Source organism: Atractosteus spatula, chromosome 14 (genome assembly GCF_055471065.1).
Source record: "Atractosteus spatula isolate fAtrSpa1 chromosome 14, fAtrSpa1.hap1, whole genome shotgun sequence".
NCBI lineage: Eukaryota > Metazoa > Chordata > Actinopteri > Semionotiformes > Lepisosteidae > Atractosteus > Atractosteus spatula.
In genome coordinates, this window is record NC_142719.1 from 1,612,314 (window position 1) to 1,756,492 (window position 144,179).

Genomic DNA, 144,179 nt, shown 5'->3' on the forward strand with positions numbered 1-144,179 from the left:
AATGTAATGTTTCTGCTGTGGAGCCTTCTTCTTCTCAGCACCTTGGCAATCAGATAGAGCTCAAGGCCGTTCACTAAGCCGATCTGATAGTCGCCATGTGCTCTCCTTCTTAGCTAGCATCCATCTGCAGATGTTTACTCTATCTAAAAGATGGAAACACAGGAATATTTCAAGACTTTGGTCAGGACTGTCTGTTTTTATATCTGATTTGGCATGTGCACCAAATCCAGTATTCACAATGTGAAAATAGCTTATTTTACATCTGGAGAAACACAGCATGGTGCTCTCTGAGACAAAAGAGAGTGAAATTTTGCTTCGAGATCACTGTGAGTGGGAGGCAGCAGAGAAATGAGACATACTCTCCCAAACATTGTTCACAGAAGGGCTCACAAAACCAGCTCAAATCTGCTTCCTGGGACTAGTTCTGTACTTTGCTTGAGACTTTCAGACATGATATTTGTTTTAAATTTCTGATCTGATGGCAAAAGGTTAATCTGGTCCAATTTATCGAATTATTGTTACACTGCGATAAAATCCTGCACGTTGTGTTCTTAGGGGACTTGATTTTTAATCCTGGGGTCAGAAATCAAGCTTTAAAACTTAACTTAAACTTAGGTATTAGAATTACTCACCTTAAAACATCTAAGGCTGTTTTTTCTTCATAAAAAAAGTATTCATAAAAAGCTTCATAAAAAGTATCTGCTTTGACAGGTCCAGGAAAACTGCCTGCTGTAAGAGAGTTGCTGCAAATATGTATAATCCATCATAAAGAGACATATTACAATCTTCAGTGGACTACTCTCTCTTGGACATTTCTCTCTTGTTGATCTTGCAATAAGCCTGCTGTTTACCCTGCCTAAATTCTGGAAGTTGAGCTGTTAAATCTCTACTTTCTCTCTTTATTTGTGTGCATTTATGTACATATTAGACCACAACACTACCACTACACAGGCCTTGGGATCAATGGTGAGGTCACTGACGCAATGGATGAGTTAGCTGTGCCCATATGACACACCCACCCACACTTTAATCTCAGCCATGTAAGGGCGAGTCAGGAGAGAGAGACTCTGGAGGCTGGAGAGCAGATACAAAGACACAAAGATTGAAATCAAAGCATTCAACAACAAAACAAACCAAAGGACCCAAGAGGAAACTATTTGGAAGTGCATTCAAAACTGAGAACAAAAGGCATTTTGTTACTCAAAAGGTTATGGAAGTCAGGAACACCCTGCCCAGCCATGTGGTTGAGACTGATACACTGACTTCTTTTCTGAAACTGCTAGAGGAGACCCTCAGTTAATCAGGCTACCAAACAGGCTAGATAGTGAGAAAGGCTTCCTCTCATTCGCAAACCTTCTCCTTCTTGTGTTCTTATGTAAAGCTTTTATTTTGAAGTGTCTGAATTGCTCTGCTTGAAAGACTTCAAGGAGCTGTGCTGTATACTGTATATTTGATGTTTTTTGCTTTTTCCAGGTTGATCAACTCCCCTGTTTTAATGCATTCCGAGGGATTCTGACTCTGTTGAGGTTCTTGTTGGTGACCTGATCACAGCCTTACATGTGTGGAACAGTCTGCTGATGCATTGCTGGGTGGAGGGGGAGGACAGGAAGAGGCAAGATTTTTGGACTATTAAGCTTCTGACAAACAGTTGTGTGGCCTTTCTAAACCCTTTAGCTATAACATAGAAGAAACAGATACCTGAGACAAACCTGTGACCTTTTCAGACAAACAGAATGTGCAACAGAACCCATATTTCCATGCAAATGTCTTAAATGTGCAACATTGTTCTGCTCTTTCCACTAAGGGTGTTTTTTTTCCTTAATACAGAAACACAATTCTGTTGTGATCTTCTACTGAGATTGTGGGCATTTTGATTTAAGCTGCCAGGTGATCCTGCTAGATGTGTGTGTTGTAGCACAAGAAGAGCTCTTTCAGCCTGCTGGCTGTGCAGAGGGGAACGGGTGATGTTCCTGATGAGGAGCCCCTGACAACGAGTCAATTAGACCTGACTGGGAGCTGTGATGGATCAGCAGCTACAGCACTTCACACCAGCTGCTCCAGCGCAGTTTACCTCCAGTCGCTGATTGTGAAAATGCTGAATTAAAGACCTAAACTGACAAGCTTGGCATCCATTTATTCAAACTAGTCCGTTTTAATAGCTGTTGTAACATCAGTGACTCACCGTGGAAAACACTAGTGGGGGCTTTGAGTAAATTGCTGATACTCCTAACATGCATACAGTATACCTAAACACCAAATTGTGCCCAAGATGTCTGGAACTTGCCCAGGATGTCTGCACAACAGTGTGTTTCATATTAACGGGGACAACAGAGATTTGTGCTGCTCTGTTAAATAATGAGTTTCCAGCTACAGTAAAGGACACAAAATCTTGTTTTTCAGTTTAAAAAGTTATGAGAAGTTATGAGTTTCCCAGAGCCTCGGTTTTCTGAGTTTATATATATTTAAAGTATTTAATTTTTCTTGCTTGTTCAAAATAAAAGTCTAGCTAAATAACAGAAATTACATCCATTCATTTCACATCAAATGAGAAAAATGGCCCATTTATACTGAAAGCTAATCAGAATCTACACTGCAGCTTTTTTTAAACTACTTCAACAACAAAGTGTTTTTTTTTCTCCTTTAAAACATGACAGCATTTTTAAAACAAAACTAAAACTGTACATTACTGAAGAACTCTTCCTATAAGACAGGAGAAAAGGGAACTCTTGCCCAGCCAGGCTGCACTTTAATAAAGCCTACTGGACACTGGGATCTATACAGAGACTTGGCTGCCGTTCCTTGTCTACAACAGCGTCTTCTTCAAGCTTTTATTACTCTAAAACAGGAGGTTAACACAGGACATCCCACAATTAACTACTATATTTAGAGTTCACAGTTAATACGCACTGTTACCTCTAAGATCCATCATTCTTGTCATTGTACCACATTAAAAAAAATAATTGAAGAAAAAATAAAGCCAAAATAGAAAGCTCCCCTAGACAAAGATCAATATATCAAAGCAGGCATTTGTAGAAAGCAGTGTAAAGCAAAGGTCAGATGTTTTGTGAGCAATATGTAATCCTTTCATCGTGGATTTCAGTCACAGTGTAATTGACTCATTAATTGCAACATGCCCCTTTGTGCTTATTGGGGAATACTTCTCTGGCTTCACAACAAGCTCCCTAGAGTCCGTCACCAAATATTTCTCCACTTCTCACGCCTGAATGAAAGATTGCAGTGCTTCTCCTGCAGCAGTCCCTTTCTCCCGCAGTGGCCAGACCCAGTTCTGGAAACAGCTCAGCAGCCAAGAGCCAGCGATCACGCGATCCTAAAAGCATTGCAGGTAGAGTCTGAGTAGACCCAACATAAGGAGCCAAGTAGCCAAGAAGTCAAGCTTTCGTGTTTCTACGGTCCTCCAGCTAACTTGGGAACAGAATTTTAAATACAAATGTCTAATCAAGCAGTTTGTTGAATCTGTTAAGAGTTTGACAAGGGTAATAGAGAGCACAGCTGCAATAAATAGCAGAAGACGCTGGCTTTGCCTGTAGAAGCGTCCCTTGGCTTTACCACACAGTACACACAGAGCACACTGAAGCAAAACACAGCCACATCAGTAACATTGTAGACTGGGGGCCGCAAGTGCTATTTCTAAATGGTTTGTAAAATGGTATACATCATGAGCAGGCCAAGAAGATGATCACTTTCATGTGCAATACATTTACAAAACTATTATCAAGAAAGATATCTCATTAGCCGGAGCAGGAGCACAAACATTTTATCGGACAGACATGACCCAAGAAAATTCATTCTGCAGATTAACATTCGTCATCAACGGGGCTGATCTGATAGGAGGTGCACCGTGAAGATCACAAGCTAGTACAGGGTGTGGCCGGTGCTGGACGTCTGGGCACCTGGGCACAGATGTGTCTATTTAACGGTATCTGAACCCTAGAACACACAGCTCATCCCAGCTCCCTCGTGTGTGTTCGACGGGGCTCAAGCATGATAAGTAGAGCATCCGTGAGCTAGCTGTCACATTCTCATGTCACAAGAGGTGCTGTTACATGAACGTGCGGAAGTGTACCTCAGGATGAGCTCTCATGAAAAGGCAGCGATGTTGGTTCCATCCTGTGATTCACTTTCTCGATTTTGCACCAGGCTGGACATTCAACAGGATAAATCACCTCATCAGAAGAGACCTATCAACTCTTTCCCTGTTAAGATGATTTAGTGTGATAGGCAAAACCGCTGGGGCGCATCACAGTCACCGTTTAATCAATATCCAAAATCAAATCAGTATACTGTAATTTTCTAAAATCACTAACACCCATAGAGTAGCTTCCTTTGATGCTCAGCGTATGAAAAACCATTAATAGAATGACATTAATAAACGATCAGCCGTTACTGCAGATGAATTGCTTATTTAGTAACAAAACCCTTATCATGACCAGGGCCTGAATCACTCCTAGCGCTGAGCTTGGGGTTATGTGCTTCATCTAGTTGATTAACACCTCGTTTATTATCCATTTAATCTGTGTAATTCTGTAGCTCCTCAGATGAAGTATGTGACAGTAAAAGCGTGGTCAAGCGTGCAGAGGTGAGAATTGTAAAACCTGATACAGTTCAAGGGGAAACCGCTGTGCTACAGAACTAGGGAGAATAAGATCAGATCACTTTATTAGCCCTATACAATTTCTATTATTAGGAATTTGTCTTTTCTCACACCCCAACTCGCTCTCCATGAGAAACACAGACAGGGAGAGAAGCTGGGGGTCAGAGCGCAGGGTCAGCCATTTATACGGCGTCCCTGGAGTAGTTGGGTTTAAGTAAGATTCCTCTGCCGACTGCGGGATTCAAACCGGCCACAGGCACAGATCCTGAGCCACAGAGCCACCGCACCGCCCCAAGAATTGTCTCTGCAGAGGATTTTCAAGAGTGGTGGTGTGAGGGCCACAGTCCAGATGCTCTGCAGCAGGCTGGTCCAGTCCATGGCAAAACAACTGCCCCGCATGGGAGACAGAGACAATCGCAGGTGATGGGTGGGAGCAGTCTCTTTTGGCAGGGGAGTTGTGCAATATGAGCAACGGCAGCCACAGCATGGCTCACGAAGATAAGCACTCCCAGATAATGACCGCCAAAGCACGTTGCTGATTGACTGTCATCGTCTGAGAGATTTATAACAGGCTCGAAGCGCATATACAGTAACAAGTGGGACAGGCTGGCGATTAGTCCTTGCACTCAGCACACACGCACGACAGTTAGTGAGTGCCCGGCGCCGGCGTCTCCTATAAATCTAATGCAGGCCGTGGTGTAGATCGCTACCATTACTGCAGCACAAGAATTTAACAAGGGCTTTTTAACACTTTCAGTGTTACTACTTACAGTAGCTTACATTGCAAGTTTTCAATAAACTAAAGTACAAATGAGCAACGTAAGCATATTAAGTAAGTAAGTATGTGAAGTAGGCAAATAAAGTAAGAAAAGTTTGTAAAGTTATTTAAGTAAGAATAGTAAGCAAGTAAAGTAAACAAGTAAAGAAAGTAGTTCAGGTGGGGAGCTGCGTCAGCATGCGCAGGCTGCAAAGAAACAAGTAAAGGTTTATTCCAGGCTGAAAAGAGAAGAAAGAAAACACAACGTTTTGGCTGTGGAGCCTTCTTCAGGTGTGATGAAGACGGTGAAGGCTCCACAGCTGAAATGTTGAGTTTTCTTGGCATAAATGTTATTCACCTGATTAAATTAGTCAATAAACATTAAAAACACCTGTTGTGTCCAGCTAAGAATTACCCAGCTTAGTGGATAACAAGGAAATGCAAAGTTTTTAGGTAATTCTTTCTGCACACTTTCATGTTGTTAGAGGAACTTTTTTAACTTGGAATTGCCAGTTATTTTTATACACATAAACAGACAATTTCACATTGTTCATTTATTGAAGTTTCAGCTTATAGCTTCCACTCCAGGACCACGCGGGAAGAATCGGGTTCTGCAGCTGTGCTCCTCTGAAACATCCGCTGGTCAGATGATTCATTTTCCGACACACTGCGAGCGTCACGGAGCTGACAGGAGAGCAAGTCTCTCATTGACATCACTGCCAGCCTGCAAGTGCCCGATGAGTCATCGATGTCAGTGTTTGGCTAAAACCGCCAAGGCCCTGGTTAAGTAACCCTGTGAATTGTATCAATCACAATCACAATTAAATGTAATTTGATTTTAAGCAAATCAAAGTATAAGGATGCCATTTTTGGCATCATTTTGCTGAATGAACCATGACATCTGGACTAAGTGTGGTACACTTGAGTGCCTTGCCTCAAGTGATTGTTGCATAAATGTACTTATCACCTCTTTACTTGACCGAGTTTACGCACAGTCGATTAAGTGATTTAAGATGTCAAGCCTGCTGAACTTCAAGACAAAAAGGACAAATAACAGGATGACAATGGACCATGCCTCCGTGCCACGGGTCACCTCAGGAAGACTCACCAGCAGGGGAGCCAAGTACTCCTTAGTGATGAATCAGCATTGCACGAAGAACATCAGAGAGTTAGGCACACTAGTGCAGAGTGATATACCAAGAGAGGTGCACATGGGGAACTCGTGTGCTGGTCTGGACAGGAGCGTCTAGTACCTGTAGAACTCCACTTGAAGTGGCTGACGGCAATCTGACTGCACAGCCCAGCACTGAACAAGTCCTGGGATCTCCCTCACTGCCTTTCCCATCGGCTTATTCTGACATGATAAATTTCCAGCAGGATACAGGCGCATCCTCAGACTGCTTGTACACAGGACAGAATCCTACAATCTACGGTCTGGCTCACGGATGTACAGTACACCTTGTACTGCTTCCACCAGCAGCCACACACACCACTAGCCTGTGAGTTTCACAGCAGATCACCATTGGTTAATCCCTTCTAATGACATATGTTAAGCAGCTTGATTAAAATCTGTTGCGTTGACTTGATCTGTTCAATAAATGTCAATGCGCCCGTTACAAAAATATTTAACGTTGTGGTAACTGTGAATCTGTTGCAGTTAGAAGCGATAGGTCTGTTCTGATGCTCAGTATCTAAATTCATTTTACAATGTTTAAGAGTTTCAAAACAGCTGTTCATTTCAGTGTTATGCAATGTAAAATTGAGTCTTCTTGCACATGCCGTCTCCCAGACCTTCTGGGTGAAATCCAGCTGCATAATGATGAGCTACAGTGGCAAACCAGCATCTACAGCAGTGCTGCTTCACACAGCCCTTTCAGCTGCAGAACTACAGCACCACCCCCACACTGCGTTATCACGTTAATCCTATTAATCGCCAACTAATTAATGAAGGATCTGGTTGGTGCAAAATTTTCTTCATTCACTAGAAGGGAAGAGATTCGGGTTGAGTCTCCCCATGTATATAAAGTAATTTATCTGCAGAAGAGACCATCCGAAGTGACTTGTGTCATCAGTCACTTTGGTGTGAACTGTGGCTAAGTAACAGCAAAATCAATGAGCTCCATACCTTCCCAGAATGCCATACATGTGAACAGGGGGCTGCAGAGCAGTCTGCTGCTGGAGTATAACACTCACACTCATTTAAAAAACTCATCTAAGCGGTTTGAATGCATGAATTGCATCTAAAATAGACTTTAGGCACAGGTGGCACAGTGTTGTCCTGGGTCCGGTTACAAGGGTTATCTTCAGATGCTCTGGTTTTCTCCTGTTTTCCTTCCTTCCCTGAGATGCTTTCAGTGTTGGTGTTATTTCAGCTTGTACCCTGTTCCTCTGGTCCAGTTTGCTGCAACACTTATCAGGAATAAGCAGCTTTCTGGAAATGAATAAATGGGTGGACTTTATTTCAGGCGCTTGTTAAATGGACACGCTGACAACAAAGAACTCTGGCACCATCTGGTGGACATTACAGAACGTACTGTTATAGCTTGTCCATTCACAGCCTTGGGGGCTCAGAATTGCCTCAATTTTTTCATCCCAACCATTCTGAATCGGGAGCTCCAGTCTGTTGCAAAGATCTCCCCAAGCTGTAGCTTGAAGGAACAGCTTCTCCAACACTCATTTTGAACTTATCCTCCTGTAAGCATCACAATCTTGAAACCCGACTACCCTGTGCTGGGTACAGATGAGTCCGATGTCTTAAAGGACAAAGCAGCAATGAGCCTGGCTGTACTGAGGTGTCTAAACACTTGCAGTTCGTGAAGAGGACTCAGTATAATGATAATATATTGATAAATTGATCAATTCAGTTTGTATCACGAAAGGTATTTTATAAAATATAGATTAATATTAGAAATCTTTTTGTTTCTGCTGTACACTACACATTTTATTTTGTCCATGGAATACAATAATGGTAAAGATAGATTGTGATCAGTTAATTAATATTTCATCAACTGTGAAGCTACTACCTACAAGGCCATTAGCTCTGAATGTGTCCAACACCTCAGCATTAATAGATCTCACTACTAAAACTGCACTGATTTAGCTAGCCTAATTTCCAGGTTATGGTCAAGTCATAACAGATTCTCATAGACTGACAAGGACACAGAGGTCTACAAAGCACTGGGGTTGAATCCTCAGGTTCTCAAAGCCTTTCCTTCCACTTCCTCACTCCTGCTCTTGGGGCAAATACATCACACAAGCACTGCGTCTCTGCACCTATATAGGACTGGAACATTACTAAGGGTTGTCATTATAACGGTAACAACGGTACTGACAGAGATTTGTAAATCATGAGCAACCAAAAAAGAAAATGTCATTGCAGCACAAACACAGACTTGTATTTACCTTGTGGGGAAGAGCTGGTGAAGTACAACTTATAAGGGGACCTGTGCTGATATACACCCAAAAAGGAGAGAGAATTTCACTCTCCAGGTGGGCAGCCTGCTGTTGTACAGCAAAGGCCGACCGGGGAGAAAAGAAAAATGGCCTCCACCTGTCGCAACACCTGCGAGCGCTCTCCGACACTCTCACCTTCCAGCCGCGCTGGCCCTCGGCAGCAGCCGCCAGCGGAGAGGAGCGCTTTGAACGGGTAATTGACTGCGGTTAAATCGCCACCTGTTTCGAGCGAGAGCCAGCTGACTGTAACAGCGGCTGCCGCAGCAATGGGCCTCCCCCGCCCAGCGGGGATGCTGAACCGGAGCCATTCCTGGAGAAGGATCAGCTGTGACAGCAGGACGCGTGGCATCAATCATCAGTCCCCATCACGACCACCGGGGCACGCGCGTGACCATACGGCCATCCCATGTGCAGCACTTCTGGGACAGTCACCGCCACACGTCCCTCTGCAACTGTGGGCATTTATAAAACTCAAAGACGTGTCTTTTTACTGCAACCCTTCATGTGAAATCAGTGTTACGCCTGGTTTCCCACAAGGCTCTGAGTGTTGCCCCCACACCGGGAGAAGAGGAGGGGTCACCTGTTCCCACAAGCTGCAGCGCTGGAGCACCGGGACAGCAGTGCAGAGAGATGCCGAGTGGCATGGCGGCAGCGAAAGGTCCCCTTGGTCTCCTCCAGCCATCTGTTGCAGACAGTGCCAGTCATGTCCAGGGACCCAGGCCCTTGCTTCCTAGCCACAGGCCAAGAGACACGTCTTCCATTTGTTACTGCAAAGCCCTGCCTTTACAGATAGGACACCTGATCGTTTTAGACCTGAAAGCTTCCAGAGAGCTAATGGGAGCTCAAAGGCGGCGAGATATTTGTGCGTCAGAGCAGAAAGTTAGAAATTGGAGCTCCTTCTGAACTTCGCGCTTACTTGAGCAGGTTGGTCAACTTCGAATGGAGACGTCGAGACAAGGGAACAGCAAGGCGGCATAAGGAAACGGTAGCAACTCACCTGCCGGTGCCCGCCTGTGAGCAGCCGACAGGGGGGAGAGAGGAAAGAAGGGAGTGAAACGATTGAAGAGATCCTTTGGGCTCACAGTGGAGTGGAGTTTGAAGTACAGGATATAAGCGTCCTGTTCCCCTGGGACGGATTTAAGGCTCAAACCTGATAGCGGCTAAAGAGACGATCCTTGAGGGCAGTCAGGAGTCCGGCAGACTTGAGAGGGCTCCAGCTGGGGGCTATGTATAGATAAATCAAGATAGCTGGATAACAACAAATAAGAAACCCCTGCACTCCAATTATTTATTCTTATTTCTACATGCAAGTTTTCCACAGAGTTGGAAACAAAATGGCGAGGTCAGTTTCATGCTGGACGGGGTCAGTCTAAGTGAGGTTGTCCGCTCATTATTCATCACCCCTGACCTCAGCCTAACAGAGAGGAGCACCCAGTACCAGCAGGCGGCCCACAGCCCCGAACCTCTTTTCCAGACCTGCGCCTCTACCACCTACCCTGAAAACGCACATGGGTGCCAAGCGACATGCACAGGGCAGGAAGCCCAGGCCTCCATCTCCTGCACCAGAGAGTAGCGTCCATCTGCCTGCATACAGGCAGGAGCTCCGCCTGCAAGCGGTCCTACTGGGCTCCTGCTGGGCCAGACGAGCAAACTGGGAGAAACGGACAAGCACGGAATTAAGAGGAGGAAGCAATGTTTTTTTCAAAGAGATCCCAGTTCTTAAGAATTAAAAAAAACCCGACATATTTGTAGTTGCAAAACGAAAACTAAAAGACATGTCAACAAAGAAGAGAGTTTTTGGAGCAGGTAGTCAAAACTCTGCTTGATTCTAAGGAAGAAAAAATGGCTGATGGAAAAGTTGTGACTTGTGAGCTGCGTGCAGTACAATGTCACTCGCAGTTTTTGAACATTTCACGTGGCAAGGTAAACCAAGATGCGAGTCCAGCTCGTCTGGTGCGCTCCGCACACACCACGGCTCACAACCCAGGCCGCAGGTAAAGACTCCACCACAACGGCGCTGATGACAAACACCAGATCTAATTAACTTCAAAGACACTAAATCCCACTTTGAGGATTCAATGTTTCTGCTCTGAACCGCTTGCGAAAAAGAGAAGAACAATGCTTCCCTTTGCTCAGAAGCGCAGTGCGTGAAAACAGCAGTCGTGCGTCAGACCAAAAACTATTTATCGGAAAACAAGTGCTTTGTCTGTCTAGTTCAACATAAAATATTAATATTGTTCTTCCTGTGCTTCACCTGCAAATGCCAATATACTTTTCACCCAGTTAGGTTTTCCATGCCTTCAGGCTGGCGCTACGCGTTAAGGCTGCCACCACCCACAGATATCCAGGTGCCTCAATTTTACAGAAAGATGCTGGAAGATTGTTTATGAAGTGCGTTGTGGAAACTCTCATCCACCAACTAGACGCAATTAAGTGACAGAAATAAACGCACCACTAAAAATAATAATATATAATGTTTTCAGAACCATTACTAAGCTAGAATCCTGTAGTGCACAAAAAATACAAATACTGATCAGAAAAATGGTAACTGAACTTTCTAAACTCAATGGACATGACCTGTAGCACCTGCGGCCTTGAGACTCCAGAGTAGACTGAAGGAGGTAATTCATCAGCTCATCGTGCTCCAGTCTCAACACTCTCAGGCCCTGCAATCACCTGGGACATATTCAGCAACCAGATGATGTCTTTGCACTTGGGAAAGTAGCAGGCTGCCTTACAGGGGACGGTGTGTGGAAATGACCGGCTGTGATTGTCATTTCAGGTGAAAGTTCCCAGCTAAAAAGCACACAGGTTACCTGAGGAGGAGGAGAATGAAGAAGAAAGACGCCACGTTTAGACGGCAGAGATATGTGCCAGGTGAACGTATCAGGTGAACAGAGTGGGATAGGATGTTTGAGAGAACATGGGTCAAAGGATATTGCTCTATTCCACAGTACATAGGCAATCACAGTGGAAGCTTAAGACGTTTCTCTCCTTTTCCTGCATTGCTCAGTAAGAAATAAGCTGGGAGCCGCTAGTAACCTCTAACAATAAAGCATCACTTATGGTGCTTGCTTCTGCATTATTCATGACTACTCCAAACAGAACTGATAAAATACATTTCCAAGTGTTGCTACAGTATAATATGAGATAACGTGCCCATTAGGCTAGAATATTGCAGGACTGTCACTTTTAAGAAAAGAATACAGTTAAGTATGCTTGAGTTACATAGGCTTCCCTGCAAGTTACACAGACACAAATGGAAAGATGGATTGATAAGTTTTTAACTCACAGCCAAGAGATTAGATATGTAAACTGTTTATATGACAAGGTATGAAACTGATCTTATCTATAAAACCGAGACACTATCACAGCATGGGAGCTAGTGGCATAAATGCAGTTAGACAATGAGCTATATCGCCCTCCATCAGCCACGGCTGATAAATGAAAATTTTGATCCTTGCTCTCTCACCAATAGATGGCAGTGCCGTTATAAGCAAGAGAGACGATTTAACAAGTTGTAAAAATGCAAGCCCTACAGAGCTGTTGCTTAAACACACGCGCTTAAAACTGCCCATTCATTTCAGTCCATCCTTTTTTCATCCTGTCGAAGCATCATTCCTTCAATGGCATTTTTCGCTCCACAAATATCTTCATCATTCTGTATGCACGTTTTAATTCGTTTCTATTTTATTGCTAAATCCAAACTGCAAACCCACTTGTGGCTGGCAGATATATTCTGCGTGAGTGTAGGCCGAGGAATCTTGAGAAGGAAATACCACGCCCAGATGCTCGGTTAGTGTCTTGATGTGGTTCAGAACCTACCGCCATCTCCAACCTCTGCAGCGGATGAGGTTTTAGTCAGACGTGCAGAACCTGGCCCTCTTGGAGTGGGTCCCCCAGAACCCTGCCTCGAGGAAAGCCCTGCAGAAACCTCACTGCGGGTTACCCTACAGGGCCTCCATCTCACCCCGGGCGGTGACCTGGACATCCATCCCTACGTTACGGCAGCATCCTGCTCCATTCCGCTGACGGCCAGCAAGGCTGCACCCAGGCAGGGCGGGGGAGTCTGGGCGCGTGCCAGCCGCGAGAGGGGCCATACTCCGTGGGTGTGAAAGCCCTATTCCCACCCCTGTTGTTTTTGTTTGGATGCACCGTGGAAAACTGCCTATACGATTCCTCCCCAAGGCGGGAAATTACAGCGCCGAAGACATTGATTCGGCTCCAGTAATTTCAGCTTGGGAACCAGCCCCGCGGCTGGCAGGGCCCTTTTACAGTTTTCATTCATGCATTACAAACAAAAGGAAAAAGAGGGGATGAGGCCGATTTCGGAAGGCAGGGCTGCTGAACTAAGGCTGTCTAGTCTGCGAGCCTCTGTCCCACCCCCAGCCTGCGGAGAAACATGACGAGCGTGCGCCTCATCAAGAGCAACCTGCTCCACATAGTTGTAAATTACTGCTTTGCGCTTCACGAAGGATCGGCTTCACTAACCAAACCAACCAGTCTTCAAAATGTTCCTGACGAAAGGAGGGACCGAAGAACAGCACGTCAAGTGCTCTGCTGGGTACTACCTTTCCTCCAGTTGACTTAAAGCCAGATCACACGGGGAAAACATGACACTGGATCGCGCTGTTCACCGGGAGGCAGTCCGAATGCCAAGCCCCGTCTCCCAGAGCACGTGCTCTCCCCCTGCCTCCACGCAGCCGTGACAGGCGGAGCCCTGACGCGTTCCAGGCAAGAGAGCTTCCAAAGCACCTTGGCAACGACGTACGGCAACAAACAAACCAGCAGGGCTGCCAGGGGCCAAAAATAACCGGAGCTGAGCTGCAAAACAAAGCCAGCAAGTCTCTTCTCATCAGCTTTGTTTGCCAATTTGTTTTGTTCTGCTCGGCTACTTCAGCGGTCACAAGCAGCCCTCGTGGGTGTCGGGGCGTTCATATTTCCCTTCTAGATGAGGTTTGGATTTTTTTTTTCCAGCTCTTGGAAATGATGGGTATATGACACAAAGCTGTAAAGCCTGCTGACCTAGAACTACAGATGGTCCAGTAATTCTGATGGGGGGGAAGGGGGATCTTCACTTTGCTGAGAACAGGTGGCAGCTCATTATTTCTGCGAGCATCCCTGACTAAGCCAGTCACACAAATCGCTTGCTCACATCATGAGTAATCATGACTCAGTCTGCCAGGAGAAACCAGGCCAAGCTCTGCCCCAAGTATCACGCCTCTCACACACCAGTCTGAAAATATCGAAGGGAACCCTTGCCCACCTGCATGTCAGTCAACTGAGGGCAACATTCTCTCATCCTAGCGTTAATCCCGCATCAGCAGGGTCCGCTTGTCGGCACGCCCGTCTCCATTTGGAGGTTTGAACCAAATCTTTGAGCTGAAGTTGCCATTAAATGCAACCGAGAATACTCCAACCGGCGCGTCGCTCTGCCTGCCGTCGGAGAGCAACTGAGGGCAACATTAACACAACTTAAAAAAAACATGCTTTTTTTATAACTGATCTGAAATAATCACCTTGTGATTTTCACCTCCGCAATCAAAACATCAATTTAAAAGGCCTTGTGTTAAACCAGAATCTTATATAGGCAGTGGCCAACATGCCTTAGAAGCTGTAGTTTTTCTTGTAAAAGGCACAAATACAAGGGCGGGACCGCAGCAATCTCCTTTTAATGATCTGTACAGGGATGCAAAAATTGTCCTCTCTACCCCTAAGCATCCTCCCCACCACCTCAACCACTGGAGTCAAGAAAAGGGAAACGAATACCAAGAAGACTGAAAAATCTTTCAGAGACCTCGGATAGCTTCAGGCTCTTCAGGGAAGGACTGGAATGAGACGTGAGAGCAAGGAAGGAAGCAAGTAACATCACAGAGAGTGGGAGCATCTTGTCGGCAACCGTGCCTGGATTGCGGAGCGGTGAAAGGAAAACGAGACTGTGCGCGTCTGAGGGGGCGCGACTGGCGCAGCTGAGCAAACGATGTGCTTTCTTCTCGCGTTCAAGCTTTCAAGTACAACCCCCTCTTCACACGCCCTGACCGCCGAGAAGCACCCCGTCTGGGAACCACCCTTTTCTTAATGCACTGACCGCTCTCTAAAAAGTATATTGGGCTCTGAGCGAAAAAGAGAAACTTTAAACTAAAAAAAAGTTAATAACATTAAGACTTCTGTTCACTGGTGCTACAAGAAAAGTTATTTTTCCTAAGATTAACCTAGGTTTCAGTCTGCATCAGCTCAAACTACTTGGGAAAGTTTGTCCATATTTTGTCTCAACTGTAAAGAAAAAATTGGTTTAACATTCATAGACAGCAGTAAGATCAATACCTCAGTCAATGAGTGATTTTCCACTCACTTGTAGGCACTTTTTAAAAAAACATATCTGCCTACTCAGCTCGTCCTTGCACTTAAGCTCTTGTCCTTGGCCATCTGGGACAATGGAAAGATAAAAATCATATCTTTCCAATTCATTCGCTCTCATCTACGATTAGCACAGCGCGTCACAGCCGAGGCAACTGGAAAACACTCCACCTTATCTGTTCTCTGTGACGCCTTCAGCGACGTCAGAATATGTTGCATTAAATGTAGAAGAACAAATGCTTTTTCTCTGCTTGCTCCTTGTCCCTGACCATTCACCACTCAGAGGCAGTTACTGCGCACAGCTATTGAGTTTGCAGTGCATCACAAAAATCCATTGACTGCAGAGGCAGTCTGATGCAAGTCCAATGGCATTTTTTCTAGCAAATTCAGTTTTAACCACAAATAAAGCAATAATTAAAATTATGAGGTGGTTGTAACATTTCGTGAAATAGTGAACGTGCACCAGAGAGAGCGAAGTCATCTTGCTCAATCTGTGAAGAGAATGCAAGATGAAGGGGCCCCTCAGCAGTCAGTGTAGAAAGACTACTGAGCTCCCACCAGAATGATGAACAGTGCAGCGTCACACAGCGATGGGAAAATAACCCACATCACGGGCATCTCGGTCCTCCAAACCAGCTACTGCAGAAGACTCAGTCCTACATTCACAACCGATGTCCTGGGGATTGTGTAGCTTTAGGGCCACGAGCGCGCACACAAAAAAAATACCAGTTCCAATGTGATTGTTTGCTTTGATTTAAAACTTTATTTCAAGGGTTTACTAAATGTACAAGCCGTCAAAAAAAAAAAGTGATGTTCTCTCCCTTTGTCCCCGGCCCCTCAGCTCTTTCAGTCGGTGATGGAACTTGGCACAAACTACATGATAGACTAAATTCTGTCAACAGGAAGAGATTATAACAGACACTTAGGATGTGTTCAACCCCATAGTTTTTTTTTAAACCATTCTCTGCCTTCTTAAGAGCCCCCTTCAAACTCGTTAGGAAATCCACATGACCTCCTGAAAACAATGTAGATACGCAGCGCATCTTTCTCAACAAAGCTTAAAAATTAAAAGACTGCAATTTAAATAAAAAACACCCCCCTTAGTATAAACACACCCAAAACAGAAAAATCAGTTTGAGAAATATAAAGCATGAGGAAAGAGGGAAAAGAAACACAGGAGCAGAAACTGACTTTGTCTTCTTTCCTATGGTGCAGTTTTGCCAATAGAGATTTCCAAAAAGCAGTCAACTGCTACCACACAGCAATGTTGGATTTAATTTGAAACATTATGTTAAAGGAGAGACTGGGTTTGAAAACGAATACTAGGTAATCGCCGTCACTTTACAAAATAAAAATGGTGCAATTTGTCTGCAACAACTATACAGTAAATCTCAAATTCCTTGACGGGGAATAAAAAAAGACTGATGGATATTGCGCATTGGTGTGCTAGGTCAAGCGCGCTAGCGGCCGCAGCTACTAGCATTAAGGCATACTGGCACGGGACAGGGATGAGGATAACCTGCGTTTCACCCCTCCATATGAGGAGCGGCTTCAATTGCTTGTCACCCCTGTAAATGCGGTGCAGAGGCCCACAGCGTCACTGCCTGCTCGCTGGGCAGCTTTCATGCAGACCAGCCAATAAGATCAAATCAACAGTCCTGTTGAAGCTGGATAGGCCTGACCTACAACAAAATCTGGAACACTGCATTGCCCGTGCTCCCCACTGAAGCGGTGGGTGGGCAAATGATTTTTCGTTTGCTGAAATAAGAATGACAGGCCAAGGGCCTAAGAGAATGTAATTTCTAGCTCAGTGTCTTAACTCGTGTATCATACTTCACTATTACAAAAAATGCCGCAAGAGAGCACCCCTTTGTAATTGCTCTACAGGCCAAGTGTCAAACAGATGAATGAGCACATTCTTTAGAGATAGAAGCCGTCGCCTCACAGTCAGAAATGACAGAAACATTAACAGCACTAGGACAACACAGAACAAGAAGATAACCAGACAGCTTCACTTATACTGCCCGAGCTTTCTTCCCAGGTTCCTCCAGGACTAATTATTCCTAAAGTGCTGAATCATTTAGCCACAATGATTTAATCTAACCAGGCTCGGAAAAAACAATTTTAAATAAGCTTGGCGAAAGAATTGGTTGTCCGTTAATTAGCTGGTATGTGCCTACATGATCATTGTATACTAGCATGTGAAGACATGCAATTTGATTTTAAAACAATACAGCAAGTTGAAAGGATAAGTTCAGTATATCTACCTTCCAGAAAGAAGAAAAACGCTTCCAAGACCAAAATACTTTAAAAGAGGAGAAATTTCATTTTATTTAAAAACAACGTTAAAGGAAGCTGTTAAGAGATCTGACTGGCTGGGAATCCTCCCACCCTTTCAACAATAAAATTATGGAAACGCTAAGATACACAATGAGATGAGTGTTGCCATTAAATGTTTCTTGACACCTTACAGTGGTGTTGAAAGAAACGTTCTGTAATCCAGCAGTGTGACTGGGGTGAGGCCTGTGTTTTTCCATGCAGGTGGCAGTACCTTAACTGGCAGATTGTCATCTAGTTGACAATAAAAAAAAATTACAGGAAGCTCTTGGGACAGTAAAAGGGCAGGAAGAAGCTTTTTGAAAGCAATGCCTTCACCCTCATAACAGAGCACCTTCAGACTAGGGCACAGAGAAACCGCACTGCCCATTCTCTGCCAGCAGGGGCACATACAGAGGGGTGGCCGAGAGGGAGGGAAGGCAGCTTTAACAATAGTGATTCTAGTATTTAAATAAAAACTCTAAAGGATGATTAAGAAACGACAATTTCTGCTTTATTATAAAATCTCATTTGACCTCCTCCCTCACCCCCCCGAGAAAAAAAAATCATAATTACTGCATTCAACCGGAACCTTTTGGACTCTGTGCAAAAGTTTACTGAACTAAAAACATTGCTGAGGTTTCCAAAGAGTGATCTCTGCACCCCTCCGCTCCCCGGCCCCAAGAAGCTCCAATCCACCCCTCCAAAATACAGAAACTGATTTTTGTTTTCAGGGTAGACAGAACAATCCAAAAGGGACACAATCCATCACCTATCAAGTTCCAACCAACCACGATACAAAAAACAACATGGAATCCTTCACCACAATTATGAAGCTAAAATATAGAGACATTTATCCTTTGTTAAAAACACGCTCCACCAAGCAGACTGACCACGTAGTTCCATGCTGCAGGAGGCTCATGACTGCGAGGGCATTTTTTTCTTAATTTTCTCAATTCATTTTTCTAATCATCATCATCATTATTATTAACTCCCCCCACCCACTTTCTATCTACTGAATGCAGCAGTTGTGACCGTTTGCGTCCTTGAATTTCAGGCGCATCTTGGGTCGGTATTTTTCGAGGTAAAGCAGCTGTTTGGAGTTGAAGGCTCCACGTCTCTTCCTGAAATGCAAGCAGGGAAAAAATGTTTAGATTACAGATGCATTAAGACCGTGTCCAGACGCAACACCTTGTCCCGTCTTTAGGACAACAGGAATTTGAAAACGTACGGTTTCACGCTTTGAACCTGGCCCCCAATGAAGCCTCTGTAACACTCTTTTGACCACCCGCCTACACACGTGCTCATACAAACGTCTTGCTGCCCCATGAAGCATTTTCAGGGCAAAGATGACTGATAAGACCCAGTCATTTTTTGCATGAATGAAATGCATGTGCTAACCCAGCTGATGCTTGATTGCTTGAAAAAGGTTTTGAAATTGAAATTGCTTGCTCTCTCTTAGTCAAGGTCACTGTTTTACAGCAAGGGGTCAGTAGTAAAGAGCACAATTTATAAACTAGTTTGAGCTGCCTGAAGTGCAACAAATACAAGATTCAAGGCAGCAGCATGGGGGAGCGGTCAGGCCTCTGGATTCCAGGCTTAAGGGTAGTGGGTTCCAATCCAGGCAGGACACTGCACTCGGATTTATTTGGTAAAGCCTCGGCTCTATAAATGGGTCTCCAGAATCAATAAATGAGAATTTGTTCTCAATGGACTTGCTTGGTAAAAAAAAGTAGCTAAGCCACTCCAAATTAACCATGATTTTTCTGCCTGGTGTGCACACACACACTAAACAGAACCACAATTGTAAACAGGCTAAGAGATCCTTAGTCAGCTCCATGGCAGCAGATTTGTGATGCGGTGCTGTTTAAGATGATTCTGCTCATATGACTAACAAAAAAAAACAAGAGGGGTCTCGTAATAACTGGGATTATTACGCAAATATTAAAAAAGCTACAGTGAAAAACATGGTAACAAGCTTACAGGGTAGCAAAGAAAACCACAGCTTGAAACAAAGAAAAGTTTTAAATGTTTTGGATGAGTGAAGTCCTTCAAATTCAAAGATTCCAGTCCATGAAAGAGGAGGAGTTTCAGAGTAAATTCACTTGGAGCCAATTCTAACCAAGAAAGAATTCTAATCCTTAAAGCATACATAAAAACAAAATTCCCTTTTTAGTCATACACTAACTTCTGTATGAGTCTGGAAAAATATATACTGGAACTAGTTTTAACATGTCTTTCAGCGGTACTGCTTAAGGGATCTTTGACAATTCCATAGGTAGTGTTTGTTGACTAGCCTCAGCCTAGAAATCTTCAGTCTGGACAAAATCTACAGCATTGTATAACCCAGTTATTCATATTACAATCATTCTCCTTCACCTGCAGCTGGCTCTAGTGCCTGAAAATACACCCATTGCATTCTCTCCCACAATACTGCAAGGACCAACATATAACTTACTGTCGTATAAACTGGACCGCATCCTCGTACTTCATTCCACATTCAATTAAGGCTAAGGCCACCAGGACAGGTGCTCTGAAAGACAGGGAGCTGCATTTGAGCGCTGGGGAATCAGAAGTCGGCAACAACAGCAAATGAGAACAGAACCTCTCTGCAAAAGGTCACCGAGGGTCCGGACAAACTCAAGATGCTTCCACGAAGAGTTACATGACATATCCCCCAAGGAAATGAAGCACTGGACCCCTCCAAATCATCTTAAATGCTGACTGGAGAAAGAAAACAGCAGTGCAGTAGGCAATCTGGAAATAGTGGAGTATAATCTGCAATGAAAAGTTCAGCTAAAGACCAGCCTTCAGGAGAACAAAAAAAAAATCAACCTGTCGAAGGTAGTGGTTACGAAAAACAGACTGGTATATGTTTTTGATAAACACTTGATCGGAAGTTCCGAGCATTACAAACTGATTTGAGTAAACATTTGACATGAAAAGCCAATGTCGGACTAGGGATGATCCATGAACAATCTAGTTTAGCTTTAACTTCAAAAAAATTTTACTACCCAAAACCTACAACAACAATGCAATGCTCATAAAAGCTCACAAATTCGCACAATCTGCCAATAACCATTTACAGTAGTCGGCCAGACCCATCCTGTTTGATAAAAAAAAAACTCTTGATACCCAAGTTGCAGAAACAGGGTCATAAAATATTCACCAGCGCATAAATGCCAACAGCAAAATGCTACCCTAAGGCAGTTTGGTAAGGCAATAAACTTCATTCCTGGAAAAAGAACAATTGCCCAAGTCACATATTTCGGGAAGAAGAGTCCATTCATTCCATTCATTAAAAATCTTTTAATACCACAGTCCCTACATAAACACAAAGTCAATAAACCCATCACTTGTCACTCTGCTCTACCGTTATCATAATATCACCACACTTCTGCTAAATTCATGCAGTGCTGTGAAGAAAATTAAAGATTTATGCAACCAGACTAGAACTACCCTTCCTCTTCAGACTCGGCTCCTGTATGGTCTAGCAACATCTAGTTTCTTCCACCCACATTTTCAATTACACTGCTGGTCTTGATAGCTGCATAAGTGTAACACTTTAGGTAACTGTACCATTAATGAAGTCAATGCCTCATGCGATTAATTGAAAAAAAGCCTTACGGAAAACTCTATACCCGCCTAATTAAAGAAAAATAATTAGCTGAACTGAACGCCGGTTGGAACAAAACCCAGAAGATAAGGCCGTCCAGGAATGGCGTTTGAGACGCCAGCGTTGGTGTACAGCAGGGAAAGGAAATGTGTGGTTAAGAACAGTAAGAATCCTCCTGAAAGGTTGGGCTTCTGCCACCTGCTGTCAGGTCCGGCAATGTATCCCTGCAAAACACACCCCTCCCCCACAACAGGGCCCGGGCATGCTTGACTCACTAAACAGGAAAACAAGAGTCATGGGATTTTGTTTAAGCAAAAGAGGAAAAAAATAAAAACAAAAACCCATTAAAGTCAGGCTCTCCTGCACAGTAATTTGGTTTTTCTCGTTGTCTCTACACTGGTATTTAAGTGGCTTTTTCAGGCCTAACCAATGTTATACTTGGAATGTGGTTATTTTGCAATTTTTCTCTCAAGTTGCAGAAGACTAAAATTACCCTATCATTTTCATTTGACTATGTCTTTCCTAATGGCTCTGGGTCCCAGATCACAGCGGCTCAGCCTCCCTCGGTCAGGGCAGGACCCAAGGAAGGAGATTTTTGAGGTTGTGTGTGGGCTGGATCTTCCGAGTGACAAACTGAGTGAAAACATATACTTCACCCACATGGCTTTCACGCATGTAATTTTCCTTTGTTCACAAAATTGGTGGACGAATTAAAACATTTGAAGGACAATAAATGCTTCTACTTAAAAAAAACTGTGGCAAATCCAGATTCCAAATGCCTCACTCACAAGTAACTAGAAACTGTACAATGTTTATTTCAAGGAAAAAAAACTTACTGGCACTGAAACAAATGGATACTTGTAGCAGTTCACTACAAATGTTTAAGTGCCGCTGACAGCATACATACAATATGGTATACTACAGGAAAATGACACTTGTGATTTCTATTTAATTTTAAAGTCTTCAGAACTGTTTAAATGCACCTATAAATAAAGCTGAAAAAATAATGGCAAGAAACTTTGTCCTGATTTACAGATTCAAAAGAAAATGTATACATGGATATTAAGAGACCTTAAAATCTATTCCAATCAACCTATATACTTGACCACAGGGGTGTTTATTCATCCCTGCTACAGATTGCCCAGTGAAATAGAATTAAAAAAAAGATTAATTAAGTACCTGTGTACCTTGTTTCAGTGCCAATAAGTATTTTAACAGAATTCTGGATCATGCTCAAGACAATAGGAAAGGTCTTCCAGCTAAGTATTGATACAGAACAGTTCTGGAGCAGGAGTATTGCTGATCTCTTAGCCATTAAGACTGTTCTTTAGCCTGCAACAGCATTACAAAAGAGCTGTACAATTGTGCAATTTTAAGTGTAGATAAGCTTACAAAGAAAACTAATTTGTTCAAAAGCAGTCATATTATATATGTGAACAGAATATGACTTTTATTCACAAGTCTACAAAAATGCTTATATAAACTAAAAATCTGCAAGAAACATCTACTTCTTTTACCCATCTTTGAAATGTTCTGCATGGCAATGTCTTCTCAGCGGCCGACTGCTATAAGCCTCTTAAAGGAAGAACGCAGACTAGCTCCCTGTAGGCCAGGCTGCCTGGCAGGAGAGTGACGTCAGAAGGGCGATTCCCCCAGTCACACCAATGGAAGCCACCTAGTCTTCACACATCCATCCTTGGCAAGTCCAGGTCTGTGCTCCCCACTCACCGGCCCAACCCCGCCACGCAGTGCACCGCGATGCAGCACCCCGGCTCCTCCCGGAACTTTGTTTTCAACAGATTCAGCCAATCATCGACGATCTGGCTGGGGGGTGGGGCTCCGTCGTCGAAGGGCCAGTCCTGAAAGAGGGAAGAGGAGGACGGCTCTTACTTGCCAGCTCAAACCCGAGCCACGGGTTTAAGGCATTGCCAACGTTCAGCACAGCAGCCTGAAATCAGAAGACTCGAGACTACGGCATGGGGTCGCCACCGAATGTTGCCAGCATTTGTAAACAGAGCACACAGACAACCGGTTTGCCACAGGACAACCGGAAACCTTTGATCACTGCACTATTTCAAAACAGTTTTCCTGGCTTCACATCCCTCTGAGATAAGCCTAAAGTTGTTAGAGACGGCAATCAATCGGAGTCAGACTTTGGAACAGCAGTGCTCAATTATGCATGCAAATACTAAGCTAAATACCATTTGAAGAGTTTTTATTGAAGCACAGAAAGTTAATTTATCCCATTAAATGAATTCAAACAACATTCAAGCTTATACATTCCTCATGGGGCAGAACTTAACTTCCACTGAAATTCAAACTATTTTTCTTCAGAATGTGATAAGGACAAAGAGCCACAGATACTTGGGAATACCCCCAGAAACCAATGCCATCTCCAGGAAAATTGCAACACAGCAACTAAGCAATAAAAGTTACAGACGCAGACTGACAGTCCTGAAGGTGAAGGCCGTGCCTGCAGCCAGGGGAGTGGCATACAGATGACATATCCTGTCTGGGGCGTGGAGTGAGGAGGTAACTTTCTCCACTTGGGGGGGTTTCAAAGCTATGACCTGGGGTGGGGATTGTCCCTGAAGACTGGCCTGTGTCTGCTTGTGTTTTAGGACTGCTCAAACACACAGATCTCCATGTGGAAGTGGCCCAAGTCCAGCCAATCGGGATTCCTGCGCAATGCTGGACTTGGATGCTGTATTCCTGTGGATCCCAGTGTCCACAGGAATACAGCTAGCACTCCCGCGGACATACACAAACGCGAAGTGTGCAGCTGTATACTGACTCGTGTTATATTTGGGAAAGGGAAAAAAAACAAATGAACGTAACTTTTATGTCCAAACATTGTGAGCTTTTCCTAATTTTCATAAAAAACAAATCTAACTATTACCACATGTCACATCAAGCATTAAAATATTTTAACAGATGATTGCAGAAGAAAGGGTATAAATCACGTCAGTGATCATCTGACAAAGGGCAAATCTCTGCTGGTTCCCGAAGAGCGGGGAGAAAAGCCTGCTGTAAGTGACATCTAGTTCCTTCTGCTGCTGAAAGGCCTAGACTCCAGCTGAGCTGACTCCCACACAGTGCCTGCCTGCCCTCTGGACAGAGCTTCTCCACTCACCCCGTAGACCGCAGAGAAAGCAGAGCGGACACCTGATGTTCTGCTAGAATCTCCCAGACTGCTCCAGCCCACGCGCACAGTCCCCAAACCCCTCACCACACACCACCAACACCTGCATTCACACTGTGCTTCTTAGATGTCAGATTGAATAAGGAGGATAAAATCTGAAGTGCGATTTTGCAGTTAAAAACCACTACAACTATGTAGTCCATAGGCTTTAAATTTGTACATAACTCCACAACAGCAGCACATTAAAAAACCCATCTGGCCCCCTGCTGTTTATGACAGGACCACACGCCCGTCTTCCTCACACCCAGGAAACACGGGTTTTTCTTGGCAGAAACCCAAACTGTGATGATGATACAAGGAAAGCATTCAGACACTGAACTAGGTTTATCTATACCTGATGAAGTGGTAAAATTCCAGAATGGTGCATCGACTCCTACAAAAAGCAAACCGTTGAGTTGTGGGAAGACAGCCATGCTTTGTTCTCAGCTTTCATAACCATTGTCTTTTAGCCACAGGACCAAGGCATTCTGTATGAATGTTTCAAAGGACAGAATGAAAAGGGGTCTGTGAAAGTCTGATGCATTGACTGGGAGAACACCTACAGATATCTAGAGCACCTTATTGGGGGGGGGGGGCTAATGGGTGTTCAGGTCTTGCCTGACCCAGTTACTGAAATGGCTGAATCACTTCAACTTGGTAAGAATCGACTTCCCTGCTCCACAAACAAGGGGAGACGATCTGGAAAAGATTCAGACAAGGAGAGACAGCAAAAGCTGCTGATGTTCAGCTGACAATACTCATCTCCAGGCAAAAAAAAAACCCTTTAAGACTGCCTACAGCTGTGTTTTTGGAAAAATACCTAAAGCCAGTACAAAGAACCTTTCTAAATTTAAGCACTACAAGATGTAACAGAAAAAGGCTTCTCAATTTACCTCTGCTGGCATCAAGTCCTTTACTTTCAGAAATTCACTTGCATTGCACTGCTGCGGCCATCTTTTAGTGTACTGCCCTCAGCTCAACACCAGGGGGAGCACACAGAAACCCACGATGTTCCACAACCCCTGTAAAACCTTTGTGGCCTGAATTTTATGTTTTCATTAAAAAAAAGTGCTTGTATCAGACACAAAAATAATATTTATAAATAACTCATTCATTCCTAATACTACAACAATATGTAAAGGCAGAGGGACTTGGAATCTGGGCTTCTAGCCTGGTCGGACTTGTGAGTCCATTGAGTTTCTCTACTGATGGGACTTGTTACGACAGGTCAAAAGGGCCTTTCTGTCAGGGAAGGCTGGCTGTCTTCCAACCTGCACTGCTGTGGACTGCTTAACGTCCAGACTTCATCCACCTGTTTAAAGATCAATTTGTTCAAGACCTTAATGGAAATGTTATACTTTTAACTAATGAGTACATGAAACTGAGCGTCCATATACATACCAATGAACATGCTTAGGATGTGTTGTATATAGCAATGTGCAAATTTTAACCACTTACTTTACCCGATGAGGATCAATTAAATTCTTATGATTATGATTGCCAAAAACAGATCATGTTTTGTTCTATAATATTTAATCAGTTACAGTCACATGAAAAAGAAAGTACACCCTCCTTCAATTCAATGGTTTTACATATCAGGGCATAAATAATCGTCTGGTCCTCACTAAGCTAAACTCGAGCTCCAAGCAGATTGGTAAAAAAGCATCCTCCTCACAAACAATGATCACAAAACTGTTATACTTAAATTTTTTTAAAGGCAAATCACACGATCTGGTCATGGAGAAACAACAGGCATGCAAAGTGGAAAAAGTGGGGCTCATGTCAAGTGGGAGAGATCAGAGGTGGATTTGGAAGCACAGATTTCATTTTTATTTTCAAAGCTTCAAAGCATTAACACTGCCTTGTCACCTAGTAATAAAGCACAGGCACTATTGCTTTTTATATATATTTTTAGATTAATCCTTGCTGGGCTCACGGTAAGCACTCTTGGAAAATGGTCAGGAGTCTTTGCTAATCCTCTAGACCTCAGCCGTGCACATAAACAATTTAATACCAAAGATGAAAGACTTTATCATTACATTAGCAGCTGCTCAAATATCTTTTTCCATAATCACTGGGCGCAAGAGAGGGGCAGGTGAAAACACGGGTTACTGTAAAATCTGATGGAAAATTGATTTGAGTGGAGCTGCTCTTTGGACAGAGGACAGGGTTGGAAGTGGAGAAAGATGATCAATGGGAGAGACGGAGATGAACACAAAGGAACAGCGACCTGGAAGACCGGACGAGAAGAAAGGCACCAAGTGTTTAATTTAGCGTACAGACTCTGCCACATCTCTGTGACAGAAATAAAACAGCTGCAGCTTCCAACTAGATGGTAATGTCGTCAAGCTATGAGAACACAGAGAGAGACTATTTCTAAAGCCATGAACAGTCTTGAAACAACATGAGTCACACTATACAACACGGGCCGAGGTTAAATCTGAAGTCTCATTTACCTTCCAATCACATACGACATGGCTGATACTGGTGGGTATATCAGCAGTTTGATTTAATCCCGGCTTCAGTCTAATGCAACAATAAAAGTAAGGTGTATTGTGCACAAGCAGACTGGCAAGGAGGGATTCTCGCGTGTGTACGCAGCGGGGAGTAGGCCATTACTTTGGTTTTTTTGTCATTGCTGTCCAGTTTGAGGTGGATTCAGCTTGAGCTATTCCCCTTCCCCTTTGAGCTTCAGTGAAGAGTGGAAGACAGAAGGCAGATCCTAGCTTCTGTAATGTTGAGCACGTGTAATGTTGGCTGCACGCATATCCTGGCTCTCCTGAAAGGCGAGTCTAGATCACTCACCATCGGACGACAAAAGCTAAATGCAACATCTAAAAATACACACCTAACATGCTTTGGAAACAGCATAACATCTGAGACACCATCAGCCTCCTACTCCTCTAGGCCCTTTCAAGAAGGAGCCTAAGGAAGCCTTTCATGTTCCTCAGTGTGACGTGTCCTAATCCAAACTGTACTAACCCAGGTATTCTTCCCCACACAGTCACAGAACACTGGGGCACAGCCAGGCGAGCAAAGTCCCAGCTTATATTTAGCACGGACAGCTGCTAAAATAGTGCATCAGGGCCTGGGAATCGGCTTTGAGGAGACAGGCAGGCCATGGATTACTCCCCGTTAGAGACGAGGAGTCCCGAAAACTGCAGGCGTCAGGCAGGGCTGTCAGCTGCAGCTTTGCTGGAGGTTAGCTGAAGCAAAGGCATCCGTGAACAAGAGGAACAGACGATCCTTTGTCTGCCCTCAGCATCGTATTCTGCATGCTAGTTCCTGGACGGATGACGGGAATTCCCTTGTTAACACCACCTAAGACAGCTAAAATGCCCTGCATCCCACATTTATAAATTTGTCCCCTAACCAATGTGGGAGAAACCCAAAATAGCCAAGAGTTAGACTTGCTAGGGGTCTGTTCATCTTTTGAATGGTTAGTATGGGACAAGGTACTGTATCTTGCCAGCATTTCAGTATGCTTTCCACAATTACCAAAAGCCCTTCCTGAAAACAGCTCTAGAGTCTTTATACAAACAGCACCCATGCCCTCTCATATGCACTGCTGTACATGCTTAATGAACACCCAATATTCCAGCAGATGAAAAGAATTGCCACAAACCGAAAACGCAGAGGAATGTTAAAAATCTGATGCTGCAACAGAAGCAGAACACTTCCGTCAAGGTGCTGACTTCACAAAATTGCTGCAGTCCAGAGTGAGTGATCACTGCAACAGTTCCTCAAATTCACCCTAAATCAGTTCTGTGAAAAAAAGTCTTTCTGGCTTCATTTCTTTTACCGTAAAAGAAGATAAAATTAGCTAAAGCAGCTTACAGTATTTCACGTGGCTTAAAAACTACTATTCTGCACAAAAAGATCAGCATAGTATCAGGTAGCAGAGCTCTGCACAGTGCAACAGGTCTCCAGAGCAATCTTGACTTGTGGAAGAGCAATGTTACGGCAGTAAACTAGTTTCCTGTATGAAAGTATTATGAACAAAACCCCAGACTGAGGCAGTTACATGTTAAGCAGAGTGTGATCGAGGTATACCACGAACTTATCTCGTCACCTTCTCACATGGATGCCAGGGCGCAAAATAAATATGCGTATGCAAAAAAAGAGTCCTGACCACTCTGAAGGTCCATCTGTATTACAATAGAAAGTTCATCTGAGCAGTCCATGAACAGAAACTTCAGAATCACATGCCAATGAGCAACAGAAAGGTCTCTTACCAAGACTTGAATCCCTTCCTTCTCCACTGGCGCTTTGTCGTAAGTGGCATCGCAGACGCGGACCAGCGTGTGGACTCCGTACTTCTTTAGCTCCTGAGAAGCCAAAAAGGCAGAGAACCAGTCATCACAGCCTTGTCAGAAACACCATCATGAGACCATACGAAAGGGGTGACAGGCTGCCAGACCAGTGAAGACAACAGGTCCTGACCTACCAAATAAGGAGATTTTCATCTCTTGTAGTCATGCACAAAATAAGGATCTGCAAGGGATATGGGACTCAACCTAAATCCAAGACATTGCAGAGTTGGGCAAAAGCCATTTTGTAACTGGGCACAAAGTACTTGGCATAGCATGGAAGAGCAATGAATATCACAATTCTTGATCTTAAACCTTAGACACGTTTCAAGAAAACCACTCACTATATTGAAAGTTGGGGTCTTAAATAACCACTAAGGCAGTGAGCATCACTCCACAAAAGCTGCTTTATAAACACTATATACTGTATATTTGCCAGCAGCCGTGCCACCCTGCAACTCACAACTGACAACTCACTGAAGCTCAGGTCTGAGCCTGCCCAGTACCTGGATGGGAGATCTGGGAAAAACTAAGGTTGCAGCTGGAAGAGGTGTTAGTGGGGCCATTAGGGGGTGTCTAATGGTGTAGACAGAGCAGGGGTGTAACCCCTGGCCAAACGTCCCCCTGGCCTTTACCAGTCATGACTTTCTAATCCCCATCTCTGAACTGGTTTCATCTGTTCTCCCCACTGAGAGCTGGTGTGTGGGGAGCGTACTGGTGTACTATGGCTGCCGTTGCATCATCCAGGTGGGGCTGCACATTAGTGGTGCTGGAGGGGATCCCCATTACCTGTAAAGCGCTTTGAGTGGAGCGTCAAGAACAGTGCTATACAAGTGCGAGGAATTATTATAATGGACCTCAAGACCTCAAAAGAAAAATGTGGGGGTATCTTACAACAGTGAGGATGAACAAAGAGTCACATCCAAGGTGTACTTAAAACACTGACTCCTGGCTCTCAGATTTAGGATACCTCAATTATTAAGTCTGAATATGACTTGATAACGGTGCACTGGGACTTACCTCTGTGAACTTGTTCAGAGTGGTGTTGGTGGGATTGTGGGTTATCAGAAACCTCATGCTTTCATAGGTGATCTCGACGGGGGCAGGACGGTTCATGTTGGCAAGTAAAGAAAAGACTACGCCAAAAAAAGATCTAAAAAATTGCAATTAAATTTAAAAAAAAGTGGACTTTGGCTCAGATGTCAGCGAGGACTTTTTTTCTTTACTGGCAAATGTGCCAAGTAGAAATATATATATAAAAATTAAATTACAAAACTTAAATAAAAGGGGGGGGGGGAAGGCAACAGGATGTGGAGAGAGGAAACAGGGGGAGGGCAATTAGGGGTGTCAAGTCCACAATGCCCCCGAAAAAGAAAAGGGGGAAGGGACTATCCTTCAGTCATCCAATCAGACAATTGCAACAGATTACCCCATTCAGGAGAGGTGGTCTGATTGGAGGTTTAGAGAGAGGGGGTGGAGTCAGAAGACAGTTCAGCCTGTGACGGTACAGGGCGTCAGCCAACGACTACGAAGGTCCCCCCAGGACTGGTAACAGCAGCAGTTCAGTCCCAGCTTGCTGGTGTCCAAGGGCGTCTACGGGGGCTTCTGGGCGGCGTAGTCTCGGCAAGGACAACCGGCGGTTCACTTGTCCGCGAAGGCGAGGTGCTGTGCCTGGCAGAAGTCTCCGCTGACGCTCAGAAACGCCATAAATGTGCGGACCAAATCAACACAGAAACACTGCAGAAAAACAGAGATGGGGGAGAGGGCAGGTCAGGTAGTGCAACGCATTCACACGCTTCAAGAACTGGGATTATTCGGAGAGTCAGCCATGTTTCTTTTAAAAAGATCCTAAAATCTTCCGTACTACCTCAGGGTTTCACAAGCAGGAGCTCGCTTCAAGACGGGAGCAGATTTACTGATTAACCTGTGGTCCCCTTGCATCACTCGAGTCAGCTTCGAAGTGCTCGACTGTCCCATGACACACCAGCCTGTTCCCTTGCAGCAGGTAAATATACAGCACCAAACATTCCTGGAAGTACACTGCAACTCAACACTCCCGAGGTGCGACTAAAACAGAACACCGCAAATCCTCCACTAGGAGCCTTCTCATCAAAGCATGCCTGTGTCCTTTTCACTTGTCACCACAATGCTCTTGAACAGGAATCCAATGGAATCCATTTTGACTGTTTGAAAAGTATACTAGTCAGCACAGCAAGCAAGCAAAGGCTTACAAAACTCCATTCAAACAATAATAATAAGGGCCTCCCTGGTCACGTGAACGAACAAATAAAGTTTGTTTTCACTGGCGTAAAAGCTGAAAAATTTCTCCTCTCACTTTTTGAATTCCTCACAAACACAACACGCACGGAACAGGCCAAGTTGTTTTGCTCAAAGAGGAGGTTCTGTTAGAATGCATCCTGGCACCGGAAGCCTGCTGGGACCAAAACTCTCCAAAACTGCATCAGTGTGGAAACTGGTCACAAAGGTGCAGATTACACAGAGGCAAGACTTCAAAGAGCCCCGGCTCTTATGTTCAAAAGCACGTCTGCAGTGGCAGAAGCCCAACAAGAACCTGCACTTCAGTACCAGTTGTGCTTTGGATGACATCCAATGCACGGCTTTAAAAGTAGCAGCTATTTTAAGACCTGACTAATTACTAACCAATCAATAAAAAACAGAATTCACGGGATCGACAATAATAGGGCCAACATGGCAGCACTACTTTAGAACTGCTTAAAGAGCTGTCTGGAAAGCAAAGCATATAATAACTTAAGAAACAGTATTTTAATCTTGCACATTATTAAAATATATAACCAACAGACATGCATGCACTGTGATAGCAAAATTCATGGAATCTTAAATTTTAAAAATCCAGACTCCACAAATTAAAGTGAAAAGAAATGAAGTAAAATAAAAGCTAAATTAATTTGCAATATGTGGAGCATTTCAGTTTTTCCTCCCTACCACCACACTTTTGACACTTTCTGTAGGGTTCATTTTATATTGATTCTATGTAACTACAGTTTTATTTAGATCAACAGGCGTAGCAAATAGCGCCGTACAGACCTGCATGGGTCTCTGCCTCTGCGTGTTGCTTACAGCTCGCTATCTCACTGCACCATCGCTGGAGTTTCTGTAAAAGCCAGACCTCTTCCCCTTTGCCAGGAACTCATGCAAATTTCACTGACAGATGACATCTGAAATTACAGCGCTCGGGTACAAAACTCTGCAAACGCTACGTCACAAACCAGAAAGACCACATGCCAAAGAAGAAAAAAAAGAGCAACCCAGAAACCCCATCTAGCTGCGAACGTTCTCGTGGGGACACGACAGCCCACAGGAGCAGAGACAGGTGCTCCTGTCTCCAGCCCCTGCACCAGCGTGCTTGTGAAGCTCCCAGACCACACAACATCAACACTCACTGCCCAGCTGCTCGCAGGCAGAGCTGTGCATCGGCTAACTGGAGCACACACACCCTATACGAGCGCTGGCGCCCAAGAGCAACGCGTGAGGCTTCGCAGGAAACGCTCTCAAGCAGCATGAACTTGTCTCTGCCAGGGTTGTTCACTGACAGCGAGAGGAGAGCAGGGGCTTACACTCTTGCAACTCCTGGTTTTAAAAGCTCGGAATGAACACTAAACTGACCTGCAGCCTTCCAGGTCTACCGAAGAAAATACAACCTAAACTGATCAAAAACCATCATCTTTTTGTTACAAGTCTTTGTAAAGTGATAACCGAGGCAGGCCAATAACCATTCTCTACCCAAGACCTGTATGGCTAAAGGCTAACTGAAATCATTACAAACATAGGTACAACACTTTCCTAATGTTTAAAATTACTACATATTGGGTTTCTTATAAAGCCTGCAGGATCCAGAGCAATGAGGATCACTGTTCTACATACCCACTCATCTTGATGACCTTTCCCCATCTTCTCCATAGCCTGCTACAGCCAGCTTGTTAAATATTTAATGGATAAATCAGCAGGATCAGTGTAACAATTAAGTGCTGGTTGTATAGAAGTACTGTAGCACAGTGGCCTAGAAAGGTTGCATGTTGAGCAGGCCTGCCCTGCACATAGCATATGAAACCGAAGAACACTTCAGGTGTGAGTTTTTAATGTGGCAAGAGTGGATGTGAGCTCAGAAGAGTCTGAGCTGTATCAAGAAACCTCAGCAGGTTTCCATCACAGCTCATACACTTGAATTCACATCTGTCAAAAACGGCTTCCTGGTAAGTTCAACACTTTCTAGCAAGGTTCCTCTGTTCTCCATTTCAAACTGAACACAGGCCTAAGAAACTTGCTTTTTGTTCCTGCTTAAAACATGCACATTCAAAAAACAATTAACAGACATAAATAGGAGTACTACAGACTGTTTCAGATCAGAGGGTGAACAGTGCTTCCAAGTTTTGAATCGATGCAAACACTGACCATGAAATTAGCAATGGATGTCCCACTGCTTTTAAACCAAATTCGACTAAAATCCTTTTAAAACCATGTGCATAGAAACTGCTGCTAGAGTAATACTACACCATTGCAGCAACCCCACAAGTGAAGGCTACAATCACTTATGTTCTAGCACTCAGGGAAATAAAAACACAAATGACACAAATGACCTAACAGACCAAGACTACAAGTGTTTCACATGGTTCACCTCGTACCCCTTAAAGCCAGAGAGTCCTGTGCAATGCAGACTTCCCGTTACCCAGTGTCAGATGCGCACTCCTTCTCAAGTTTACTGGCAATTTCCACAATCCAGATGCTGGGCTTCCATACGACAAAGACACTGCAACTGAGTCATGGAAAACCACCCATGAATGACCCCCCACAACATGAACCCAGGGGTGAAGAGAAAAGGGGGGTAGCAGAAGGTTTCCACAAACCTTTAATTCCACACATCTTTGTAAGGAACAGCTTTCCTTTACAAATGATCCAGAGGAGGAGTGACTGTACACTGCACCGCTAGAGAAGACATTAACCCAAACAAATGATAAAAACACACTTATCTTTCTTCAGGCACCTACTTACAGAAATGTAATCTGCCATTATTGTTCACCTATCTGGATATGTGAATAAAATTCAGGGGAACTTAATGTTTCTTGACGAATGATCTTCTGAAATCTTGTTGAAAAGTACCAGACAGCAGTGATGAACATCAATTATGAAAAGTACATAAATGAGGCTTATTTAGATTTAGAATTACTATGTCCTCAGCACTTTTTATGAATAAAAAATAAGTCAGCCCTTGGGTTTCCTCGCTGTTCGGATTTGAACTTATGAAAGTGAAAATGTCCCAAAGTTATCAACATGTTCATGTAGTGTAGCAAGACTTTAAATAAAAATAAATGATTTAATATCTTAAAATACTATCCTCCCCTCATCACTGATACGCTATATCAACAGTGCTAAAAATACTAAGAAGGGGACTCCAAGCTGGTTTCACAACCCTCAGCAAACAACCTCTTTCCCAATGTCTAGACGGGAACATCTTGGAAAAACTTGCCTTTTTTTGCCATTTGTTTGATTACTTTGTCTGGAAAATGCACTTTTCTGAAAGGCAAGAACAGGACTAAGGCAGAGATCTACAATGAAGCATTCGAGGACGTAAATGACAAAATTAAGTTTGTATAAAGAGGAGTTATTGCTTACTGCTTTGCTCTAATTTATACAATCATAAAAACTGGCATGTCTTTAGGCAATCTGACCTAACGAAACAACTTCCATGTAATCTTTTTAAAAACCTTAAAAGATAAGACTGCTCTCAGAATAACTCTTCGACTGCTTCTGCTTCTACTAGGAAATCAAGCGATTGTGCAAAATGACTGATCAGTTTGAGAATTTCTCTGACTGGGTTATATAGAGTAATCCCTCTAAGGAAAGAGAAAAGGCACAAGAAAGGTGCAGCCCTGCTAGTAGGTCAACTAACTTATCCAAAGCAGGGCTGCGGAAGCCTATCTTGGCAAGTCGCGGGCGCAAGGCAGGATATACCCTGGACAGCATGCCTGTTCTGTGACAGGACACACACAGACAAATAAACACACGTCCACCAGGTCCAAATTCCCTAGAACCCAATTGTCCCACAAGTACATCTTTGGACCGTGGCAGGAAACTGGAGCACCCGGAAGAAACCCACGAGGAGAACACAAGATCAGAATCAATCGCAAATCCGAGAGGCAGGCTCAGCGATGTGCCAGTGCTCGTGGCCTCGCGCTGACAGCAACAGTTGGCCCTTCTCCCCCCCCCCCCCATAAAGGAATATAATGTGACCTAGGAAAGGTCAAAAGTATGAGATTTCAAAACAGCGCCAGGGCAGGAGACAGAGCAGAGGCAGCTCATTTGTTCCTAGGTGCCAGAATCGGGAGACTGCTGCTCTGAACGTAGATGACATTTTCTGGAAATAGCACCGGAGCTCCGCCTCTCCTCCCAGGCAGACGCGCCGGCCAGGAGTCCAGCGGTACAATTACTCGTGGGTACCAGCCGGGGGAACCGGATACGTCTCCTGACAGGAGCCGCCTCACTGCCTCACAAAAAGAGGAACAAATACTCTGACAGCTCCAAGAACACAGTGCAACGTGAGACGGGCTTCAGAGCTTTTGCAACATTAACATAATACTTTGAAAAATGTCTTCACTTACATCCATTGCATCAGGGCTGGTTTATGGTGAGACGGGAAAAATCTGTAAGGAATCATCTAAAAAAAACTGCATTTATCTTGGGTAGCTTCAGTCCCAGATATGTTTCAACCGGTGTCCTGACCAAATTTCCCCCTGGTCACAGTCGCCTTATAATCCCCATCTCTGAACTGGCTTCATCACTTTGTTCTCCTCCCCACATAGAGCTGGTGTGAGGCGAGCGCACTGGTGCAAACGTGGCTGCTGTCGCATCATCCAGGTGGGGCTGCACACTGGTGGTGGTGTAAGGAGTTATTATAACTTAAGGATCTGAAATAATACAGAATATTTGGCTTCTTAACTAATTAAGAGTTATAATCAGAGGTGGAGGTTTGGGAACCTCTGGCCCCTGCGCTCTTTATATGCAAAACCTCACAAGCACCAGCTCTCCGCATTGGTGTCTTTCCTGGTCTGGCCCTGCCCACGCGCCAGCAATCTGGCGTCTCATTCTGCTCCCCAACCCATCTCTGGCAATTACCTGGGAGGAGGCAGCCACCGATATCGGACAACACGAAGACTCGATAACCGCAGATGACCAGAGAAAGGGCCGTAGACACCCAGAATGGATTATAACTAATTTCATTAGAAAAAAAATCAGACATCTTAGAAAAAAAAGATTTAAGACGATCATAATTTGCTACACAATCCAATCTCACAGAATCCTACAGGATCTTATTTTCAGACAAGCATTGGTCCCTACTGATTAACAGCACGCCACCATCCTGCTTTGTAAAAAAAACATTAACCAAATGCATCTGAAAAAGTAATCCCTCAGTAACCGAATACTTAAGCCCTCCCGCATATTTCTCACACATTTCTATCACCTTGATTCAACTCCCTTCACAGAAATAGTCATTTAAAAGGCTTATCTTGAAAGATAAGCCATAGCTGTCCAATTATAAACCCGAAAGCATACAGCAAAGTTCACTTTCAGCTCCCCCACACACATAACATGTTAGAATTTACATTATCAGACCTCCAGCAGTTTATTTAACAAGTGCATCATTTAATTAAAAGACTCGTGATGATCCCATAACCAAATGCTATCAAAGTTTAAAGAAACAAAGCCCGTATGGGAACTGAGACTACTGAATGAGCCATGTGAGAGTGTATCCCCAAACTGCAGAGCTATCTGGGTTTGAGGGGAATTCCCAGCACCAGAACAGCTAGGGGTCTGTACTGTACACTTGAAATTGATTCATAAGGCCATGTCACATGCAAGAGGATAAATCCTACTGTCCAGAAGAAAGTAATGCTGTATCAGCCTGGACCCATGACCTACCATTTCAAAGCAAAGTCGCTGACCAGAGGAACAGAGTACAATAAGCACCAATAAAAACACTTCCAGCACACTGCGCTCCATCACCACCTGTGACTCTTTCCAACAAGCAGTATGAGAGCTGCACGTGAAGAGATCGGCAAGATACCAGGTGTATCACCTTCTCCGCACTCGTTTTATATTGTTAACCTTTAAAACACAGAAAATCAAGTGGATGTGGAGCTACTCACTAGTAGAAACCAGGAAGGGGTTTGCGTTTAAGGCAGTATAAAACCTGGTGCATATGGAATAAGTCATCTAGAGTCCCAGGAACAAGAAACAAATGCAATTCGAACTATAGTCCAGCACTGGTCCGGCCATCTCCTCTCTATGGTCAATCCAGATGTTTGTCACCAACGCAGCAGTGGAGCGCCAGCAACACGATCGCAGGCACCTGCTGGAAACTGAACTGCCAGCTCTTTGCATCTGAGGGTTTCAAGTAAGCAAGCTAAAATAGCACATCTGCCAAAGGTGTTGGAGGAACCTAAATCCCCTGGCTTTGTACCACTGGAAGAGAATGCAAAAAAATTCCACCCCTGTGACAGGCCTGCTTGCAGAGACCGCTGCTCTTCAAAGCATTCCAGTAGACCCAGGCAGGCCTGCGCACCTCTAGCTGCTGCGAAACAGTTAAGACAGATCACAGGAAATACTTTCTAACTGTGCAGTGGAGGAACCTGTTTGCATGGCAGAGCTGAAGTCCAGAGGCCAGGCTGCAGGGGCTGGTTATGTAAATGCAGAGGAAGAAAAAAAACAGCAAGTGCAAAGGTATGACCTCAGTATCACGGAAATCTTAACCTTCCAAGTCAATGGAAAACTATAATAGATTTGTTGTAGCCATTATGATTTTTAAGAATTCAATTTTTTCCACGGTTAGATTTTTGTCAGCGTCTTAAAATGTCCTCTCCCAACTCCCAGGTCTGTGAGGAGAAGCACAGCCTGGGTCTCACTGGAGGCTGGAGCGCCTGAACCTCACATAGAGCCGCTCCTTCTAGAGGACCCCAGAGGCACAGCGGTCTGGCTTGGACATCACACAATATGCCTACGCGAGGAGGGAAGGCAAGGAGCTTACAAGGCGTAACCGCTCCTACTCTTCAGATAAGACACCTGGCCAGCTACATGCTTAAAGTTTACTCTACATCATTTAACTGATGAAGCACTGCTTGTTTGTAAACAAAGAGCAGCCTTTTGGTATATGTTTTAATGCCTAAAAATCATAAAGAAAAACTCAAAGCGACTCAGACCACACGAGCTGGTACCAGGCCAGTCCGATACGCTGCAAGGATCTTGTACTGCAGCCTGGATGTGCAACCCCAGGTATACCTGCCACACTCCACTCCAGAAGATTATCAGCAGGTCATCCTGCTTTTTATTAAAAGCTCAAAGGAGCTTTTTCGTGGGCTTCACTCTCCTGGGTAGTTAAAATACCCAAAAGAAAATGAAGCGGGTTCGGAAAATACAAACCAGCATCTGCTTATTCCTTTTAAAGCCCTCCACTCTCAACTTTTACTCAGATAGAGCCTTATACTGGTTACGGGTAGTTACATTACTTCACTAAAAAGCGCCAAACCTAGCTTTTGTCAGTAGTGGACAATAGAGAAACTGCATCAAACAGAGCAGAGACATCTGCAGTAGTGTGTGATACAAGCAGGACAGAAGTGCTCAGCACTGCTGAGAACTTGCCTTCCTAATGTTTTCAAACTATCGTCAAAAACGAAGAAAACCAAGGAAGATGTTTCACGAATATTTAGTGCAAAAACACAACTAAGCTGTCACCGAACGTTTTGTTTGATGGAAAAAAAAACAGAAACCCTAGCAGAATAAGCATCAGTACAGACAGCCATCTCTCAGACAAGTGGATTTTATTCCAGTCTTTTGACATTCCAATGCAATTTGTGCTGACAGCGTTCCGATTGTTCAGCTACCTGTAATTAAAACTGCTTATTAACAGCAAGAATGAACGCACCATTTTCTCCCTACAAGTATGTACAGCTTCGTGTACTGCGAGCTTCACACCCTAACCTGGACACTTCACCCTGCAAACAAGATGGCAATCTCTCCTATTCCGTCATCTCCGGCACTTCTTCAGAACTGCTGAGTGCAGGAGGACAACAGCACAACACTGCTACCAGTGTCATTAAGCAAAACAAATTAAACACAAGATGCCTCACGCACCATACTGCGATAACTGCACTAGTGGACTATAAGATCAAACAAAAGGTCAAGAATTAGAGCACGCAGGGCTTTCAAGACCGGTGTGATCCAAAAACTGCAGTGTACAAAACCCATGCTCATCCCTCAATGGTGGTCCCAAGACAGAGGTTTGAGAGTCCCTCCCTCTATCTTAATGTATACACAGAACAAAAACTACACATAACCAGCTGGAGATCAGTGATGTGGTCTCATACCTTTTGAGTCCTGGGCTCCCTGGTGTGAAGTTTTTATGGTCTCCCAGTGGTTGTGAGGCTTAACTTGCATCTCAAAACTGATGTGTGTGTGTGTGTGTGTGTGTGTACACGGCATTGCACATAATGTACCTTTCTCATTTAGTTCAGCTTTAAACCCTAATCTCACTGGATAGGACACTGGTTCTCAACCCTGGTACACTGGTCCCTGGAAGAACACCATCTTGTCATTTTTGTACCAGCCAATTGCTTAATCACAGGCTAATTGATGTTAATGTTCTTCCTGAGAAATATTCTAAAATCTGCTTTCACACTGAAAGGCCTTAAAATGATCAAGTGGGATTTGTAATTGGTATCAACCCTGTACTATTTCTGAGTTTCAAAGCTGCCTGAGATGTAACCAGACAAAAGGAAGACTACAAAAACTCTACAAAAGGAAGAGCTTTTGTCGCTGCCACCTGTGCCCGTTTACGAGAAAGTGATCAAATCGCAAGAGCTGTTTAGTAAGAAATAACTGCCAGCAAAGCCGTGTAAACAGTACCTTTGAAGTAGGGTGTCGTTGACGCGCTGGACTGACAAAAAAATCGCGTTCAGTAAAAATTTAAACAAGCTAGCTGATTGTCATGCAGAGTCGGTCACCACAGATTCAGAGCTCAAATGGGATGAAAACGAGCAGACCGAGTGACTGCCCAAGACCCACTGGGAGAACATGCACATCACTGCAACCCTTGCCAAGAAGGACCAGCTTTCCAATAACAGGTGGATATAAATTTCCCAACGCTCGAACGTGGTCGATCATTTTGCTCTTTTAAAGTCTAACTGCTTTGGGTTGGGAAGGAGGCAGAGAAAGTCAGCGACCTCCATTTACCTCAGCAGAAGAAGGCAGAGAATGTGAAAGATGTGATTCTCATGTGATTGAAAAAAAAATTACTCAACATTCAACTTTACTTACTGCTGGATGGGACTGGGGAACTACAACACAATGAACAAGACCCGTAGCCTCGTGTTTGTTCCTCTTCAGGTAAGGGTCTCCAGCATAAAGACACCCGTGGGCCACTGGGACAGCCCGTGAAAGGACCTCCATCGGGAACCACTGCAGCGCAGGACACCGCCAAACCCCCTGATCTAACACATGGAGATCCATCACGCACACTTGACACCAAGGAAGCATCAGAATGAGTAACAAAAAAAACAAAAAGACTAACTTTGTCAACACAATCACTAGTGCAACAGCAAAGAAACAATCAAGCAATAATCCCCACGTCTTCCGAAAGGAGTTTTTTTGTAATGCAGTTTCCTTGTGTAATTGACCACGTAGGAAAAGAGCAAAACTTTTCACAGAGCAGCCTCTTTCCGTGAAGAGGAAGAATTTAAAATAAAACGCGTGTAGCGCTTAGGCCACCGATGACGCAAAGGGCAGCCCCGCTTGTGACCCCCTGTCAGACGAGTGCAAAGTTATAAGTAACCAACTCCGCCCGAGCAAAGGGAACCAAACCAACGAAAACTGACAAAGCGGCTGCCCTTGCCCTCCCCTCCTGCAAGGTCAAGTCACAGGGAAGTCCCAGAGGGCAGGGATGACAACTGTGCCAATTGTTGGGCAACTCAGAGCTTTAGATGGATGCTGGGGGGCAGCCGGCAGAGCTAGAGAGGAAAACAAAAACAAGCCTTTTGGGACAAAGATTTGTTTCATAAATCCTTGCCCCGTTCTTTTGCCTCATGGCCACCAGAAATCTGAAACAAAGTCCTTGCATGAGGCAGCATGGCTCCTAATATCAGGCCAACATACAATAATTGCACAGTTAATAGGCACCACAGAGTTGCTTCCTTTTTGTATTAACCTACAGCCTCACATCAGAGGCTGCTCCTCGTTCTGACTACAGCACGAAAGAGAACCAAGACAAAAATGAGTAATTTGGTAACCACTGCCATTTAAAATATCAAGAAGCAAAAGATTCCAGCAGTTTGTTTTCTGTTAAGACAACAGGAATGCTATTCCAAAGAAAAGAAACACTACATTAACTTAAAATGAATACCTTAAGTGTTTTGCAGAAAAAAAACATTAACAAAAGTGGAAAACAGTGCTCCCGCGCAGCTCACACAACAATCTTGACTGTGATTGCCACTTACTGGTCAGTCACTTCTCGTTAACCGAGCCCACAGACACTTGTAAACTGAAGAGCCAACGAAAAGGCATTTTGGGTAAAACCCCAAGAGCTCACAAAGGGACACATCAGCCTGAAGGCTGCTGACTCATGAGGTGAAGGCATGCAGAGTACAGCATCACTACACCCGCTCACTCACTGCCTTTGTCCCTGCAGTCCAGCTAGCAAGCAAGTAACTTCACCATCTCAGAAGACACCTTGGGGCCACCTCTGAGCTGAAGCAGCAAACTGTATTAGGTTGGAAAACAATACAGTAGCACAGACTAGAGTCAGTTTCAGAAGGCTACGTTTCTTCATTGAATAATTTATAACTAAATTAATGGTGCGGTTTACATAACCATAGTCTTAACACGAAAGAGCGCATTGTCAATATCCTTTAGTTCCAACTGGCTCCTCCTGTTGTGTTTCTTTCCTTCTTTCAGGAGATTCCTACTGCGGCACCCTGCGGAGTTCTGTGACTGTAAGAACAAGACGACCTGAAAGCCAGCTGAGAATCAGTCTCTTCAGGGGAATGAGGAGGACCCACTGCTGTTTTCTGAGAATTTCAGATAAGGGACGGAGAAGGAAGGAATCGCCCTCCTCTGACCTAGAAGCTTCACACAATTTAAGACACTTGCACCAGCCCCTTCTCTGCATTCAACAGCCTGCACAGTTCGTTGTAGAAAAACAAGAGACTTGAATCTTTTACCATGGGGCTTTGGGAGATCCTCAAAGCTGCTGAACTTGTTAAATGTCCCAGCCAGCGAGACAGAGAGGACCGCTCACGTCCCCTCCCCTGGGGATGGTGGCCTTCATCACCCCACCCCCACAACCCTTGAACACCTCAGTCTGCACTGCCAACTTGCTTTTATCTTACCACTTCATTTAAAATGATTTCCTAGAAAGTTCCAACAAATAGCTGGAAGGCAATTCCAGGGTCAGTGAGATATCTGCAACCATATGTGGAAAGAAAGCTACACAAAATGTCCTCCTGTCCTTTTGTAGCACCTCTCTTTGGTTAGCGCGTTTTGTGAGCGGATTTAAATCCTCAAGATGCAAAGGATGTTTAAAACTGTTCTTAGCCCTCATAATCTGTGACAGGAAGCCAAAAGCAGCCGATCTACCTTCGGACTACCCTGTGCTAAAATACTGGCACCACCTTTAATCAGGCTGATTTAGAGTCCCTGAGCAGTGGAAATGCTCTTCAGAAAGTAGGTTAGATCAAGGAGTCTGGCTCCTCCGGTGCTTTCAGAACCGCCCAGAGCGATGCAGGAAATATCACCTGTTTCCAGCACGACGGGGTGGGGAGGGGTGAGGTGGCTACGACCGTCCTGCCCCGAACACACAGACTGGCGCAAACCGGTGTCGGCAAGAATCCGGTTCGAGTCGGTTATGCTTGAACCTTTTTCACAGCCCTGGTTAATTTAAAGTGACTCACAGCATAAATAAATGGACAACTAAAGCCTCTCAGAGACAACGGAAGCATGCCAAAAGCAAACTGACCTTTGAAATGTGTATCTAAGAAGCATTCTTACACTGGACGCAACGCAAACCACAACAGGATGGATTGTTCTAAAACACGTTTTTGGCAAGTCTCTGGCAGTTTTTTACCATAAGAAATCTTACTTAATTTGTGGACAAGGCTTCAGGGAGAGAACCAGATGCAAGGTCACATTTGACTGTCAGGAGAAACAGAACAGGTGGCCTAACGCCACATTCACAAGCGAGAGAGCAGGTGAGCAGGGCTGACTGCCGTGCAGGTGCGAGGCAGGCGCCGTCGGCACCGCAGACTGCAAGTCGGCCGGCGGCTGCGAGATCTCCGACGCCGGAGCAGCAGAGGCTCCGCAGTGGACCGGAGCAGTTTTCCACAAAAAGTGCGGACAGGGCAAGAGCAGCTGTGCCCCCAGATTCCGTGGGGGTGCCGCTATGCCCTAACGAGGGGGCCCCCCGTGGCAGCCCGCAGCAGGATGAGGTGGGCGTTACCGAGTCAGCGACTGAGACGGCCAGCTGGAAAACGCGCTGAACAGCAGAGAGGACCTCCGGAAGCAGGCTCCTGCAGCCCACACTGTGTGGAAAGTTCAGGACAAGAGGTGGGGACAGCATGACTCACACGTGAGTCCCTCCAGTGAGTAACCAGAGTACTGCATGTACTCAAAACAATGTGCAATACCACTCAGTCCTGATAACACGCAGCTTTTATGAGTGGAAAAACTCTCTCCAGATACCACGTCTTGAGCAGAGAGGCCGTTATCGTTTGACGGGGGTGACTGTTTTCAAATTTTCCAAGCAAGTTAAAGATTAAATAAGGAAAAAAACAGAGCCGACGTTATCGTCTCCGAGCTTTAACACGAGCCTCTGATCCCGATCTGCTGGTTTGCAGCTGTGTGAGAAAAGGCTCCCAGGGATGGGAAAGCCACCGGACCTGCTGAATCCAGCAGCTCGCAGAAGAGGCAGAGCGCGTCGTGGACTTCACAGCGTGAAGGAACGGTGCCCTTGTGGCAGACGGGGGGGTTTGGGGGTGACCAACAATGCCAGCGTCCACTGTGACCTGCGCCCCAGCATGACGTGTCCCCCCCACCCCTCCTCCACAGAGCACGACACAAATTGCAGAAGGATCAGCTGCGTTGAAATGCTCATCCCAAGCACCACCATCGACATGAAGAGACGTTGCCCACATCACCACCACCTTACAATCAGAAGCATGATAAATATTTTGAATTCCAGCACACAGGCTCTCTCGTAACAGAGTAACGCTGGGGGAGAGACGCAAAACCCCTGCATATGCACCAGTTGTTGACTTTTTAATTGAGCACCTCATGATTTCCAAATCACCCGTCCCATTAGCTGCCTACTTTCAAACTGAGCTTCACTGTCGACTTCTATCCTCCCCCCGTAACAGAACACAAGTGCAAGACTTCACTGCACGCAGAACAGCTTTTGATGTAAAACACTGCACCGCCAAAAGCGAAGAGACAACAGTTCAATCCTTTTGCAGATGTCAGTTGTAATGTACGAGCCGATTACACACAAGACTTCCTGGATACAATACTGTCGAGCGTAAACAATAGCATCATTTCCTCTCCAATAAATCTGTTGCATTTCTGATCTAGCTTCGATTATTGAAAGAAAATCTTCAACAATATCCCCATCCACAAGTCCAGGCAGGAACCTGGAAATCAATTTTGCATAGAGAGGCATGACTCCCACTGAACAGCAGTCTGATAATCTCAAGTTCTGTGAAGTACTCCAAACTGAAATTCACATTATATGCAAATGAATTCACAGTAACAAGAAAAAAAAACTAGTCTGTGTCGCTGGCACATGAGCATGAAGCTCTTAAAATCCAGAACTGTCCAAATCTTGATGCAAAGGGCATCTGGCCAGTTTCTTCATTCATGCTTTTAAGCACTTAATTTGTACAAGTAAACCCCACACTTCTTACAATTCAGTCTGCCTTTGACAGTTCTAACCTGATGAAGACCAATAGCTCAGAAGAGCATGATCATTTAAATCAGACTAAGTAATGGTTATTTATAAATATTGCCCATCTTTCCACCGTATACCACAGCATAACACCAATCACCTGCAGGTATACTTGTTCTGCTCTAACCACACAACCCACGTGTAACTACAGGACTGAAAATAAGCAGTAAGGAATACATTTCTTGAAAAGGCACTCAGATGAAAGTCTCCACCTAAAGAGTTATCTGTTGCTTTCAAAACAAGTCATAACCTTACAAATAAACAAAACAAAATAATAAATCAGAGCAGCTTAAGAAGGCCTCATTTTGAGAGGCAACCTTCCTCATCTGGGAGAATTAAGGAAGTTACCTTATTTGACACTAATTATGGCACACAATGTGCTTTGTTCAAAAAGAAGCAAATGCAAAGGCTGCAGAATTAAAAAAAAAGTGGCAAAAGACCATCAACCAATTTGATAGCTAGTTCTTAAAGACTCAAGTGCCGAGAACTCATGCTCAACAACCTGGCTGTTAACCCTTGAAATGAGCACTGACTGACCCCAGCCTGCATTGGCCTGACAATCGTGTCTTAGTTTAGTGCAAGGAACGTGATAAAATCAGGCAATAAAAACACTTAGTTCTTAATATCAATGGAGGCTCAATCTGACCTTTCGGCAAATACATGCTTGGTGTAGCAGTCTGCACAAAGGACTCCTCTCAAATAGCTAGTCAACACACTGCACTAGGAATGGATTTACTGCTTATGTAAACTGGCCTGTGGGCAAGCCGCACAGTGCACACAGGGAGAGGCCCAACCCTGCACTGCCGTTCCCTGAGGCCAAGTTCAAACCATCAGGTCTCCTGTCCTCACCAGGCAACGGGGGAAACCCCTGGAGACTCCCACAGAAATCCAAACTCTGTATCCCCTCAAGATAAGAAGTCATAAATATGGAACAAAGAGCTGCTTAATAACACAGTACAGCTGACATTTTCAATACTGGTTGAGATACAGAAGGTTTCAGACTTATCCAAGAGCAAAAAGCATTGTGAGAGCACAGCTCAACACCATTTACCAGTGAGGCCTGAATATTTAGAAAACGCCTGTTACAAAACCATCCTGAGACACATGCACCGATTACACGACCCCAACAGTCATTTTAGATGTTTACCATTGTGTGTTGTTTAGAAACCACTTTACAAAAGCCAACCCAGAACAGAAGGTGATGGCTTTCTGAGACCTGTTTGCTTACTTGTGTTGTAAGACAAGTGACTCATGCTTGACTTCCTGTAAGTCCTCACTGGCAGAGGAGAGAGCGGTATCTCTGCGCTGGGCAGGTCTGCATGCGAAAGTCCAGGAGGCCCACAGCCAGGCAGAGCTACAATTTGGAGCTACCCTTGTGCAGGACGTCAGACAATGGAGAGGCATGAAGACGACACCAGAGCAGCCCAGGGAACTTGAATCCGTGACAACCAGAATAACACAGAAGGGAACATGCTGTTCAGAGTTTGAAAGATTGAAAAAAACTGACAAGTGCTACCAGATGTTATTTGCTTTTAATGAATTAATTGCTGTTCTTGTAAAGCATCACAGCTCTCAGAAGTACTGGCCAGGCATTAGGATGCCAATACCACAAATGTAATTAAATTGTTTAAAATGAACATTTATTTGGGCTGATGCTCTTATCAGCAACAGCATTCATGTTATACAGCTTGGTATTGTACTGGAGCAATTTAAGTGAAGTACCTTGCTCAAAGGTACTGCAGTCTTTCACCTGGGATTTCAACCTGCGATCTTGTCACAACCTGCCTCACAGAAAGACCATTATGCTGTGGTTCTCTGTGAACGGGCAAGCAGGTGCAGATTTTATTAGAACTGCTCACCTGTAGCTGGACAAGGAATGTAAAAACTGCAGGTAATTAGAGTCACAAAGAAACAGGGAGGAAGGTGTGGGGGGGGGGGGGGGTCTTGACTAATGTCTTATGGTAGCACCATGGAGTCAAACAGAGCCCCAGCTGACACAAGGCCTTTCTTAAGAGGGGCTGAGAGCAGCAGTCTTCTTTAAATATTTAATAAACATCTTTGAGAAGCAGCATTTCATTACAGGGAAGCAGCAGCGAGGCTGGAGGCTTTCAGCAGCCCCCTGGGGATGACAACACCGGCCACAGACAGCAGCACACTGACCCCACTTTAAACTACGTACACAAAAGATGGGGGGGTGGGGTGGGGGGGGGGAAGGAAGCTGGCTTATAACATCACTTCGACACTCTGTAAAACACTACGAAATAAAACGCAGGATAGCTTACAGGCCGCTCCCACGACCTGAACGTGTACGAGCAACACGGGTTTTGATCAATTTATCCAGAATAAATTGCAGCCCTCAAGAAGGATATGACGTTTGGGGGAGTTTCATGTCAAATATCTCAAATACTTTAATTGTCAGATGTCCAGCTTGAGTCCAGTCCTTCTATACGAGAGAGAAGCCAGGAGCCAGGTGGAGAGTGTGAGTGAGAAGCAGGGGCTTGGAGACTCCAGAAGGCAGACACACCACATGAAACAAGTGGGCACAACCAGGCGCTTCTGTAGCTCAAACATGCAGACTGACGCCGCTGATGCAGTTGCACATTTGGTGCACAGAGAACACAAGTGCGACAGCAGAACCGCAGCAACCAGAAAGAGTCAGAACCGGCCCCAGCAGGCGGGGAGCCCCTTGGAGCGGTTTCAGTCAGGCCCAGACGTAGCCAACCACCGGGGCTGCTGCTCACTCACACGGAGACTGCTGACTATACTGTACATTTCCTGCACCACTTAATTCAACCACACCGATTCCCTATTCACAGTCAAGGCCAGACCCGAAACAGAGGTCCGATTAGAACCCGCAGCAGGGAAGGCAGGGCACCAGCAATAAGAGCCTTTGTCTGAAACTGGAGTCCAGCCCACCTGGGCTCCTGCTCTCAGGAGACCCGACTGTCCCGCAGGTGAAGGCTCTGCTCGGCCTTGAGGAAGGAGTGGGGGTGTGAAGACGACGCAGCCCGTGACTGACTGACCCACCAGGGATGTGACGCCCGACCACAACACGGTGGGGGGGGGGGGGCTGCAGGGTGAAGTCATGGCTCTGAAAAGGCTTTTTTAGGAGCATTCAAAGGCACCATGTGTCCACTGGCTACATAAAGAACTAGGCCACTCAGAGAGACCAACAGGACCGGCTGGGAAAGCCCAATGGGTGTTTGCTTCTGTACCTCAGAACAACCTTTAGAGGACAGTCAGGATCATGACATAACACCAATACCAAGCCAGCTAATGGCAAGCATGGGCATCAAGGGCCGCCACACTGGAGTAACAACAGAAGTAGCCCCTGCCACCGGACATCACACAACAGCCCTGCCTCTTTACAACACCAGACAGAAACAGGGCTCACTGGACTTCCGAAGTGGAGTATAAATTAAAGATTTGATTAAAAAAAAAAGATGTCTATTTAGCAATGTTTAAAAAAAATCATACAATTTCACCTGCGAACAACACATTTAAAAGGAGAGAGTGGGGGAGCACAGCCAGTCTCAATGAGGAGCCCTGCCGGAGAGCTGCGGACAGGTGACAGGTCAGAGACACTCCGCATGCACACCGGAAAACGCCTCTTGGCCGGGCTTGTCCACGGAGACGACCCCCCCCCCCCGGCCTGCCAGGCAGCGAGGGGTGTGGGGTGGGGCTGCATGCTGATTCACGGCAAGTGACCTTCTGGGGGGGCGCCGGTAACAACCACCCTCCACGTCCCGCACCGCAGCGCCGACAGCTGCATGCAAATACCCGGAGAGCCCCCCACGCCACTCGCGGAGTGGGCTGGCCGCCCCAGCTGAGAGCCGTGCGAACAATGAAAGCGAAACCTTCAGAAACCTGCCCCTCTCACCCCTTACCCGCCCACCCCGTCAGCGACGAAGGGAAAACGCAAAAAAAACCGCAAGGGCGCACAGATAACTCCCATTTAAAAAAAAACACACAATAAAATAAAACTAAGCCTTCCACTCAGCAGGGCCCTGGCAGCCCGTGAATCCGCACGAGTGGGCCCCAGGCCGGGACACCGCTAACCGTGGCGTGGATTCCTGCACAAGGGCAACTGACCTAGAGCCGGGGCAGGAGACGACGCCCGGCGGTCATCATCCTCATCATCATTAATTCCTGTTATTGCGATTATTGTGCTGACGATGAGTGCGCGGAGATCCAGACCCAGCCAGCCCCGGCTCTGCGCCTCAGTTTCAAGTTACACACCGCTCCTGGTTCTACAAATGACTTACGAAACCCAAAGAAAAAAGGCCAAACTCGCGTCAGTAGGCGAGATGCTGGTCTTGCCTGCTCGCAGCGGAGTTTCAACGTGGTAATGACGCATTTCAGTGACAGCTGTTTCACGACCTACCCTCCCCCCCCAGACAGCGGAGAGCCAATTTCGCGCACACAACTACAGCCATATATACACACGGCGTGTAAATATACATGCATGTGTGCAAGCCCGTTGTAAGGCTCTTGCAATGTAATGCTCTTCCGAAACAACCGATTTCCTTGCAAGCCAAGACTATATATATACACACGCAGCTCAGAAGATGTCGGACGTCTCTCTCCCTCCCCAGACTCAAGTGCATGCATATGCACAGCTCAGGCTTCAAGCCCCGCGCGTTTTTTTTAAAATCCCTTTAAACCAGCAAGCACATCGCGTCGCGTTTTTCGAATTAAAAAAAATAAAGCTCTCGGACTAAACGCCAAGCCTTTTAAAACGCCTTCCCCCCCCTCCCTCCCTCCCAGTGAAACCCGACAAACTCGCACTCGTCTCTCCCCCTCCACCGCCGCTATTTTTTGTTCTTCGCCACGCTGGGATAATTATTTTTCAAATTACTTCAAGGAGTTTCGTTGGGGTTTTTTTTTCCTTTGCAAACTCCACATGGAAACAGACTCTTCTTTAAACAGACATCAGGAAGTTGCGAACAAGCAAACTAGTAGTAGCCCTTAACGCCCACGAAACAACTTCATCTAAAAAAGATATGTATATATATCGCTGGAACTCTGAACTCCCAACAAAGGGAGCTACACGTCATGAGGCCGTTTTCGGATCAGACACGCTCACACACCTATATACACACACATCATCTTTTTTGCCCCCTTCGGAATTAAGAAGCCTCGCCCGGACCCACCACGACACACGAGCAGAGGACCGAAGGAAACACAAAACACCTTCGCCGGCAGTGCAAGCCAGAGACCGGAATGATTTAAAAAAAAAACAACAACAACAACATCAAGCAATAAGAGCCGAAAGCTAAGACCGGCGAGCGGGCAGCGGGGACGAGGGAGCAGACTATACCGACTCTCACCCCTAATGGCTGCCGCCTCGCCTCCGTGCCCTCGCCGCACACACACACACACGGGCCACCCCGGAGCCAGGGAAGAGGGGGGAGGAAAAGCGGGGACTCGGACTTACAAAGGGCAGGCTGCTCATTGAAATCCCGTGACAACCCCCGGAGAAAAGTGGACGTTTTACTGCCGTGACCGTTGGCTTCTGCTGCTGCTGCTGCTGCTGCTGTTGTCGTCGTCGTCGTCTGCTCCGAGCGCCGCGAGCCAGCCAGCCTGCCCCGCTTCCCTCCCTCTCGCGCTCGCTCGTTCCCTCCCCCCTCCGCTCGGCGGGGAGGGGCTGCGCTCTACGTCACACGCCGCGCCGGTGACGTACTACACACGTTAAAGCGACGGGGCGGTGCCGGGGTGCCGGCGGCCTGGGTGGGCCCCAGCGCGAGGCGGGACCTCGAGTCAAAGAAGGAAAGAAAGAAAAAGAAAAAAGAAAAACAAACAAACAAACAAACAAAAGCGACGTAGAACATCAACCAAAAAATCACAACCAAGCGGGAAAAAAAGGGGCGTGTTTCGCCGCGTGTCACCTTACTGCAGCACGCTCGGTGCTGGAAAAGAAAAATTAATTGCTGCGCTTTTAAAACTCCCGCCGTAAAACTCGCTTGGATACAGAGGCTTTAAATCAGGTTTATTGCAGTTTGCACTGCTCTCAGCTGTCTCTGTTGCCTTGTTCTATCGTGAAGCGCCTTCAGCTGACGAGCCATGGGTGTGTCAGAATGAACGACGGAGATCGCTTACATTTCTTCATCGGGTGACTGGGGACGACAGCACCGATGTGCCACAGCGCGCACCCTGTTTTCACTTACCTGTGCAACCTATACTGCGCTAATAATGCAGTGTATATATGGTAAAACGTCTGCATCAAGATCAATAAACTAGTTATTATAATTAAGTTGTCCCTCATGTGAAATAAAGCCGATGGTTTGAAATAATGGAGTTTTACTCGGCATCGAGTGAAAGTAAAAGAGTTTGGATCCATTTCAATGGTAACATTTTGTATTCCCACAATAACATAAAAATAACCCCCTTATTGTTTTAAGTTCCCGACAAGAATGCATACAGTATTTATTTGGAACCCTTTCCAATTTTTTTAAGATCAGAATAAGAAAGGAAAACAATTATTTTAATCTAATTTGTTGAAAGCCTCTTGGTAATGGTTTGGCCAGGGTCTGTTTGATTTCATATGTTAGGTTTTGGTGATGTCTGGTGATATACTATTTGCAATGCTGAACTGCAAGCATGGATCTTTACAAGTAGATATTAAGACATTGTAGACATGTCAGCTACTCCAGACAACATGTCTCTGGTTTGTGGGAGGAAATGGGAGAAGCCAGAGAAAACTCACATGGGCCTGGCGGCGGGGGAGCTGGATGTTCTCCTAGGAAGAACATGCAAACTCCACCCATCTTGACTTCAGCCCAGGACTGAGGGGCTGTGAGGCGTCAGGGCTATTTGCCCACTACACAACATCTTTTCTAGGACACTCTTGTGTCCCAGGAGCTTATGATACTGCCACCCACTGGGGGAAAATAAGTTATTACAATTGAAAAAAATGAAACCCACTGTTCTGGATCCAATAGAATAAACCTTTCCCAGGACATCACTTGCAAGGCGTATCTGTGTTCGGATCTTGTTCGTCCCAAAATTATTGTTCAATTTCTCATGACAAATACACCCCGTGTACGGGAGCAAATCGTTGGGAAATGAGAGTGCATGACTCTTAAGTGATACACTTGTACAGTACAGTATGTATACACTTGTACCCAGAGCTCAAACAGTCCTGTGCAGCACGATTTAACCACAGTCAGTTTTCATGAGTATTGTAGTTTTCTACAATGTGCACTGAAATTCAAATAAGATGGATATACAGTAAAATCCCATTCTTTTTTTGGATGTCTCAGTCAGTCATTTTTTTAAAGATACGATTTAGTCCCTGCACGCAAATTCTGCATGATTCAAACATGTCTTGCAGAATGCCTCTAGAAATCCTTTATATTCTGGGGGTAAAATCTCTACCATAGCCCAAAAGGCTTCTTCGGGATTCCATTATTTCTCCTGTGAAAAAGTCCTGCAGGATGTTCCCTGTGGGATATTTTCAGAGATCTACAAATATTTTGGCACTCTCCTGTAGGATCATATGTTTATTTATCATTTCTAGGTTTGAAGGCAGTCTGGAAGGATATTTTATGTGAGGGGAACATTTGGTGATTCAATCATTTTTTCCAGGCAAAACCAGTGAGTTAAGTCTCTTAAATGTTACTATTGCAATTCTGACTACTTACCCTATTATAATACTACACCACACTAATAAAAATAATAATAGTAGTAATAAGAAGACAAAACACATATACAAGATACTCTTTATTGATGTGGTATCAATACAATCAAGTACTGTAGTTTTAGTTTCAAAAGAAAAAAATCTTTTAAAATCACAAGAAAAACAGGAGTGCATTTTATACCCACTTCCTATTACAGACAGTGCATGTAATAGACAATTTCAAAGAAAAAAACAAATATCCTATAGTTTGCTACATAGTACATTAGACAGAAAACAGAACTTACATAAAAGCAATCCTTCAAAATCAGCGCCAAGGTGCACTGATTACTCATTTGAAAAATGTAGAGGCAGTCACATATCCTTTTAGCAAATACATACTTTTTGATTTAGATATCCAGTTGTAGCATTGTTGTCATATTATACAAGAGGGCTCTGAAACATAGTTTTACAATGTCTTTTTTTGTGCAAATGGTAATGCAATGGGCCAATTTTCTAATCCAAAAGAAAAAAAATACAATATCCCTTAGGAATCTAAATAAGGCACTTTTTCTTGGCTGTATTTTCTAAAGTAGTCTTTCATTATATGAGCACTAAATACCTGCTTAAATTTGCTTTGTAACATTTACATACTTCCAGCGGGGGGAAGTGACAAATACACACAATACCATGCATCCTTCTTCATGACACCTGCTAAGAAATGGGTATGAGTAAGTTGTACAGCATGTCATTCTTGGAGTACACAAAATAAAGGAAAAACAAAAATAAAAAATAAAAACCAGCATAAATAACAAGAACATGCCTTGCATTGTCTAGGAATGTCACAATAATGATCATTTACAAGCCTTTTTCGTTAACTGCAAAGTATACAACAGTGCGAGGGAGTGCAATTCGGAAATACTGGAAGGGAAATACTGTCGGACACGCATGTATTTTTTTTCTAAATCAAGCTAACAGGCTTTAGAAGTTAAATTAAATACAAAAAGAGTTAGAGCTGTATTTTTGGAACACGTATAGAGCTGAGTCTTGTGACTCTGCGGATTAGTTTTGACAGTATAATACACTTGCTTGACTCCGATCCATTAGAATGCACGCCCCGTTAGTTTAGATTGGTCGCGTTCCTTAAAAAAAAGCGTTTTTGTGAAGTTTTCCTGACGTTTGGGGGGCTGTACTTTTTTTTTTAATCATAAGGCTCGCTTCACTGTTCAAAATCCACTTTACTGCTCACGGATTGTCCTTATAAGAACGTGGGAATCTGTTTTTTCCCCCACCACCTACAATCTATTGACTGTAAACGCTTGGAAACCAGAGTGTACAAATGAAAAGATGGGGTGTAACTGAATCATTTTGGGAAGTACTCTAGTCCCGAAGCGATGCCGAGGGCTGTTGCTCTTCTCTCCAAGCTCCTTCTCACATTCTTCGCTTTCATGTAAAAATATGGTCGCGACCATCAACTTGTCCCTTGTCATAATCAGCAAAATAATACGTTTGCAAGGAAGAAGGAAAGCTCAACAGACATTCGCTAAAAACGTTCTACAGTACAGGAAAGTGTATTTAATAGGCTAGTTTCCAACTTACATCTCAATGGCACTAGATATGAAGTCAGAAGGATGACAGACGAGAGGGGCCTGCGGTTCAAACGGCCTGTTTGGTTTTCAGTAGCTAACTGATCCGAGACTCTCGAGCAGCTCTTTCTTGAGAGGATCTTGGCTTCGAACTCATGACTAGACATCTCACAACCCAGATATTCCTCAATGCACTGTAAACTACGCTGTAGCAAAGGGTGCTTAGATTTAGTATAGGTGATCCATTTAAGCGTTATTCACCAGCAACCTAAAAGGCGTCGATGTTGAGATTTTTTTAAGCGATTACCATCTCTTTCAGGGACCACAAATAAATGAAAATAAAGCTTGAAACCTAATACTGGAGTACCCGGCAACACCGGACAAGACAACGAAAGGATAAAAGCGATGGCGTTCCCCCTTGAAAAGTGCCGAAAACCTGCCTGATCATGCTTCACCTTCCTCTGAAAAACAAACTATTTTACCTCTGACTGCAGCCGGCAGTTGCCGAAGCACGTGTGCTGACGTCACAGGGTTCCTGCAGGAGCAGAGCCGCGGAAATGACGTCAGCCCCTCCGAAGACTCGCCCGCGCGGAGGGTCGGTCCTGCGGTGCAAAGTAGTTGCCTGCTGCTCGGAGATGGGGACAAGCGCGATCCAATCCCAGCGGGAGCCGGGGGAGTTTCACGCACGACACGGACTGCTGTTGGCCCTTTCATCGAGACTTCGCGTTTCTACCGACCGCCATGACACGAGCCAAGCGTGAGGATTTCGGTAATGTGCTGCGAAGCTGGGGGAGGACAGCACCGGAGTGCGCATTGTGCCTGGACAGCAGGCGTGGGAACAATCTAATTGCAGTTTGCTTTATCCCGTCACCCCATGGCAATGCTCACCTGCAGCGGTTTTACATTTGGTTATCATCGCGTACGTGTGCATGTTTCTGTGATCCAGTTCCACAGTGATCCAAGGATAATTAAGGCACACGCCGTCATCCCTCTCTCAGGCCACTCTCGGTCTCGATCGGGGTCATTTTGCTGTTGCACAATCTGGACCTTCGGCCTCTGTGTCCAGGACAGAGCCTGCAATCTCTTCGAGCCCTGCTGTCCCCTCCTTCGCCACTGAAGACACTACCAAGAGTACACTGGAGCTATAGCCATTGGGTTCTCCTGACACCTTCCAGCCAAGACAAGATCTTGAGAGTTCAAGGGAAAGAAGATGAAGCCAAACATTGACTCAGAAGCCCTATCTTATCATCGCCCCCACATGAAAACATCTACACAAGCCAAACACCCAGCGCCATGTGGGAATTAGTCTGGACATGGTTTTAATGACCTAGTGGAAAACGTAGCACATATCAGTTAGTAAATTGAGACAAAGATGAATGCTAACTGTATTGACTCTTAACTCTCATGCCTTTGCAAATTGTAGAATGGTATTCTGTCTCTGCCAAAACAAAAAGGAGTTTGAATGATAAAAAGCTGATGTATTAACATTGTAATAGACCTGTGGACATTGTTTCAGAATCATTCATGGCACTTTTGCTCTGCACTCAATGGCTGTTAAAAAAAAAAACAGAAGGAGGATGTTGCCCTAGATTTGCCAATGATATTTTAATCCTGATTGAATTGCTCACAAGTTTTCTCAACCTGCATTTTATTACAGACACATTGTCAGTGCTAGTTCTGTGCAGTCCCCCTGCTCTGAAAATAACATGTAACTGTGCTGAGAGGACAGTTCATTCACATGTAGTGAATCTCCAAAATGTACAAATAGGCATTACAAACACAGTACTGACGAACAAGGCGGCATGTACTAGTACTTTGGACAAGATACCCTCAATTCTTCTAACTGCAAGATGTTGCTGCTTGTTGAAACATCATGAACAGACTGCCCAATGTCCTCTGGATGAGACGTTAAACCCTAAAATATCCATCCGCTCATTCCAGGTGAAGGTTGCAGCAACCCGGAGTTTATACCAGAGGCTATTCCAGCTCAGAGTTGAACTGCATAGTCAATGGGACACCAGTCGATGGCAGGGCGCATGCAGGGGCAATTTAGAAATGGCAATTAACATAGCCAGCATGTCTTTGGGAAGTCTGAAGAAATCGGCAGATCCCAGGGTCACAGAGCTGTCAGGCAGCAGAGGTGCATTATTACAAATTATATTATTACAAAGCCTCTTACAGTGAATTTTGGAAAATGATCTAATTCCTCATTTAGTGTTATTGCTCAATATTGCACCTCAGGTGAGTCTGTAAATGTGTGATGGGTCTGCTGAGGTGCTGTTAAAATTATATGCATTGTCCGCACAACACGGGTCTTCCACAGATCGCGGTTAGTACACTGGTAATATCTTTACAATCTTGTCCTTGAAGAGCAAAAACAGGATCTGTCTTTTCACAGTTACAAAACTGTGAAAGTTAATGAAAATACTTCACCATTTTGTATTTTCAGGCCAAGGTACATGTACTGAGCACCATAGTGTTCCTAAAGAATCTGTCAAAAATCTGTTCAGATTATTTTTTAGATATTTCAGATTGGTTTTGGAACATTTGTTTTCTTGTACTCAGTTCTTAAATGATACATTTGCACTTCTGCACGACACAGTCATATCTACATTCTGTCTCTTTCTGGTTTCGAATGATGAATTATTACGGCAAAGAACAGAAATCAATAATAACTACTTGCATTTATATGTGGTGATGCCTTCAAGAGAATGCATCATCTTCAGTTCAATTCTTTTGTGCTTCTCCTAGATTTGCATGCACATCTGCTCGTATAATAAATGAGAACATGCCCAGCAGGCCTATTCATATAGCAATATTCCTTGATCATGTTCTGAGTATTAATAGCAAACAGATTATATGTCATGGGACACCTAACATTAAGTTGTACTAACAACAGGCCTGTAGCCTGTCGTTAGTCTCCTTCCTCGGTAAATGTAATTATAAATGAATACTTGATAGAGTGTGGAAGTGTAACACTGTGAGAAATAGAATTGGAAATGACTCTGCAATAAAATTGCAAAATCATCAATCATTAGTACATTATGGCTGCCTTCTCCACCCTGGAATAACAATTTATATTACACCTGGCAAAACTGCTAATTGTACTACATCAGTGTGGCACCAGTGGCTTTAAATTGTTACCCCTGAACGCGGTTTTGAATGCGTGCATTTTATGGTCATGTCCCAGTGATGATGCCACAGGCTTGTCAGGGGGACACAGGACGTGTATGCGTCAAAACCCAAAACAGAACTTGTAAGATCCAGCACCATCGCGGAAACTCATCAATCTCTTTAGGGCAGAATCCAGCAATACCACTAACACCAGAAGCTAATCTTACAATCTGTCCCTTCTTTGCAGGAAATTCAAAGAACTTTGCATGAACGTCTATTGTCTAAATTAATTGTCCATGTCTGTTTGTCATTTGTGCCTTTTTTTTCTTTTTCTTTTTCTCTAATGTTACTGGGTCCAGCTGAACGAGTAAGCATTCCAATACGCTTGTCATATATGGCAAATAAAGAAATCTTGAATCTTACTGACACTATAATGGGGCTACAATTACAATTAAGGTGCTTCAAATGTTTTCATGAACAGGGGTAGGCAGTCAGGTCGGGGAAGAAATCAGGAACCAGACTTAGATCTTCTTCCTTCCAGGATCTATCTGGTGCCTTTGGCCTGTGTGCACAATTGTGCGGTTGTTGTGCTATTAGCACACTAGAATTTGAAAGTATCTCCTTTGTCCTAACATTCGGAGAGGGTACGGCTCCCTGCGCCTGTTTCACTTTTGGGTGGCAAATGGGTTGGATTGCTCCCGACTGAGAAAGAAAAGAACTGGAATCAGAAAACCCCGTAAGCTCCCCAGTCCGATCTCCTCTTTCCCCATCCCACGCGTGCTTGCGCGAGCCAGATACCGAATTAACCCCCGCTAACCCTTGGTGAAGGGTCGGGCCGGGGCAGAGGAGGCTAAAATTCCATTTAAACAGGAGGAGTTACCTTTGGAGTTTTCCTTCTACAGTGAGCAGGAGTACACAGAGAGAGATAAAAGAACTGCAAAGAGCATTCTGGACAGCTGGAGTGGTTGCAGGAGTGTGGCTGGGTGTCTGGGCAGGACCAGGGGCAGGCGGCGAGCAGTCACAAGGGTAGGTTTCTAACGACAATCACTGACCGACGGCGGAGCAAAGCCCTTAATAGTCTGATTTCCATAAAACAACAGCAACAACAATAATAAAAAATATTAATAATAAAATAATATAGGCTAACAGTAAAAACGAACGCAACATTAAAATAAAAAAATAAACCCCCAAAAAACAAGACTGGAAAGGGTGAGACAGGTTGCCGCCGAGCGAGAGTGCCTTCCTAGCTCCGGGCTCTTCTTTTGCTCACACAGTCATTTTGTGTTTGTTTGCTGTCGTTGTTGTTATTCGATATCCATAAGTATGGCTGATGTTTCGAGGTGCTGGCGCTGTTTTGAGCCGTTATGTTGGACAGAGCAGGAACCCTGAGAAGGATGAGTGGATGTACTCGGTGGAGTATAACCCATTGGCCTGGTCTGAAGGCATCTGCACCCACACCTGGTCGTTCTCCTTGAGCTCCAGCACGGCGCTGCCGGAGGCCTGGTCCATGTAGCCCTTCTTGTACTCATCGTAGGTGTACGTGGCTGGCACATTGTTCTTGTACAGCGCCACCCACAGGCTGGTTCCCTTCACGTGGACATGGTAGGAGAAGTAGTAGACTCCGGCCAAGGGGCTGGTGAAGATGCCGGTGGCGGGGTTGTAGGCGTTCTGCCCGTTGTACAAGGTCTTGTCGAACTTGATGGGGATCCCAGAGGGCGGGAAGGGGGTGCTCAAGATGGCGGTGAACGCGGGCGCCATGCTGGCTGACAGCTCGCCGCGCCCGAACTGGGGTTTCCCCGGCTTCCCACCTCCCGGCACAGTCTCCCCTCCGACCCCGTTCTCCTCCAGCCCCATCACCCCTGTGCCTTGCCCATTGATGAAGGCTCCTGGGGGACCAGGCGGCCCAGGTGGCCCCGGGGGCCCTGGGATCCCGTTGACACCAGCAGGGCCGGGCTTTCCAGGGGGCCCCTGAGGCCCTGGGGCTCCCTTATCACCCAGCCGCCCCTCACCCGGGAGCCCAGGCAAGCCCGGCTCCCCCTTCAGGCCCGGAATACCCTGGGGACCCATGGGCCCTGATGGCCCCTGGAGCCCAGGGATCCCTGAAAGGCCCCTGGACCCGGGGGCCCCAGTCAGCCCTGGCTCCCCCTTTGTCCCTGGCACTCCTTTCAGCCCTGGAGCCCCTGGCAATCCTATGTGCCCAGTCTCACCTTTAGGACCTGGTTTGCCCAACGGACCGTGAGGTCCAGGCAAACCTCTTTCCCCTGGGATGCCAGGCTTCCCATCCAATCCACTAGGGCCTTGATCTCCCCTGATTCCTGGCAGTCCGGGAGGCCCTATGGGACCCACTTCGCCTTTAAAGCCAGGTATGCCGTGTTTCCCTGGAAGCCCACTGGGGCCCTGAATTCCCGGAGGCCCGGGCAGTCCCTGCTGGCCCGTCACCCCCGGCTGGCCGTCCAGCCCAGGCAGGCCCTTGTCCCCTGGCATCCCCGGTTGTCCCGGAGGGCCCTGGTCGCCTTTCTGGCCGACAAGCCCCGGCTTGCCGAACCCCGGCGCCCCCGGGAATCCGGGAGCGCCCCTTGGACCTGGCTCCCCCTTGGGTCCGCTCGTTCCAGGCACTCCAGGCAAGCCGGCTAAGCCTGGCTTGCCCACTCCATTTAATCCCGGCTGGCCCTGCAGACCTGGCGGCCCCATTTCCCCGGTTAGCCCAGGTTCCCCTGGGGCCCCCTGGTCTCCTTTGGGCCCCACTGGCCCCGGCAGCCCGTTCAGCCCTGGTTTCCCTATCCCCTGCAGGCCAGGCGGCCCGGGAGGTCCGGTGATGCCGCTGGGGCCCCTGGGCCCCGGAGGGCCTGGCTGGCCATTGCCGTTCTCTCCCTTGATGCCACGTTCCCCTGGAGCCCCCTGCCCGCCCTTCTGCCCCGGCTCCCCCCTGGCCCCCGGCGGCCCCCTCCCGCCGGGCAGCCCGGGCTTGCCGTTCAAGGACAGGCCCGCGGGCCCCGGCAGGCCCGGCTGCCCCGGCAACCCCCGGAGCCCCGGCTCGCCGCGCTGGCCCGGCTCCCCCATCGGCCCCGGCTGCCCCTTCTGCCCCACTTTCCCAGGCAGCCCCGGCAGCCCCGGCTTGCCGATCCCGGAGAATCCTGGAGGCCCCTGGGGCCCGGCCTGGCCATTGAGACCCGGCTTTCCCACTCCTGGTTTTCCTGGCAATCCCGGTGGCCCAGGTGGACCTCTGGGGCCCGGTTTGCCTTGCGGGCCCGGCTCCCCCTTCAGCTCCATGGGCAGCACAGGTGGTAAATCTAAGACAACAGAAACAGACAGAGATGCCTTTGGTGAGTGATGGGGCATCCAGTACTGAAGATAATGGGGCACCTGAAAGCCAATTATACACCACATGTAGTCACAGCTGCGCGTTGCAGACATGGGCACTTTTTTACAGACTGCAGGACCATTCACCCACTAGTTCCAAGCTGCAGAAAAAGGAAAGAGCGATTCCTGTCACATCAATGCACCGTAAACTCTTGCCTAGACAGGTCTTATTCTGCCGGGCCTGAACATGTGCATTTTCACGCAAAACAGTCGATGACTGCAAGAGGAAGTCGAGCAAAGAGAAAACGGTCGCCAATAAAAAAGAAAATATCCATGGAAAATAACTCTGACTCAGTCAGGTTTTAAAGATAGAAGCTAGTAAAACTCTGTCTGCAGAGAACATTATGCTTTGGAACACTATGAAAGAATAGGCAAGCATTCATCAAACATGTCCAGAAAAGTACAGCTTCAGAAATGACAATTGGCATGCGTCTAAAACAACGTTATTCTGTATGTTATGAAGTGTAATAAATATTGTTTGCTGAATCTTCTTTGTCAGTCAAACCTTTTCAACACTTATTCTTCAATTAATTTAAGAAACTATACAGGATGCAAATACTTATGGCTACAATTACATAGCGATGTGCACTTTATCTTTTAAAGGTTTAATGATGATTGATCAATAAAAATCTTTACTTTTTAACACACATTTAGCTCTTTAATGAGGAGCATTAGACCAGAACAAGCCTGATTGAAATGTACCTGTGACTGTGGCTGTAAATCAATCAGGGCCTAGTTTATAGCTCTTTTTTATTGCTGCTGGGCAGACTAAACTATTCTGCCAACAGATTATCCCTGTCATTATATCCCAGTTAATGTTTCCCAGTCACCCCACACATGGTTATAATTACACACAAGCCATGACCTCGGTCAGCTGATAAGGGAAAAAGGCAAGCTGAGTGCCTTTTGAAAGGGACAGCCAGGAAAATCCGGCACAGCCTTTTGCTGGAAAGAGCCAGAATGCTTGTCTGTGCTGCTGGCTGCTTGTTTTCCAGTCTGTTTCGGGATAGGTGGAGAAGGGTCTCGACTGAAATAAAATGAGTGGTGGCAATGCTGACGAAAATAATCGTCATTGCAGCTCGACCTGTGCTATTTTTTTCTTGGAAGAGCTGGAGAAGAGAGAAGGGGTGTATGTCTCTTCACAGATGAATCTGCTTGGGGCTGGATTGTATCAGGACTGTGGCTCATAAACCAGTCCCAAATTTCAAACCCAGAGCACAGAGCCTTTCCACTGGGTGGGAGAAAAAAGCTGCTGCCAGACAAGAAGATGTCAAGTTCTGGGCTGTGTTTTGCAATGCGTAATCAGGCTGAGTCCTCGCCTTATGACCCCTGCTGATGAAATATTGAGTTTCCCTTAAGAAGCACGTTTGTCCTTTCATTTGATGTTCTCTCAATTGCTCTCGTTCTGCATTATGAGCTCCACTGTTTCTGTCAGGAGGTTCTCTGATAAGACCAATGTGGCGTCTCCAGCCCGCTAACATTAAAAAGCGCATCTCCTGTACACACAGCATCCTCAGGGCTGATCGTTTTACTCATTTCGTCTTATTCACACAGCTGCCCTAACAAGCCCAGGGTCGGTACCACCGGAGCAATACAGTACATATTGAGTAAATTCTTCTTCGCTGCAGCTGTGCTTGAACTTCTTGATGTGCAGGAGAATAAAATAATAAAATATTTTTTAATAATACACTGGTAGAACCTCTGAAGTCTCTTCAGTCTAAAGGGAGTGTCTCACACCGACAGGCTGGAGGAACTGGGTCTCTTCAGTCTGAAGGGAGTGTCTCACACTCACAGGCTGGAGAAACTGAGTCTCTTCAGTCTGAATGGAGTGTCCCACACTCACAGGCTGGAGGAACTGAGTCTCTTCAGTCTGAAGGGAGTGTCCCACACTGACAGGCTGGAGGAACTGAATCCCACTTGCTGTTCACTAAGGCAATAACAGAAGACTTAGACAGAAACTGATTCAAGTCACTGACAAAACTAACTTACAGGTGGGTAGCTGCGTCAGCATGCATAGTCTGCAAAGGAACAAGGAATAGGTTTATTCCATGCTGAAAAGAGAAGAGAGAAAACACAACGTTTCGGCTGTGAAGCCTTCTTCGGGTGTGAGGGCTCACACTGCTCACATTACTTGTTCCTTTGCTAACCTACAGGCTACTTTTGTTGAAGTTGATACCCTGGCATCTTTCAAGAAACAGCTGAATATCTGTGCATCACTTAGCTATTAACATCCAAACATATAGATGGACTGAATGACCTCCTTTTTTGTAACATATTTTTAAAATTCTATTTCCTGAATCTACTTTAGCATTTAAAAGGCAATTTGCTCCCTTCCTGAGCTAATCATGATAATAAATCACAGACCGAAGGACAATAAATCACAGTATTCAATTTCCCGGTGTATCTGGTTCATATCTACAAGCCAGTCGCTCTCTGTAAGTCTGAATGTTTTACAGATGTGGAAGGATTTAACCAAATTATTGTCCAGAAAACTGCAGCTACAACACGTTTTTAGGAAAATCACCGGAGCGCAGGTGCGTTACAGCTGGTGAAAGATTGCCATCTTGTGGCGACACTGTGAAACTGCAACTGCCGCGGAGGAATATTCCGAGATACCCTTCTGTGAACTCGGTCCACTTGCTTGGTATTTGCCTCAACTTTACAGGGGTTTTTCCAAGCTTACAGTTTTGTCCGTTACTTTAATTTCCTTACAATAAATGTCTAAGCTTAACAGTTGGAAATTAGGGTTTCTAATTGTCCTGAACGGCGCATAAACGTATAAGACGAAGATCACTTTTGAGATATAGACCATAAGGAGTAAATAGATTTTACTCTGACTTTGTTTTATACTGGAGACTGAAAATATTCTATGAAAAATAAATTCATAATTATGAAATCTCGGTGTTGCAGGATAAACAGAGCGCGAACTGTTTAGAACAGATTTCAGTAAAATTAATAGAATATAGAAGCTGCAGGACCATTCTGTTCTCAGAATAATTAAAAAAGAAAACAGGTGGCAAAAACAAAAGCGATAGATACGTCCAGATAAGTCTCGGTCCGGTCGTTTGGCGTGGCTCTGGTGTTGCTCTTCCAGGTGCATGCAAGGCCGTTTCGCCATTTTTCTGCACTTTTCCTCTTGTACCTGCTAGGTTCGTCTGTATCTGCTTTGTATCTGTTTCTTCTTGTACCTTCGTCGTTAAAAGCTCGTCTGCGTCTGCGGGCTGCCTAAGCAGCAAACAGCATGCCCGTTAGGATTGATGGTTTGAAAGCAGGGCACCTTTTCTGCTGTTAGTCAGAAAAGGCTGTACTTCGGTTAGGTCCCCGGCAGACATCTAGATACAAAAGCCACACTGCTCGTCTTTTCAAAACAAAAAATGTTGTAAAGATGCCATTCGACTGCTTCCGACATACTTGGCCGCTTGAGTATGGGGACTGCCACTTGATCAGCAGGCCCCATTTGCACTATTTGCATTTGACGCCAGAGCTGTTTTTAATGGGAAGCCTCTCACTGCCTGGCAGCTGGCTTCACGTTGCCTGCGACGGATTCCTCCCCCCGGAAATATCAAGCGCAGAGCTGGGGAGCCGAGACGCTCCCAGCTCCCCTGTCAGCGTGGTGTCTGAGGGTGTACAGAGTGCCGTGGGGGGGCAACAGCGCGGCGTGTGCGGGTTTTGCGCAGGAACGATACCCGGGCCTGTGGAAACCCCCCGCCTCTCCTCGTGGGAAGGGCCGAGCGCCGCCCTCACACCCGGCAGCGACGGCACACGTTTCGACCACGTGTGCGCGCCGCAGCCCTCGCCCGGCCGCGGGGTCGCGCTCTCTGCAGTCACCGCTTGGCCGCAGAGCCAGCAGAGGCGCTGGACTCGCCCGAGAAAAAAAAAACTTTACTTCGTTGACTTACACAAGAAAGATCTGTCCTACAACTGAGCTGACAACAGAGGAGCGAAGTACAGGAGAATGCAAGTGGACTGAAACAGTGGAGACCACAGTGCTGCTCATGGGAGGCCATGTCTTTGAAAGTAGAGCGAGTTAAGAGAAAGTAAAACCCAAGATGCTGGAGCCTCACAGCTCCTTGAACATAAAAAAGTACTACTGTACACTGAGGATGATGGATTGACTGTTCTCTGTCTGAAGGCTCAGTACTGTATTTACAGTATTTTGTGTGTTAGCATTTCATTCTAACTCTAAGAAATAAAAGAATGACAAAATAGTTATTGTATGTTCAGCTGTAGGTTTTTACATGGTCGTGCAATGCAGCCTTTTGCCCAGTAGGTGGGGATGGAAACGTGAAAATGGTGCGAGTTACAGAACTGTACAGCCTAGTCTCTTTGCTGTACGGTATTTAAGCACACGAGTTCACATGTGCATGGAGTGCCGGCAACAGGCCGGTACAATAACTGCACAGGAGAATTCAGAATTATCTTGCAGACAGATGTTTGATTCTTACTTTCCCACACAGCGCTGAGCACGTCAGGAGTCCAAAATCCAAATAAAAAGAAAAATAAGTAATAGGTTTATTCCATGCTGAAAAGAGAAGAAAGAAAACACAACGTTTCGGCCGTGGAGCCTTCTTCAGGTGTAAGGTGCCCTGCTTTCAAACCATTAATCCTAACAGGAGTGCTGTTTGCTGCTAAAAAAAAAAGATTCTTTTTCTTTTTTCAAAGCCTCCGAGTCGCAGTGATGCTCTACAAAGGAAGGGCTTCCTTCCCCCGTCATGGAGTTAGCCACACGGCAGCTGGTGTGAGTCCGTTCGGAGAGCAACACGAGTGGTGCTTTTCGAAAAGCTCCTCCCTGGAGAAAACCACAGCTCTCGGCTCTCTCCGTCACAGGAGCAGAGGGCATCTCAGGCTCTGGCCTCTGCTTTCATGCTGCTTTTCCTAAACCACCCCAGCGGGAATGTGGATCTGGAGGTGGGGAGTCCTCCCCGGCTTCTTTAGTGCCGCCTGTACTTGTCTCACTTCGTTTCAGAAACTGGCTCCCAGTGCCACAAGCTGGGCACCCTGATGCAAGGGTGTTTGTTGTATAACCCGCCCCGCAGAGACGGCCTGACCCGGAGGCAGACCGGCCTGACTAGAGCACTGTGGGGCAGTGAGTGTGTGCAAGGGGCTGACAGCGCCCGAAATGAGCGCCGATTGACTCCCCGGTCAATTCATTCCCTCCGCCACTGCGGAGAGCGTGGCGGCAGGCGGATGTCACGCATCAGACTGTTCCTCGCAGATCCTGGTCCAGATCTCAATGGAGAGAAAAACAAACCCGTTCCTAGCTGGAGACTACATAGAAGACAATTAAAAACAAAGTTCCTTAATATACTGTAATTGGCATATCTTGTTTAACAGATTTCTGGGCTATCTTCTGTAGAAAATGTGTTCAGGTGTCCAGATTGGCCGCATACCCAAAACATTAGGCTTAATGCAACAAAAACATAACCTGACCACAGGCCAGATTTAATCTCATAGCTTCCTCTTTCTGAACTCTGCTGCATTTTCTGCTCCTTCCCTGTGTACAGTAACCTTGGTTAGCAATATTTTAGCACCTTCTACATTTCTAAACTGTTGGCAAAGGCTTGAAACTGAAAGTGCACTTGCAACAGAGCCCCGTATGTGCTGTCAGCCAGCTTCCTGCATTTTCCTTATCGATTGTTCTTGTCCTATTGTTACGGCTACTGAAGTGTCTCAGGATCTAGAAGCAATGGTGTTCTCAGAGCTGGAGGTGGCCTGAGATGCGTGAAACCAAAAGGAAACTTCTGGTTTACCCTATTCAACTCCTTCGTAAATCATTGAGAGCCTCCATCAGCGAGACACCCAGTATAAAAGACAGAAGTGGGGGAACACATACACAAAGGGAGAAGGAAGAGACAGCAAAAAAAACTCAGGATCTCAGAATGACATGTTTGAAATGGCCAGGAAAAGCAGGAGAACTAGGAGTAGTGCTGATATTCTCCATATGAACCCCAGATCCTACTGCATGTGCTATATCTGTGCTACAGTTCAGAACAATCGCAGCGCGGCCTATCAGTCAACAAGATTCCTGTAGTGCGTGGGCAGTGAGAACGTCATCGGTCTGATAGACTTCACTTTCCAGGTCCCTTGAGAGTGTTCCCGGGCTTTCACCACAGTGTCTTTGGTGTGTGTTTGCTTTGGGAGAAGAATTGTTTGTGTGTTTTATAGCAATCTGGGCCCTTTCCTTGCTGTTCTAAATGACTGATATTACTAAGCACACATTGCTCTGGGGAGCAATCGAGTTTTTCGGGAAGACGCCTTTCTGGTGAAGACAAATCCGCCAATCCAGGGCAAATAAGGTGACGTGACTGAGTGAGGAGTCGGAGAAAGCAGTAATTGTTATCTCGACCATCAGAGTGACAGGCTTGCAAAAAAATGGTATTTCTGTCCTTTGGGGGAAATAAAGGAAGAAAAGAGAAAAACATTGCTAATGATGACCAGATGCCGAGCTTGAGCCTGTGTGGAATCTTCTGCTTGGATGCCAACCATAGTTAAACCTTGAAGGGTTTATTAATGGGCAATCATGCAAGGGATGGAAACAGGTTTTGGGGAGTCATGTGCATGACAGAAATGAATAGCTAATTGGTTGAAAAATGAGCTTAAGCTGCAAGAAAAAAGTCATTTTCTGCCATGTAATGCTCAGATTTTTCTGTCTTGTTATTAAAATGCCCATTTTGTCACTAACAGAAGTAAACTATCCTCTCACCCCTTTCCATTCTATATATATTTCTCATACATTGCTTTGACATTTTTTTCTTTTCATGTTTTTCTCTCCCCCTTTGGCCACAAAACAAACATGTTCGAAGAGCCTGGATGCTGTTCCTGCTCGCTCCCGCAGGGAGGAATGTGCGCGTGAGCGGTGTTCGTCTGCGCTGTGTTTCTCATCACTCTGTCGACTCTCCCTGCGCACCTCTCCCAGTGCCAGCGCCGCACCAGGGACACGGCGCGCTGATATACTGCCCCCCGGGGAGCCGCCACAAACCCCCATCTCTCTTTCCACCTGCTCATGCACTGAGCTCCTCATAAATCACCCCTGTGTTGAGCACAGCAGCCTGTCCCCCACAGAACTGCCTGCGCCGCACACATCGTTAACCCTGCTGCATGGCTGAAGACTCCCACTGCTCTGGCACATAGCACAGGAAGTACAGCACAGCACAGAAACGCCGGACTCTGCAGTGGACAAATGCTCTAAGGCTATTCATCCATTCACACTCCAGTGCTCCAGAGAGCCTTTCGCTATGAGCTATATGGTAATAAGGCAAAAATGAACAAGGTACTGAAGCTGTGATGAATTATGGCACATATACCGATGCTGAATCTAATGTAGTCTAACTTCAATGTGACCCAAAGATGAACTTCAGTTTCAGCTCCTCTGACTACAGGTGCAGCAGCAGAGAAGTTGTATACTGAATTCTATCCACACTAACATTTAAATTCTCCTGTTCTTCTCCGTAGAGCAGGCTTGCTTTAATAAGGGTGAAGCAGCTGCCTTTGACTTTAAAGGAGCAAGAGGTGGAATTAGAAGAGTGAAGACAATTGGAATCCCTGATGTTCCTTGTAAGATACCTGTATGTCTCATGAGGAGGAAAAAGTTAATTTCATGCTGAAAAATAAAAAGGAGAAACAATGTTTCAGCAGTTAAACCTTCTTAAATTGAGCCTTCTGCACACCTGAAGAGGCTCTGCAGGCAAAACTTTTGGAGTTCCTCCTCTCTACTTTCATGGCAGGATTAACCTTTACATCTTCCTTTCCAGCCAACGCTGCATACTGATGAAGCTCCCCACTCTTAACACCTTGCATGTCTAATGCTTTAATAGGCAAGATTTCTTGCATTGGTTGTTAGGCCCTAAAAGATACTTCTTATGACTCAAAGGTTAATCTCCCTGCAATTTCTCACTCTCTCCTGTGTGCGGATACAGGGTTCATAGCTGCAAGCCGAGGGTGAAAAACACAGATTCCGAAATCTGTTGGGAGTTTCCAAATCGGGTAGGTACAGCAAAAAATAATTGACAATCCTATTTTTGTTTTGTTTTTTAAAAAGATACCCCTTTAACTAAAACGTTAACTCTCCAGGTCACTGACAGCAGCCTGTTCGGTTTGATTTGAGGAGTTGGAATGAGAGCACTCACCCAGGTATTGACCTTTGCCTTCCCTGAAAGGAGGTCCCACTGGCCCCTTCATCATAGGCTGTACATACTTGACCTGGGGCAGGGGGGCATAGCCCCCTCCTGACACGCCCCCGCACGCCAGCAGCACACAGACGGGCACCAGCAGAGTCTTCATCATTCTTCACAGAACGGAGCACTGGACCTGCAAGACAAGACAGGGCCTTGTTAAAGACTCACCCTCTGTACACCCTCAGACAAACGCTTCATAATTTTCCATGTTTTCTGGAGAATTGTTGTTATAGTTTTCAATGTCTCAATAGTACAACCTTTCCCAATGGTACAACCTTTACCCCTAAAACTCTGCGTGCTGTTTTTGGAGAATCCTTGTGTTTCACCACCGGTTTGTTTCCGAGGTTTGAAAGAAATCTGATTCACCCTGCTTTGCCTCAAGGATCTGGCTCTGTGATTTCACTGTGGTGGGTTGTACTTGGACAGCAAGTGGACAGTGGCTTGTTGCAATCCCAGAGAGGTACCGAGACCAATCAGACTTTCTGTGCAGTGGGCCTTGGGGTCGGAAAAGGTGATACGTTTGCAAACAGTTGATAAGTTTACAAAACAACCCAAAGAAATTTAGAGGAGATTCCAGGAGCTGCCAACACCCCTGGATAGCATTTAAGCATGCAGATGGGGTACATGTTGATACAGAAGGGCTGTTGTGTAACCCAGGGCCCGACTCTCTCCGTGCTTGCTCACAGAAGCGATTGGGTTTCTGCGGTGTCTGATTGGCTGGCTGCCCTGTCTGCTGAGCTCTTGGTTAATTAGCTTCTGCTGCGCCGGAGAAATGAGGGCTGAGTCAATGGGAAGCAGTCGGTCTCCGGGAAGCCTGGCAGCGGACAGCTCGTGCCCACAGGCCTGCCGCTTCAGAGTACCTCGCCAGTACCCGAGGACCGAGGGGGAGGGAGTGTGGGGGTGCTGGGAAAGAGTCCTGTTTCTCCTCGCCGCAGCACTGAGAGCAGCTGCAGACACTTGTTCTCCCCTGCCAGAGAGCTTTCAAGTCGCAGAGACTGATCAGAGCGGACAGCGGTGATGTCAGCACTTGGAGGTAGAATCTACCTGCTGGGACACACGGAGGATTACCGCAGTAACATTCCACTATACAGCACAGCTTTGCCATGCTCTATTTCAAGCATTTACCTTGCTTTGCTGTGATACCTGCTATTGTCTTATGACACATACCTTTGTCTTATGTACATACCGTGCGATGCTTATGCTGTGAAGCCTGTATTTTAGTTTGCCTTTACCTTGGTATACTACAGTATGCTGTTTTTGTGTGTGATCTGGATAAACAGAAGAGGCCATGGGGGTGTGTGATTGAAGCACACGTATGCAAAGGTACAAAGGGAACACCAGGGACAGATTCAGGATCTGCTCTGAAATGGACACCAGACAGTTAGAAGAGAAATTTAATGGCAGACGTATTTTTTATGGACTGAATATGGGAGAAAGGTCTATACACAAAGAGTAGTGGGTGACTGGATTATCTTCATACTGTAGGTACATTGACTATCTGGGATCCTACAGGGAATGGCTGAATGCAGTTCTGGGACCAGTTAGCTGCTTGCTATAAAATAGGGGAAAAAGTCATACCTTTTTGAACTTTTCTTACACATCTATGGCAAGCCTATCACAAAATATAATGGTCAAATCAAATACAACTTGTATCAGATGTATCAAATACAACTTTTGGCTAGAGTGTATACCAGTTAACTTTGTGCTCCATCATCTGATATTCGTATTTACAATACAGCAGCGTGTATGTTGTCTTAACCATTTCTTTAAATTCAGAGGCAAATACTTTTTTAACAAACTTGATTTCAAATTGGCCGTCTTGCAGTCAGCAGTTAGTGTGCTGTCACTTTCACCATGTATCTTTTGGAGTTATGTTTTATGTCAGACAATTACGATGAAGAGAGAAGTGCTGTGCATGAATTTGCAAAGAGCGTGACTTATTCTTAACACGAAAGGATGCTGGCGTAGCTCTGTAATCCTTCTGATTGGCTTTGACGTTAAAAAAAATCATGTTTTTAAAATTATTTCATATACTAATTTCCAATTATTCCCCAAAAGTTTATTTTTCTATTTTAAAGATCGGGACGTATGTCATGGAAAAAAGGAATGAAAGTGAAATTGCTGTAGAAAGAAAAGCCAGGAACCATAGCTGGGTGATTGGAAGACCTTGACAAGTGGCTTTGCTCTGTTTCTCATCGAAAAGGCTTTCTGCCCAGGGGTCAGTGCTCAACGGAGGTCTGTGCATTGATGGCCACAACGAGTTCATTCAGAACACACAGGCAGGCGGGCACGTTTAGCAGTGTTATTCTTGAGCCTGCTGCTTCCACAATGGCATAATTGACCCCTAATTGTGTCTGACAGGGATGAATGAGCTCAAATGAGCTGTTTATAGGGCTCTTTTGCAGACCACAAGGAGTAATAAAACATTTTTTCTCACTTTTTTGCACAAGACCAGATGATTAATGAGTTTCAGTGACCGCTGCGTCTTTAACCCTTTATTTTACAGAAGCAGTTTCTCAACACACCAGATCTCCTCTGCAGCTGCTTCATATACGGTATGGTCAGAAAAAAATAAGCGCTTGTTTTCTTAGCGGTAAAATGATCAGACTCCTAAGGCAACATGCAGTCTAGTCAGGAAGTTAAGGAAGTTAAATCTTACTGCAATTTTTTTTGTGTTATTGGTTTTGATATCTTGCTGAAATGAAACTATTCACTAATGACTCAGACGCTAGAATAGAAAGACAAAAGGGATTGTGGATGTCTGGAACAAGCTGTGTGGTTGAAGCTTATTTCAAGAAACGGCTGGATGAGACCCTTGGATCCATTAGCTACTAGCAGTCACCTTTCTGTAACCTTCCAGAATTGATCAGTTTATCACCCACAGACAGCCTTGTTTAAGTATCGCGCACTTTAAGTGCATTGACAACTGGGTATCTCTAAGTTTGATAACTCAGTTTTTCTCTAGCTCATTAACAGGTTAAGGATAAATATGAAGAAAGCTTTCCTAAAGACCACTTTCTGAACCACTGGGTGGTTGGGGATGGGGAAGTACTTCATGTCTACGGCTAAACACCACACTTTCTTAGTGATCAAAATATGATGTCTAATTATACACGCAAAGAGGGCCAGTTCCAAAGGTCCCCCGTGCACACTGCAACAACGCGCACTTTCAACATCCACAAGAAGCAAATGTTTGCAGACGCAGCTCTGGATTAATTGTTTCCATGTGCTTGAAGGAATGGCTGCTATTGGAAAAAGTTAAAAATGAAGGAAGGGGGAGCCAGGCGAGAGCGTAAACAGGCACCAGGGAGCTGGCTTGCAGAAGTGTGCGGGTTCATCCGGGTGTCAGCACGGGCCAGGCAGAGCGGCTCGGATCTGTCTCGACCAGTAGGGCTCCAGTGAGACCCGCCGGGGATGCGAGTCAAGGAGCTATGCCAAATGGAGGGCATGTACCTTGCTCCGAGTTTGTTTAACCTACTATTCATGATGACAGCCGGGCCTGTTTTCTTTAATATACTCCAGGAGTGCCGGGCAACATTATCCCTGTGCCGTCTGTGCCAAATGTTTGCACAACTGCTCTGGGTACAGGGGTCAGCAAGATCAATTGCATGGCAGTCTTTTGCGTTCTAAATCCTAAACTAATTCGCCTCAGGGGTCCCAGGGTCTGTGCATGTAGCGTCTGTGCACTCTCTCTTCCTCTTCAACCTATCCTGGGGTCTGGGGTCCTGCAACGGAGCTTGAGAAATCCCAGGCAGAGTTATCCTTCCACACTGATTAAACGTGATGGGCGTTTCCGAGATCAAACGGGCTTCTCAATAGAAATGGAAAGGCGACCCATTTGGGAATCGGTGTTTAAATTAGTGCAGAAGCTACTGTAGCCTCAGAGGACAGATCTGCGGGTTTGAAAATCTTTTATTTTTTGCATCACAGTGAATTTGTTCAGGTTCTTCTGAGAAACTGCCATTGTTTTTCTGTGGCGCGAACCAACAAGCTTGCCTTTCATGGGACACTATACAAGTACAAAACCATGGCTTTCCCTTCTTTAATGCACTTTCAAAATGCAAGAACTAACTATTTATAAATAAAATAGACTAAGAGTTTCAAAAATAATTTCAAGAGTTTTGTAGGTTCTTTTGAGTTACCACTATATATTTTTTCTAATGGTATTAGATGTATGGTTCAGATAACCTAGTTTTCAGGTGATGATTTTGTCTTCTGATGTGCTGGAAATTTGGAGTGGTTGGTAAAATTTAATTTTCATAATGAACATGCTTGATGAAGACTATATGCTCCTGTTTAATAACACATCTATTCTAGTGCTAATGGTTTGATGTTACTGACAAACATCTGACATGTCACTTAGTCCTACTATGTCATTACCATATCATTAATCCTACTGCTAATAATTCCACTCATACAGGGACATTTCACTGTGCAAAACTTTCACTGTGTGCGCCTCACACGCTTGTGAGCATGCCGACAAGCTGAGCCGCAGAAGGACTGGAACCCGAGAAAAAAGCCCACCCGAAGATACAGTGGGCAAACGGCACCCAGCAAACCAAAGCAATCAAAACAATTAAAGCCCTCTGGCATGCAGCAGAGAAAGAAGGGAAGAAATCGCTGCACTGGCAGACAGCAGTGACATTTTATTTAAACCAGATTTGCAAAACCTCATGCAGGAATTTTTTGGTTACAGCTACCAAAATCCAAAACAGCCGAGGAGAGCAGAAGAATAAAAACACTGAAAAGAAAACTGAGGGGGAGGGAGCAGTGTCCCCAGACGAAGAGACACTGCCAGACACACAGGGCTCCTTTAGAGGCTCTTATGGACCCCAGTCAGTTTGCAACACTCAGATTGCACCAAGAAAAAATAACTCACTAATAGCACACGCTGTGTGGTGAGGAGTCAGGCAGGCTGACCATGCTTCATTGAGGGTCAACACCCTTGTTGTAGGACAAGGAAGTCAGGACCCCCTGCAAAGTGAGGAAGTGATCAAGAGGGAGCTGCGCAGGTGGAGATGAGCTGGAGGGAAGAGGCAGACAGACAAGTGTGAGCAAGAGAGTGGGGCTCACTGAGATATGTGTATCTTTACAGGAAGTGACATCACAGAAGACCTGAAGGTGGAGCTCCAAAGGAAGGAGAACATGGCTGCTGCCATCCCAGATTTCAGCTAAAAACTCCCATGTAATTGGCTAATTACTGAGGTTCACAATTCTGACAGTAACATTTTCAGCGCTCCAGAAGTGTGAAAAGTGATAGGGTTTAGGACTAACTGGAGGTAAAGGTTTAATATAATTAGCTTTTCATGGGAGATTTATTTAGAAATCCACTTAGAGGTACAAATATGGAAAGATAATCCACAGACTAGAAAGAGCACACTTCACAATATAGCGACATCACATCACGGCTCTTAGAGAGCCCAAATGAAAGGTGACAATTTGACCAGAGCAAATGATCATCCGGTAAAATGTATTTCATTCACTTCCCTAGCCCCCCCACTCTCCCATCATTCTCCTGCAGAGCTCAGCACCCAGCACCAGGAGGAAGTGCATGGCCAGAGGGAGGAAGTCAGCGGCGATCAAACTGGACCAGAGGTTCCAGGACAAAGAATGCAGACCGCATGGCCTCAATATTCCTGACATATTCAGCAGAGCTATACTCCAGTTACACTGCCTCCAGACAAACCACATGTAGACAGAGGCCTAGCTCACCATTGTAGTATTAAATGTAACCCCATGAAACAGAGTTTCCATTACACAGATTTTCTACATTCAAAAACTAAGATTATTCCAGGTAATCTGAAATACCAGATCCCTTCCCCTTATCCATTCATGTCCTTTAACCAAATATTCAGCATATTATATGCAACAAATATCCTCCCAGGGGTTGGAAGTACATGAGGGGTGTTGGGAGGAGAAAAAACTGCAATTGGAGAGTTCATACAATATTGTCATATTCAGTTTATACTTAATCAAATGTTCTTATAAAACATAGATCATTAGGAGGGCATATCCTATTGAAATGAGCACAGACACAAAAATGGAGTAACAGTTAAATTTATATGCAGAGCCACTATGTGCAGATATCAGTCTTCTATATGACCATCCGCTCCAGATGCCTGAGATCAGCTCCATTTTGAGAATCGGTGCTGTGTGCTGAGAGGCTGTGCATCAGACCTCTGCAAGAGGCTCTGTTTTCTGAGGAGAAGGCAGTAACTGAGGAATTTTACCTCCGGCAGGACATGTCCATTGAACTTGATCGGAAGACCTGGGATCGAGTCCCAGGGGGATGCCAGAAGAGGAGTTTCCAACCCCAGTGGGACAGCTGGGGTTCAGGCCTGGGACAGACATTTCCCTGTCCCTGAAAAGCAGTCCCGCCAGATGCCGGATTAGGTGGACATGTGCATCCTGAGTGATGTATTTTGCAGAGCTTCTCGTTATAGCTCAGATACACCCCCCCACACACACTTCCAACAGGCATTACATCTGTGGGGCTATTAACTAGCAATCCACATGTGAAAGACTGACCTGAGGGGACAGCCATGAGTGCACATGGCATTTATTTACTCAGACACTGTTTAACAAGACAAACTCACTCATATATTGGGTAACTGTGACATTGCTGGAGAGAGAAACAATGCAGGTGGGATGAGCAATGAATCCCGTCTAACTGCAGAATACGTCTTCACCACAGGTGACATCTCAGAACGCACAGGCTTAAAATGTGCTGAAATGAGCTGATTAGTTGACTCGGCAGGGAGCAGGCGCCCGGAGGTAAAAGCATAAATGTTCTGAACTGCAACATTCTTCTTGAGCTTTTTGTTGATCTCATCATGCAATAACCAACTGATTGAAATGTGCCTGTATTCTTAGACATAGTAGTCTCTTAATTTGCAAGTTAGAAAATTAAACCAGTTACCCCAAGGACAAATACAATCTGGTATGGAAAAGGAAACTGTTACTTCTGTGTGCCTGAACATTTAGAGCAGAGAGACCACAGCTCAGGTCCCCTGGTTGTGAGATCCCCTGGATCTTCATAAATCAGCACCCTAAAACCCAGGGGAGAAATGGTTTGAACAGGTTCAGTTAAGTCTCAATGTGTTCCACTCACTTCCTCTTCCTCAGGTCCAGCTGTTGATTATTTGATAACACATAAAACACCTGCTGGGCTGTGGCCTTGGTGTCCTGTTTAAGTGATACCCTCATGTGAAGGGAAGCAATCGAGTGAAAAGTGTGACTGAAATGAAATCAAATTTTAGAAGTAAACGTCAATGATGTATATTCACTGTCGACTACAATACAGAGGAAAGGACAGCCACAAACAATTACACCACGCAACAGAATGAGCATGAGATCCATAAGGATATTTCCTCAATCCAGTGCAGAAAGAGCTGACACTGAGCCCAGATTCCCCGCCTGTGACAGGCATTTCCCAAGAGAGCAAAACATTTCCTAGGGACTACGAATTCTTAATGATCACAAATCTTAATGTATCCAGGGACACATTTAGCATCCCAGCTCCTGGGCTACACTCCTGAAGCACAAGGGATGAGCAAGCTGAACAAGCACTTGCTGAAGTCACATCTACTTTGTCAAACTTCACAGGGAAAAGGACTGGTCAGCTGGACCTTTTTCATCATACAGTTCCTGGATCCACATTTTAAATTAACAATGATCCAGCAACTGATTAATCAGGAGCTAATAGTTATATAGTTAATAGCTAATCTGTGCCCTGTAGCAGACAGAATTATAAATATAAAGTATTTGTGCAACATTATCGTAAGTGAAATGATAAAAAAGCTTGTATGTCAACAGTTAATTTAGTAAACAGCTTATCATTTTTAATTCAATGAATTTTCCTGGAAATGTGGCTTATTTTACAAAAATTAAAGTTCAAATCCAAATATTTCATGCTACTTGCATGAGAGTATATCCAGTGCTAAGCCTGTAAACTCAGCCAGCCCTGATGGCCTGAACAGGCTTTGCTGAAAGTTTTTAAGTTTATGATTAGATGAAATATGAATATGCAATGCGCAGGAGCTGGATTTGATGATTTCCCCTTTTTTAACACAGCGATTCAGAGCTTTGCCGTAGTTCACCTTGTGTGTCTCTCCCCCACCAAACTGCTATTGCACAGCAAAAAGCAAATAGAAAAGCAGCAAAGATTCTGACCTGTTTGGACTTTTCCTCGCCTGAGCTCCAGATATCTGTTTTTCCTCTTACCTTCTCAGCGCGTCTCAGCCTGGGCTCTGGCAGTGGTGTGAGCCGGGCTCCCTCTCTCCCCTGCCGCAGAGCGCATTGCTGTGTGAATACTTTTATTGTGCGCTGCCAGCGCCTGACGTCGCCGCACTTCAGCGTGCGCTCCCTAAACATTCACATGTGCCTCTCACAGACAAAGTGCTCATTTTCCTGGGTTCCTAACAACACCCCAGGGAGGGGAAGGAGGAGAAGTCTTGCAGAAGGGTGGGGGGGCTTGGGGGGTGCTGGGAGGAGGCCAGCTAACCGGGCAGGTTGCTCGAACCGCTGTCAGAAGCCTGCGCTGAGGTCCCCGGAGCAGGGCGCAGCTCCTCTCTTTCTTTAAGAGGAAATGTGGCCTGTTAGTCAACAGGGGAAAACCACACACTCAGAGACACTTTAAAAATCCCACAAATCCATGGCACTAAGTCTCCAGAATTAGGTGATTTACTACCAGACCCGTTGCTAAGACGCTGGTATCACCCAGTCTGGATAGGCTTGCTCTGTGAAACACAGTTTTCCTTATTTTGCTGATCTTTAGCCTCTGCCTATGGAACCAGCTTCCCACTTACTTCATTTTTTTAGTGCTAGCACATTTGTTTTATTCCCTAAACACTTCCTCACATTACCAATGCACTGTTTATTCTTGTTGCCCTTGGACGTTCGCTTAGTTCCCTGTCAGGGCTACATTCCACTGGTTACCACCGCGACACAGGGCTGAGCAATACTCTCTGTGCCAACTCACACCACTGACCAGTGGCAGACAATGGGCAGCAGACCACTGGCTGCTCCTACAGGGGCTTAAATGTTATGAGGGCTTCTCAAAGGCGAGGAAACTATAACTCATAATTGAACTTATAACTGGTAAGTTGTTTTCAAACCCAGTGGGCATTGTAAACAATCAGCCAGCTGTCATGCTGGACGCAGTTACAGAACCTGAAGACTAAACAGCCACAGTCCTGAGTACCAATAAGTGTCAAGTCTCCTCTCAGCCTTGCACAGAGAGGACCTGACACCAATATCCAAAATCCTTACAAGCACAGTTAATCCAGTGGATTTCTTTAAAATGGACAGTGAAATGTGCGCCAGAGGACACAAGTGGAGAGTGTGTGTGAGCGTATAAAAAGCCAGAACAGGGCTGAGAGAGTCTGGAACAAGCTGCCCAGCCATACCCTGTATTCCTTCCAGAAACAGCTGAGGTCTTCAGCTTTATCTGCTAACGGTCAAACTTTTCTTGGGTTCTTAAATGAGCAACCCCCACCAGTCAGTCAACCCAGGGTACTGTCACCAAATTAATCTAGTACATGAAAATGTGGAAAGTGTCATTCTTTTCTAAAGATAAAAATAAGTATGTTCTGAAAAACAAGTCTGCATGCTGTAACGGTACTGGCTCTCTGCTGCTCCTGATTTTCAGTATACAATTTCTTATTTTTACAAGCAAAAGAAAAAACAAGAGAGACCACTTAGCCCCCTAGCATGGCTCGTGAACAGCCGGGGCGAATAAATGTGCCTGGATGAGCCCTTGTCTTTCAGGAGCTCCAGTGGATTTATATTTTCATAAGAGCGAGGAAATCTTAAGCTAGAAAAGCTGTCAAATCCCGCCAGCGTGATGAAGTGACGCCCTGTTCTGGGTATAATAAAGTCTATTCTGGGGCTTCACATCAAACGGCAGTCAGGTATGACCTGGGGCACAAGAGGAACTTAGCTGCAACTGCAACACCAGCACAGAAGATCAGGATAACGCCCCTAGCCTGCTGAAGCTCATGGGATAGGCGACCTTTATTGAGGACATGTCCCCAAGGCAGTAAAGAATGTCCAGCCTCCTCTTTTAGTTTTAATCTAATCTTTCTTCATAACGTGAAGCCAGTCCTGCGATACAGAAATAAAATAACACAGAGGCATAAACTGTTTTAACAGAGCAGTGGCTGCAGCAGGAAATGAACTCACACCTCTGGCACTTTTAGAAAAACGTTTAACAGCAACCACAAGCGCATGTCACGAGCAGTTAGTATATAGAAAACTGTGTTCAGCTGAACAACATATAAATGACTATATGATTCTACATTCTTGAAATCTATCTGTTCACTACTGTAGACGCGACTTAGCTTGCAACAGAGAAAATACTGATCTGGTACAAATATTTGCTGTAAAATGTACAGTATGTACAGGAAATAACCAAGCATTTCTGTTACAACTACTGAATACTGAAAGTTATGCACACACTGCTATATAAAATCTGTAGCCATGAAACCTTGAATTTAAATACTGAATAAAAATGATTGATTTGAGTGCTTACAGTAAATTACCAACGATGTCTAGACACTATTTTGTACTTGAAGTTTTCTTGCAGAGCGCTCAGGTTTTGCAGTGAATGTGTTCTGAACTCTTGAGTCTGTCCTTTTCCAGCAGGATTTCTGCTGGAAAGGTCCTGGCATCTCTCTCCCTTTGAAGTCCCAGAAAGTGGACAGTGTGTCCTTTGAGAGCTCCTTTCATCTCCTGCAGAGCAATGGCCTGGGCATCGAAATGTGGGCCAAACATCCCCACCCCCCCTTCACCTCATTTTCCCTTTCTGGGTAGCCTCCTCCAGCCTCTTCTGGGCTATTTCCAGGCACAGTGTGTCAATGAACGAATCCCAGGGCACAGAGCTCGACCAGTGGTGCCAGTGAGTCAGCTGGCTCTCAGGGCAGTCACCTACGACACAATAATTCATATCTTATGGGCTGTTAGATGGGGGAGCGTGTGTGCTGAATTTTAAAGTCTGTAGGCTCTTTTCTCTGTCTTCTATTATTCCGTGTCCTATTAACTGATTGCTCAAAGTGAAATGAGCTTTGTACAAAAGAACGAATCTTTTTAAAAAAGAGCTGAATGAAGTCACACACGTTTTATCCTTGCTGGCGTGTCACAGCTCCATACAGCTCAGCACGTCAGACAGTGCAGGAACAAGTGATCCTCATTTGCAGAGACAGTGAAGGAAATAGAAGCTGAAATTGATTTGCCGGTGTTGGTTTAACCTCTCACTCTTGGTCACGGATCTTCAGGATAATTATTTCTTTTTCCCTCCTTTCTATTGAGGAAAGTGTATTGGAAGCAGGAAACAAATGTAAGCAGAAACGCTAAATTCCTTCTGAGATTCCAATCGGAGCCATAATGTACAAACAGCAGAACAAACTTTAATCTTGTAACCTTTAACTGTAAGCGTTTCTTCTCTGTAAAGGGTGCTATATGTGCTGACTTATAAACCCTATCTTTTCGTGCTCCCATTTGAATTTCAGTCATCTCCAAAGTGCTAGACTCTAAATGAAATTTCACAGCTCCCTTCTTCCTCAGAAGCACTTTGCTGCAGTGATATGATTTTAAAGGGTGTGCAGACCTAAAGCTTGCTGGCCCCAGGAGCAGAGTCTCAAAGTTTGACTCAGACACTGTAAGGGATTGTTGCTCCCCAGTTTGTGTTTTTGTTAAAAAAGGGAAAACTCTATCTTTGCCATAACCCTACAAAAAATGCAATAAAACCCTGTGTAAACAGCAGCCACAGCCACTCTGAGTGCTGTTCACTGGGTGAACTCTGGACTCCTGCTAGTACAGGGAATTTCTGAAACTTGTATTCCATGCAGCTTTGAATTTAGAACAATTTGAAGTGATTTATCTGCAGTATAGTCATGTTAACGGTCTGGTTTTTGTAGTTTGGATGGTTGTGTAATAAAACATTTTTTGCCTGCATGAGTCCTTGTGAGCTGTTAACTCGGTCTGGGTGACAATGTGCCAAATGTTGAGCTGATTAAGTGGCATGTTCTGGGCACATACCATCTCAGATATTTCTCCAGGCAAACATGAGACAGCAACAGCTAAAACAAACTGTTCCACCACTGCACACATTTGCTTAAGACAAATGATAATAAGTATCTCAATTGACATATATTGCTGTCTAGCTTCAAAGCAGTATACAGAATAAGCAATGAATGAAGGCCAGGAAAAGCAACAAAAAATAAATTCAATTAAATTCTGGATCAAGTGCAAACTGGCAAGACATTTGAGCACTGGAGAAGATACTTGTCTGCCATCCTGAAGTTAGCTCTAGTGGGAGAGGAGAGCGGGGCGGGGGGTGTAACAGGGCTCTGTCTAGACAGCCAGGAACGTTTTCTTATGGAGATCTGTGGGCAGCTGAAATGGGATCATGACCCATGACTTGTCTGCTGGACTCTGCAGCATGTTGGTGCCAGATGAATGTTTCTAAATTGCCTTTCTTTGGCAAAGCTATGGGAAATCTTGTTATTCTTGTATAGGCTCTGTGTGCTATGAAAAAAACACTGGACTATGGCTCCAGATGGATTGGCTCTCCTGCTATTTGCAGACATAGACCTCCCACTGTTAGGAGGAACCTCATCTGGAATCTGTTTTTTTTTGTTGCCTTTTTTGTACGCTTCAAGCCTCTTGAAGCTGTTTGAGCTTTGTCCCATACTTTCTAGTTAGCACTTGCATTTGTCCAGTTTTCTCCCCTCCCTGTTCTCTGATTGGTCAACACATTTTGGCTTCCCAGAATTCTTTGCAGATATCAAAAGAATGTCTTTGGCATCACTGTCAAAGGCAAAATTTATCTTGATGGGCTTGGAACTTGTCCATTTCATTTTCTGCAAGCATGAAATACTAAAAGGAGCCTCTAAGAAAATTTAATAAGCTTTTCTGAATTATAGACAAACTTTTTTACTATTGTGCACTACACACACATAATTATAACACACCAGCTAAGTGTTTCTTACATACACAGATGGATAGTTATCTAAAACACCTCTGCCTGGAACATTGCTAGTTTATGAGCTTTTGTATACCGAAATAATATCACAAGTGGATTAGATGGAATATTGCAGTTGTTTCGTAAATAGTGCATATTATAGTACAGCATTGTCTGGGTGTTTTACTCCCAGGCTAGCTATTGCTCCTAGGTCCGACCCTATCTGAAGTCATAGACACGGGTCTCCCATGAGGCACCTCTAAGCAGAAGAAGTAAGGGGTAAACAGAGAAAGCACTTCAGAGCCAGGGAGGAGCAGCAGCACAGAATAAATCTCAGCTCGACGGGGTAAGTGTGCCTGTCAGGGGGGATTAACTCTGTACTTCCTCTTCAAGAGTTACGGCTTGGCCTTCGCATTTCTTTGTCACCTTCTTCAGTTCCACACAGAAGGACAATTAAAGCCAGAAATTCTTTCTGCTCCATTCAGAACATTCACTTTGTTCCTTTTGGATTCATTACTATTATTAATAAGTCATAACTGAGCTCACCGGAGCAGATCCAAATGAGAGCTTTTGTGGTTAAAAATCATTCAACCCAAATGTGCCTTATTTCACAGATTTTGAAAACTTTTCATTTAAATTTGGATGTGCATCAAGGATGAGAGAACTTGAAGTTTAATCTGGTTGTATACTGAATTGGAGTGGAATCTCTAGTTATTACAAAGACAGAGATAATAGTGAGCAAAGAAGACCAAAGTATTCTTAAACCTATGTGGTTTGAAAATGACTTTGGTTATTCAATGTCTGGTCATCAATTTATATTTTTGCATGAACTATTAAGTAAAACAAATCAACAAACAAATACATTCACGGCCAATGGGCTAGTAAATTCTTTGGTCTCTCCCCACACAGCTAGCAGTATAAAGAAATCCCAGGCGGGTTGTTTTCGATGAAGACAGCTGCCACACAGAGCTAATTTGACACAGTGAAACAGAATTCCACCTGCTTGACTGCATGACTGCTCCACTGCCAAGACCCTCACTCTAAGACCATTGAACCACCACGATAATAATGTGTGTCGGACCATTTCCTTTTTGATGTTTTGCTGTAAGGGGTCAACAAAACCGAATATCCTTTTCTTTCTTTTTTTTAAAGAAATGGACTGGCTACGAGCATGAGTTCATCTGAAATAGTGCATTACTGAGCAATTGATTTCACTGAACAAAGGAGCTGGAAGTGTTTTGGCGCATTTAGCTCAGAAGTCAGAATCTCACCACCTGCTTGCACACGCTGCACAGAGAGCCTGTAAGTGTGTGCAGAACTCCTATGTTCCCAATATTTCTTTCTTGGAATAGATGCATAGTTCATTCACGTACAATTCAAAATGAAATAATACGGAAGCACTTAAGTAGTTCCTTGCTGCCTGAAGCAGTAAATCTGTGTGACTGCCTAGATAAGGCTGATAAACTTATACAGCAAGTAGACTTGAATTGGCAGCTACTCCCTTCAGCAATGGAGTTTTAACCTCTGTCTCTTTCTCTATTAAAAGAGCATAAAAACGTAGAACCCCCCTCTCCTATCGGGCCTTGTTTAAGCCCCTCTCCTACACCAAAGCCACCTAGACTCTGCTCCCCCCCCCACGTAGCCATTAAAACTCAGAAGCAGTGATATCCATCATTCTTATCTCTGCAGCAAGCTGTCTGCTCTGCACACAACAACTTCCACCCAGTCTGAATAAGTGCATTTACAGCCCCCGTGGGTTCAGACTCCTTGGCCACAAGCCTGAGTAAACTGTAAATTAAGCATTGAGCGCTGGGAAGTTCGCTCTTCCCTTGATGAGCGATTGCGGTAATTGTCAGATGAAGCAGCTATTCTGACAGACTTGGCAGTCCATCTGAGAGAGAAAAGAGGGACAGCTCAATGAAAAATAAAATACACTCCGTGCAAATAATAACAACCTACCCAGGAAAAAAGAAGCTGGATATGTTGGAACGAACACGATGAAGTACGTTCTAAAAAGAAAAAAAAACAGCTATGTACAGGCAAAGAGGGGGGGAAACTGCCTTATTGACTCTAATTCCAGCCATACCACTCCTTGAGAACTGACGCTATTCCCAAGAACAGAACAACGTACAGAATTGTGCAAAATCAAAACATTAAACACAAGTCGTAAATGTCACTGCAGACAAATTCTTTTTTGACATTTCCCCAGTCCTTACTACAAATAGTTTGAGTCAACCTTGAGCTTTAAGATCTTTAATTCCACAAGATTGTTTCTCTAGGGTGGATAAATGGTTTTGGCAGTAGGGCTTTTAGGAAATAAAAACATACTTCTGAAGGACAAGGGTATCTTGAAAGGAGCAGATCTTTTTAACCACCACACCCTGGGCTGTTTTAATTTGTTGGGTGGGCGTCCTAAAACAAATACTTGTGAATCATGAGCTAATGGCAAAAGTGATACATTAGGTCAGTCTACAATCTGTAACCATGCACAGCACACCCACAGTGTTGTATGGGGCACTTAACACACCTACCTTTCATAGTTCACAAGCAGCCCCTGTTTAACCAGAGTTCAGAAGCAAAGAAAAAACACCTTACGTGACATTTCCACAACGTGTTCCCTTTAGAGTTTAAGGGTGTTGCCCCAAGATGCTGGACACATTGAAATCAATATCCAGTTACAGGGAAGAACATTCAAACATGCAGAGCTCAAAGCAAGGGGGTTTTTACTGCATACTTTATCACACATTCAGCTTCATTCATGGGGGCATCAACATGCTCTGTGCTGAGCAGCAGCCACGGATGCTAGTAAAATGATTCCGCTGTTTACTTCCTGTGTTTAAATTCTGATCGCCTTTCTTGAGAAAGAAATCAAATATGAAGCAGCCTAAATTCCCTCCGCTTAGGACATTGTTGCATTTGACTGTTCATTTTTTAAAAGAACAACGTAATTAGAATCAAGCCATCGAAACGGATTCAGCCAAGAGATGGACTGCTTTACAAAACATGGCTCGTGCTCAAATACAGATCTTCACCTGGGTGTGTGTGGGGAGTTTAATTTGATGAGAACGGAAGATGTTGCTTGACAGATTAATTTAAGGAAATTCAAGACGAACAATAGCAGAGCTAACTTGAAAATGATTGCCTGGTACTTGAATACCTCTGAAGTTCTTACAGACTGAAATCCCTTTCTTTCGTCCTTTTTTTGATCCTTTCTTTGATTTAGAACTCCTGCAAATTCCAGACTGACTCTTTGAAAGGTTTCCACGGTATTGCTGTCCAGGTGCATAACTGCTGGTCGGTCTGCTGCCCTCCTCAAAAAAGCTGGTATTTTATGAGAAGTTTCCTGTTTAGAAGAGATTTTTTTTTGGGGGGAGGGGTGAAACACTCATGTTCAGAGATTAATTACATCTGAAAAATACAGCTGGGAATAAAGCCATTAGGATTTTAATCGCCCTTTTCTTTGTAATCATAACATGACAATGATGAATTAATTAATACTACTCCCAAACAGACAAATCCAATCTGAACATTTCCTCTGAAAAAGCAAATGGTCTGCAAGCATTTAAATGTTTTTTTTTGACAATTTTAATAGGCTTTGTCTTTGTGCCAAAATGCATACAGTGCTCACATTCTTTGATTTTAGATCTGAATGGTAAATACACATGGTTCCTTCAAAAGCAGGGAAGTGAGACAGAGAAACCCAAACTCTTCCAGAATAAAGCTCTTTCGCTGTATACTTGGTCTCTCCAGGCTTTCAGACATTTCGGCAGTTAGGGCTTGAAATGAGAAGAATCTCAAGGTTCGTGAAAGATAAATGGATATAAGATTTGTTTTTGCTTGTAAGACTATTTTATGTCTGTGGTTTTAAATCCCAAACTTAAGAAGAAGAGAAGATGTTAATAAGAGTTGATGAGATGAGATGGCACCTGTGAGTCAAAAGTACCAGGTTATCACCTTTTGCTCATTCGCTCTGGGATGACCTATGGTGACCCCGGGAATTATAGACCACTTCCAGGTCAAGAGCGGGTGATAAATTGAAGACGAGCGCTGATGTTATTTTTATTATTGTGTTGGCTTTTTCTTCTTGAAATCTTACCTCTCAGTTCACTAGTTCTGCTTTTGTTTTTGATTTTTTTAAAAATATTTTCTTGCTCAGAATAACAATCACCCTCCATGCCAACATTCCAGCAACGCTAAACACTGAGACGCGTTGTTGGGAACCCAGCCTGGCGCATAAAAAAACAAAACACAAATCAAGCAATGAAAACCAGTGACGGTTTGAGCCCTAGAGGGTCCAACCTGACCAGCCTGAAAGCCTCTTGAATCAAGCCGGCTTTCCCTCTTCAGATATCGGCTTCTGATACGCGCTCATAGAAAACAATGGCTTCCACTCATACAGTATTTAACACAGCAATTCCTCCACAAGGGGGACAGATCGTGTACTTTATCCATGGAGGGTATAGTAATTTCTGACACTAGCCATGTTAAAAAAATGTTCCCTTGGAGAATGCATAGTGTGATCTGAAATGTAACATGTTTTTCCCATGCCTAAGTCACAGACTTTATTTATCCTGCTTGATGGAGACCACATGTTAACTAACTCTGTTTTCCTTGGTAAGCTGGCTCATTCTTTGCCAGATGCACAATGAGCTTAATCTTTTTATTTTTTATACTCTATAAGTGGCCTGACTTCTCATTTTATAGATGTTTCCCGATGTTGTTGATTGTACACAGAAGTCTCCGTGGCCCTCTAATAAACAACGTTAGCAAGCATTTATAGCAAAACACCTAATTAAAAAGCAATCTGGCACACTTAAAGAAAACTGCATTTGTGAGCCACGTCTGTTCCATTAAGACCTCTTGAGAGATTTACTATGGGGGCATAGTTTAAGACAGACAGATAGTGAGTCTTGCTAAGAAGCGAAATGTGCTGTACATTGCCATGCATTTGAAATACAGAACTGGGCAATAAAACAAAAGTGACCACAGACACTTTCCCTCTGCCAAACCAAACCTAAAACCAAAATGAAGACATCAGCTGGCTATTAAAATAAAGTCAGCTTCTCACCACCAGGGAACCAGAAACCATAATAAGCAAGTCTGGTAAATTAATTTCTCTTTCAATGATTATAAAATGTTAATGTCGCTGTGTAATGACCTCAATTGAATGTCTGCTGTATTCCACTCATCCATTTGTATTGATTTCCAAAGGCAGTTCCTCACCCTCGCCTGTTACACATCTTTTTTCATAAAGGAGACCTTTGAATTTAAAACAACATGTTCATATCCTTTGAGCAATACTGGGGCCGATGTAAAGGGGCGCGGCACTGTTCTTTTTCTTTGCTTTGAATAGTTATAAAACTGGCCCAGACCGAGACGGTCCCAGTGCCTTCCAGCTGCCCATGTTCTCTGAAAAAAAAAGGGCTTCAGCAACCTCGCAGCTGGCTCACCTTGAGAGAGAAACAGCTAAAGTGATGCAGATCAGCGCGCGAGTGAGACAACTGGTGAATTCTGCTAGAGCAATTACCTTGTTCCCAAAATCTGCCAACTGAAGGAAATGTGTGCCCAGTGCCAAAGTACACGTGTAGCTATTGGTATGAGCCGTTGTGCTGAAAAGGGGTTTTATAAGAGACTCGAACTTCAAAAGCCTGTCTCGTCAAAGCTGAGTATTAGTTCTGCAGGTGTTTCTGAGAGCTTGGTTTAAATCCTGCACTACTCTGGAGGGTTTTTTCACCTCTGCACTTAATATCCCCTTTCTTCGCAATCGCACAGCTGAGAGAACATTTAGGAGTCGCATAGAGGATTGGAGCACTTGGCATGACAGGTAAATCCTGGGCTCTGAGAAGGCAAACAGCACAGGCTCATATGGTGCGAAACAACACTTCGTGTTCCACCCATTAAGGCAGAGAGCTTGTTACCTGCTTCTTCCCGTTTCTGTCGCTGACCCAACGAGTTGCGATTTGTCAGCCTGAGTGAGTTCCTCAGTTCACCTGACTTTGATTGAGACATAAAACGGAGATCCCATTGTAAGTAGCATCACAGCAGCAGTTATTGATTCCGCAGTTTAACCCCCTAATCTCTAGAATTTGCTTTGAATAAAAGAAGATTCTACATGCCTAATTGTCTGCAGTGAGCTGGGACTGTGAAATACAAAAATGGGCTCACGAAAAGCTGGGATTGTATCCAAAAGCAACATTAAATAGGTGAGATGGTGTTCCAGAAGTTAGCTTCTCCATTCTTGCAATACGGTAATTGCTACCCAGACAGAGAGAAATGGACAATGCCACACATCTTACCCCTGTCTGCTCTGAGAAGACATATAACGAGACAGCCTCGACTGCACGGGCCTCACCATGGCTAACCAAGCTTCTACCATGAAACCACTGTACTTTCACCATTGTTTGTAGATCACCAGATCTTTACAGATCACCGTCTCTCTCATTCAATCAATTTAATCAGTTATTGATTTTATTCATTGATTCATTTTCTGGCATGGCTGTTCTTAGCACATGGAGTGCATGATGGGAATCAGAGGTCAGTCGAATCTCATGCCACAATAGTAAAAGCTATGGAGTTTTACACACACTGTAAGTTTCAAGACTGACTATAGTTTTTGACTTCAGTCAGAAATTGCCTCTTGTTATTGACATGCAGTTAACCTGGATCTTAGCTGTTATCACATTTATGTCACTTTAGGAACACTTTAGAAATGTATTTTTTTCATTCATTTATGAATGCCATTAACAACTTTTATTTTAAAGTATTACCATTAAAATCCCAAGTACTATTGGTTGATTTGTAAACTGAATTACAAAAAGATCTGTCACCCTAATGGAACCAGAACAACAATCCCGTTCTTCCTGAACTCTGAGTATGCACAGAAAAGGCTCCAATATGACAGTCAGTACTGCCCAATGACAGGGCACCCATTCCCAAAGTATTCAATGCAACTGTAACACATGGATATATGTCAGAGAGTGGAAAGCATGGGTGTGGGAGCACCAGGTGTTGAGGACTCTATTGATGTGGAGTTGCATAGACTGGCCAGTGTCTCAGTAAGGCTGGTACTGTACACTTTGTTTGCTTGTTCTTCAGCTCCCCCTGGATCAGGGGTCCTTGTACAGACGTTAATGACAGTACAACACAGTTCAGAGATGACGTGGGGTTGCGAGACAGGCCTGACGGGGTCTCAGACTGAGAGGGGGGTACTGGAACAGGGTGCAAATACACAGAGCATCTGTTCACAGCCATTTCCTCAGTGAGCCCTGAGTCATTAGCTCTCCCCACGCCCTAGATATCACAGGGACACCCCCCCCCCAGTCACGAGTCACGAGCCCTTGTTCAGAGGGAATGTTCAATGGAAGGTGGAACTGATGCATTCTTTTGGGACATTTGATCTGGAATGTGTACCCCCTTGGAGAGAGTTTTGTGTCATGGGCTCTAGATGCAGGGCAGACAGGGTGTTGTTGAGGGTGAGAATAAAAAGGGGGATTGGCAATGCTCACTGTCTGGTTTGCAGGTGTGCTGGTGGTTTTGGGAGGTAAAGGGAAGAAGGGTCCTAGCCTCATTTATAATTGCTAGGTGGCTTTATCAGCACAAAGTAAAAGTAGTTCCTGAATTTAGGGGTCAACTAAACCTTGACATATATTCATGCACAATTTGTATCACACACAATACATGCAGCACAACCCAAACCACCTCAGACAAGTGATCCCTTAAGGTAAAAGAGCAGGATGTAGGCAAATATTTTAAATTGCCCCACAGACACCAGTCGAAAGCCGACACGTTGCACTATTTTAGAAAGTGCTTGTCCTTCTTGCCCCTTTGTTTAGTGCTCTCAGGGAGAATCTGCACAGGATTAAACCTTCTTGTTGAGCTCCCCCCGCACAGATGGAGAGAACGCTGTGCTAAAGAGAAACAAGAGGTGAAAGCTTCAGAAAAAAATGAGGTGGATGGGCCACATGGCTTCTCATGTTCTTGAGAATATGCTTCGCTTTTTGCCTGCTTTTATCCTGTCTCCCAGGAGCTCTTTATTTCTTTTTCTGCCTCCCATTGCTCTTTCCCACTTCCCTCTGTCTCCTTTTCCCTAATAGAGTGTCTGTGGTTTTTATTGGAATGACTTACGACTGGCCTTTACTGTCTGAGAGTGTGTGTGAAGGTCTGGAAAGCATGTCCGCGCACTCTCCTTTCCATTCCCTTTGCCAATATTTGGTCAGTCTCTTTTTCTCCTTGTCTTTTTCCCTTCTTCTGCCATTCTTGCAGTAAACACTGTGTTAAATTTAACACCCTGCTCAAACTTCAGGTGCTGGGGGCTAATAATAAGTCCTCATGTTTTAATAGTGCTTTTTATCACAGTGGTTCCCAAAGTGCTCTAAATACAGGAACACTTCATTCAGCACTGCTGTGCAGCCATTCCACACCATTGACAAATTGCTTCTCCCACATTGGTTTGGATTTCTATTCCAGAGAGAAGAGTGCCACCTCTTGCTCTACCAACTCCAGTTCAAGGGACAAGATGGTCTGTGCAGGTGTCCCGTCCCAGTACTGACCTAGCCCAGCCTTAGCTTCTGAGATCTGATGATGTCTGTATAGGAGGTGGTAGTGCAGCTTCTGCTTAGAGCACAGTACATAGGACACACAGAGACATAGTACTGTTTTGTACATCAGGTCCTGGGCTGTGTGGATGTTGGCAGGGATGCACAGACTGAATGGAGAGGTTCCTGACCTCTGCAAAATTGCCATAAGTAAATAATAAAATAGTGGGCTACAGAAGACACAGTATTGGAGAAGAATGTGAAATATACACCCTTCACTTAGTTATTTTCTTGACATGCTTACACTTAATGTTTACTGCGGAGGATTTCGCCCTGCCAAACCTTTAACTGCGATATGTGGAGTTTATTTGGCTAATAATTCCCTCTACATTTTTTTCCGGCTTTGTCTCAGGACCAGCAGGCTGACCAGTGTAAAACCTGGGACGCTCAGCGTATTGTTTTTTGGGTTTGAGAAATGTATCGTCACTCCTAGTTTATTCCATACTGTCAGAAATCCTTGGGTGAAGACTTTTCTCCTGGTCTTGGTTTTAAATGTACTTCTGTGATGTTTTTGCTTGTGCCCCCTGGCTCATGTTTCACTGCTCAGAAGCCATATGGACACTTTGGGGAGCAAACTGCTGACAGATTCCTTCCAGTATATTGTTTAATCCCGAAGAAATGTCCTGTAAGACTATTTTTACAAAGACAACAAGATAAGATGTGTTGAGAAATTCTACATGATACTTGCAGTAAGGCAGACGGATTCTTATACTGCTTGTGTCCTGCTGGAAGTTTTATGGGAACCATGCAGGTTATTTTGTGTGTGTTGGAAGTCACCTCTGGAGTGTGGCAGCTGTCTCCCTTTCATGATTTCTGTGTCTCAGTGATATTTTAACATTTGTATAATTTGTTGTGACTTAATTTCCCATGACCCTTTTAAGGACATGCTTTTTGGACACTCGGCAGCTCTATGACACGTTCCTTGGACTGCGCTTAGATTAATTGCACAGTTGTTTTTTACTCGAATGCTTGAATGTGGCCCAGTGCACTTTTTGTTTTCAAAAGATTATATAAGAGCCCCCAGTCACACTGAGTCAGAAACCATTGAACGGCAAAAGAGAAGCCAGACACCACAGATCTAAAACTGTGGCTTCTGACACAATTACTGATCACAGAAGGGAGCCTCCAACAAACGTCTGGCTGCCTCTCAGTTATGGGAAGTAAATCGTTCTAATCTCAAGATCAATCAATTATTTCATTAGATCTTTTTGAAAAAAACATGAACTTCCTGTTTGAAAAAAATTGGTTCTGTTCGAGTGCAAAGTAAATGCAAACAGTTGAGAAGTCTGGGCGTAACAAATGATATAATGATGGGAGACAGTTTGGGCTCATTTTTAAGAGCTGATATGTTCTGACTGCGCTGAGTAAACCCATTGAGAAGCCAGGAGGCAGAGAGGATGCCAGAGACAGGTTAACAAAGAGACTTGCCGGGCAGATCGATCCATTTCATCCCAAAACCCAACAGACATCTTTCACTCCTCATTTACTAATCAGGATAGCTCATCTTTGGTAGTAGAAGATGTAGTAGTGGAATAACAGATTATAGTAGTCACTTGCAAGCGTAGACCAAAACGAGATGCCACCCACGCGATGTATACTCCCTATGCCACAAAATGGTAGTCCAGCAGGCTCCCGGATATTAGCTATGGCATCCAACAACAAGTCTGCCAGGCAATCAGAAAAGACCCTTTTGTGTCAATGGAAGTCACTTCGACAACTTGATAATTGGTTCTACACGCCCGTTGTAACCCTGAGATTTCATGGGTGACATTGTGTGACAGGGCTCAGTGTGCCGAGTGAGTCACAGAAGTGTTGTCACCCCCCCCGACATCTGGGTCTGGGGAGCGGCACCGCAGCTGAGATTTAGCTGGGATGACAGGGGCATGGAGGGCCACACTTGTTACAGTTGGACAGCCCGGTCAGAGGCATGGCCATCGTGAGTCCCCTGTGTGTGGGCAGGGCAGAACAGGTATCCCCAGTCTTGGTGTGACTACAGGTTTTCTGCCCACTTTGTAACCGGCTTACTTGGACTAATTGAACAGCTTCTCCCAGCCTAGTTCTTCAAGTGCTGCTGCTTTAAAGTCCCCTAGAGGACCAGGACTGGACCCTCTGCACAGACACACTGACCCCCAGGAACAGGACTTGACCCCCTGCACAGACACACCAGACCCCCAGGACCAGGACTGGACCCCCTGCACAGACACACTGAACCCCAGGACCAGGACTGAACCCCCTGCACAGGTAACCTTCCAGGATCAGGAGTCAGGACTCCTGGGGTACAGTGTGTGTGCAAGAGGGGAGCATACAGGCCTCCTGCACCTTGTACAGCACTGGTACCACATGGCCTGGAGTGAAGGGAAGGGAAAACTGGGAGTGTTGCTTTCAACCTTGGAGCGTGAATCCTTTACAGCAAGAACAAGACAAATCTTTGAGATTTCATTCGAAGAGCTTGACCCATGAAAGAAAGATGAAAGAGTGAGCTTTGGATATGGGTTGAGGAGTAAAGGGGAAGGGAGAAAGAGCGACCCTTTGATGATCCACATACTGCAGTTGCTTTGTTAGGTCAGTGCTCACCTGTTGAAATACTAATGAAATGTATGGCAAACAGGCCTGCAAGCCTCGTATTCACTACATATTCCTACAAATATAATGGAGCTACCACTGCAGCATCTGGAATCCATGAGTACTTTATTCATATATTCAGCGTCAGTCTCTTAACCATAATACGAAGTGGTGATAAAGAAAAACAAGCTAGTCCAGACTGGGTAGTCCTTTTTAATTTTCTTCCAAAAGCACAATCTCTATAGGGATGGAGAAGCAGTTGTTAATACAATCTGCTCCTAAAAAGGTTTACTGAGGCTTTGCTTCCTTTAAAGACCTTTGTACTCTGATTTCAGCACCAAAAAAGAAAACAAAATCCCAGCCAAACAAACTTTTCAAGTGCAGAAGAGCTCCCTTCATGATCTGGCGAGGAATACAATTGTACTTTTGTGAGCTTCGGAGCGATGTAGCCTCATGTTACTGCTAACTTTGAGCAGCGTATATTTGTCATCAATTTAAACAATATTAAAATAATAAATCACTGAGATCAAGTTTTTGACTAGGATCGAAAATGGAGTGAGGCAGATAATGAAATAAAATAATAAAATTAATGTTTATTTTACTTTTCTCAAAACCATACAGGTGCTCCTGGTCTGATTGAAGTTCTCTGTGTGCCTTTTCAGGCTATTTCAAGATATAAAACATTTTATGTCAACCAAGCTGAGGTCCTCACAAGATCTAGAAACAGAAGGTGCGCTCATGGGGAATGAGATGAAAGCTAATGATGTCACCTCCCTGGCCTTCAGCAATTTCAATGAATATTCAAACACATTTCAGAACTTGAGCGAATGTGTTTTCATTCTCATTCATTGAAAACTAGAAAAACGCAGGAACGCTAAATTTCAAAACATCCATCCATTTTCTAACCACTTCTTCCAATTCAGGGCCGGTGGGGAGCTGAAACCTATCCTAGCAAGCAACAGGCACAAGGCGGGGTACAGCCTAGACAGGAAGCCAGTCTATAGCAGGGCAGACACACAGACACACTCACACATAGGGCTAATTTTCCCAGCAACCAATTAACCTACGAGTACAGCTTTGGACTATGAGAGGAAACCAGAGCACCCTGAGGGAACCCACGCAAACACAAAGAGAACAGAGAACTCCCACCCCACAACCCCTCAGAAGGTCAGGAATTGAACCTACAACCCCAGTGCTACAAGGCAACAGTGGTATTGCATTCCGTGTCTGAGCCCTCTCTCATGGAAACAATGTTCAACTAGCTAGAGCTGCTTTCCCCAGTCCTGACGCTCATGCAGGATTCTTAGATCTCTCCAAACCAGCAGTGCTGACGAGGCTTGGAGAAGCTCGCCTTGCTCCATTTGAAGGTGAGCTGGAACGGTTTGACTCTTTTATGAGAACTAAGGATTTAAGGCTGTTTAGGAAACCCATTGGGCTGCGGCTCTTCATTACTGGGGATGGGGAATTCATTAATTATAACAAAGCTTGGAAAAATATGCTTCTTGTTTTAAAGTGCCCACTCCTTCCTTCTGCATCCGAATATTGTTCAGTAGCTCCACCGAGACGTTCTTGGGATCTCATCTGACGACAGACTCACGACTCATGGTGGATTGGCTTCATGGTGTTCATACACACTATCGATTTTAAAATTATTTTATTGAGCGTCAGAATGTAGCTTGTTTGGTCACACGACTTCCACAGAAGCTGTGGTAAAGGAGCTGGAACTGTTAACAGTCTGGAGAAAATTTTTCAAGGCAGTCTGGCTTGCCCTCTCACTCAGCAAATTACGCTTGCGTGTAACCACTCAAGGCACAGACTGCAGCGGTGTGCATGTGCTGCATCTGCAAAACAAGACAGTCCAATTACAGGAAGTTGTAGGAAACAAAGCTTGTAACAGGATGCCCCGATAATCAGGATCCAGGCCCTCGTAGCTGGAGAACAATCTGGTAAGATGCTGCTGACATTGTCTTAACCCAAACCAGCCCGCTGTAGATCAAAGACACCACACACTTTGGAGAACTCATGCCTTTATGTATTAATATTTTACTCTTTTGCACTGTGCTATGCAATAGACTTTGGCATACTTCCTTTGTTGTAATTTCTCACTTTCTCGCCACAAGAGCTGTCCCTTGTTCTTCTCCTTCCTCTGTATCACTCTCAGATGCTGTGGTCTCCTGCCCAGCACTTGTTGCTATAAGAAAGACTACTGGTAAACTGGCACGTCGGAAACAGCCCCGCGTTGATTTTCTGGTTTTAATTACAGCACAGCAACAAAACAGGAATTTGATTATACTTATTAAACAAAAAGAAAAAAAAAAGCAACTACCATCTGTAAACCACATGAAGAGCTTTTGTAATTGACTTAAGGCCCACACTAATTAAGAGTGTGTGCATTGGAAGGGGCTAGCCCTCAGTTTTTGGCCTTGTGTGACCGCAGAGGTATTTGCACTGGCAGCAGAAACCTGACGAGCAGCTGTTTATGGGGGCTCTCACTGTCCTGCAGTGCCTCGAGGTCTGTGCCCCAAAAAGTGCCTTCAGGCTGTGGGGCATAAACTGCAGCTACCTGTGCGCTAAGTCACTTTCGTCTGTCTCACATTCATATGTAATACAGCACCTGACACCCTTTATCCTCAACAGCTAGTCCAGCCCACCCAGAGCCCAGAATGTCATTGGCGCAGCTGTTCCCATTAAGTTTTACTAGAACAGATGGGGAAGGACCCGAATGAGGACATGCCAGGAAACATGGGCACAGTGGGCAGTTGATTCTGAACACACATGACGAAGCAGAAACATGAACTGATGTTTTAATGGCCTGGGATGAGCTGTTTAATTAACGGGACCTTTTTTTATTTAAAAATTGCCTGCCTGTGCATGTATATGTACACACTGGAACTGTAAGCCTGTTCAAATCTGACTCTCCCGGTTGTGAGAGGAGGAGGGCGTTGTACAGTAGGCTTTGTAAACTGCCGCTTCTGAAGACAAGTTTGGGCACAGAGGTTTTGGATGTCTCCTGATGGGAGTCACAAAGCAGCTCTCCTTTGTTCTAAACTTCCCCAGGACCTCTGGGGATTCCGCCTCCTGAAATGTTTCCCTCCCTTTCCAGACTCCACGAGCAATAAAGGCTCTGTTTCTGGAGCCTCCTGGACTGGCAAGGCTGTTATATGTTGCTCTGCCCTGGTAAAAGACGCTGTGTTTCCAAGTCTCTCCAGTACCACGCTGGAGGGGCCGGCTCTGGCAGGTGAGACTGCTCTTTTCATGGCTCCCCATCACAGAACTCGGGGAAATGATTAAACTTTTACAAACGCCCAAAGCCCTTGCAGGCTTTGTGCAGCCAGAGAACTTACAGAAACAGAAGGGATACATTGGAAAATTGGAAGCTTAGTCAAACTTTTTCTTAGTGATTCTGGAACTGGATCCAATCCTAAAGGGGGAGAAATAAAAGGCTTTGATTTCTGTTCAATACTCATGCTATAAAAAACCACTTCTCATGGCACATGTTAATCAATCCTGGCTCAGAAAATGTAATATGTATGATTTTCCCACCTATTTGATGAACACTGGAGCTTTTATACTTTTCACCATCGTCTCCTATACACAATCTGAACACAAGAAGGACTCTGATGGTAAATGATTGTAATTCAGTAGAACAGTACAGACTACATTAAAAATGCTAAGCATTTATTATTTTAAACTGAAAACAATACAACAGAATATTTAAAAAGAAAATAAAGGCAGTCAACAAGAAAGACAGAACAACTTCTCTTTGATCTACCTTTGAACAAAGCCCAGAGTTTTATTTTCTTAAAATGTTTTTCTAGTCAAGTGGCAGTATTGTGTCGTCTCACAGAAAACTGAGAACTCACTCAAGAGACAACCTGTAACCGATCTGTGAAATACTGCGCTTGCTGCCTTATTCCCTGAGCAAACAAGCACTGACAAAGACAGCAGGGATCGAAACACCTGGCCTCGGAACTCACACACCCAGCCACGCGCGACCTCGCTCCGCAGTCCTCTCCGACCTCTCTGAGTTACCCTGTCCTCAGAGCTCATGTCCGAGCTTCACTGTGTGAACTGCAGCCCCTTCGTCCCAGAGGGCCACTACCTCCCTTTGCTATGCGGCCGGATCCACTTCAGAGGTGACAAGTAAGGGGGACCCCAGCCCAGACTAGTCCCAAAACAGCAGAGGTGTGTGTAGTTCTAATATTCTAACTCCAAGACTACCTGTTCACGCTCACTTACTTAAGGTAAACAATTAAATATCCAGGCATTACAGCATTACAGAAAGGGCCTCTATCATTTTCTTGCTGCCCAGCAAGGAGCTTCTCAAGACACAGCAACACGTGACTGCTTCCTGCTGCCTGTTCTAGCATCAGAAATTCACCTGCCTCTTACACACCTGCCTGCAAGCTACCCTTCTCTGCCTCCAGCCTGCCATGTCTAGTGAAATGCAGGTAGCTGGTACAGACTCCTGAAGGCTGATATCAAATCAGAATCTCCAGCTTTTTTAATCATATACCCACCCAATTTGGTGCTGCCCATCACCTCTTCTGTGGGCAAATAGAGGAGGCCCCTGCATCCTCATGAGGGAGAATGAGAAAGTACAGACGGGTTCCTGTCCAAGAGCTCAGCCCATGAGTGACACATAGGAGACACACCAAAGAGAGGCCTGGCAGAGCAACCCTACCCTTCCCCTGGAAGCACAGTTAAGCATGCACCACCACTTGGGGCATGTGACCCGGACTCCAACTCCTAACACCTGTAGCACAGAACACGGGCTTCCAGTCCCGAGCCTGGAGCTCCACACACACCTGCTAGTTCTCATCCCAGCAGAACTTAATTGCCCAGTTGAAGCCGTAGTTTTAATAAATAGTTGCTTGACTAGAATATTTGTAAGCTGGATATTTTTTTTTAACTTAGATGTTCGGGATCCAATTTTTCTTATGAAATGGGATAGTTAAAAGTGAAACGAACAGCTCAAAGTTATCCTAGGATTAAACCAATTAAGGGTGCAGTTGTATAACTTAGATTACGTGAATACAACCTTGTGTTAGGCAGCAGGGTGTCAGGGCGAGGGCTGTTAGGGAGCTACTGCTGGCAGCAGTGCAGGAAGTGAAACTGAAGGAGACATTCTCTGGTCCAAACTACCAAGCACAACCTCTGAGCAAAGTGACAGAGGGATTTTATGCATCTCAAGAGCAGCTCAATAGCTTTATTGAATATTTCCTTAAAGGAATAATTTCAAAGCACTTCAGAACCCTCACAGTGTAAAACATGGTGATAAAGTGAAAAACAGTCACTTTATTTTGTACCAGAAAATTATTAAATTTGTATTAAATCCTCAACCTCATAACCACAGCCTCACATCATGAACACGACAAAGCCACTTACAGTAACTGCATCAAAGGAAACGTATACTTTTGAAAAATCTAGTCAACCAAACTGTAAACCTGATGTTGATCATAAAATGTGTGTGAAGTGTAACACATACTTTTGCTTTGCTACAGTCCAAGGCAGATGTTTGACAACTGGCCTCAGTGAGATTCCAGCTTCTAGTGTTTCAGGGTTTAAGATTTAATACACAAGCAGCAGAACTTCAGGCCTACTGCTGCAGCCGTCCACCATCGTGTCTGCCTGCAACACATGCAAATCCCATCAGAGAGCTCTGAAAAGTGTTGTGGCTCTGCTGTGGTTGCCAAGTTACTAATCTGGCCCCACTGTCATTTACACGTGTGTTTGTCCCTCCTCTGTTTTCAGCAGACTCCCTCCCGAAAAACAGGCCGAGACGCCTTCAGAGAAATAAAACCCGATGCAAACAAAGCTGAGTTTTTATTCCTTAACAGCTGGAAATCAAAGCACAGCGGCACGCTGACCCCTTACTGGACGGGAAGGAGGGTGGATAGAGAAGGACTGAAGCCAGGACAGATTTGCTATCAGGATTGCAACAGAATCTGGCGGACTGAATTGAACAAGTCAAACAAAACAAAAAAAAACACTAAGCCATAGATTGACTTTGGGCATCGCCCACAGGTAGAGCAAACCAAAATGACTCCAGGGGTTTTGGAGTTGCCATTACTCAGATGGAGCCTGCAGGACTGTTATTTTTCAATAATATAAAGAATGGTTCTGCGTCTCCATCCTGTGCAATAGGAAATTGCTAATATATGAGACAGGAGACAGGAGAGGAGGAAGTCTCACAGGATCAAACATGCTCGTGTTGGGGAACCAGCAGTCCAGTACCGTCCTGAGGTTGCACATCAGGTTGGGTTGTAGAGAAGGCAGTGGAGATTGATGATTTAGGCTCACAATAAAATTTTCTCAGTAAAAAAAACCTATAGCTTGTTACTGTTGAAACTGGCTTTTCATCATTGTAATATTATTTGATTGCTCTTAAATGACAAGATAATTAAAGTTCTTGTAATAGCTGCACATGTTGAACTAAGCGTAGATTAAAACCAAATTTCAGCCCAGCCAGCCACCAAATAGCAAATAATAAACATCAAATCCTGAGGAAATAATTTCCAGTTGGAGTACATGCGTGTGTGCGAATCTAGTTCCTGGAGCTCAGACAGTGTCTTACTGCGATGCCAGTCTAGTATTAAAGGAAAGGTTAAATTACTTACTCTCAGCATTTTGAACAAGCACGCACAAACAAAAACATTTCTATTCCTAATCATCCTTACTTCATTATAATATTGTTTTCTATATTAATTACAGTTTGCATGAATAAAACTAGCAAATGGAACCTTAGCATAATGACAAGGGTCCTTACAGAAAATGTGGCTTTGATGACTTGATGTTTTTCCTGAAGAGCTACAGAGGGGCCATTTCCCAGGAGGGCTTCCCTCACTGAATTCCTACTGAGTGCTTAAGGTGGAAGCCAGCAGTGCTTTGGTACAGCTCTGCGCATTGAGCTTATTCAAAGCAGAACTCCAAATGGGAGGCACATTAATAACAACACATGTCCCTGTCACAGGAAACATCTACAAAGTCCACACTCGCCCTTGTAACGCATTTGCGATAAGCCCCTTTGATTCACACGGAGACGCAGCACAGTGTTTAAGGCGGTTGATGACAGAGAGGCTGCTGACAGACCTGACGGGGAGGGAAAGGAAAAATCGTAACGCGGGTCTGCCAAGCTCCCATCCCACTCCTGCCAACGGAAAAAGCCTCCTGCGTCCAGAAAAGGGGGCTGGAAACGAAAATGGGAATGGAGTCTTTCATCCGTCCTGTGGTTCAGACCTTTCCTTTCACCAGCGCGCCCTGCGCTGGCCAGCGCTGAGGCTGCTCGGGCCCTGGGATCTCACTGGGGGAGCTGGGCTGGTCTCTGCTCAGCTGCCCCCCGCCCAGCGAGCAGCAGGCCTGAGGCCAATGCTCTCCTCTAGATTGGAGCTGACAGAGGCCATCACCGTTCCTCTGGATCAGCCATTCAAAGGCTACTTTTACATCCGGTCCTGCACTCTTCCTGGTTGAGTGGGGCTGCATGTTATTTCACAAAGGCAGGTGGTCTTATTCACAGCTAGGTGATTCCTGAACTGAACGCACTGCCTGTTCAAGCTTTTGGCCACCGACGCTGTATATTAGTAAAATACACTTTTGCTCCTCCAGATATCCTGTAGCTCAGTCAGTCCATTACTGCCTGTCGTGCTGTGTGTCAGGATTAACATGTACTAGATTATGTAACTAATACTAGCTGAATTTTTCATTTTGAGGAGGGCTGGGGCGACAGGAATGAGTGAAACTGTCTTGAAAATAATCCTCAGGAAGACAGAAGCCAAAACGTGTTTAAAAGCAAATGAAGGCCCTGCGTGAGGACTGATGAATGATGAAGGAGAGTTTAGCTCCTTTACTGAAATAAAGGTGAATAAATGAAAACAAACCCAGCCAAGATTACAGAGCCTGGGGCCTCACCACTTAAACAAAGTGTGATACATAAATCTCTTTTTAATCAGGCTGGAAATATATATTTCTGTTATTCTTGTATAAATCTGTGAAATTCTTAAGATTCATTCTTTCTTGAGTGAGAGAGAGTTCCTACTCTCTTGCAGATGATCCTATCAAGCAGTATGATGATGTTTTAATTCACAGGTTGACCTGTGTGCTGAAAGCAGAGTGAAGTGCACCCAGTGACCGAGGGCTGGTGTAGGACAGAGAGGAATGGTGAAGCACAGTGCTATAAGACAACCAAGTCAACTGAAAAAACAACTGTAGGGCAAATTCCATGGGTTAACTCTTCCACTCTGCCACAGCTGGCTGTTTAGTAGCGTTTGTGTGTTTTGACAGGTTGCACTGAAGACAGCCCACATCGTCCTCATGGGATGTGAGACAATCGCGTGGTGCTGTGGCATTGTCTATTGACTGAGACACACACATGGGCTCAATGCTGCGACTGTACGTTAGTAACACTGTGCCAGCACTTAACTCCGCCTGGTAATAGTGCAGCCTAGTGGCACAAGCTGAGGACGAGTTACTGTAGGTTCCTGGATTTATTTCCTTAGCAGCACTAAGTTCCTGCTCTTTTGTACAGAAAGGAACAAAGAGTCTTAAAAACGGATCAGGGCGTAGGCTGCCAGAAGGTAATGCAGGCATTTGTTTTCAAGGAGAATTCGAAGCATTTTCCCTCATTTCCTATCTCCCAGGAGAAACTGAATTCCAGATCTGAGATTTTTTTAGGTTACTGAACAGCTGTGCCTGAGTGGACTCCAAAAGAAGGCAACACATCGACTCACCATGCCCTCACATGTGGACGAGAATAACAAGGCAAAGTATTTGCATCTCGTTAAGGCAATTTTTTATTTGTCTCCACACGCCTTAACATTGTACAGGACGGCAATCATGTATGCAAAACAAGTTACTTTCCTTTGGACCTATGACTGATTTGCAGTACAATCTTAAAATGTTGCAGGGTGAAAAAGTAAGAAACATGTTTAGGGATCTAGAAGGATTCTGGCTTTCTGTCTTCTTATAACAAGTTTGAGACATTCCTGCCTTTCATTCGGATCCATCCAGCACTTCCACTCCCTAATGGTGTAGTAACAAACCTTCCTCCTGCCCTCCTCCTCCCCCAGCCCCTCACTCCGTGCTCAGCTGTAGCACTGAGGATGAGTGGGAAGCACTGGCAGCAAAGAAGACATAAACGAGGAAACAGGAATATGAGTGACATCATGTCAGCCGCATCCTGCAGAGGTGAAGTGGCTGCTGTCGGAAATCATGTTATGTTGGAATGGGACAGGAATTCCCATGAACGAGTTACAGCTTCATGTGTACTGCAACAGAGCAAGGCAGCTCTGGCCAGCTGATAAGATAATCCATCCTGATGCTCCAGTTCAGCTTGTAGGCCTTAACAACTGTGTTTGCAGTGTGTCTGGGCCTTTCTAAGATCTTCATTAGTCAGTCAGTTTATAATTCTACATTTCCGCACATTCAGTGCCTCTGCCAACCACAACAAATACGCAGCATATTTCTGACTGTTTTAATTAGTGTAAATTTTAAAGAGATTTAGTTAATCTTGGGAGGTTTTCCACTCAATTTTGTTGCAGTTATGGAAGCGCCATGTGTTCGAATTTGGAATGGTTTTTATTATATCAAGATACATTCAGGATTTTAACTATCTACAGATTACGCAGAAAGAAAACAACCTAAATAGATACAAATCTGCTTCACATTAGGATCGAGAATTATGACAAAGGGGCTGGCAATGTTGTTAGCAAAACAAACACACAAATGTGTTTTTTCAAACTTAAGAACAGGTGAGGCCTTTTGACAAAAAACACATCATCTCATTTTTCACATCAATGTTACAGCATTGTTTGTGGAAGTTTTTATCCTTCAAAAAGTTAGATCAAGAGACTGAGACTGAATGGCATTTCAATTTTTAAAACCAAAATTGATTTGTGAGAATGGAGATGAAATAAAAACCAAAAGTGGGTCTTCTTCAGGGCCCGAGAAATAGGCAGATCTGTCTGAGATAGGCAGGGCGGAGGGATTTATCACAGGATCTCGGCAGAACTGCACTCAAGACAGGAGAGGCGGCCAACGGTTCTGGACTCAGGAATCTGGCTGAGGGAGCCATATGGAAGTCTGGAAGTATCCCCTCTCCAGCTTTCCTGTTGTTCAAGCTGATACCGATTGTGATGCTGCCTCCAATACCAATATCGCACGTGATACTGAGACTGGTTAAAACAGAAGCACTCTGTGTTGAAGCCCATACTCTGGCTCCTTCAAACAAACCAACGGAAGAGATCTTTTTGGATCAATTATCTATTTATCAATGATGGGTTAAAAGGACAAAATGGCCCTTTCTGATTTCTATCCTGTTTTTCTGTTCATCTGGAAACTTTGAAAGGAATCAATGCTGCCAGCATGCTTATTTTAATCAGAATTGCAGCAAACATGCCACAAAGTATTTCAGCACCTTGTCTGTAAATTATCTCCGTGCCATGTGCTGTGTACTCTCTCACTCTAGAGTCTCAGAGGACCCAGCATTCGGTTAACATTGTTATGTTTTCCCTAATTCCGATGGTACAGATCCTTAGCAACCATGACCTGCATTTTTTCTGCAAGAGCTTAAATAAACAACTACTCCAGTCCAGGGAGGTGAGGGAAAGAAAACAAGGGGGTTGAATTTAATGTCATCACGAATTGGAGAATTTATGTAAAAACATAAATCCTGCGTTTCCTGAAAGACTGTTTGGAGATGTTAAAGAGCACCTACAGGGCCAATACATGCACAGAGAAATTAAATCTCACTGAAGCTACAGAAGGGAAAAGGAGTGAGTCTGTTCAGAGCACTGAAAAAGAGCTGGAGAACCAAGGCACAAAGGAACGTGGATAGAGTGAGGATTAGTAAATTTTTAGTTCCCTACAAGTGGGCATGACAAATAATTCGGACAGGCCAAAAAATCTGAATATCTGTAGTAAAGGGCATCTGTTAGTCCAAATGCCAAGGTGGCACCTGAAAACCCAGTGTAAAAAGCATGAGTACTGTATACTCCTTCAGACAGAATTAGTAACTAGCTCCAAGACCGCTTGGTCTCGCGCCTTCATTTTCTTGGCACCAACATCTGCTATGTGCAAGGTGCGCAGCTTAATTATTTCTTTATATCACTAATGTGTCTTTCTGAAGTTTATGGATCACAGTTTTAAAGCACTAAAGCTACTGTATATTCATCTGAAAGAAAGTCTCTATTTATAAAATCTCTCTGAACACACACATACTACATCTGTATCCTGTGGCTTATAAATTGAATTCAAAGTGTAAAAATCACCCAGAGAAAAAAATAATACCAGCAAGGGTTGAGTGGGGTCTGGGACTGAAGCTGCTTTGTTGGATTCTGCTAGGTGTAGGACAGGGCCAAACATTGAAGAGAACTGCCCAGGCAATTGAGCCACTGAACAATGTAATTAAAGTGGGCCGTGTGCCTTGCCAAATAGAATAATAAAACCTGCCTGAATTGTAAAAGGCAGTGCTATAATCTGAAGGCAATGTATATTGCACAATCTTGCTATTGTGTCCCATCAGGGCCAACAAGCTTGGCTACACGAACCATCAGGGAGCAGAGGAGGGGAACCCCTCAATTAGCAACAGCAGGGGCCTAAAAAGCCACATGCATCAGAAAGGTGCCACAATTCCCAAGTCCCCTCTGACGGAGAGCTGGAGTGCATTCAGGGATGCGGGAGTCCCAGCTGAAATCCAACTGCATTGGACACATAGTATGGAAAATTGTATGTGTTGCAGCCACAGCTAACCCAATAGTAATAATAATAATAACAATAATAACCATAATAATAAATCTGTGACTTGTGATCACAGCAAGATCTTTGTAAGATGTTCAGTTTTTACCATGGCTTGCTGTGCCTGCATGTGTACCCACTCTTTAACCACAATAGCTTTTATTAGGGTTTTCTCTGTTTTCTTGTAGAATGGTGTGCAAACAGCGAGACCTTACTGGGGCATCCCCTTTCACAGTCTGATTAGAAACACATTCGACATGCTAAGGTTTCGTGTTCTGATTTTGAGTAGAGCATTAAACGTGGTAGAGCATACCAAACAATGTAACTGATAAGAATAATTAATAAATGCAGTGTACGAAGTCTTTCTCACCAGACAGTGTATTGTACAAACTTTCGCACATTGGCACTGGAAGGGTAACTGGTACTTTTGGAAGGAAACAAAAGAAACCCATTGCTTAATGTTCCAGTCAGAGAACATTATGATGAAAATAGTTTTTCTGCACTTGAAAAATCTTTCAAAATAAACTTTTATGCCAACCCTGTCTGGAAGGGGAGGCGAAGAAAAGCATGGTGGCTCGATGTGCTCAATTTAACAGGAAGGCCAGAAGACAAAGAAAAAGGGGCCAATTCCGAAAGATGTGAAATCTCTTCCCAGTGAAGTCAGACGTTTCCTTTTCACAGTAAACAGATATTAATCCAAAACCAAAAACAGCCCAGTGCTGCAGAGTCACACCACTTCCTAGTATTAATTTAATTCCAGACATTGGCTCCCACAGCAAAAAAAAAACATAACATCACTCCTCAGCTCCACACATGTACAGAGTGGTAGCAGTGGAGAAGACTGGAGAAGACAAGCAAGAGGAGAAGGAATTCGATTTGGAGAATAAGACTGAAGAAGTGCTGCAGATGGAGAAGGAGGAAGACATGAAGCACAAAAAAGAGGAAAGTTTACATGAGCAAGAAGGAGGAGGAGAAGGAGTCTGAGAAGATCAGAGAGGAAGAGTTGAAGCCGATGAGCAAGAAGAGTTAGAGAAGGACAAGGTGGAAGAAGAAGAGCAGATGATGAATAAGAAGGAGGAGAAAGAGTGGGAGAAGACAAGTAAGAAGAAAGGGGAAGAGTTGCAAAAGAGAAATATAGAGGAGGGGTAAGAATTGGAAAAGAAAGAGTAATAATTCAAATAACAGAATGTCAGGTTCCAGTACATTGTTCAAAGCGCACCTGCAAGGCATATTGACATTACCTTATAAACCACAAGAGGAGCTATGTTTTTAAATTATTGTCAATCTACCAAAGCAATTACCTAAAATGATTCAGCAAAGATATGCAATGCTCTGTATCCCCACTCCCTCCCCCCCACCTCCCCAACATTGAGAACAGGCAGAGATCCCAAAGTCTGGCGGTCACCCCTGTAGCGAGCGGCTAGCATTATATAATTCATCCTGAAGAATCTCCTGGGCTTAGTCTTTCACAACAGCTGTGCTGCCGCGCTGTGTACCTGATGTGGGAGCATAGACAAGACAAATGCCTTCCCCTTCAATCACTGCAGTCAGAACTTCTGGCTCATGGTCTGAGCCAAATTATTTTGTTTTTTAGGAAAGATGTTAAATAATACTCCACAGGAAAAAAAAAACTTCATCGCAGCTCATTCACTCAGAGGCACAAAGAAAGGAAGATGGCAACAGACGCCGAATAGTAATTGTCCTTGTTGAAAGTGCACTTGATACACTTGACAGAACCAGCTGTTGGATAAGAAGGACAAGCAGCAAGTGAAGAGGAGAGGAGACTGACAGGGGAGAAAATGTGCAGTGAACAAAAAGAGCTTGCATTGTTTTTAATCTTCTCAGAATTATTTTCCACTCGGAATTACTGTACCAGTAAGATTTATGTCGGTCTCATGACTTAGAAATAAAGGAGTCTGTTTCCTACTCCTGTTTTCTTTGGCTTTTATTCCGTGGCTTAAAGAGGCATGTGATATAAGGTGGAATTTGAAGGTGATACGAATGGGGATGAGAGAAAAAATGTGTACAATAAATTCTTACCTTTTTTCTGGAGAGAAAAGAAGAGCTCTTTTTAAAATATATATAGAACTATATATATTTTAATTTGAAGCAGGAATCTTCTGATTTTCTTTCACTTTTTAAAGTCCCAGCAAAAAAAAAAGAAAACTTGGCAAATCTGGGAAATTCTGTCTTCTCTCTAAAATAAAAAAAATTACATGGACAAAGTCTTATTTACGTCAATTTCTTTCTCTGATTTTCCTGCAGGGTTACTCCATGTGTCCTGTAATGTGCAAGGAAACTTGCTTTTGCGTCTTCCAGAGTCTGAAGACAAGTAAGATTTGAGAAGCACCTTCAGTCTTGCTCACTCACGGGGAGAGAGTAGGAGGGAGGGAGAGAGAGAGGGAACCAGAGAGAGAGAGGGAACCAGAGAGAGAGAGAGGGGGGAGAGAGAGAGCTGAGGATACAGGGTGAACAGCTCAGCTTTGTCGTGAATGTGGAAGGAAGCCTTTTCAGGGGTTTATAATTGGGGCTAACCCCTCCAAATGTGCGCTCTTTTCCCCTTTCTGTAAAGGCTGTATCTCGTGTATAATCTGTAATCTTTCAAGTAGGTTCTGCCCCCTGTTTAGACCACGAATACAGACTGAGAGCATTTGCAGAAACAGGGTGATGAAGAAGGAGGGAGAGGAAGATGGGATCAATCCGCTCTCCCCTAGTTCCCCTCCCCCCAGACACACACATGAAACCTTTTTTTCTTGAAGTGAAAAAACTTTCTTCGAAAGGCAGCGATCGTTTGCTGTTTCGGCTCTGCCAGACACCTTCTCTAGTGGCACTGTGCCAGCTTTCCCTAGCGCGAGTGCTGCGGACTGGAGCTTTTTCCCCCGTGGTGCAGGGGACTGATATTAGAGGAAGGCAGAATGTGGTCGAGCTTGGCTCCTTAGGAAAAGGTTTAAGGACAGATCTTTGACTTTCTTTTAGGCATTAATTGATGTAGCTCAGAAGGAGATGGACTGCACCTGTCCTATGGATTAATACCAAACACTCATTGTTGGGTTCGGTTTAATCCTGAAATCAAATGAACAGGAATTCCAGGCATTCTGAAACTTCAGTGGAATCTCAATGCAGAATAGAGTACACTATAATGTATGAGGGTTTAAAATAATGAATCAGGTAAAATAGATGGAAAGATCTCTGTCTATTTCTCTCATGAATAAAACAAAGTCCTGAGCCAGGCTTTGAAAACTAAAAAAAAAATTACACAGTAAACAGAGTCTTCCTCAGAAATGCTTGAAGATGATTTTATTTGTCTTTAAAATTTGGAATCACTAGTTAATGCTCTAATCTAAACCCCTCTCGCCAAAATAGCCAAACTGTTATCCAAATTGGTTTAACTGCTGCTGGACAGTGCTACCAGCACACCAAGCTGAAGGATAAGTAGTTCAGGTGGGGAGCTGTGTCAGCATGCGTAGGCTGCAAAGGAACAAGTAAAGATTTATTCCCTGCCGAAAAGAGAAGAAAGGAAACACAACATTTCGGTCAACCGAAGAAGGCTCCACAGCTGAAACGTTGTGTTTCCAAGCTGAAGCATAGCCTGGCCCACTCAGGCACACTCAGTCCTGGGTGTGTCTGGCCCATTGCATGCTAACATGTGGGAAACCCGAGACATGGCTGCCTGCCGATACAGACTTGCGCTGCTGATGGCTGGATCACAAGTCTCAACCCCTTTTCTCTAAATGGCTACCTTAATGGGTTTAGCCTCTTGAGAGTCTGCTTTGAGGCTATTTTGAGTATTATACACAATGCAGGCTATTGTGAGAATGATTCAGGAGCCCCTGGATTAGTCCACATGGCCTTTAATTGCTGTAATATTGTGTTATCTGAATGCTTATTTAATGAATAAGCACGGAGTGTCTGAGATTGGAATGAGCCTATACCCAAGCATGAAAGAGCCCAGCTCTTTACCTGACACTGTGGTCCAGTAATAGACCGTGAAACCTGCAGCCAAGCTCTGGCTGAGACGGTAGAGGTGTGGCGTCCGGAGCCCCTGTGATCTGATTGAGCTGCGACAAATTGCTTGTCAGAGCTGCACATAAAAAAGAGAGGCGTTACAGGATTAACCTATAATCACACACTTCCAATTCATCTGCTTGTCCCACTTCTTCATCAGGATGTTCTTTTCCAAATACACCCTTGAAACTTGAAACAGGAAGAAGTACTCCCCCTACTCTCACCATTCCTCAAAATCCCCTTCCTTTCACCCTCATTTTACAGTCCAAGTCCCATTACCCCCCAAAAGAGGTTCCCAGGCAGTGTTTAATCTACACATGATTAAAAAGAGCACGTTGTTGAACCATTTTTGTTGATACAGAGGGATTTTCTATAAGTACATAGTTGTGTAATGACCATTCCACACAATGGCTTTCAGGCTTTGAAGAACATCATTAGCTGTGGCATTTAAGAGGACTGTGTTTTCTTTTCTGTTCTTTTTTTCTTTTGATCTACACTTGCAATTTTCCCTGCAAGGGCAAGAGAGAGATGGCCTGGAGATACACAGGATGATTAGACTGAAATAAAAAACAAGCAGACTCCAGTTCAGTAGTCCATTGGAGGACAAATGCAATAACTACATTTATTTATTATAAGATAGGGTTCTAATTGGGTAGTACTTCTTTTTTATTAGAGTCCTTTTGTGATGACATTCCATTTCCAGTCTTCATTCTCTCCTGTTCATTTCCTCCCTTCACATCTGTAGAGTGATTTCTTCCAAAACAGATAATTATTTGCTGTTTTTGTGCCATCTTTAAGATAGGTTGCACACATAGAGTGTGAGGCAGAAGGGGGGGATAAATTATGAGAACGTATATAAAATGTCCAATTTTTAGATTCTTTTTTTTCAAAAGATGTCCTTCACATGAGAGTTTCAGCCACAACCTTCTGATTCTGAATGACAATGGCTCCTCAGTTCTTAACATTTACATCACATTCCATAACTAAATGTAGATGGCTTTTAATTGTGTAGATGTAATAATATGAAATTTGCAGGAGGGGCTAATTGAAACTTCAGGTTTCAGCTTGGGCTGTCACTATGGACCCTGTGAATTAAAGCTGTGTTGTTCACTAGTGGCAGACCTGATAGGAAATGGACGTGCTGTTCGTGTTACAAGGTGTCCTGCACAGATTTCCACAAGCAACACAGGATGTGACGTGATGAAAGATATACCGGGGAGCTATAGTTAATACGACATTCTCCCAGAGCTGGCCCGTGGCTGTTATGAACTCCACTGGCTTGTGAGAGGTCAGCCTCTTTGCACAGTTTTTATGGCCTGAGATCAGTGTCGACGCACATACTGTATTACAGCATGTGCTGTGTGCCTTTTCACAATGGAGGCTTCTGAAACAAACAAATACACAGTGTGAGAAATACACTGGACATACAATCAGGTGCTGAAACACCTCTTTCATGGCCCATAAATCCCATCTGATACCAGTTCTTTCAGCTGGCTGGGACACGTGTAGGAATTTGCTATGTCAAAAAAATGAAGCACCCTACTGTGTTTTATGGACACTCTGCACGTGTTTAACTGAGTATGATTGGAGAGGTAAGTATTCCAAAAATAAAATTAATATAGTAAGCACATTGGGTTTGACAAGTCACTAGGGCAGCTCAAAATCCATTGAGTGAGTTTATATTACTCTGGGTCCTTAAAGTGCTCATTGCTCGGTCCACACACATTAATCTTTGCGTAGCTGCTAAATATGAATATGAGATATTTTGATCAGTTTCTTCTGTTACTTTGAATGGGATTTTCATGAAAGTCCATATATTGTCTTCTATAACTCTGAAGTGGACGAAAGCGAGGGTTGGTGGTTGACAGTGTGCCACCTTTCACAGGAAAAGTAAACTTGTGTCAAAGGTCAGAGGGTCAGGCACTTTAGGAACACACACAGTGTGCCACGAAACCCTGGGCTTCAGTTGCAGCTGAACCCTGTATCCTCCTGCCTCCTTGCTTCTCCTGCTGTGCTTTAATAAAGAATGTTATTCAGGTGATCTGCACTACCTTTGCCTGTTGTAACCTTATGCAGGAATCTAAGGTATTCTGAAGAAAAAAAAGAGGCACTGAACATGATGCAAATTTCAGACAGAAATTCCTTTCTGCAAGCATTTCTGAGAGGCCAATGTATCTTCCTAGCAAGAGAGGGGTGTGGAAAAAAATAATCCTTGATAAAACAAGTATGTTTTACTGAGGTTTATGAAAAACATTTTTCTGTCAATTATTAAATATTTGTTAGAATTATATATAAATACCATGCATACATTATACATTATACATCCATGCATTACTGCACACACTAATGGCCAAACATATTTGAACTCCCAAGTGAAATGAATTGCCTTGAGGAGTATTAAATGGACATTCATCACCATCACCCACTGTTGCCTTCATCCTAACCTCAGACAAAGGCAGTTCTGCTAAAAGAAAGGGATGGGATTGAGCTGTAAATATTTTACAAGATCATGGAACACCCACCACGTTCGATTCAAACTGTTTGAGAGCTCTGTGGTAAGGGTTCCTTATGTTTCTACCATTGAATAAGTTTAAATATATATATATGTTTACAAAAAACAAAGTTGGGTAAACTCCAGTGAGCCATCCACTCCATGCCTGATGTGATAGACTGGTGGTGAGGGGTTGGGAAGCAGGGTGTGGAGAATAGTCCTACAGGGTGCAAGAGGAAGTAGAGACAAAAGAAGAGTTACACACACACAGAGGAGGACATTGAGACCATCTGAATCACCATGAGATCGTTAGGACAGCGGCTAATTGACTGAATGATCTTGGTGAATTTGGAACATAAGAAATGTTGCAAATGAGAGGAGGCCAGTCACACCACCTGACTCATTTAGTTGGTAGCAGCCAATTGATCTGAGGATCTCCTCAAGGAAACCAGGGTCTCCTGAGGATGACCTGAAAGAAACCAGGGTCTCCTGAGGATCTCCTGAAAAAAAACCTGGGTGCCTCCTCAGGATCTCTTGGAAGGAAGGATATCAGCTTCAACAACATAGCTGGGCAGGTTTGTGATGCAGGAAACAGGCACAGAGTCTCTACCTTGCTTGCCTGAAGGACACAGGATCTACTGTATAGGTTTACTTTGTCATTTCCTGGAAAGCTTACAGAATCAGAAGCAAAAGAAATTGATGGTATGTGTTGCCTCATCTGCACAACATGATATACTGTAGCACAAGGAATGAAAAGAGAAGCAGACCATAATAACAAGAAAAAACTAAATGCATGAAAAGGAAGACTTGTTCTGTACCAGCAGCTTTGCAATCTGCCGAGATCTTTGGAATAAGAGAATGTGGACATTATTATATTGTAATTGCTTCCAGAAGGTGGAATATCAGCCAACACCCACATGAGTGATCCAACCGGAGAGCTGGGCACAAATAAAATAGGAAAAACAAAGCAGGTTTCGCAGATGGAATAAGATAAATACTCACTCACACAACAACCAATATGGTAAAGACATTTGAAGAAGCTGTGTATATGCAGCACAGTCAATTAAGAAGCAGCTGAAACTTCATATCAACATTCTGCCTGCATTCCCTGCTTTCACTCACACTCCTGAACAAACACCTCTTAGAGAAACGGTCCAGCCTGAAAGGATTGCTCAGCATGCCTCATGTTCTGCAATGTCCCGCCTTTAAATTCTGAAGATTAGAATTGGAAGAATTGCATGTGCTTTTCCCACGTGTGGCTTGTAAAAGAGCAGTTCCATAAAACCCATAATTGCTTTCTGCATGTATTGCTATGTGGTGTGTATCTGACTTTAATTATGCAAGATTAGAATGTGTTATTAATTGAAATAAATCTCTTCTTCCTCATTTGCAGCTGTGTTACTCAGTGATTGTGATACTGTGATCCCCTTGGTGGTTCCGTACCAGTGAGTTGCATGTTCCCAGGGTGAAGTCCACCTGGATGAGGGCGACCTCACTGATTTTCCTGCCAGGTAGGGGTGTGAGGATGACTTGAGAGCATCGGGTTTCCTGTGTCTGTGGGAACCTGCCCTGTGCAGGAATCACTCAAACACATCTGTTTCCAACACGTTACTGAGTCTTGTGTCACAGAGAGCAGTTTCAGACGTAGCTTTATGCTATCTATTAGACTAATCACCCTTTCAGGTTAGGTTTATGTTAAAAGAAAAAAGACACAGATGAATCATTGAGTTAAATCTCATCTAACCACAATTTAACAGTTTATGGAACTGTCTTATTAACTTTTATTCTGCCTTTCTGCACATATAAAGTCAAAGTTTATTAAAAGTTTATCCATCTCTCTGTCTGCTTGCCTAACACAACAGTGCATATCCAGCCATCTAGTATTCAATGCACAGGATTCTCTGGTTTTAATTTAGTACGAACCTATAACGACCTAAGTTAATTAATAGAATTTACAACGAAAGTTTGGTAGCGATGACAGCAACCAAGTTCTCTTTCATCTCAGCTGCCCTAACTTGTAATCATCTCTGATGTCATTTTTCGAAAGCTATAAATAGTGTTAGTAAGCCTCTCTTCCTCACATTTGTCTTAAGCATCTCTCCCCCCCCTCATCTTCACATTTCCAGTTGCGCTTTTCACTCTGGGAGTCCTAGCCACCTTGTCACATGGCCAGGGAGTTAAACCTTAGCCAAGTAAATTAAGCCAGATCTTCCTATGTCTAATGCTTGCTAAACACAATCTTTAATCATTTAATTACCAGATGCTGTTATTCCTTGTGAAAATTAATTGATTGAATTAATAGGTCGTAATTTGGATTGCTTTTAGGGTTTTACCTATTAAGGAGTTTCAGTTCTCTATGAGACCACCAGGGCCATAGAGCCTTGTCGTACATTTCCCACATTACAGAAAACACTGTTATGTTAACGACACCGATTTCAATGTGAACTTCCATTCATTTTCTCTGTACCATATGGATTTTAAACCAATGGTGAATAGATGATTAGGTAGCCCTCATCCTCCAACTGATGTGGCAGTCAAGGCTTGGGCTTGCAGCCCTGGGACCTCTCCTTCAGCATGGCTTCAAGTCGAGGCAGATAGAGGCTTCACCAGCTATGCAGTTTCTTAAGTGGCATGCGCTCTGATCACACAGGAGAGGTCTGGACCACCAGTGGCTTGTCTTGTTTCCTCCCTTGTCTGGGAAAACCCAGATTTCCAGAGAAGAGGGAGTCTGGAGGCTCATTTAAGGAACTACCCCCATTATTACATTGTTGGAGTCAGTCCTGTGCTGACGGGCTCCTTGCCCCCCCCATTCCTGCTGGCTGCCTGGGGGCAGAAAGGGGCACATGTCAGAGACAGCGTGCAGCGCACGGTTGCCCAGCGGATTTCCTGCTATGGCTAGTGACTGGCCAAGCCTTTGTTTCTTAAGACAGACGAGTAAACATTATTGTTGGAACTCCCACAAAACTTCATGCGAGTTTTACTTTCTTTGCACGGAGTGACAGTGGAGGGTGATGTTTGCTGAAAAATAGAATAACAGCCATTACTCATATTCTTCCTGTTCCAAATATTGTTGCAGACCCTTGCGCAGGGACTCAGTTGTCTAACAGGAGGGTCTGTTTTGGCTGAGGGGAGGGCAGCATTTTGGGCCGGGTCTCAAGTCTGACTGCTCTAGAGCCCTTTCTACTAGCCAAATACAGACAAATAACTGTGTCTCTCTGCTATCAGCCAGTCTACAGTACCTGTACTTATGTTTGCTAGCTTCTGACGTTTTTCTTTCCTAGTCTCCCATTTCTCTCTGTTAGTCATTAAGACCACCAGCATGTCCATTGCTCCCTCTGACACTCAATACATTCTTGAGCCACTGAATCAGTCTGTCAGTCTGTCTGTCTCTGCCTCTGGATACCCAGTGTCTCCTGGCATAGAAGCGTTGGACAAAAGAGAATTCACAGGATAAAAGTTAAGCCAGAAATCTGTGGTGGACAGGCTCGACTGTGACCATTCCTGTTACATGTTTTTAAGCAATTGCTACCATTGTTTTTTCTTATTCCTCTGGGGTCCCTGATCCTCCACCCACCCCCTCATGAGGCTTGTAATCCTCACCAAGTGGAAAGCCAGCCAGCTAACCTCTGACATCCTGCTCAGGTGCTGCTCAGTGAGGAAGGAGGTGCAGCGCCAAGTGCACAGGGTAGGTTTCCTGCTGAAGGTGCCACCCAGTGCTTTGACAAGTTTGTTCTGTAATATATTAGCTCAATGCCAAAGGAGGCTAGTGAGCTCACTGGTTTACATAAAAAAACATGGACCTTGAACTCACTGAGCATTACCAGTCTAGTTACCAAACCACCAAGTTCTCCCTCATGTGGGTAGGTGTCCTTGTAAAGTGTCGCAGTGGTCCATTGTAATGCATTACCCAAAGGTTTTCATGGAAGGTATTAGAAAAGGTCATGTTTCCTTTAACTGGGTTTGTTAGATGTAAAGCAACACCAGAAAGAGCAGATGCGAGTATGCAGTACGTAGTCAGAACTAGGTTGGGTAAATAATTTAGCGAAGAATTTGTTACATCCTGTCGCTTTCTCGTGGGAAGCAGACGGAGATAAGTGCTGCGTTAGCTGTGTGCTCTGGCCGATCGTGGCACTTCTCTTCCCACAATTAGGGCCAAATTCATAAATTCACGAGTGCAGAAAGATTTGTAGATGGAGTGTCTGTGATGCGAGAAGAGACTGGTCTTCCCTCTGTCAAGATGTAGTCAGACTCCAGATGTGAAAGTCCAATGCCAATTCTGCAAAGAAGGTTTCAGTTTTATTTATCCTTTCATTCTTTTCTTTGATGTGGCCTGATTTTCCCTGGAGGCTAATTGAAAACAATAAGGTTCATTTTCATCACACAAGCTCTCCATAGAGGCTTTTTAGCTGATTTGTGCACGTTTCAGCATCTGTAGGAAGATAAACTGTGTACTTTTTTATCCCAATTTCATCTGCAAACTGTTCTAAACAGTAACCAGGGTGCAAGCAGAAAAAACATTGGATTTAGGACATTCTTTAGCTACACTTTAAGCAAGCTAACACTGGATGGCTACAGGCTGTGCACAGGGAATGACAAACTCAGGAGACTGGCAGAGGACTTGGGCTGTAAGAGACTGACTTACTTGCAGTAGAACTTGCAGGCTGTGTCCATCACTGCATTTTAATGTATTTAACTTGTTTAGTCGTTCTGAATCTGAACTTAAAAAGGGTCTCTCAGGCTGAAGAAAAATCTTTAGCTGTTACTGCATCCTCTACATATTTCCTGTCCAGTTGATTTTAGCAGCACAGCTACAACAGAGTCATTAGCTTTCACTCTCTCCAAGTCATTCAGATGGAACTGTTTATAAAAATTCCTTCCATGGAAATATCTGGCATAAATTAAATTTTAAATCATAAATAGGAGGTCTTTTTTAATCATGTTCAATGTCATTTTCCTCTCTTTAAGCTCCTTTTCCTCTGTGTTATACCTCTTTTAGCATGCCGACAGAGTTTTGCCAAGCAAAAGGAAAGAGTATTTTCATTTTATAAAATGAGAAAGGGGAGAGAGAGCACGAGAGTGAAAAATGAATTTTTAAGAGAAAGAATACTGTTCCATGTTTTTCCCTCGAAATATATACAGTGGAAAGTCAGAACCCATTGTAACTGTCTTGTGTATTTTGGCTTGGCGAACATGACCCGCTAAAATGCTCTCATACCCTGAAATGCAGGGTTGCAATGAGTTAGAAAGAGAGTGGTTATGAAAACATACAGAACTGCTAGAGATCATCTGTTGAGTTCAAATCCAATAGGTTGTGTGATTGTGAGTAGTTAGTGGGCTCAAGGTATCTATTTCCCCTTTCAGAACATTCAGCAAACACAATACTCCGACTAGTCTCACCTCCAGAGGATTAAATCAGCATGTGGGATGACAGAACACAAAATCAGCAATATTCTGACTCTTCACATTTTTTTCTTCAGCACTAAATCCCACATCGATGGATCTCATTGAAAATCTATTCAATTTCTTTACCAATACTGAAATCAATCCAGATAGCCAGCTACTCTTTCTGGTCGGGTTTTCTCCTGGTCTTTTCAGCACACATTATGGAAATATCAGAGCAGCTGTAAGAAATCCCATGTAGTTTCTTTTCAAAACTGAAAATGTATAGAATCCAACGAAAAATGAAAAACCTGATGACTATATTATATTTTAACACTCATCAGTGTTTTTTGATGCCAAATTCATTGCATTTAGCAAAGGACTAATAGGTCTCCAGGCCACCGTACAGACCATTAAGCAGCATAGAGCTGCTAATAAAGGACAGCATTCCTCTTCAGCGCTCTTGAATGTCCTTCAGCACAAGAGCTCGCTGAGATCCCAAAACGCAAATGCTTTCATCTTTCCCCAAGATGTTCGGGTCCTGACCGCCAGGAAAAGGGAGGGGTGTGCATGCAGCGAAAAAAGCGAAAAAATTTCAGAAGCACCTGTTTCAGATTTTGATGGGGGGTTTTTTTGTAAGTTGAAACAGAATAAGCTGGGTCCCTTCCACTTGTAGAAGACCTGCTCTTGTAAAGGCTACAAGTAATTACATGCTTCTGATGGATGACAACTCTATTATGGTTGATTATAGAGGCAGGCATGCAGAAAGAAGGCAAGGTCACATGTTTTGGAGTTTCAATGAGCCATTGGGATATTAGGTAAGTGTGGCATACAGTAGGTCTTTGTAGCTGCATTGACTCATGGCACCGACGTGGTTATTCAATCTGTGTGAGGCATTGTTAGTAAATCATTCTATACTGGAATGAAAGTCTTCAGCAACAAGAAAGTAACTTTGGAAATATAACAGTTGTACAAGAATTGTAAAGAATTAGCCATACAAAGGTATGTGTCTCCAGAAATGATTTATATAGCTCTGAGCACAGGCTGCTAAGGTAACCCCTACAAAAGCTAAACATTAATTGAAAAGGATATCAAAGCAACCACACTTAAAAGGCTTAAACTGAAACATGTTATTTTAAGATCTGATATTAAGACAGAGAAAGCACAAAAAAAAGAAACAATTCGTGCTGGGTCTTTCGTAACTCTGAAACCAAGGCATGTAAAATATCTCTCACTCCTCAGAGGCTGTTTCACATTTCATTTTGGGATCGGTAATTTGCTTTATTCTGTCACACATCTTCCAGGCTTCAGAAACTTCCTCTGTGTTACCAGATTAGGAACATCTGGGAAGAGAAAGATGATCTTTCTCAGAAAAAGAAAGAAACAAACAAGAGCAAACAAGCAACCCAGCTCTCTAAACGAGGTCACACTTCCTGCTGGTCTTGCTGCCTGTTGTCTTCGTAGCCCCTGCAGGTAGCAGACGACAGGGGCTTCACATCCCTGTGCAGGCGTCGATCCTCCCAGTCCAGGACAGCCTTCTTGCTTAAGAAGAACCTCGGTCATGTTGTCACTACCTGGGAGTCAAGCAGCCTCTGTGTCCATCAGCTGGCAAGCCCTTTGTGCTTTTTTATTTGCATCTGAGGAAAAACTGGTCTGGAAGGACTGAAGCGCTATGACATCTACTGTTTCTTCATCATGTAAAAGGCATACTCATCTGGATCTGAATCTGGAGATCGACTTGGCCAGTCTGAGAGTTTCCTCATTTTTCTCCTGATGAACCCTCTGGTGGAACTTGCTTAGTGTGTTGTGTCATTGTCATGTTTCATGTTGGAGTGCCACCCAATAAGTACGGAACCATTTTCTTCCACATCCGGAGAACTGTTTGTGCGAATTTTCAGAATTTGTCCTGCTGTTGACATCATGAGTAACATCATTAATAAAGAGGGAGTCATGCCAGCCCAGGCCAGGCCATGTTTCTCAGATGAGGGGGTGATCTTAGCATCTGTAGCTCCTTGCTTTCTCCACAATTTCTGTTTTCTGTTTATTTGTTAAAGGTTAATCTTTATCTTATCTGTCCATAAATGTGCTTTCCAAAACCTATTTCTGAACAGATTCTGAAGCAAGGGAACATTATAGTCGCGGCGTGCATAACCCTCTCTGGATCACACTGGCTCATCAATCTATAACTCACAATGCAATGATCAATATTACTGGAATGCCCCCAAAACATACATGATACTTACTGTGACACCTGAAGAAGGCTACAAGGCTGAAATGATGTGTTTCTTTTCTTCTCTTTTCAGCATAAAATGAAACTTTACTTGTTCCTTAACAATATTTACTGTACATCTATTATATCATATAATGGCCATCCTCAACAAACAAAACATTTTTTCTTTCTTTCACAATTTATTTGTACACACTTGACAAATGTTTATCTTTAGCCCTTGTGGGAAAGAGCTGTGCTAGAACCGCATGCAAATGGAACAGGTTCAACACAAATGTAAAATGTGGCAAAGAAACAGAGGACATTAGATACACAGTCTGTGTGCTGGCTAATTTAATTTACTAGACCGAACTCTAACTGGCTTAAGAAGAAGCAGGTGCATGTCAGTTTGCGTTATGGACTGACGGAGGGTGAGAATGCATCAACCAAGGGGAGAGTTTGTTGCTTCAGAGCTGAAAGTATATTTTAGTTCTGGAGGCAAGCTGCAAATATACAATAAATTAATCGGAAGGATGTAACAGATACCAGATTCCATCAAAGTATATTTATGTTGCAAGATTACATTTTTAATAACGTTAAACCTAGTTTAACCAAAAGATATGCAAATGCAAATAATTCACATTTTCCCATCTACTAGAAGGCAGAGCATATTTCCAAAGTGCCATCTTACCATGTCTGTGCATTTTGCAGAGATCTAGCTGTGAAGCATCGTGCATGCAGCGTTAAGATTACTACATTCATGACCCGTTTGACAGACAGTGGAAGTAAATGTGCCTTCTCATTTTCACATCCTCCAAGCCCAGCCAGAGGATGCTGGCAATTTATCAATCTCTAGAAAAGTGAGGTCAGCCCACGCATTGTACAGTCCATGTGTATGAAAAGTTAATTACTTTAACTTTGGATTTTACAGCAGGCCAAGGGGCTATGTGTTTTTTCAGAATGGGCTTCTGGTCCTCACTTGTGCAACTTTTGCGCAGCCCCACAGTTAAAATGGAGAGCTACAGCACACTTGCAAGCAAGGACTCTGTTATAAAACATCATCTGCTGATCCCCATGATAATATATATACAGTATATCCTCTTTTCTTCATCCTGATTTGCAAGAATTAGACCAGAGTTTGCTATTTCAGGATCAACTTGTGGTCCTCCAGCTGGGTTTTCTCAATCTACAGTATGTGAACTAGTGGACCAAGTGGGTAAACTGTATAATGCACAAGGTACACGTGGTGAAATTATATGTTTTGTGCAAAAATGAAATGTTGACAAGAAACTCACAACTTGTCTCACCCTGCACTTGCAGGCATCTGCTGCCTGAATTTATGTGTGCTCATATTCTTGATAATAATTATATAATCTGTGCTCCTGTATTGATGGTAGAGATACATGGAGATGCTTTGATATAGTGCTAATATTAGAGGCAACACAAAGCAGAGAAGACAAAAACCTACAGTAGCAGTATCTGTGAAGGCCTTGCTTAATGCTTCCTGAGGAGTCTGATGCAGACAGCTGATATTAATACCACTGTATGGAAGACTTGACAATAAATCAGACCATCCTGTTTTGTTTTAGGGGTCCATTTTAACCTTCAAATCTTATAAGCGTTTCTATAGCTCTCCATTGGTCCTGTGTGGCCCTCTTTGTAGGGCAGGTTGCCTTGGGGAATTCTCCACAATATCCTTCAGAATAAGCTCTCTTCTCGGGAGAAGGAGAAGAAGATAAGGAAGAAGACTCATGTAAAGCATTCCGCCTCATGATCCTCTGTCGTGTGTGAAGGACAGGAGCACTGTGGTAGCGCGGAGCAGTGCCTTCCTCCGCCGTAAAACGGAAGGGAGCTGAGCTGCCTGCAGCTCCCGGCCCCGATTCCAGCGCGATGAAGTCATGACGAGGAGGAATGTCAGGCTCCGGCTGAGCACAGAAGCCCAGCTCCCTGCCTGGCAGCCTCCCCTCCCGCCTTCGGAAACATTCAGCGGCAGGGAGCTGCTTCTGTGGGTCTGCCTGGTGCCGTCCTAGAGGGGAGAAAGAAACAAATGATGTCATTAAAAAAAAACAATATGGAAGGAGAAAAAAGGTAACACTATATATTTCCATATGGCTTTTGCTATCTTGCGTTTGAATAGATGGAAATATGTGCGCATGTGTCTACCAAGGGACACCTTCCAGGGTTTTGGTACATTTTTAAGACCAGGCAGTCTCCATCAACCATGGGATTTATATTCAAATGGTGAGATCTAATCAATATTTGATCACATGATTATGCATACAGTACAACATGTGTGAGAATGAAACAGCAAAAATGTTCAAAGTGCATAGGGGATATAATACTTTTAAGTCAGAATGATGATGCTTTTTTGAAAAATATACTGTATGTGCAATTTGGAAATAATCTACAATACCTGGATAAAAGAACAACATTAATAGAGCATCAACAATGAAGTAGAGTATCACCATTAATTGCATGGTTTATCTTTTGTAACTTCTTTATTAATGGATATTTTAGTGTTAATAAATCACTTATAAAGTGGGATTTTAACTTCCTAAGCCAGTTATATCAGGACATAATACACATATACAGTATCTCAACTCATAAGTGCAATATGATTATGGTGATTATGAGGTGCATAGAGAAGGACTCAATACCCATAACTCTCCAGTACCACACCTCCCTCTTGATAAGTATTGATGTGCCATATGACATGACTTTGGCAAGATCTAGTCTGGTTAAAGGACATTAAAGAAAAAAAATAAAGATGTTATTTGTGCTTGAACAAAGCATTTCTTTTGCCACAATCAGCAAGATGCTTCTGGAAGGCTTCAATGGCTGGTGAAAAGCTTTTTTTTTTTTGCTGTATTTGTGTTTGCAGGAGTGACACAGCACACTACCTTTCCCAGGGGCAGAGAGAGTGACAATGGGACTCAGAGCTTACCGATGCCCAGAATGCTGGTTGCTAAGTTGCGGAGCTTCAAGAATGCACTGGGGGTAGAAAATCCATCACATGGACTGCCAGGGTTGGAATGTTCTTGCTAACAAAGGCCATATTGATTCTCTCACACTTTGCAAACACACTTGCTGTTTGTGCCACCATTTTCAGACCCTTTCAAGTCCACCAGACCTGCATGGTAGACAGACAGAGTGATTTTAATCTTGTGCACAGCATAAAAAAAAACAAAAACTTTTTTCGGTTTCAGTGTTGGCACACTACATTTCAAACTAGTCTCAAACAGTTTAGACTATAGATCGCCTTCATTTAATGAATTTCTCTGAAACATCAATCATAAGAGCATGACTGTGGTATCATGAAGAATGTGATCTGTGCAGTTGGTATCTTTCACTGTAATGGAATGCAAAATATCTGTAATCTAAACCCTTCTTATTCCCTCTTTTTTCTGTTGGGTGGAGTGGAGGTGGGAGGTTTGCATGAAACAATGTTCTTTGCTGTTCTTAAGCTCCCCCATTTAAGATTTCCCTAATGGCTCCCTTCCTCGCCACATGTGCAGCAGCACCACCTCATGTCTGCTGCGCCAGTGTTTTAGGTTTCTGACGGAAATGGTTCATTATTCCCCCCAAAAAAAAAGAGACAAGAGTGCAAGATGGAGAGGGAAACAGTGCTGCCCTTGAATTTTCCTCTCCAGTTTTACATGTAATAAGATCTAGATTAAAGACAATATTGTTGTTGGCTGTAAAAAAGAGTTCGCTTTATGAGGTCTGGACCGAAGGCTCTCCGTTTCTACTGTATATCGAGAGAAGGCTCACCAAATGCTTGATTCATTGACACCATGTGGAGGGAGGTCAGCCAACCCACTGAGGTTCCTAGTGTCAGAATTGGCACTCCTGCCATGTGCCCTGGGTAAGAGGCAATAGCACCTTCTGTGCGAGCAATGACACTGAATATGTTGTCATGGAGCTCTGTGCCAAATAGAAAGTACTGTACCTGCTCCTTGAAGGCCTTTAATTGTTTCCCTCCGTTACTTTGTCCAGGAGCAGCAGAAAGGAAAAGGATGGAACTGACAGATGATGACAGTCAAAGCCTTTAGGCCTAATTAGCAAGAGTCACGTTTGGTTTGGCCTCATGCTTGCTCTCTTTGGTCTGCCACCCCAAACACAAAACAGAAGACTAATCCATTTCAGTCTACTGGTGTCTGATCTTGAAGAAGTAACCCAATCAGGGTTCATATCAAGATAAAGAACAGAGGAGCTGGAGTCTTTGATCCTTTACCAAAGTCAGCAAGGAAGAGGGTTTCGGGTAAGTGACTGCAGGCACTCTCAAATGAAGCAAAATATCTCGCACTTCTTTCCCCGACTGAAAAAAAAGGGTAAGGCTCTTGTTCTGCAGATGAACTAACAAATTGCAACCACATTGGGCCGTTTTCTGCTCTCCGTTGAGGCTGAACAGAAAGAGTGTGTCTTGGAGATTTAAGCTGCCCTTCTCATGGAAGCAGTGCGTTAGTGTGGCTTCAGCCTGCAGAATCCCTCACTTCAATTGCAGTCTGCCAGCGGACAAGCCAAATACTTTGCAAGTGGCTCTTCAAGCAATTAATAACTCCCTCTAACAAGGTATTGTTTACACAGATGGCTCCCTCCCTTTTGAACTGGCCACTCTTTTGCAGTGCTATTTCCGTTGTTGTGCTAGCTATAGCATCCTGTCAAGACTCCGGCAGGCCCTAGAAAGAGCCGCACTCCGATGTGCTCTCCTGTGATCGAGCTTGAGCACCCACTGCCCAGCTCTAAACCCAACACCTCAGGGCACATCTGTGAGCGCGCTCTAAATGCCATGTCTTGAAAAAAGGAGAACTCAGAAAAAGAAAAACTCAGGCTCTCTTTTGACCATCTGAACCAAATACGAATCAGTGAATAACTTGGCTCTGGTGTTTGTGGTGAGGATGGCGTGGATTCTACTTATATTCTGAGCCCACAACAGATGGCCGCAAAGAAGCTGCTCTCATTAGTGCTTTTAAATTAAGGGACCTGGAACGCCATGCAGTTTTGAAGTGGTTGCAGAAAGCACTTGAAAATTGAAAGGCTTGAGCAGCTCATCTTGTGATGTCAAAAAAAAAATACTCCCCTGGCGAAGGGCAGCCAATCCAGATTCAAACATCTCACTTGACAAGAAAAGACAAAATGTCACATTTCTATTAAGGTTTATTTTTTGAGCATGTGCAATGCATTACTGGTTGTCAGAGAAAGTGACAGAAAGGGGGAAAAAAGGGTTACAGTGTGAGGTCTATTAAATGCTAATTATGGAACCACTAAAGAAAGTAATAATACTGTCACATTTTTAAAAGGCACCCCACAGTTTCGAACAGGCCATGAGATGAAGAAAGGAAAATATTTAGGCCTGTATTTTCAACCGGAAACCATAATTGTCAGAGTTTAACAGTATGTACGCAGATATAATTGTAACAATCAAAAAAGACACACAAATACACATGCACAGCCCATGCAGAATCACTGCACCATGTGGATCCAATACCACATGAAAAATTACTTGTATATTTTACTGTGCAGAATCACATTTCAGCCTGCCTAAGACACACATGTGTTTCAGCAAATCAGAAATCTGTAACCTTTGTGGCGCTGACTGTATACTATATTTGGGAAGAATCCATGGCCAGCTCGTGGGCGGAAAGAGAAACATCCAAGGGAAATGATGGCTGAACCTGATACAATAAAAGTGGACCATACATGTTTGCCAGACGTTCGCGGCTGACAGGACTCTGTGAAAGCACAGCAACGCCCGGAGCTATTATAGAATGGAAAGTGGCGTTGTGCTGAGTGTGAGCAGTTGAAATGTGCTCTCTCTGGAGTAGTAAAGCAAAGGGTTTGCCTGGCTAAGGTGTTAAAAGTAATGTAGAATGTAAGCAAGTAAAGATGCTGTATTTCACTTAAGGGTCAACAACATTCAAGGACTGAATGCCTGGAATACCTGGTGAGAAAAGTTTTGTTTGACCGTCTTGGGTAATAGACTGCCTCTTGGCCACAAGAAGGGAAGACTTGAACCCCATTCACAGTGAGTGAACCAAGGGGCAGCAGCAAGGTGAAGATGGGGCGTAGAGACGAATGCGAAGAGAGGTGTTTTGAGTTCAGTTCGTGTGGCTATTTTGGTGGTGATGCTCGTTGTTATCCCACCTGAACTTCGGCTAATAACTTCCATTTTAAAGTCTATTCCCCACATGGCTCCTCTGGCAAAGGCACATGTGTGGAGCTCAGCCCTGATATGATTGGTGTGAGTTGTCATTGCTGAGTGTGACAGGGAATCCCTCTTCCCTCATCACTCAGCAATGACACCCAGCTTCTCAGCTTGCATTGCTGTAACTGTGAATTTTGAAGGAAAGTGACAGCCATTCCTCCTCCACCATTGTCTATACCATGTGTGAAGGTTGCATTGATGAGCTGATTCACAACCACCAAATCCAAACTGGATTGAGGCTATAAAGTCAAAAATCACTGGCAACTCCCTTTTTTTTTTAAAAGCCCTTCTTTGCAATTTATTTCAAGTACCCGTAAAGTTTAAAACCTTAAAACCTGCTTCCATGCAAATCTACGGTGCTGATAAAAACATCAGAAGAGCACACCTATCAAGAAGTAGGGCTTAGCGGTGAAACACGTTTCCTTTTTGACAATTATTTTGATCTTATTGTTTGTGTAATGGATTCTCACGGACTTCGATTGGCTCCAGTGCAAGGGAGAGTTTGTATCCTTCCCAGATTTCTGTGCCTAATGCCACCATCGCCCTACACTTCGCCATGCACTGGGACTCCCACTCCCACGAGCCTCCTCCAGGTGCCACTATTAAATTAGGGGAATCCCAACCCACCACTGGGGTTTATCAAAATGGAATTCACTTGTCAGGCATGGAAGTGTGCACGTGAAAGTGCTGACCTTTTCAGAACTCAATGCACTGAGGGGACGTTCTTAAGAAATGGTGAATAAGGTATCAGTCCTAAATCACACTTGGGCTCGAATGCATTAGAAAACATGGTTCAGATTGTTTTAAAGTTCTGTTTTCCCCTGTTGATCACACTTCTGCCAACTGACAACCATTCAACTCAACCAAACACACCTGGTCATTGCATTCTCAACATTTTGCAGTGCTTGACGAAACGTTAAACAGGTTAAACTGTTTTTAGTGTTTAATGATTGCAGATTCATTCAAACATTGTGTATGTCCGCTGGTGTACTAACAGAAGAGCACATGTTTGCAGAAGAATAAGTAACACGAAGTGTAATACTGTAATAATACTGTAAGTGAATAAGTGAATGTGACAGGATAAATCTGAAAACAGGGTTTAATCTTTTTAATATCTGAACAATTATTTCCTTTCGCCCCCTACCCCCCATTCTCCAGGGATACAGCAAAAGAAAATCCTGTTTTTATTCCACAAAGTGGGAGGTGTCAGTAATCTCTTATCAATGCAAAGGCTCAGCCAATGACTGCAACCTAATCCCAGAATAATTGTTTGCGCCAGTGAGACCTTGCCCATGGATTTTGTACTCCTTGATATACTTATTAAATTAATTGTGCCCCATAGGCAGGAGAGTGGACTTCCGACTCTTGCGATTAGCATAGCGTTGCATGCCCCCTAATCACAGCCTCCCTGAATGAGACACTTGTCTGGCTCACAGAACCACAATGCCTTGGCACAATTGTGTGATTCAGCATAAAACAGCCCCTGAAAGAAGCAAGCAGGCATGGAGACTAGACTTTATACAGCCAGACACTGCAGGCTTTGTCCAGCACAGTAACTCTTTACAGCGAGAGTCAGCAAATCAAAAACAATTACCCAGGAATTAGAAGATTTTACCATTGAAACTGTTGTGCCTTTTTCCATTTTTTGTAGCTGAACATTTAAAACCTGATTGCTCCTTAGCGGCCTTCTTAAATATCATTTTGGCATGGACTTCACTTCACAATTCACTTCAATAAATGTAATTTACAGAAACAGGCCTGGCCTTTTTCTTACCTTTAAGAACTTTTCTCAAAGGGGCTTCTCATAGTTTGTATCCTTACCGTAAGAGGTCTTTTGTGAAAGATTTTGGAAGTGAACATATGGACCATAATGCTAATATTAAACAACTGCATGGTATTGAAAATGCAATACCGTGGTGGCCATTTAAAAATGATCAAAAATGAAAAAAGAAACACACAATTTATAATTTACAAACTATATATTAATTTATTGGGCAGTGTGGTGGCTCTGTGGCTCAGGATCTGCGCCTGTGGCTGGAAGGCTGCCGGTTTGTATCCCGCGGCCGGCAGAGGAATCCTACTCCGTTGGGCCCCTGAGCAAGGCCCTTCACCCCAACTGCTCCAGGGGCGCTGTATAAATGGCTGACCCTGCGCTCTGACCCCCAGCTTCTCTCCCTGTCTGTGTGTCTCATGGAGAGCAAGCTGGGGTCTGTGAAAAGTCAAATTCCTAATTGATCCTAATGCAAGAAATTGTATCTGGGCAATAGAGTGATCTTATCTTATCTATCTGATTTCACAGTAAAATCCAGGGTCATGAGGGTCTTACCTTGGTCCTTGCCGACACCATTTTCACACTGTATCTTTCCTTCTCCTTTCTGTCCTCAAAGCATTAATGCTGAAAAATGAAAACACAGGCAACAGTCTGAGTGCCTTTGTCCTGAGCATTGCCTGAAATTGGGAAGATTTAAACCAAAGGAATGTGGAATTGAGGTTAGCGTTTGCGTGGTACTCAGTATGCATTATCAAAGAGTCAGTTCCCACTTTGGATTTTGTTTTGTCCAGGATACTTAAAGATTATCTTTATTATTAGTATAAATCACACCCTTAACCATTTTCAGTGCTGTGATGTGCATGCCAAGAATTTAAAAAAGGATTGGCTCTCCCTGCAGCAATGAAAGTACAGAGATTTCCAAATGTAAAGCCTTGTACCCATCACTCCCAAGAACACACTTAGAACCAAGGTTGTCGAGAATATTTTTGATAGTTCAAGAATTGTTAGTAATCTACCTTTAAATATGACCATATGTGACTCTACCACACACAAAACACTAGGAGGTGAAGCACAGAGCATTGTTTCGGGGTCACATGACAGACAGAAGTCCACTCTAACTCAGAGGATGAGTGAGTGCTGGAAATTGTAAGTCCTTGGAGAACGTTTGGATTAACACTTCACACAACACTGTACATATTGTATAGTCAAATGTAACTAATAAATAACCAACATATGTATATATTTTATTTTTTCTTTGCATTTCTTTGCATAAAACCGGCAATCTAAATGTAAAGACATATATTGCAAAATCAGACAATGTGTTGAACCCAGCTATAATGAAGTGAAAATCTATTAAATATATTAAAGTATTAAAAGATAAACTATACCAATTGCTGTTTAATGTGAGGGAGAGAATGTGTTAGTTTCCCAGTGAGCTGCAGGACAGCTCAATTAGTGAACTCTGAACCTCAGAGCCAGAAGTTAGAATTTTCTGCAGATTAAAGTAGGCAAAGAAGCTAATTAAAATAGTGGTATTGTTTTTAAATCAGATAACATACCATATATATCAGATAAAATTCCATGGAGCCAATGTAGTTTATACCTCCGGAACACTAACTCGGAACACTGGGGTCCCCCAGGGGTGTGTGCTTAGTCAATTGTTCTACTCCCTCTACATCCACGACTGTAAGGCCAAACACTACACCAACTCCATCATCAAGTTTGCCGATGACACCACAGTTGTAGGTCTGATCACAGACAGTGATGAGAGGACCTACAGGGAGGAGGTAAATCTCCTTACAACATGGTGTGAAGACAACAACCTCACCCTCAACATCAGCAAAACCAAGGAGCTGATCTTTGATTTCAGAAAACGGACATGCCCCTATTCACATCAATGGGACTGAAGTGGAAAGGGTCAGTAACTTCAAATTCCTTGGCGTCCATATCACCGAGGACCTCACACGGTCTCTCAATGCCACCTGTCTGATCAAGAAAACGCAACAGCGCCTGCACTTCTTAAGTTGAAGAAGGCTAAGATATGTCCCCAGATCCTCACTAACTTTTACAGCTGCACTACAGAAAGCACACTGACAAGTTGCATCACAGTGTGGTATGGCAACTGCAGTATTGCTGACCGCAAAGCCCTACAGCGGGTGGTGTAAACTGTCCAATCCATCACTCATCCATACAGGACATTTATGACAGACGGTGCTTGAGGAAAGCTCTAAGCATCATCAAAGACCCCACACACCCCAGCTACAGACTGTATGATCCTCTACCATCTGGAAAACGGTACCGAAGCATTCAGGCCCAGACTACCAGACTCAGAGACAGTTTTTACCCCTGCGCTATCAAACTTTTAAACTCCCAGCCTCTCTCACCTACGATCTGAACCTCACAGTGCCTTCTTTCTTACCAAAAACTCAAACACACATTGAAATCTACCTCTACCTCTCATGTCAAGAAGCTCACTCCTCATAATTTTCTATCATTCATTTCATTCTGTTGTTCATCTGATGTTGTTTTGTACATTACCTGTTCCCTGTTGTTGTTTTGCACACTGCCTGTTGTGTCTGTCTTTCTTTTCTTATACAATTGTATTGTTGTTTTTTGTACTACTTATTGTCTGAGAGCTAGCTAAATTGCATTTCATTATACCATACATCTGTATATGAGTATAATGACAATAAACTTGAACTTGAACTAGTTCCAAACTGTCAAGCTCTAGAGAAGAGCAGTTAATACTAGCATATAGAAATAGAATATGGCAACAGACAATATTAGCATATGTAAATTGACCATCTGTGATTATATCAAATTTGATATGTTTTTAAAAAAACGTCTGGCCTAAAGTCTCCTTGAACATCAAGAAGTAAAAACAAAATGTGTGTGATTCTGGAGTTGATGACAACTGGATGTGATCTTCTGAAAACTTCCCAACCCCTGGTCAGCAGGAGGAGCTAGTTCCTCTCCAGCAACCTGTAACAGAGCACTCTGAATCCTTAAATCATACTTTTACTTATAGGGAGATTGAGAGAGTCAGATATAAAAGATACCAAAAACCCAGAGTAACTGAGCTATTAAAAAAAAATTAGGTAGGAAATATTTCTGGCTATCCATTTCTAACCCTTTTGTGGTGGAAATTTTACATTATTATAATTATCACTTATTGTTTTTCAGAGTTTTCTGTATTTTAACCCAAGGCTAAGAGGGTTGTCTTGCAGAACACTTGCCTGCTAGAAGACTTTACTCAGTGATGTTTAGGATGTATTTGATGTGACTTTATACTAGAAACTGCTATTAGACGGTTCTTCTTCCAGTTACTGCATTGCAGAAAGATTGAAATTTCATTTTTTGAGGTTGGTAAGAAGTAAATCCCAAGAGAGAAAAGGCTTAAACATTAAAGAGCCCTTTTACTTTTCTTTGGAATAATCAAACATGATAGCAAAATCAGCAGTTGCTACCACAGTGACCTGTGTGATCTCAGTGAGGCTTCTCTGGATATTACTTTTTCATTTGTATGTGTTCCACCTCTGAAGGAGAATTATATAGAAAAACAGATACATAATGTGCTGTTTACTAAATACTTTGGCATTAACTTGCCTAGCTCAGGAAATGACAGCACTGACAGTTTTGCAAGACCCAATAGGATAATATTCACCATAGTCTGGAGTGAATGGAAAGCACTTTGGTACAGGCTTGAGGTTCGATTGATCAAATAGATTCAGATATCCAATTTTTCAGAGAAACACTGATGGAGAATGAAGTGAATGAAGCACAAAAGATGCAGACACTGGAATGGAAGTCAGCATACTAGTGCCAATGCAGCCACCAAACCCTAGGATGGGATTCGAATTCTGATGTGGGGGGCAACAGGAGATGCTGCAGCAACCTGGAAAAAGAAGCCTGAGGTGAACCGTGTTGATGCAGATATAGGAAAGTAACCAGTCACCAGTTATCTCAGTTGTCCCTTGCTGACATTTGCTAGAACTTATAAGTCCTTGATATGGACAGATTCCAAGCATATATCGCAAAAAAAAAAGCTTGGTGGAAGCTTGGAGTTGAGGAGTTGAGGGCTGACACCGCACCAGTTGGACGCCAATGGAAGAGGGGGGAAGCCCCTGATCGTAGCCACCTAGGCCATGTCTCTGGCACATTCTAACATTTTTGTGGTCTGATCCTATAAATCTGTTCACACACGAATAGAAACCAAATTTACTTTTCACATTTACTAGTTGATTCACATTTACTAGTTGGCACAAGAGAAGGGGCATTTGGCATATGAGCTGCTCACTCCTTAATGTTACAGGCCTTCCATTGTGAAAGAGTATAATGGCAAACTTGCTGGGAAAGTCTGATGTTTACACAGGTTTCTGCATGGATCAGCTATATTTGCATCCCCTAGTTTGATATAGTCTCCATAGATTCGCATCACCTGATTTCACCATGCTTTTACTCATTTACAGCAGTAAACCTTACTAAATGCAAATTGGAATGGCTGTAAATGTAATTTCAGATAAAATCATATATAGCATTCATTTGATGCTTAAATTCTCCTGCTACCTTCCTAACTCAGCAGTGTAAATTTACACGTTGGAACTTTAATCTGAAATAAAATACTGAAGGACTTTAACCTGTCTGATGTTAATGGAACATCGGCCATTGTACTGTACACCTTCGTCATGGGGAAATGTATAGCAGAGAACAAATGCATCCAAATTTTCACTTGAGACTTATTTGATTTTTAATTTTCTTATTATGTGTTGGCATGGCCAACTACAGCTAGTGTGTACCTTGCAGGCCCCATTGCAGCGCACTCCTAGCTCAGATCTTAGCCTATCACATAACCCCAGAGTTGTACTCCAAAAAAGGATCCCATAATGTGCAATCAACATTCCACTGGTTTAATTGCAAAATTCCAGTTCTGTTGTTTGGAAAAGGAAATGTACTGGGGTGTGTTAGAACATTATTTTACGGCAAAATTCTGAGACCTCAAGTCCAACAATGCCAAGTATTTGAAACCTTCGCACACATTTTATAGTTTGTTTAGGGTAGTGTGGCCCATGCTGATTTATTTTACTTTTATTTCTCGCTAAAGTCTAGACGTGCATCCTCCTTATTGCTCACAGTGGAGTTTCTTGTGTATGAAAAAAGAGGGGAAAAAGAAATCTTTTGCATTCCTTAAAAGGAAACGAGCAGATGCATATTTGCAATACTTTGTTATAAAAAAAAACATGGAGAACACGATGAATTCTTCTTAAAATGATGTGGGTTGACCAGGAAAGAGTGGGTTTGGAGTGATTGTGCATTAACATATCCTGTGGGTAAAGAAACCAGTCTGGTTCAGATAAAATAAGGATGAGTTCAGCTCTGTACATCAGCATGGAAAAGTACTGCAATGATTCCATTACTGTCTGATTTGTGTGGAGATAACCTTTCTAAATTTCTCACTATATCTAAGTATTGTCTTTCTCATCATCATGCTACAGTAGATCATCATGGTATATCACAGCTACATGCATGAGACAGGAAAAACAAAAAAAAATTCAGAAATGACTGCATTTTCTTTACAAGATGTGCTTCTATAGCTAATGAAAGCTTGATTGCTGCTGGTTAGATTTAAGCCTTACAAGGCTGGAATTGCTAATGTCTCTGGTCTGTAAAATTAAGAAGACTGAGGGTACAAGGCTACCTTTGGATGGGAGGATGTCCATGCCTCAGCAATCTTTGTGATCATTTATTCTGGTTTATTCTAACCATTTATTCTGGATAGATGCTTATCAATATCTTGAACATAAATATAACAGCAATGCGTGCAAGGGACCTGAGATAATGGACATAAAGCCCCAACCAGAACTCCACACTCTAAGTTTAATTAGCAGATGATCTGACAGAACAGGTGTTGTTGTGTCTGAAGAGGATCTTTAAAACAGGCGGGTCTCTGGACATGAACGTGTAAACGTGGCTGGAAGATACAACCTAGAGGAGTTTACTTACAGCATGAAGGCCAAAAAACAAACAAAATAAAGGCCTAGCTCCTTTTTGGCCTTATGACTGAATTCTTTCCATCTCTTTCTATAAACACTGGACAGACTCTTCACAAAAAACACTTTTCAGAAATAAGTTTCTCTCTCAAGCTCTTAAATTTGCAACAATCCAAAAAACTCATGGATCTCACAATCACTTGGTTGGTCACTTCCTTGTCCATCCAGCAATTTTGCATGGGGAGGATCTGCTCTCCGTTATTCGGACAGCAGATCAACAGCTGGAAACCTCAGCTTCCTGCTTTATAAACTGTGACCTGACCAACTGTTTTCCAGTAGCTGGGCAGCAGCTCATTCCCCACTGCCTTCTGTGGTAGGTGGCCCAGACAAGGGCTGCCATCTTGTCTGAACCTGCTTTGTCATCACAATGGGTATAAAATATCCAGTGTGTTAAACCCAAAAGAATATGCACACATGTAAGATTACTGACCTGGAAGGTTGAACGGGAAAGGTAAAACTTTTAAATGACTTTTAACAATAGCATGTACAGTATGAGTGTTTAAAAGTCATTGCCATAAAACCTAATACTTTCTAATGTGTCCATTGAACTTGTTACTGCCAGGCTGCCAAAAAGAAACCCTGATAATAATGAACTAACTGCTAACTGGGACATATTGTTAGGGCTTAGCATCCTTTCCCCTAGGGGGCGCTCCTAATTCCCCAGTCCTAGTTTGATTGCGGTATTATTCCCAGGTGTCAAGAAATAGTGTTGATATATAAGCCTAGAGCTTCCGATGCTCGGGGCTCAGCGATGGGACACAGATGTCCAGAGGCCCGCAGAGTCATCTGAGGGCACAGGCCTTGCCAGAGACATCACGCCCCCCGAGCCCGGGGGTCTGGAGGACCTGGCCCCGTATGTACTTGGAGTGTTCCCGATTTCCCTGTGTTTGTCTGGATGGATGGATCGCCCGGTTTAGGATTATTGGACTAATCGGACCTGATTTATCCCTATGGATTAACTTGTACCTGGATGCCTTGTTTTCCCCTGTTTGCCGGAGCACCTGAGCACTACCTTCGCAAATAAACCTTTGTGTGTTTTCCCTGAAGTCCACTTCCTATTTGCCTTGGGATACAACACAGCGTAGGGTCTCATCGCCAACCCTCTGTGGAAGACAGGGGCCCATTCGTGACACATATGAGCAGTTCTGGAAATCGAAAAACACAACCCAATGGGACTGGTTTCTCATTCCTGGCAAGAAAAGAGTAGGAGTTCCAAGATGATAATATGTTCTGAAATGGCAGGGATTGAGATAGGTCACTGATTACAACCGAAAGTTATTGACACTGTTAACCCATATATAAAACTAAGAACGTTTGTTCTATGGGGCGGCTCTGCTGAAAGGGAAGGCAAAGGACACACGCACACTGTCCCAGGACTGCTGCTGTAAGACAAACAGCCTGCATGTGCCCTCAAGCTTCCTGATACAGCACAAAGGACTCAGAGAGGCTTTGCACTGTATGTGCCCATGGCCATACTCCCTCATAGAGGAACCCATCTTTTTACAAAAATATATTTACTGTGATATATTTGCATGGTAAATTTGTCATTTACCTTCCCAAGGACAGCTTTTTCCTGATTTACCAATGAGAAACCAAACATTATGTCACAGACTGATTTACAGTACATCTGCATAAGAGCCATGTGCTGCCCGAATGTATTTGACAACATTATAAACACTATAAACAAGCAAGAACTCTACGCAAATGCCCACAGAGAAAAACTTCTTAGAATACTACCTGGGGTTTGACAAGCTTTATATTTAAGCCTTTGGTTCACAGTAATATTTTTCCATGGATTCCATATAGAAACACAGCAGCTGGCATAGGTGGAATGGAAAAAATGATGCAGCTGTAATTGGTATTGACTCCAATCCCAGCAGCTCAAGAGGAGTCTTGCCTGTCTTATACCACAACTCTGCAATGCCTTGTGGAAAGGTAACCTTGTGTGTGACCAGGAGGAGCAGGCATGGCTGTCACAGTGACCTGGAGACCACGGCTGTTTGGGCCGAAGTTTCGCTTGGCCATTCTTCTGGCAGTGACTGTGGGGGTTCTTGGACAGGCCTCTGTAGCTCTCTTTCTGTGGTGCACTCTCATCAGGAGCTGGCCGCATGTTTACCTGGGACTGGCCACGTCCCTGACAAAAGCCTGTGTTGCCACAGGAGCTGTAAGGCAGCCAGTCACTTTTGGAATGCAGTGTGGATATAAGATAGGCCCAGACTGGAAATCCAAATAGCCAAAGGAATGTTAATGACTTGGAAATCAAACACCATCAATTGCAAGGGTTCAGCATTTCCACTTTTCACTCTTTTCTGTCTCTCTTCTGTTTCCCTTAACCTCTCACTCTTAGTGTGCAATGTAGAATACTCTATAATGCCCTAGGCAGTGATGAAGTTACCTAAATAATTGCACGGTATGCAGGTCACCAGCAGTTCATGTTTTTTCTTTTCACTTTCTAGGCCAATAAAATGTTCTCTGCAAACAATTGTTAACTACTGGAAACCTGACATTTGTTAAATCACAATGATGATGAGTTTTGTGGTGATAAACATGCTATTAGCTCAGAATGAGAATAAATCAAGTGTGTGGACAATCATTAATTAAGTTTAGCCATAGGTTGCTTGCAATTTCTGCCAAAATAAGATGTAATTACTAAACAAGAGAACATCCTCACAGCCCCATTTAAAATCAGGACTGCATTTTAGAGTCAATGTACTGAACAATGACACAGATCCATTCAGACATAATGAATGTGCCTGGATTGTACAGAAGGAATTTAATTAATTCAGATTTAAATTTGTCTGACCACGTCTTCTGGTTATTTTTGTATATGACTTGATTCTCCGATCTGTTGTATGAAAGAGAGTGTGTAGGATGTCCAGCTGGACCTAAATTCAGATACATTATGCAAACATCTCTCAGGCATCTCTGAGCGCAAGACAAGATAAATGATGGACTCCCACTATGCTACACACAATGGTAAATTGCCAATGGAAACTTGAAAGCTTTATGGAGAGCCGGGGAATAAGCATCACCCTCATAGTGTCAGGCTCACTGTACACCTGTGTACCCGTGTACCTGAGCCTGTGTGTTTTTATACTCTTTTATGGTCTTTACCTTTCAGCTCAGAACTGAAATTTGCATTTGTGTGGACTCAAATGGATGGCTCCTCTAAGCGAACTCCTCAAACATGCCTCACGGTGGTTCTGTGAGCTACTGTTTCATTGGAAATGTTGTCCTTATCTGGTTGGCAGAACACAGGTTTGTTTCAATTTAAAAAAATCCATACAAAATTAATATTGTGCTAAACCTTTTTTGTGTTTTGTCAAGCAAGGATTACAGAAGACCAGTATAATTACTGACTGTCATGACCACCATTTTCACAGTAAATCTGAGCCCCTTCTCTCAGGGGTTCAATTTGAACTACCTAGACTTAAGTGCAATAGAATTAAGGTATCTTATATTCCATCTGCTAGTAACTTGTTCAATTTGGTAACTAAATGTTATATTTTATTTTCATCATGCATGTATCTGATGTGTATTTTGACGACCAGATTCTTTATGAATTGACTTCTGGATTGTGAGGATTCTTAAAGCTTCTAATTTGTTTTTTAAGTTTATTCATGTACAGTAGTTTTTTATGTTAATGGCTTCATGCTGTGTTAAATGTTTTGTGTATCGTGCTACATCATTTATCTGCCTGCAAAGCAAACTTCCCATCTTGGACACTAAAGGAAGTAAACAAGAAGCTGTACAGCAGGTAAGGATGTAGAAACTTAACTGGATTAATATTACATGTGGGTATTTGTTTCAGGTTTGCTTTCCAATAACATGAACAGCTGCTCGAGGTCATAGAATGAGATTCATTATCACCATAAAGAAGATAATTTGGGTTGACATTTGTGATTTTTCTTTATCATGAATTGCAGCAAAAAAAAAAACTGATCACATATTCATAACCGGTCCAGTGTGCACATGGTGTATGTTTGAAAATTAGGAAGAAGCAATTGTGCTTTTGCACACACATGTATGCAGAAGCCATAATGATCCAGCAGACCCACATTAATGTGCATAAAGAGGAGACATGAGAAAAATTGTGCTACTTGAGTTAAAAAGGAAAATAAGGTGGCCATACTGTGCAAGAGTAAAGTGACCAGGACACCAGGGTAATAGCCTATACTTACAAACAGTGACATGTGCTCTTATGGCCACTTTGTTAGGATTTCATTTTAATCCCTGATCCAGATACCAGCACCTCCTACTGTACAGCATCACATCTGGGGTCACTATACTGTGGCACTGCTTTGGAAATTCTGGTCTAGGGACCAGAAGTAGCCACCTACTGTTCCACCAACACCACTTACTGCTACAACCTGGTTTGCTCTGGGGTCTCCCATTCTGTTACTGACCAGATACAGCCATGCTTAGCTTCTGAGATCTGGCAAGCTTACGCTTGAAGGTGATGGCGCTGCTCTGTGCAGTCTCTGGATGTGCATATAGTGTATGGAACCCAGTTGTTACTTTTTTCTTGCTTCTTTAAGAGAGCATGTCATGAAGAATTCAATTTGATTGTTTTTTATTTAGAATTTGACATCAGTGAAGAAAGTCTAGGTGCTAAGTCAAAATCCATGCTGAATGGAACAATTAAACTGTTCAGACAGGTCTATGGTGTGTGCAGTACTAGCCAGAAAGATGGCCAGAGATTATGACTACTGAAATTCTCTGGTTCAGTAAAACGCACCAGCGACTCTTTTTTTTCCTTTTTCAGAGCAGCTGTTGACGAGAACTAGTGTTACACAGAGCAGACGCCTCTTATTCAGAGATTACAGCTGTCTGGAGTGGAACAGGAACTTAAATTACTGGCAATTTATCAGCTGCCCAGTGAACATTGTAAATGTTTAAGAGAAATAATAACAGGGGCGGCTGGCCTTCTGTGCAGATAAATCTCCCCCAAGCGCACAAAATTAACTCAGTGCAGCAGCACTAATGGCTCCAGTGCTCTGTCTTAAAAACTGTGACATTGCTGGGGTGAGCCTCCAGCTCATCTTAGGCTGGAGGTAAAAATGAAGGTAGAATTCTTCATTTTTTTAACATCATCTATACATCATTATACCAAATTTGGAATAGCCTTGTTTTTTTGGATATTAACCCTATGGCCGCACACAGGGGAGAATGTAGAAGTGCAGGCAGACTCTTCCAATCAGTTCACCTTCCAGCCACTCATCTTTTAACACACCGCAGGCAACAACTGCAAAAAACCTGGCCCAGTAATCCCACCCCACCCTCATTCTAGCACAACGTTTGTGGAACCCTGGCCACATCGACTACTGACATGAGCCAGGCTCAAACACGTGACCACAGAGCTCAACCTGAAGTCAGGTAAGTGCCTTAACTGGCCAGAACTTAACTGGCCAGAAAGGAAATGGTTTGCACTCTACTTGTATTATTAATAAAGCTTTGGGAAGGTGAGAAGAAGAAAAGCTTTTTCAACTCACATTGATTACAATCAGCGACTGGAGGTAAACTGCAAAGGAGCAGCCAGTGTGAAGTGCTGATCTGCTGCTCCATCACAGTTACCAATCAGATCTAATTGACTCATTATCGGGGCTGCTAATCAGAAACATGACCTATTCCCCTCCACACATCCAGAAAGCTAAAAGACCTCTTCTCATGCTACAACACACACATCTATCAGATTATCTTGTCATTGTGAAACAAAATAGCTGAAATTTCACTGCAGAATGCTTTTTTATAAAGAAGGAAAGACATTGAGTCAAAAGGGAAGACTTTTCCACAGCATCTGGCATATTAACTCACAACATTGGATCCTTCTGCTCTATGCTGATGTGATTTTGCAAGATGGGCCAAATGGCTCCATCTTAGTCATGAACTTTTGTTCTATTTAACATAACGCATTACTCTTCTCTAGTCTAGACCAACATAATTCATTCCCGATCCCCTAATGTGTATCCCATTAGACTGGACCAAAATCCACTGGGTGAAAAAAAGCTGAATGTCACTGTCAAAATCGTGATTAATGTGGTGACGTTTCTTTTCATTTCCTGCTTCCTTTTCTAGATGCATATGCAGACAATCCGAGGAAATTTTTTGCATGTTCCCAGTGAAAGGGAAGGTGGTTATTTAAACAGGAGGTGCACAAATAAATGTCAGAGGTGGAAATATGTGGTTAAGGAAACAGAAGGCCAGTTGGCTAAAGATAGATTATTTAATGTTCTTTAATATCCTCACTGTGTCGGGTATACGTTGCTTTGGATGGATGGCTACTTTGGACAGAAGGGTAGCAGGATTAAGCTAGTGACAAACCTGTTCATGCTTCCAGGAGGCCATCCAACACGCCTTCCCATACAGCTCAACCACCACTATATCAGATGCTGTACTACGACTACACAAGGAAAAGGGAAGGAGCTACAGCCTTTCCAGAAAATGATTTTAAGAAGCTCAATATTTGCATAACTATCAAAACCAAGTATTTTAAGGTAACATTGGTACTGTGTCTCTCAAAATGAAGAGCACAAGGTGTTGTTAATTTTAAGAGGCAATTTCTTTCTGAAAAAAAGGTGCTGATATAGGTTGTGGGTCTGACATTAAGACTTCATTAAGATACCACAGAAAGTATAACTGGAATGTAGAAACCAAAACAATAATTTGCATACAATGTTCAGAGGAAATGTTGCTGTTTTACCCAGGTATAAACAAGTGCCAATAAAAATAAGCAGTAGTCTGCTTAGCTAGGAGTCTTTCCTGTTTAAAAAAAGAAATAAAAATAAAAACTGGCCCACCACATAATAATGAGACTCAATAAATGGAATAACAACTGTTTTTTTTTATCCTCTGCGACAGAAGTAGTCACGAGAGAGCACAATTAATCCTAGGCCCTCACTTCAGAGCCTTTATAACAGCAAACAATCTGCATTTCTAAGAATATTCTTCCATAAATCCCTGAAGATTAAAAAAAACACTTCTCATCCCTCACATAAAAGTTTTCAAACTGATTAAGATCAAACACTTAATGAAAGTTTTTTTTGACCTAGACTCCTCTCTTTACCTTAACATGTTTCCATGGAGTCCCTTGTCTTTTCTCCATAGCATTTTCCCACAGAATCCAAGCCTCCCCCCCAAAAAAAACTTACAACAAAAAATACAGAAAGAAATGGCTTAATTTTTGGTTTAAATGTACTGGTTTCAGTTCCCATGACCAGTAAGACCTTCATGTGTCTTGTAAACCTTTTACCATGACTCCTCATTTAGCGTGAAGTAGTGGGACCAGAATCGGGAGCTGCTGTTTTCCATGAATTTCTACGTTCACCCAGAGTTCCAAAAGTGCCATTGCAGGTGATACCCAGCTCTTCTCAATGTGAAGGCCAGGCTGTAAATCCTTACTTTTCTCCCGATTAATCTCTCAAGCTCGTGAGACGGGGGCTCTGGCCTGGTCATTCCTCATCTGAGAAATGGCACGTTGGAGCAGCTCATCATCAAGTCTGGGCAAGACATGTTTACTCTTGCTGACACAGCTACGACCCATGACCCACAGAAGGGTAATAATTCAAAACCTCCCAGCATCCTTATTTCTGACGGCCATTTTTTAATCTTGACACCTATTGACTGCAATACTTACCATTAGTAATTTGGAGAATGGAAAGGTAAGCAATTCATTCACCCTACAGACAATCATTAAGGCAAAAAAAGGCAAGATTCAGACAGCGAGCTTTATGGGGGTGACCTGCCTAGCTGAAGAAAACAATAGCCCATCTTTTAGGATGGCATGCTTGTAACCCTTCTTTAAATTGGGGAAGAGCCAGGTAGATGCTGTAATGGCGAAGATGGGGTGCAGGGAGGTATGAGAAAAGGAAACGGGTAAGGGAGTGAGCAAGAAGTGTGATATTTATATGCAGTAGGGTGGACCAGGGCGAGATTAGGGCTTGACCTCATCCTGAAGTTTTATTTGAAATTCTATGAAAGTAATTGAATGCAGTGCTCCTTTTCAGTTGCTTAGTGGTTCAAGGTTTTACTTTTTAATCATAACAGGATGTTTGAATCTTTGCAATGGATGCTTTTGCATTCATTAAAATGGACCCCAAAAGGCACAGACAGCGGGATGAATTAGATCGCAGCAAGACGTCTTGGAGACACTGTACACTCCCTGAGTTGGACGTTCTGAATGAGTACAACAGAGCACGTTTCCAAGAACATTATAAGAACAAGGAAGGAAATTCAGCCAAGTTGTACTGTACAATCATTTTATTCAGTCTAAAGCCATTTTTTCTACTCCCAGTTTGATGCGTAAAGTTGTCTGAGGTTTAATACCTTAAAACTGCTCAATTTATATAACCTTACTTTTTCCTTACACTGGAAAGGAATTGCAAATGATAAAATAATGATGTTTTTCAACACAAGTTAAAGATTAGCTCTAGTCTCCTGGCAATCATTTTCTAATTTTAATTCATTGAACATTTTTCCTTTTTTTTCTGAGTCAACAGCTATGGGGCTGTCAGAAATACAGAATGTATAAGTAGCAGCTTAATGAAGCAGTCATTAATCTTAATTTCACAGTACATGCGGATGACCTAAAATTATTATTATTTTAATTTGAAATTATAGCCTTTTAAATCATTAATCATGGCTGGCCACAAGCAAAGGAGAGTGTTAGCAAGACTTTAAGCCCTTGAAATTCAAATGTGAAATTTATGAATTACTGTATTTTGTTTTCGTCTTCAGAAGAAGGCACCTAATTTCATCAAAGCGTGTGTATTTTCATAAAGGCTCAGTTCTGTTACATTTATAGGTAGCTATGGAAATGGGAAACTTATAATGAAAAAATAATATCTTAAATTTGCATTTGGAAAAAAAACTGTCCTTTTAGCTTTTTCTTTTAAAAATCCTGACAATGGTGGCATCAATATCTGCAGAATACTGGGGAAATAACAACCTTGATCAGATTGATTATCACTCAATATGATCTTAATAAGCTGCATGAAAGGTCACTGAGCTGGATATTAGAATATTACCGGAATTTAGGGTGTGCTTGATTAACAAAGGTCAAGGTTACAAAATGTGTTATAAATTTACAAACATAAGGCAGCATCGCATCAATTATTCACTGGTAAAAGTCCTTTTCTAAAAAAACACCACTTTCATGTGTTCTTCTCACCTGCCCTAGCACTGTAATCATCTGCAGTGAGTCCTTGGCTGTCTTTCATTAGGTGGTAAAATGTTGGCTCTGTGCAGTCAGAGAGACACGCTTCAGGGCACACAGAAACCTCCTCGAACACACACACTCGCTCCTAGGACATTAGAACGGTTCGATGCAAGGCTTCAGCTGCGACCCAGATGTGTAACACAGAAAACAGAGGGAGGAGGGTGGAGGTTCAGTCCTGGAAGCCTCTCAACGCCCATGCTGCTTACCTGGGCCGTGGTGTGTTAGGATGGAGCTGGGGTAAGGTGCCTTCGTGTGCTCAGCAAAGAGGGAGCTTGTATGAATACAACTGACAACAAAGAAGAAAAACTATAAAAAAGCAAAAACACACACTTTCAGGAAGAGGCAGAAAGAAATTAAAGAAAGCACAACTTTCAGTTGACAATCGCTCTCCCAGGCAACATTCAGAACAAGTGAAAAAGCACAATGGAGGAATACATTTGTTGGTGGCCATCCATACTCCATACTGTTAATGTGAAGTCTAACACTACCCTCTGCCTATCAAGGCTCAGCCAAGAACATTCTTGCTTAAGCTATGACTTTATATGCATTTAAATATTTAAAAACATGTATTTCTGTCATATTCTTACGGAATTGCAAATATTCAACAAAGGAATTGTAATATTTTTTGTTTGCTTACATTCAATGATCCCTAATTCCAGGTAGGAAGGTCTGGTGCCGAACTGGAGCAAGATACTGTATTCTCTGACACAGGGCTAAGGAAAACTGTGATGTGTGAGTCCAGAGGAATAATGACAGAAACACACAGACATTTGTAAGTTTCATTTACATGACTCCCAAGTGATTCAACCGGCAAGGTACAGTTTCAAAGTGCAGGTTGAGCTCTGTAACCCAGAAGTCACTAGCTGGAGACTCAATTGACTGGGATTCATTTGAAAGCAATGTACAGTATAACTGACTGGGGTAGGATTGGGAATGACCAGCTGGGGTCTTCTCTATTCTTGGTGCAACAGGAACTTTTGCAGTTGTCTGCTTTATTGTAAGCTTGTAGTGACACCAAGGAGACTCCACTTTTCCTATCAATGCATACTCTCTTGTCATGTCTCATTCTGTCCCTAGCAGGTTCTGGAGTCTTTCCTGGAGAACAGCGATTTCCAGCTGGGACAGCTGAGATATGTACGTTCCACCTGAAAGAATTTGCTGAGATAAGAGAGGTCTGTAGCCTTCCTCTGTGTGTTTCTGCTCTCTGCTGTACATGTTTTGTGCAGTTTGTGTTCGGGCTCTGTTCACAACAGTAAGATGAGTTGATTAAAAAATTTGGCAGTTCCTAATTGGAAGGTCATAAAAAATGACTGCTAATTCCAACTTAAAAAAAAACAAAAACACTCAATCCTAAATGAATCTCTTCACTAATGTACCTTGAAGTGTTCAAATCAAGGGGACTTAGTGTGAATAAATATAGAAAGAAATATATTCCCTGACTGTCTGAAGAAGATTAGATCTCCTGACGGTTTCCTAACCCTCCAGATTAATTGTTCTTGGAGAAATGATTGTTTTGTCTGTTTCAGATTTCCAATTTAAATTAATTTCATCCTCATTATTAGTTGCCAGAAAACCAGTTCGGCTTTCCAGGAAGGATCACGACTGCTGTCTGCCGCAGCTCAACAGGAATTTAGTGTTAAAGAGTGGAGGTTACATTCTGAAGAGGCCTTCTGCTGAAGGAAACACAGAGTCAGCCAAAATCTCGATACAGACTAAAGCTTTTGATTATCCTTCAGGACCAGCTAGAAATCCAATAAGAAATCCATCCCCTTTTTTAAAAAAACAGCTTCTTCTTTGTTTTATTTAATTACTGAGCAGTTTATCCCCAGACTATTGTATGCCTTGCATTTAAGTCAATTCTGAAGTCATCTACTACTAAAACTGATTGGGGTTACACTGCTCTTCAAACAGCATCATTTTCTTCCTTTCCTTTCAAATGCTGAATGCATTAAAATAGAAAAAAGAAAGCTCTCAAATTTTATCGATTTATTTATTTTTTCAAAAAGACTTTGGCATCATCTTCCAATTTCATGTGTGGGTTTTCGGATGGAAAGCAAAACAGATCAGGGGCAAGACTGCCAAACCCTTTTTCTGTACAGGAATTTCCAAACATCAAGCACATACCTTTCTCTGTCTTGATGTTAATGGGCTTTTTTTCATTTAGTGGTTAAAACATTTAAGTGACATTCATGTGGGAAGAGAGAGAGAAACAGAATCAAAATTAATTATTTTCTTACCATACTGTGAGTACTTCATGTTCTTTACTGGCAAACATTAGAATTCCTCTGTGCCCATGAGGTAGAGGGGTCCTAGCCAAAGTGGCTGTTCTTTGCATTGCCTGTCTCTGTTTCATCGTTATTGGCATGGCACGCTGGGACTTACTAATCTGTGGTTGTCTTCATATTCCTCTATTTCAGTTCCACATTCTGGGCACCACAGGCTGAGTACAGCTTGAATTATCATGCCTGTATCAAACCTGATTTTATTTACTCATACTGTAACACACCTTGAATGATCACTGATCACTTAAAAAGGCCCAATCAATCAC

The 144,179-nt window shown here is 43.8% G+C and overlaps 2 protein-coding genes across 2 annotated transcripts; both read right to left on the reverse strand.

Annotated features, from left to right (window-relative positions):
• Nucleotides 1-15,922: 15,922 nt before the first annotated feature.
• On the reverse strand, nt 15,923-50,273 carry ptp4a2b (protein tyrosine phosphatase 4A2b). Its single transcript, XM_088931767.1, has 6 exons — nt 50,055-50,273; nt 29,623-30,339; nt 28,528-28,620; nt 22,840-22,970; nt 19,954-20,028; nt 15,923-18,619 (listed from the first exon to the last, which is right to left on the reverse strand). The coding sequence occupies exons 2-6, from the start codon at nt 29,716-29,718 to the stop codon at nt 18,508-18,510; spliced, it is 507 nt and encodes a 168-aa protein (XP_088787893.1). The 5' UTR covers nt 29,719-30,339; nt 50,055-50,273; the 3' UTR covers nt 15,923-18,507.
• Nucleotides 50,274-52,328: 2,055 nt separating this feature from the next.
• Nucleotides 52,329-106,473, reverse strand: col8a2 (collagen, type VIII, alpha 2). The gene is made up of 3 exons (XM_088931758.1): nt 106,354-106,473; nt 68,419-68,599; nt 52,329-60,222 (listed from the first exon to the last, which is right to left on the reverse strand). The coding sequence occupies exons 2-3, from the start codon at nt 68,573-68,575 to the stop codon at nt 58,295-58,297; spliced, it is 2,085 nt and encodes a 694-aa protein (XP_088787884.1). The 5' UTR covers nt 68,576-68,599; nt 106,354-106,473; the 3' UTR covers nt 52,329-58,294.
• Between the last annotated feature and the right edge of the window lie 37,706 nt (nt 106,474-144,179).

Excerpts from the sequence above, each read along its gene's own strand:
- ptp4a2b (XM_088931767.1), bottom strand. The coding sequence starts at position 29,718 with ATGAACCGTCCTGCCCCCGTCGAGATCACCTATGAAAGCATGAGGTTT. Across the intron at positions 20,029-22,839 it reads TGCGTGGCGGGGTTGGGCCG|AGCACCTGTCCTGGTGGCCT; the intron begins GTGAGTGGGGAG and ends CCTGTCTTTCAG. Across the intron at positions 18,620-19,953 it reads GCGGTCCAGTTTATACGACA|GAAGAGACGTGGAGCCTTCA; the intron begins GTAAGTTATATG and ends CTTGCATTTCAG.
- col8a2 (XM_088931758.1), bottom strand. The coding sequence starts at position 68,575 with ATGATGAAGACTCTGCTGGTGCCCGTCTGTGTGCTGCTGGCGTGCGGG. Across the intron at positions 60,223-68,418 it reads AGGCAAAGGTCAATACCTGG|ATTTACCACCTGTGCTGCCC; the intron begins GTGAGTGCTCTC and ends CTGTTGTCTTAG.